A 141,147-nucleotide genomic window follows, 5' to 3' on the forward strand; every position below is an offset into this window, starting at 1 on the left:
AGTAAGTCAGACCCTCAGTCCTTTAGGTCCCTCATGCTCCTTCCACATGTACTTTCTGTTGCAACCACACTTTGACACCTGTCCTCCCCTCGCTTTATCTAACCCACCCACCACCACCACCCACCTCCCCCATTTTTTCTCTCGCTCCACAGCTCTTTCTCTCTCTCTTGCTCTCTCTCTCTCTCTCGAGAATCACACACCTCGTGCACACTGCTACCGCAAATCAGAACCATCTTGTTGCAATGATTCAGTCTACAGCGCTAAACATTTTCCAATGAAGACAGAGGATTTTCAATGACTTCATCTCTGCATACATAATGTCAGCGCACATGCTCTTAAGCAGAATGGCTTTACTGCAAATGCACAGCATGTTGTTGACATTTTAGGCCATTACACATGCATTGTCTCATTTCAGCTCATGCATAAGAGCAGGTGCAGTAGGTGTCCAGTTGCTAAGTACAGGGTACGGTCATCACTCCCAAGTGCCATCTTGATGTTTCTGTCTCAAAATGAGGTGATGAAGGAGAAGCAAACTACTCTCTGTGGCCCTTGTTGAAGCTCAGAGCTGCTTCTCAGAAGAAGGTTGGAGAGATGCCAGGTACTTTTTTCACTTTAAAAGGTTGGGATGACATCCAAACAAAAGAGCTGTAGTCCTAATGTGGGCCTCACAATGTTATGCAAGTGTAGTGACTGCTGCAGCATAATACAAAAAAAAAAAGAAAGAAAAGAGAATACATAAAACCCACGTTGAAGCTTTTCTGTTTTTGTTGGTGAGGAGAGCAGGGACCTCACACCTGGGGCATAGCCAGGAACACGTGTTAGCCACAAACAACCTCCGCTATTAAAGATCTGCTCTGGATGGAAATTTCTATGCTCTGACTCAGTCTGACTTAAACCGCACTGTAAAGCAACTGTGAATGAGTGACTACCGCACTCCACGTCAGCTCCCACAACTAACATTATTAATGCCATTAAACATAACTCTGGAAAAGAATACAAGGTCTAGATGGAAATGTTATTATGAGACACCTGATCAGATGCAGAGAGCGACTGTGCAGAATGACTTGTTACCAAAACGTACCTGCACAGCTGCATATATTTTTAAAAAATGCAACAAACTTTCATTTTGGTTGTTCAACACACACAAGGCTGATTTTAAGACATTTTTCAATTTGTTCTTTTTTAAATGTCTTATTTTGCAGTTCTTGTAATATAGCATGTAGAGCTGCAAGATTTATCAGTTAGTTGATTGACAGGAAATTAATCCGAATTTTATGTCATGTCAAGTAATTTTTCAAGGAAAAATTCCAAACATTTAATCGTTCCAGCATCTGAAATGTGAGAATTTGCTGCTTTTGTCTTTAGAATATAGTTTAACTGAATTTCTCTGTCTTTAAGACAAACAAGACATGTATTAACATAACCTCAATTATGGCAAATTTGGTGCTATTTTCTGGTGTTTTACAGACAAAGTGATTACTCAAGAAACTCAACAATAGTGAAATGCTGATGCAATGATTTTTGAATCTTTAAAACAACAACCTTTCTTTTATTCTAACTATTTCAAGCTAAAACTGCCAGCAACTTGGTTTCAAGTAAACATAAGTTGTTATGTTTTCAAAGTGTCGTAACTAATTTATCAGACTTTGTTCATGAAACAACACTGATGGAATGATTAAGATTTTCTTGATAAGAAAGTAAGAATATAATAGAAGTAAGTTGCCATGTGTATTTGAGTTTCTACAATAATCAGCTTTATCAATTACAAAACTCAAATCTCTGAAAGGACACTTCAGGCCTGTGATGAAGTATCGGGTCAAAGCTAGCTGTGAGCTAACTATGATCATCAGCTCCTCTCTGAGTGAGGTTGGATGGTTGCCTACTAAGAAATTATCAGCCCATATCACACTACTTCTAGATAGGATCTCACACTGAAACGCCCACATAATGATCCCATAAAAGTGCTAGCAGAGGGAGCGTGGGTAGCTCTACATTGGACATAGATTTGGCGGCTAGCCTGTTGTCAGCCATTTCATCAGATCTCCACAGGAAGACTTGGTCAACCTATCAAGAAGTGTCTGCATCATGTCTACATGTTATGACTACTCAATTATCTGCTTATTTCACGGCACATGATCACAATCCGCAGCTGAATCTCTATTCAACAATGACAGAAGAGTCCGAGTAGAGCTGTTGGTGCTTGCGTCCAGCTCTCTATTTTTTGACCCCTGCTTTTTTTATCTCTCATAAATCCCCTTATGTAACCCTAACCTTCACAATAAGATTATATTATACTGCTGCTATGAACTCAAAATGTTACATCATCTGAAATCGATATGAACACATTGCTGATAAGCTTTAATATGAATCACAGGAGAGCGCAGTCCATCTTAAAAGGCTTTTTTTTTCTTTCTTTTTTTTTTTTGAAGTGGAAAGCAAATACTGAAAAGCCAGTTTCTTTGAAGCGCACACTGGCCCAGGTTCCAGCCTAGTGAAGGAATTATTCAATGTGCTGCGAAGGCAATGCTTGTGGTGAGCTCACAGTCCTCTGCATCATGCGTAGACCTCCTCATCTGTGCGTGGAGAGCGCAGGCTGGAGCACTTACATAACCCAGTTAAAATATACCCCAGTCACATGTAACGTTCAGCCCTGCAGATAGATATCCCACTGTCGCTTGAGCTGCTCTGGCAGCCGTTCAGACATTAGAGAGTATAAACACACACACACACACATACACATACACACACAGAGCCATAAAAGATTTGACAGTGATTCGCTGCCAGACATTCTCAACTGCCTGCATGTGAACTGAACTGTCTGTGTGGAAAATGGTCAGGGAGCTTTCTCTCGGAGTGAAGTGCATGTGACTGACTGGAGCTGGATCGGGAAGAAGCCACAAAGGGAGAGGGAGGGTACATGACGGGGTGTCGGAAGTCCAACCCTTTAAAGTCACGAAGAAAAAATGCGCCCAGTATCACTTCTCCTCTGACTACATAACCTCCAACACCAACTCTCAATGCTATTGGCTGAGCCTTGCCACACACACAACTGGCATTTTTTTCCCACACTGCTGCAGCATGCCCACACTACGTGCAGTCACATTTGTGGTGTGTGGGCGGGGTTAACTCGGCGGAACTAACATTTACTGTAACAGGATGACATATCTGGAGGAGTAAGCTACAATGGTGTGAAGTGGGGGACGTGTTCTCTAACCAAGATTAACAAGAGTTGCAGGATCCAGACTCAGGGAAGCTTTGCCCAAATAATGCAAGAAAAACAGATTCAGTCCATGGTGATTTTTTTTTGTGTGGCTGTAATGTGGAACATGTGGGGATCATTATGAAAACAAGATCATGTTTTCTGTGCTGAAAACTTGGAGCATGAGATCCAAGCTACAAAATTCTATTTCAACTAGATTTGATTGCTGAATGCAATAAGGTTTAAATCCTTTGTAGAGGTAGATATGCTCAATTTATTTTAAATGACAAGAAGCGATTTGAAGCAGCTGGTCCAGGATCTTGCAAACTTCACAGGAAAAAGTTATGTAATCTTGTTATTTCAAAGCTATGAATCGCTGAAATGACTGAATATTCTACATCAACATCATCTCCTGTGGCCAGCTGGTCTTTAAAGGTCTGATCCACACTGTCATGGCTCACCTGTTTGTGTTTATGTTCCCTGCAGCGGCTTTAGTTGTCGTTAACACAGTCATGAACATTCCTGTCGGTCTTCTCCTCCCTCCAAGCTCAAACCAAAACCCGTGCCTGGGTAACACTCCGACTATTAGTGGTGAGCAGTCATAATGTGAGCAATGCTGTGGAGAGCCCACTGATTGGTGTCCCAATTTAGAGACACACTGCCCGGTATACAGCCTGCACACACACGCACACGCACACGCACACACACACACACACGCGTGTCACCATAGGTCCAGATTTGGGTACAGGACAGCATTTGGCCCAGAGCCAGGGTACACCGAGCTGAGTCATATGCACAGCTCATGCACAGCATGGGACAGCTGCTAGTAAGACAAGACACACACAAACGTGTTCCCCTGCCAACAGCACCCAAACACTCTCACATATACACCCGTATCTACTTGCAGCATACTTGCAGGTAAGAACAGGTTCTCTCACTACACAGCATCCAAAACAAGGGTCAGTTGAGGCTATCATAAAGCCCTCCACACGCCAGCGAATGTTTTCAATAGACTGGCTATTGCATTAGGCACGTCACCAGGTCCGAAAATGAGAAACACATTTTGCAGTGTCTCATACAATAAATTGTACACACATGCATGAAAAAGCCCCAGAGGGCCACAGGGCTTCCAAACTTTCTCAAACCATAGGGTGAGGTTTGGCAATGATGAGCACTCACGCACACGTGCTGTGTTTTTCTACAAGGGAGCGTTAGGACAGATGTTTAGTGTATGCCTTATAATAAAGTGGGAGTGAGTCTCTGATTTGGCTTTTATTTTTTATGAATGAGAGCCGGAGACATCCAGTCTCAGTGGGATACAGAATCAGCCAGCCTCTTTGACAAATTGAAAATCACAGTGCCAGTTTGTGCCGTGTGACTCATCTTGGATCCTGACAGGAGAATGCTCAGATAAAAGAGTTCCCTTTGCGAGGAGAGATCGCAAATTGCTGCTGTTGGTCTTTATGTGGATGACAAATTGCAGCGCAACAGAATGGAGCCGGATTATTGTGATTGCAGAAACTCTCCTGGAGATTACACGGATGATTTACTGAAATATTCAGAAGAATCTGCGCTTTAACTCTGAGAAACACTTAAAAAAAACAAAAAACATTGAAGTAGCTGGTTAAATCAGTTGCTTATATAAATACAGACACTGTTTTCTCTACGGTTTAGCTGCTGTGTGTACAGTTTAAAGTGCTGCATGCATGTGCCTGAAATATCTCTTTGATCCCAGAAAAAAAAAAGAAAAAAAATGTAAATGTCTGTTTCCTGTGCTTTGAAGTGGATGTGATGTATTCCACAGTGACAGGGAAGCCTTGAAGACAAAAAAGGGAAATGAGTTTGCTGGGAAGCTGTAGGAAGCTCTTGGTCGTCACAAAGTCTGGGGTCACTGGAGGACCTGGGCCGGGGGAGCAGAAGGACAGGACAGGAGAGTTTACTGAATGTTTAAAAGATTGAAGCGGCTTACTGGACAATTAAAAGTCAACATTTAGTGACCCACTGTGCCAGAGGGCCTGTCAACTCAACTGGCTTTATGGGTGCTCGGGTGTATGCGGTGCACATTCCTCACAGCAGGATGTGAATAAAGCACAGCAGCAAAGTGTAAACCCACGGTTAGGACACTGGGTTGCCGGTGCCCTTGCCTGGCCTGCTCCTCGCTTTGACAGCTGCACATAAAACAAAAGTAGCCACATACGCTCCTCTATGATCACTTGACCATAAAATGTCCTTACAATCTAATTACCATGGCACAAGCTCATTATAGAACGCACAGGAGACACTCCAAGAAGTCCTTCTGCGTTTTCTGTCAGGCAGATTTGCACCCAGTTGTTAAAGCAGTCTGGGCAGCGGTCTTCTGGCTCTGTAAACAACTCACAGCGCCTCTTCACATGTGACCTGCTCATTCTAGAGAAGGGAAAGGGAAATGTGTTGTTTAAATTCTGTTTGTCCTCATTATCAATCGATGGGGGATGAGGAGAGGAGAGGAGAGGCTGGTTATGCCTTTGGAGTTTGAGTGGGTGTCTCCAGTGCGCACGTGATCTCGTTTGCTGCGAGAGGGTTCGTGACTCACTGGCTCCGGGCTCAGGATCCTCGTCTGGCTCTGACAGAGTGCTCCTAATCCCACCCTCTCAGGCAGTCAAACAGAGGTCCTGTGAGTCATGCCTTTACCGTCACTGTGTCCAAAAAAACAAAAACAAAAAACACAACCCCCCCCCCAAAAAAAAAAACAAAAACAAAAATGCAGCTTGAAAACCCTGTGCATGTCAAGTGCATTCCCAATTACAACCAGTGCTGCTTGTAATGGGATTTACTCATCAAGGGTTAAAGCCTGGGGCTTTTAAAGATGAACAACATGATGCAATTATTAATTAATTTGATTAGAATTCATCTTAATTTTCTACTTAATCAATCACTCTCAATTTAGAGTCCTCTTATGACTCACATCCATGTAAACTATTTCAGTGGCATATTTACTCAATCACTGTAGTATAATCACAATTTTGAGGTACTTGCACTTTACTGGAGTATTTCCATTTATGCTTCTTCATAATTCAGCTCTTATAAATTTCACAAATATGGTACTTGTTACTTGACTACATTTTTTCCCAATGCTATAGTTACTAGTTACTTTTCAGATAACACATTTTACACACAAAATACAGTATGAAGATTAAATTACCAAAATAAAAAGTCTGTAAAGCAGGTAACTGGTTGGACCAACTGTAACACTGCTGATCACATGAATGTGTCAACAATAATGATCCAGTAATGTAGTAACACTAACAGGGTCAATATGAAATAAATACTTTTACTTTTGATACTTTAAGACATGTTGTTGTTTGCTAAGTATTTTATAGTGTGGCATTGCTATTTTTACTTAGGTAAATAATCTGAATACTTTTCCACTGCTAGTAAAAAATAAATAATAATTATAATAAACTTAAGAAAATGACCGTCTAGACCAGGCAGTCTTTGTTTAAATATAGTCTGCTCAGCTGTCCTTGAGCAAACTCTGTCTATCGCAGTTGTTGCTGAAACTGCTGACTGCGCCTTTACCAGGCTGCTCAGCTTACTGACATGCCACAAGTCAGGCATCATCATCCAGATGATATAATGAGGAAGAATGCCTGTAGAATGACCAAAACTAGCCCATGGTTGACTTTTCGCCCAGCTGCTGAAATGAAACCGATCCGCGTGTCCACGTGTTTGTGTCATTTCCATGTCATTTGCATATGTAAACCGGCCTCGCCTATAGCTCCGCGGCTGCTCTCACAGAACGAGCCGATTTGTCAGCGGCGGCCGATTGAGGAGCAAATGGGAGAGCCGGTGGCCCGTAGTCCCGCCCTCCCAGACACGTTGCCTTGGGAGAAGCAACACGGGCCGATCACTGGCTGTTCTGCCTCACTCACTCACACGCCGCACGTCCAGCACATCAGCTGCTCTCTGCCCCGACAGACCTGCTGGATTTTACCGCTGAACAAAGGAAGCGCACAGGAACCAGCCGCTCCATCCTGGGAAGGTAGGCACCCTCACCGAGGCAAATGTCTCCTTAAAAATCCTCACACCGTCCCGATAAACAGCAGTAACTAAGCGTGTGTGTAGAGAGGAATTTCATTTTTTTTTTTTTTAAATCATCCAGAGGAATTTGAAACAGGCGCGATGATGGGAAATAGGCAGTTATTTCTGTTGAAATATTAATGATGTGACATTACAGTTTAGGCGTGACACTGACGATTACATGTGCCTGCGTTTCCAGTTTTATATAATCTTAACAGTGCATGCTGCCAAATTTACTATGCCTGATGAGGAAGTCTATTGTGTCTGTTACCCTACTGGTTTGAACCCTGCGTTCAGGCGGAAAGATAGATCCGATGACAGGACTTTTTTTAATTAATTTATTTTTGTCTAAGGGACAGATACTGAACCTCTGGATGTGGAAAGTTCACTCATGTAATTCCTTTTTTTTATCACCTTTTTAAGTTAGAGTCTGTATCTGTCATGTTGTGGGCATCTCTATTCAGGTGCCCCACCTACACAGGTAAATGGAGACACGGAGATCATAAAGCCTATCTGGTACGTTAGTGTATTCAAGGGAATAAATAAACATTTGTGTGAATTTGAATCTTTATCAGGAATATACTGAAAGACTGTAGGCCTATGTGGTGCATTCAAAGGCCCAGGACAAGTGAATGGTTTGACAAGTGTGGTATGATGTGTGTGTTGTTTCACTACAGAATCACATCAGTGGGGAAAAAAACTCATGGTACAATATATGCAGCATCTTTTCAGATGTATTGATTATATGTAATGTAATTTTAACTGGGAAGGGAAAGGAGAAGTGGCCGCTCTTTCCCTGATGCTGCACTGATGTGTCTCCTTATAGAGACAGATATGTGACTGAGAAGATCATCTTATTATAGGATATTATAGGATCTAATAAGATGTATTTAGTGTGCAGTAGAATATGAGATTCTACAGAAGTTTGATAACAAACACTTGGAATAAGATAAAAGATTCTTTCTGACTTACCTGGATGTGTGTTACTTAATGCTTGTGTAGTGTTTATATAAGTATAGTCTTTAAATAACCATTTGTAGTTGGATATTAAAGTGCTGAAAAGTAGATTACAGTTACTTGAAATCTCTGTTTCTGAAAATCTCCAATCTTGATACTGTATAAATCCAAGCTCAGGATATTCTGATATATAATGGGCATTTTATCACTGCATAAACCGTCTCTTTGCACATCATTTTATTTTCACTAAAACTGCTCACTTTATTATTATTACCACAATAACCAGCAATCGGACACATCTAAAAAAAAATTTTTTTTTTGTGTGTGTGTGTTCGGTGTTTGTGTAACATTAGAGCATGTAAACCAGTAAATCTCTGCTCCACCCTCCCCTGTAACAATAAGATCAGAAGGTGGTCGTCTTGAGACAAAGAACTAGGGAGCAATTAACTCTCCTACCCTCAAATTTCACAGGAAACAAGAGACAAGCCAGGCGCTAACCATTCAAAGCCCAAAAATAATCTCTGTGCTGAAAATGCTGCTCTCACTTCCTTTATCTTCTAATAACTGAGGAAACATGTTGGAGAGATGCAAAGATCCCACAAGCAATTAAGCATCCATGACGAGCATTTGTGTCGGAGGAGTTTTTATTCACGAGTCCTCATTTTGTGAACAGACAGTACCAGCTTCTCATTTTGTAAAATCCTTTTTTTTTTCTTCTTTTATTCCTCCCACAAATGTCACTTGTGTTGTTGTGAGGTCTGCAGTCTGAGCCACTGGTCGTCATGGTGGAGGACCCCTGCCACCCCCCCACCCCCTCCTCCTCCTCCGATCCCCTTTTGAATAAACAACCTAACAGTGTTTATGAATGAGTGTGGTGGCTGCAGCTGGCAGCTTATAGATAAAATGTCGACATTTGTTCTCGTGTGACGTCATGATGCGGAGAGATTTACAATGACAATAAAAGATTTTTCGTCCTTGAGTGTTGGATAGCCGCGCAGGGTTGTTGTGGACACTGGGGTGTTTGGTGTTTGCTTTTCATGGCGGATAGTTGGTGTTTACTGGCTCAGGTGTTGCAGCTGAAAAACAAACAGGTCATTGTGGCCTCAACAACTTTGCTCTCGCTGCCACCATCTGCTCAGAGCGCTCTGCTGTGACTCTGCCTGTATTCATGTCTGCTTGGTTGGAGGTGCACTGTTTCTTTTTTTTTTTTTTTTTCATCCACACAAACCTCAAGTACATTTCAGCATGTCAATATTTCAAGTACATTTCTTTTTGACTGCTGCTGCATATATTTCAGCTGGTATAGGGCTTGAATCTGTTACTTCTTTCTCTGCAGTTTCTCATCTTCATCACTTTGCTGTCTCCTAACAGTAACAATGACTTTCTCTCTGTCAGGTCAGTGATGGTCAGTGCTAGTTAGAGTCTGCAGCCGAGGATGTCTGCTACAGATTCGGACAACTCCATTGACTGGCTGGCTAGTGACAATGAGGACAATGAGAGCGAATGGGAGTCTGACTGTACCAGAAAGCACAGCCAGACAGAGGCTCCTCCATCCCCCGATGCCCCGCCACACCTGGGCCCATCTGACAGCAGCTGCCGCCGGAGCAGCGAGGTGAAGGAGGGTGACAGTAACTGGAGCGAGGTCAGGGAGGCCTCCAGCCGGGGATCTCCCCCCGGCTGCACAGAGACATATGACAGCGCCATTGGACTGTGTAAAACACAAGGAGAAAAAACGAACGTCAAAAACACTCAGCAAGCACTGAAGAGACCTCACATCTCCACCGAGGAGGAGTGCAAGGAACGGCAGCTCATTTCCAGCGTGTCGGAGAAAGACCGAATTTTTAGCAGAAAGGTGAGCATCCCTGTGACTCATGTCTGTCTGCCACAGGAGGTGGTTGACAGTGTCAGCAAAACTAGAGCATGCCCTCACACCTATATTGACTCCCCTGCTGGTTTTACAGAGTGCATGACATTTCCAGTAAAGATGACCCTGCCCTGTAATTCTTTCGACAGAATTAGTCATGCTTTTCTAAAGAACTACAGTCCTTCTGTCTTAAGTCAAGCACCTTTGATAAACAGAATAATGGGGGGAGTTTGGCTTTGAGCTGCTTTTATGTTGTGAAATGATATGAGCTTTTCGGGCAGTTTTTGAACACACTCTGACAGTGATATCACCTCTTTGTTGTTTTCAGTGCATGGAGCTACAATGCTACATTCATCCACTGTCATTAATCTTGAATGGCCTTCGTTCAGGGAGATACAGAGAACGTAAGTCAGTCATTTCATATCTTTTTCTGTTTTTGTCTCTAGAAAAAATCTCAGTTGATTCCTTCTTTTTCACACCTTTTTTTTTTTTTTTTTTTTTTTTCCCGTGAGCCAACAACATCTCTGTCTGTCTCTCTGTGCTCCTGTGATTCTTGTGTCTCAGAGAAAAACAATAGACTGCATAGACAGAGTGCCGCTCTCTATGGAATTTGTGTCCCCAAGATTTGAGAGTGAGATGTCTGAAACACGTATTGTTGTAGGACTATTAAGTTACCACAAGTATTTCCTGTGTGTGTCCATCTTTTATAATGGAGCTTGTGTTTGGTTATGTTTTTAAGTTTCCCCTTTAAAAAAACTTTTTTTTTTTTTTTTTACCAGTTGAGAATACACAACGTGACATTTCAGACTTCCTTGTAAATTAGCCGCCTGGCAGAGGCTGTCGAGAACATACTGTACCACAGTCTCCACTCTGATAGGTATTATACAGGTCTCTGGAAGATAGTGCCATGTTCAGGCAGGCTCTGAAACTGCTTAGTTTGGGATCTTTGTCAAACCAAAACCTTGTGTGACCCAACACTTCCTGGCCACAGAGGCAGGGAGTCTGTTCCCTCACACACACACATTTCACACCACCCATCTGCTGCACACACTCAGCCCTGCTGTCAACACAGTTCATGTGGCTCATGGACCAACTTTCTTCTTTTCCAGGACTCAGCAGTTTCCAGGAGAGTGTGGCAATGGACAGGATTCAGAGGATCATGGGAGTCCTGCAGAACCCGTGCATGGGGTAAGTGTCCTCAGCATGACCCGCATACTGTTGAGTAGTGAGCGCCATCAGTTACAATCTATACATTTTGAGACGTATGTGTTTTTGCCCAGCTTCTGTTTTTTTACAAATATTTTATTTTGAAATACAAAGCCTTTGTTGCTTCAGATCAGAATCACAGCCACAATACATTCAACCACTATAATACATACAGATACAACTGGTAAAAGTGGCAGTGGCTATCTTTGGGTCAAAGTGGTCTCCAACATGTCCGTGACACATGGTTCACAGCAGGTTGCCCTGCGAGGAGCTGCTACACCCACGCATTAAGGATAAATTTACTGCAGGGATGGCTGGGTCTCACTATAGCTGGGAATCTTGTTAAAAATGTATCAGGCTCCACTGTGGGAGCAGCACACTTGTGTCTGCTTGATTAGCTCTCCACTGGCCAGACGGTATAATGGAGTATGATATCACCCTTTTAAAGGAGACAGTCCTAGTCCCTGTAATATGATCATTTTTAAATGTTTTGATATTTTACATTTGTTTTACAAGATAAAATAGCAAACGACTACCATCCCCAGGAGCTTTAGCATTTGATTTTTTATGCTTAAGCACTAGGATAATGTTGTTGAAATCAATATCATTATATCAGTAAGAATATTTTCTGATAAAAAGTTACATGACAATATATAAAATGAATTAAAGAATTGATGTAAAATAATAATTACTTGACATTTCATTATACAAAATCTGCCATAAAAAATTGATAAATAGATAGATAGAACCAATAGATAAAAACCTAATGCAATTTCATTTACAATGATATAAAAGCAGAAAGTCCTCAAGTTTAAGAAGCTGGAGCCCTCACAAAATATTTATAAGATAGAAATAATCATTTACAAAAATATTTTAGAACGATGGCAAGTAACCATGTCAAGACAATACTATTAAACTGAAAGTCTATAAACGAAATAGCAGCTTCATGTACCACCGAGTCCTGAATGTAAAGCAGCACTTCTGATCAGATACCTGTTTGTGAAGCAAAGTGTGTCCTGCTGGGCTGATAGTCTCTGTGAGGCTCTGCATCGGTGTACCCTACACTGATATACAATACAGCGCTGCTGAGTGTGGCACAAACTGATTGGAGTCCTCACCCGCCAGCTGCTGTGTTCATATGGGAGACAAAGAGTGGGTGTGGCAGCCTCCCTGCAGACAGCCGGGGCCGAGGCTGGAAGGTGGACTACACCCCTCCCTCCCTCTCTCCGTCGCTCCCTGTGCCTGCTCTTGTGCTGCCAGCTGGCAGCCCCAGCAGCGACACAATGGTAGATAGGATCAAAGTGACTTTTTTAGCAGTCACTGTTGCGGATAATCTTTCACATGAATTTAACATGCTCTGAACGGAGTATAGCAGGATGGTCCTGATCATATGACACAGGCTAATCCCCACCCACCATCTGGTTTTGACGGGTGGGCGTTAATAGGAGGTTGCTCTGTGCCCACCTCCGACGAGAACTGCGTCACCACGACTTAGTTTGTTTTCACAAGGACGCTGCTGGAGACCGTTGTGGCTTGGGTGTTTATATTTAGAGGCGAGCAGAACTATTATACATCAGGCCACGTGTGAGCTCAAAACATGTGAGAAATGTACTTAAGAAAATTTCCCCCCCCACACATGGAGTGCAGCCTTTGCTGAGTGAGTGTAAGTGTTTCACGCGCTGTTCAAGATTGCACATTTCCTGTGTGAACTTGATGGAGAGATAAGATTTCTCAGAAGAGGTTGGCAAGATTTTTGGTAGATTACTCAGCTTAATGTATGATTGCTTGAGTAAACATATGTCTGTCTGTCTCTTGTTTCTTTCTCTCTCCTCTTCTCCTTCCTTCCTTTTTACAGGGAGAAATATATTAATATCATTCTTAAAATGGAGCAAATGCTGAAGAGCTGGTTCCCTAATGTAAAACTCCAAGACCAACTTGCCGTCGCGCAGACAGAGGAAGCCGTTCCTACCAAGAAACCGAAGGTAAACTTTTAAAAAAAAAAGAAGAAAAAAAAAGAAAGAAAGAAGCAGAACTGTTGTGTAAGAGCTCTTCAGTTAGACAAGGCCTGCTGCCAAGAACATATGGTGACTATGCAGTGAAGGAGGGACTAAAATATCTATTATTGTTTAATCACAGGTCTGGGACAGGGAAGAGAGGATTAAAATCTATTTTTACTGAGGTATTACTGCAGTCTCAGGTTCACTAGGAACAATGATAGAGGAGAAAAGGTAGTTTTGGAGGAGTGTCCCTACGGGGGATAAGAAAGGTCAAAATAGTCTGGAACATTCCTGTGCATTTAATTGGTGAGGATTTATTTCAGTGGTTAATCCTGACACACCCTCCAATAACCAGGTACCGTTTTAGTTTCAGTCAACACAAAGACGCTATTTTGTCCTTAGGAAAATTAAGTAAGCAAAAGCAGCACAGTAACTTTAAAGCTGCTATAATCAGTATTTTTATATTAACATTGGATGAAATTACTGTTACTAATGTGAAAAAGCGTCGCTCATAGTGATAAATACACAGGGAATTATCATCTAATGTTGCAGTTCATGGATCTGCAGAGCATTTTAGCATTTCTTGGTTATTTGTTTTTGTGCATTTTTCTTATTTTCAGCGCTCACTGTCCGGCACAGTACAGCAGACAGACAAAGTTAGTGACTAGCTACTGAACACAGCGGAGCATGTAGCCGCTAATGAGCCAGATATTATTCTCAGGAGTCGCTACAAGCTAGAAGGAGAGTAAATTTTGGACTTGCGTTTTGCAGGTGGCCATAAACACAGGACCAGATAACACTGATGTTGCTCTGTGTCTGCTGGATTTGTTTGCTAACAAATGAACCATTTTCAAAGGTGATATGTCAGTGTTGTATTTATAGCTTCTAGCACTCGCACTCCCCCCAACCAGCCGCAAAAATCAGTTATTACAAGTCTAAAACCGCAATATGTAGAATTGTGATTGTAACATCTTTCATAGTAATGTGATGGTCTGCTATTTATTTGTATAAAAATTAAAAGGTCCCAGTGAAATTTGGTGCAAAAAGTGTTGCTTTCAACCTGTCCATCACTGTGTTCCCAGGTCAGACAAAAAAAAACATTTTAGGGTTCCTTTAATATCCGACAGGGACATCAGAGGAAAACTAGCTTTTCTTGGCTAACTGACTCATTTACAGTTTTGTTGTTGATCTGTGGGCATTGATCGTGACATAAAATGAAAGAAACTGAACCATATCTCCTTTTTTTCCCCAACAGCTATCTCCAGTGACCACCACTGCAGTCGTGACCCCCGTCACCGTGAGTGACCCTCAGGTCGGCACCAAAGCCCTGAGAGTCACCGACCTCACTCCTGCTGGAGCCTACTCCGCCAATAACCTGAAGTGGCTCCACACGTCACCCATCTGCTCCCCCACAGCAGAGCAGGCCCAGGCTGGCCCCAGGCACCTGCTGTCCCCCAGAGACCTAACCCAGGATAACGCTGTGTCCTCCAGCACAGACACCCACACTAAAACAGACTCGGTGCCCAGAGGCCTTCCGCCAGGCAAAATCAACGCACCCTGTCTAGAGAGGCTCCTTAAGTCAACAGAAAGCATCATCACCCGCAAGGAGACACGGGGTTTGATGGACAGCAGCTGGTCCTAGTCCACACAGAAGGCTGGGTGCCCAGCCTCGCCTTGCCGACCTTGGAGCCAGTCAGCTTGCTTAGCCCATTCCAGCCTTCAGGGGAGACGGGAGCCTTCACAAGGGACGTCACAGATTCCTCTTTAATGTGGGAGGAGTGTCGACGAACATGTACTCTCTGTATGGGAATGTGCCCTCTCTGACATGACAAGTGTCTGCTTTAGTTCCCCTTTGTTGACTTATCTTTTTCTTTTTTCTTTTTTTTCTTTTTTCTTTTTTCTTTTTTCTTTTTTCGTTTGCACTCTTGAATAGCGTGTGCGAGAGTGGGAAGGATAGATTTCACATGCCGTGATCATCAGAGCTAGTGATCTCACAAGTGAATTGTTGCTCGCTGGCTTGTAGATGCAATAATACAGTTTGAGTATCTGTGAAACCGCCATTATTGCCTGAAAGGGAAAGAACGGCAGGAGTAGTTAGCGCTGGAAGGGAGTATTTCAGATATCCAGACATGTCAGTGGTCTACATATTGTTGTGCTGAAAAATGTGGGTGAAATGTGATGTTATTTTCTCCCCCCCCCCCCAAGACTCCAGTTTTAAGTTTATTGATGTGACTGTTACTCATTTGTATACTTTATAAATAAGTCTTTTGGTACAACTGTTCTACCTCAGTGGGCACCACGTCATGGTTATTGAGTAGGAATGTGAACGCTACGCTCAAAGTGTGGACACCTCACCAGATCCGCAGTGAGCCAAACGGCCTCTGACAGCGAGTTCTGCAGTACGAGTCGTCCTGCTTGTGCAAACAGAGGATGCTCTCTCCATGGGGATGCTCTTGTGGCCTGACTGGTGCCATTGTAAAGAATGTCAACTGCAGATTTCTTTTTTTTTTTTTCGAGTCTCCCAGTAGAAGGCAAACAGTGCCTGTAATGTCAAGCTGTGCCTGTAAGCTGGTTTAATAAAGAGAGAGAACCGTTCAGAATACCTGCTTCTCTGTGGGATGTACAAATCAGGAATTCTCACTCTCCTGCCATTTTCCTGTATTGAGTAAATTATTCAGATCTTTGCCAACTACTTTCTGTGGTGGAGTAGAACAATTCTTTTGTTTTTGCCACAGAACTGGACAGTATGCTAGACCAGCAGAGAGGGACAAGGTATTTCTCTGTGTAAATCTTACAGAAAGGTTGTCGATTTACCCTGAAAAGTGGCCTTTATAGTGTGAAATTTTATACTTTCAAAATAAATGTGGTTATATTTGTTTGATGCAAAATGCCTACAGATTGTTTTTATTGTGAGTATTCTTAATACAGGCTGATAGAGGGCACCTTAAATGTCGAGAATCTGCAATTTTAAATCGTCTCAAAAAAGTTAGTGTTTGAGACATTTTCCGCAGTGAATTTGCGACGATTATATTATATATCTCTTTGTTCCAGTGTTCCACGCAGCTCTTTCACCTTTGTGTTGAGTGAAATATTCAGTACCACTTTGCCGTAACATAAAAAGACATAATTTAATGGGTAAGACACAGGGGGAAAGACCAACTGTGTCAGCAAAAGGAATCTATGAAATAGCCTGTTGTAAGTCTCAACCCAGTACCAAAGCTGGCCAATTAAGCTTCAAAGAACCCCAAAGAAAGGGTGCTATCTGATTTATATCGCAGTTAGACCAATTATAGGGCAAGTCGACCGGGATAACTCGAAGGGAGCTTACTTCCTGAAGGAATAATAAGATTTATTGTTGGCATGCAAGATGTAATTTTCAGTACAGTTCTGCTGCAAGTGAAATTTCTACTTTTACAGAAGTGCAGTGAAATTTGCCAGCTCAGTATCACTTCACATTTCTCAGAAAGTGTCGCTGCTCTTGGTAGGTTAGGTTTAGTAAATGCATACAAAGGTCTACTTTCACATACCTGTGGGCAAACCAGGCAGCACAGTTACAACTATGCGACCTGCCTGTACCACACAATGTAGACAATGACGACTCATGGAATGATACTAATAGAGGTAATCATAGATAAATGAGCATCATTTTCAGTTGGAAAAAAAAAATCCCTGGATTGAGTGTAAAATATCAGACAGATTTGAAAATTGTGCAGATTAGCGCTCTGCTGGAGAACAGAAGATTTTGACTGTGCTATACCTATTAGTATTTTTCTAATAGCTGCGGTTAAATCCACCTTCTAAAGAGTTGTGTGATGAGAGACATAATTTTCTACTCCTACTATATGAAACTGCACTATAAACTTTGCTCCTGGGAAATTATAAAACCTTGACTGGCCATAGACACAGATACAGTATTTCTGGCAACTAGATTTGAGATGACTAATGTTTCCAAATCTAAAGCAGAATACTGCCATCTATAGGTGAAAAAGTGAACATCCTGGACTCATCCTATGCTACTCTGCAAGCAGAGTGAGAATATTTTTGTGTGAAATACACTGTGCATTAACATTGGGAATCATGAAAGTACTTTTTTTTCTCCTTGTAGAATAAACCCTATTGAAAACTTTTGAACAAATAAGCTGCTTTGGAGTCATGGTTATTTGTCAAAGCCAGTCTGTGTGAATTTGAGCCTTTTTTTTCTTCTTTTTTTGCACAACCACTATGCTACCTCAATTGTGGATTCAGTTTCAGACAGCCCATGTCAGACCTATTATATTCTCTTCTGTCAGCTTAAGAACATGGTGTATTCACTGAGGGTGAAAACACAAGTTTGAGGCAGATCTGTGGCCTGGAAAACAATCTGTCGGGAGGTTAAGGAGATTAAAAATGGAGGTCTACCACTTTTTTTTTTTTATTTGTCATACTCTGAATTGCACAGTGTAGTCACGTGTCTCTTTTTCCAGATTAAAAGGGGTGATTGGCAGGAGGTAGAGGGGTCGATTATCCAGACTGCATTGTTTCAGTGTTGCCGCCCCAGATTCCATCTCCCAGGGCAAGGCTAATGGCTGGACTCACGTGCACTGAAGACCGGACAGCATCCATATCCAGACAGCTGGCACAGATCTGCCTCACACTCGCCCTGGAACGGGAAGTTGTTATGAATGATAGGAAGAGCTGCATCAACAAAAATATAGTTAAAATATAGTTGGACCAAATTACGCTGTGCAGTGATAAGGCTGCCGGTGGTGAACATGTGATGTGCTGGGAAGCTGCGCAGAAAACAGAAGGTTAAGGAATATAAATGTAATCAAAGAAGGAGAAGGGATCTGCAGATTAATGACATATCTTATTTGGGTGCATTAAACGAAAGGCTGCAAGAACATGCTCTAAAAATATGTCCTTTGGAGGATCTTCCTCAGTTTGTGTATTTTTTAAAACAATTGTTAAAGATATCCAAATAAGGGTTGTTTCAGGGCTGCATTAATGGAAGCTTGTGAACCTAAAAACAAACAAGCCATGTGCACAGAAAAATAAGCAATTGCCAGAATACCCCATAAGTGACAATAAATTAAATCCACGTTTATTCAATAATGTGCTTAACTACATAAGCGGCAGTAGAATTACCTGGTAACATTATGATCCGATATTAGACAAGAAATCATATTTCCATATTAAAGGTTCACAGACGTAATGCTTTACAAGATTGATTGATGTCAGTGGTTTTTTTTTTGTTTTGTTTTGTTTTTTTACATTAAGGCTAAGTGTGGGCAAATCTACAAAGACTAATCATTACTGGAGGAGCAGAGATGGGAGCCTTTTGTTGAAAGCTTTCAAAGGCAAGTGGGAGAGAAAAAAGGGAAGAGAGAGGAGGACAGGTCCATGGTTCCAGTTGCAAAAAGCCGGAAGGAATAATAAATAGAGCTTAATTCTCTCCAGCTACCCTTTCATTGTAAATTGGCCTTGATTTGAGCTCCAGCTGAGTGTGAAATGACAAGGCAGTGTGGTGTTGAATAGGAGCCAAGGTGGCGGTGCTTCTCTCTGCTGCAGTTATTTATACGTACTATATCTATGTGATTCATTTTTCAAGTCTTCCCAGACAGAAAGAGGCAGATGTGAAGCCACAGCTAACAGCTAACCACCCAATCAGATAATAAAAACCATAAAAATATCCCAGTCAAAAGAACGTTATGTCTCACTTCATGCTATAAAAAGGTCTAATTTCCTCAGTGCAGATAGTGAAATAAGTTCAGATAATTACAGCATCTTCACTGCAGACTTTTAAAAAAATATTCTTCAACTGTAAGACTCAATTTACCAACTACATCCTCCTGTAATGTAATAGTTAGACGTAGTCTGTGTTAGCGCTCACCATGGCTGTGGTCTTAAATCCTGCAATTTTTAAAGGCAGTCACGACCACACAGTCATCACAAGCATGATTATATGCTGTGACCAAAACTGATTTGCTACCAGCAGATTGTAACCTGTTAGCATCCCAGAGCCAGACACAGATCAGCTGCTCTGTTATTAAGCATTAAGGTCCAAAGCTTAATGGCCACTTGAGTTTTTGGACACAAAATCGAGGCCCATTGATTCCCTCGCAAAATCAAACTTGTTATATCCATCAAAACGAAAAAAAAGTAAATCGCCGGCCTCCTCGATGATTCACCGGTTGTTAAAGCAGCAGGAGTTGTGAGGAAGAACAATGTGTTTCCGAACACTCTGCAACTCTGCATGAAGATGTCACGTGTTTGATCTGATCCTCCGCAAAGCAAGGAGTGAACTCATTATGTTATTATGGACTGTACAGCTGATTCATTCACACCCTACAGAGATAATGGTCTCATCTGTCAGAGGACTGAGCACCTTTAATTAAGAGAGAACTGTGAACCTAAAATATCCCCCGCTCAATTATTAGAAGAGCAGGTTATACAAATGATGACACAGCCACTGCAATCTGTAGCTGCTTTTCACCTGGGAGGGTCTCAAACCTCTGAGCAGTTTGCATAAACACTGGTGAGGTCTGGTCAGTCATTGTCTCAGCTTTAGTCCACTCTAGAAACCTGGCAATTAATTTGGACATGTTACAAAACAAATGTATTTTTATTTTAATTCTGCAGCATATTGATGTGGACAAATCAATGCTTCATAAAGGAGGCTAGCTGCTATTTTGTCCTTATGTCCATATTGCGGTGGGAATATTGTGGTCTCCGGAGCCAAGTGGCCACCAAGTACAATTCAGTTGAGTACAATTCTATTGATTTTGCCGTCTCCAATAGGTTATCCTCAGCCCTTTTAGGAGAAAAAAATAATGTTCAAAGAGCCCCGTTGCTATTCTGCGTGGGTCTTCCAAGCAGTATTGATTCTGACTATATAGGATACCAGGTTTTTGATATTTCAAACAGCAAAAACCAAATACATATGAATTGTACACGGAAACTGATGTGAGTCATTCACATCCGTTTCCTGTGCTTGTGAACAGTGTGATAATGTAAAAGCTAGATCACACATAAGTATGTAGTTGTCGAGGAAGCTATTTTAGACCTGATAAATTCTTCACAGAGCATGTTCACACCAGAAATGATGAGGACCATAAATGAGATAATTAAACTTCCAATCCAAGCGGATTAATTAATAAATGAATGATAGATACTCAGAAATATGTTGACACAGACATGTTTCAATTCAGAACATTTGCTCGGTATGTTTATCATGTTGTGGTCAGCTGTTGCTGAATTGACATCACCACTGAGTGTCTCACACAAGCGTCATCTTTCACTGGGGTTCATTTGCATGCAGTTTTTCAGGCTATGAATTCCGGTACTTCAGAGACCAATTATGTGAGCGTGGCATCATCAAGCCCTCACACCATAACCAGCCACATATTGCCGGCTAATTACCTGTACTAACTTTTGTAGGAGAGGAGCAGAACTGATTCTCGTGGGCTTTTGATCTTCCAGTAAGACATCGACAACACCTTAAAAGAATAAACAAGAAGCATTTTAGCCCATTGCATTTGGGAATTCTCACATCTTCCAAAATATCATAGCATTATACCATTGGGGATATTTGGATGTATGGACCACAACATCTTCTACAGCTACATCATACAATCAGATAACCAACTCTTTCTTGATAAAAAAAAAAAGTTTGACAACTTGACAAATGTTCTGAATTTAAGATAATCATTATGAACTGTATAAATAAGGATGATGAAGTACTCCCTGTCCATATTAATTAAGAATAATAACATTGATTTGATTGCTTTATTGCCACATAGGTCAGTGTCCCACAGTTGTTTGTGTAGCTGCAAAACGCAACTTTGATGAAAAGGTCAGCCATTGAAATGACATTTAAATGTCTTTGCCTTAAAGGGGCGTACTAATCATTCTCAGTATCCTAATGAGCAGCACCTGTCACCTCCCTCGGGTCTAATCACGCAGGTACAGGGGATGCAGGTTGCTGAGGATGAAGCACAGAGGGGGATGGGACCACTAATACAGACTTACCACTCAGTGACATATCAAGAACACAGAGCCTAAATATGGCCACCCTTCATTAAATCTCATTTCCAAGAATAGGGGGCAGGCTGTGCTCTTGTAGGTATGAATAATGGAAGCGGCCTCCAGGAGCTCATTTCCAGAATGATCATCACGCTAAAGTATGGCCCAATGATCACACAGATAAAGTGAGAGGCTGACATTCATGATTAATGCCCTCAGGTCTGTCTCTAGAGCTACACAGCCTCCTCTGTCAGATCCTCCGTTCCCCAAGTACACAGCATCAGATGCTCACATGAAATAAGATACATTCTGAGTCAGTCAGATGCATCATTGACATTCGTCACTGTGCACACAGATAGCTGTAATAGCACATAGGCCTATATACTGTATATATACACAATAAGGACAAAACTCGAAGGAAATTCAAACAATATTTGTGTGATGTTGTGTGTTGTTGTAAATATGACAAACCCATTCACTGTAAGATAACTAAACCTTCTCTTCACTTATACTTACAGGGTTCATCTTTGCTTTGAAGGGAGATTCATTTGTGCACAATTAATATTCAGTCTGTCACATGTTTAAACAAGATACATCTTGTTAGGTGCACTGTTTCCTTTTTTTGTATGCACTTGTGTATTTGCAGACAATACTATTAACTATTTTTGGTCTCTGAACATGTTGGATATAAATACACATACATATGTAAATATATAATAGAAATATAATATGGGAATGAGCTCTAACAGATTTATTACTTTTACTTCAATTTATCATTTCATATTTCTATTTTTCTGCATCATCACTGTACAGCAACTATTGAAATTACATTATATTTCATCTTTATGCAGATGTCTTTGCCATAATCTGTTTTTGACATTTATTTGTTATTGTTGTCAATTTTAAATTATTATTCATTTATATACAAATGTATATATCCTTTACAACTTAAAAGACCACAATAAAGATCAAGTCAGTTCTTCATATAGTCCACTAGGTGGCACTGGTGTGAAAGAAAAACAAAATCACTGGCCTGCAACTGCTGCAACTTCTAAAGATAATTTTTCTTTTTCAGTTTACATGTAACCAGCCAAATAAATGCTCGCAACATCTCAACAAGGAGGTAGTGTAAGTATAAGAAGTCACATGCATACAGTGCAGGGTTCATGTATGCAGAAATCTTATAGTTTGGGATATCAAAAGTTGATAATATGATTTTAGAACTTACTTCACACTTCAGATTTACCTGCAGCAGATTTACACTAACCTTTTTACTGAGGACTCATTCATTGACTCATTCAAACCACGTCACATATCAGTTTGTCCACCTGACACACCACTGAGTCAAGCACTGCTTCAAAGACATCTGTATCTCTGCTGATGAAGGACATGGTTTTGTGTTACATGTCTACATACAGCATATGATTTTCTGACAGCACGCCTTATTTGTCTGTGTGAACGGTCCGTCCATCAGGTCATCTCGCCGTAAGTCTGCTGGAATCCCATGATCCCATAACCCCGTCGCTGGTCGACCACAGAATTGATCCCAACATACCAGCTGTGACTCTGTTACATGAGATGTTTCGGACCTAACCGTAATGGATGGCTGGGAGGCATGTCACTTCACTCTCTACCGATGACAAAGCTACAGAGGACTCGGCTCATGTTTCAGTGAGACATGGCTGAAATATTTACAGTCACCAGCCTGGGGATAGACTCCATCAGGCCCAATACAGACGAGAGACCCGAGCGTGCTCTAAATGTTTGCTCTAATCTCATCTTATGCCAGTAACTCACAGGTTGTCATTGAACAGAAACATACTACTGTAGAATCACAGAGTCACTGTTCGATATGCAGATGCTCTAATAAGGACTTGAGATTCAGCTGTGTCATAATGTCTTCTTCTTGGATTTAAAGGGCCACTCCATCAATTTTACACACAGTCAGTTTACACCAGGAGGAGTAATACGCTTTACTATTTCTACTTACTTACTCTGAAACAAAAAACTGAAGATAAAATGTCCTGCTTGGGCTGAGAGACATTTTAACAGAGAGCTTGTGTTTGACAGACTTTCATCAGACAGGAAGGATCAAAAGCAGAATCTTGTGGTTTTGAGAATTGACATACACTAGAGATTTAAAGTCAGGATGTCTTGACCTCTATTGCTTCATTTTGTCCAGCCAACTTTATTGAAGTGCGATAGTAAATCGTTTTATACTTTGATATGCAATGGAGTGCATAAAATGTCATGTGTTATTATCGCAGTAATTCTGCTTCACTGATTCTTTAATGAGATAGGCTACGGAAGCACAAACAGGCTCACAGATCTCAGACTGACCCACTTGTTGATTATGACTCCTTTCTTACCATCTGTGTGGAACTGGCCTACATTGTGTCACTGCCAAAAATGAATTTAGTTCATGTCAAATTATCCCTCCAGTCTCTTTCAGCCCAGCTGGGCCCAAACAACATTACTGTTGTGAGACTGAATAATGGACAAGTGGCCAGATGAAAAATTTGTAGAAGTGCAATTAGTTGTCAAGGGCCACTGGTATTCGTGGACCTTTTAGAGTCAGGGGAGTCACACTGTAAAAAGCTGTATAGAACATGTTCATAGCTCTCTTGTGGTATGTGCTGAATGGCCATGAACGCACCTTGAAAGTGGGATCACAGTTAAAAGAGGCCATTTATGATAAGCCAGCTCTAAAAAAAAAAAAGGATGGCGATTACTTATATCTAAGAATTGCACTGTGATGGAAATGCATTGATTTTTTTACTTTATAAAAACTGACAACAAACAGTCGTGTTCATTAATTTATTACACAAAAACTCAATTTACAATACATACAAGTGAACAGAAATAAATGTTTTTTTGTGTTGAAAACAGTGAATGTTTTTTTTGAATGAGCTAAGATACAAGTAAAACTGGACTTAAGACATTTGACTTACTTTTATGTATATTTACACCATAAACAAATTGACACTAGCAAGAACTAATAATTCCATTAAAAAATTAACAGTGAAATTTGTTTCACATATGTATCTTAAGTATTTACTGTCTTTATATAGACATAAAATGAAATGCTATAATTATCCCCTTAGACAGTAATTTACAGAAATTCAAATGTCCTATACTCAATACAGTACACAGATAGATCTGTAAAGTGTACAGGTTTCAGGTAATTATTCTTGATGTGGCAAATGAAGAGGTTAACAGAAAACATTGTGTTTACACAGACATTGCTGTATGTTAAGATGAAGAACATGTAAACATTTGGTTATGAAGACCTGCTACCATCTTGTCATCCTGCGGTACCAGACCCTTTTATCTGTCAATACTTTGGACAATACACCTCTTGTCCTCACACGCAGTCGGCACAATGACAAGAAAAAGATTTAACTCTGTGTCAATACTCGCATGTCAAACGACAGCTCAGAGACTTTTAAGACTGCAGCTATGAGGGGAAGCTGCCTACATTACTGTGTATGTGCTTCTCAGTTCCTGTCAACAATAATACAGTTGTATCTTCTCATGCCAGAAAACAGTCGCTCCAATTTAGAAATGGCACAACGCCATCTATCATCAGATGGTTTTGAGGGTGAAAAAGACAAACAAAGTTGCCTTGACCAGTAAAAATGCTGCATAATCAGCCGCCAATCAAAAAGATACTGATGCTGGTTCTCTATGTCAAGTGCAAAGTGTCAGCTGCTAAGTGTGCGTCAAAAAGGTGCAAAGTCACACTGTTTTGTAACCGGAACACTGTCGACCGACACACTTGTTGCTGGTTGTTGCTCTCAGGAAGTGCTGCTTCTCTTTCTGGTCCTTGGTCTTCTCTTCAAGATTTCTTCTTCTTGGTCACTTTCACAATCTCTCTGAAAAAAATCAAATCAAATGTTTGAGTTCAGAAACAGTTGTGTATCATTATAGCTGTTGCTATGGAGGTGAAAGATTTTGATAAATAAATAGAACTCACAAAATGTAAGGATTATTGTATTGAAAGAGCAGGGTCCAGAATTAGTAGCAGCACCTTAAAATATCTGCTTAAACATGTAATGTCTTGAGTCCAGTGTAATACAGTTCGTAGTAGGTACAGTAGTATTTACAGCATTATGGCTGTAAACAAATACAACATCTACTGTAATTATCACAGTTACTTTTAAAGAAATAGTTTAAAATCTTAGGATATATGCTTACTTACTTTCTTGCTAACAGTTAGATACTAAGGTTTATATAATTTTCACGTCTGTACAATAAATATATGGCTTCAGCAAGCAGCTGGTTAATGTAGCTTAGTATAAAGACTGGAGGCAGATGGAAAAAGCTAGTATGGCTCTGCCCAAAAGTAACATCTACCTACCAGCACCTCCAAAGCTCACAAATTAATACTTTATATCTTGTGTAAAGAGTAAAAATGAAAAATTGTTGATTTACAAGGGTTTATGAGCCAGACTATTTTTTTGCCAGAGAGTTGTGATTTCCTTAAGCCTCAATTTGTTGACGAGCAACTTCAAACAAGAAAAATGGTCTGGCACATGCCCCCTCATGAAACCACAACTTGTCATTTCTACTTTTTGTATAAATTAAACAAAGGAGATATGAAGTGATAATAAGTGAGCTTTTAATGTGCTAGTAGGTGGATTTTGTTACCTTCAGTCAGAGCCAGGCTGTTTCTTCCTGGTTCCAGTCTTTATGCTAAGCTAAGCTAACTGGCTGCTGGTTGTAGCTTCATATTGTACTGTGCAGACATGAAAGTTGTATCAGTTGTGTCAATTTACTCTCAACAAGAAAGTGCAATGTAAAATTCCTGAAATGTCAAACTGTTGCTTTAAGTCCAGACTGAGTCATGGCTGTCAGCTTAACAACAGTGTTTTCTTACCCCATCTTGCTCAGGCAGCTTGTTGCCCTTCTTCATGATCCGCGTTAAGTGGTTGCACAGAGCCACAATTCTGAATGACAACTGCAAAAGAAAAAGTCTCCAAATCAAACAAGAGTAACATTTTTATAAAACCCTGATTTGCTTTAAGGAAATAATCCAACTGCGCTCCAAATACTGCACTTTACCTTCCACCTGCGTCTGGCGTACTGTCTCCTGAAGTTCTCCAGGTTTACCACTGACAACCTCTTCACCATGGCCTGTCTGGGATTCAGAGGCTGCAGAGACACATTGAGGTATGAAATGGCAGAAGAAGTATCTCTCATGTTAATCTCAAATCAAGTTCATAAACAGAATGCTCATCATCTGGTTTTCTTTGGAGAATAAAAACATAATACAAAGGGAAATAAACACAGATTAATCACAGTAACAGTTTTGATGGGATATATAATAAATAATGAACATTTATTTCAGTGCTTTTGACAACAGTGTGCATATCAAAGGCAAGACCAAAAAGTGTCTATTTATATCTGTTGAGATGCTAAAAAAAAACAGACAAAAAACACTGATAAAGAAGTGACGCATTGTTAAACACACAAGATCTTATCATAGATGTTGTTTTTCCTGTCGGCTCATAGAACATCTCCAAGAAAGAAATAAAAAAGATTTTCAAAAAAAATTAAAAACATTAACTTTCATTAAAAGGGTACATTTGAATATATATGAAATAATGTGAAAAAAATCATTTATAACTTCAAAAGTTACTTTACAAATGGAAAAAAAACATCAATGTACAGTCTAAAAAAATAGACTGGAATGAAATAATAAACCAAAAGTTGTGAACTTCTGTTACATTCCACTGAAAAGAACCGTCATTTTATCCTGTGTCTTTGTCTGACCATGACACAATAAAAACATTCATAACCAATATTTACCTTCATTATCACTAAGCTGTCAAAATAAAAAGCCACAAAACCCGCTTCATCAAAAAGAGCAGTGCATAAGTTTAATCGTCTGTTAATATCACTTCAAGTTCAGAATAATTCCTAATACTGTGCCGCAGTTTGCCACTTAAAGGAATAGTTTGACATTTTGTCAAACGTGCTTATTTGCTTTCTTGCTGAGTTAAGATCAATACCTTATATCTGCCTGTTAAATATGAAGCTGCAGCCAGACGGCAGTTAGCTTAGCTAAGGACTGGGAGCTAAGCTATCAACTAGCTGTTAGCCTGACTCTAGATGAAAATGTAACAACAAGTACATGTTGTATATCATTTGTTTAACCCAAACAAAAAACGTAGTGTTAAGATGACTTGACGCAGGGTTCTGTGCTGCACTAACAATTTCCTGAAGCAGTGTCATCAGTCACCACACATGGCCAAAAAAGTCCTGTACATAACTCCCCATAAAACCACAATGCATTGTTTTCACACTTCGCTTTTGTAATGCTTGGACAAGCAACATGTAACAAGTTAAATAGTGAGCTTTAGAAGCGCTGATAGTTTTTTGTTATTTTTGTTTTTACAATCAGAAAGAGCTAGGCTAGCTGTTTAACCTTGTTTCTAATCTTTGTGTGAAGCTAAGCTAACCCTCTCCTGCCTGTAGCTTCATATTTACTGGACAGACATAAGAGTGGTATTCATCTTCTCATCTAACTCCTGCCAAGAAAGTAAATATGCATTTCCACACAATTCTATTTGTATACGAACTACTCTTTTAACTGAAAAGTATTGTTTACAGAACACAAAAGCAATAAAGTAAATGTAAAGACTATAAAGCTATACATTCAAAAATTTGTGTTGCTGAAAAAATCACTGTGTTGAAATCAAACAGACTCATTTTCGAAAAACATGTTAAGAGCTTGAAGTTCAATAAAAGCGTGTCTTCATCTGTGTGCCTTAGCCAGACTCTGTGAGTGGCTGTTCCTCAGGGCACAGTTCCCCTCCACAGGACTGATGCAGCAGCTCCTTCAGTGCCTGCTTCACATCCATGTTCAGACTGCTGCTGTGGATGCTGCCGTTGGCTCCTTCTGGATGCAGAGAGCTCATCACCTCCTGCAGCCACTGCATTTCAGAGTTCAGCTCCTGCCTCAGAGCGTCCAGCTGGCTCTGCCTCTGGTTGTGCTTTCCGCTGATACTCTCCAGACTGGCATCTACGGCTTTCATGTCCTCCTGCAGCAGCCTCCTAGTGGCCTCCACTTTACGAAACTCATAGTGGATCTGGGAGAGCTGCTTCCTCGCAGTCTCACTCTCCTCCTTGTACCAGGCCTCCTTGTCATTGTAGATGGAGAGCAGTGCCTCTAAGTCACCCTGGAGAGTGTGGTGGGATCCTGCCACCTCTGATAGCCCCGTCTCCATCAGACTAATGTCTTCCACCACGTGGGCAAAACGCTCAAAGTTGGCATATGTGTTGTTCTGGGGAATGCTGGAATGCAGCTGGATGGTGTACTCCTTCAGACGCTTCGTCTTCAGCTGCTCCAGTTTCTTCTCAGCCTCAGGGGCGGCGCTGTCCTCCTCTATGTGGCCACAGGACTTCAGACAGAAGGGTGGAGGGGGGACACTGAGTGAGAGGCTGTCTCATTGGTGATTCACCAATTTTTCAGAGATTCAGCGGTGAATATCCCAGCAGACTTGGTACTGTAGGATTAGTGTGTGACCCTACAGCAGAAGCCATGGCAGGTAAGAGCGCCAAAAACACAACAGACATTCCAGTTGAGTGCGTTAAGTTTCCCGGTTTCATGCGAATGTGTCCAAACAGGATGAGGACTCCACAGCAAAACACTATTCCCATGCATTTCAGCAGCCAATATTGGAGTAGACGTCTTTGAGATTACAGGTTGTTAAATGTCCATGCCGTTAAAAACACAATTAGTGAGATGTTGCTTCACCTTGATCACCTGAATATCTAGACAAAGGGACTATTTCAGACTGCAAAAAACAACCGTACAAGATGTGTTGTGCTCACGGTGTTGATAGCTGATAGGGGAGAAAATACTCCCAGGGGGGTGGGGCTTGGTGGGGTTGGAGTGATGGAAACAATACACTGTACAGCAACTGTTATAAACTATGTTTTCAGCGAGCTGGAGCATATTACTTAACTCCTTTGAGCCTGTAGTCTTTTTTTTTCTTTTTTGAACAAACAAACCCGTTACCCTGTTTGACATGAACTGTTACATGTTGTCTCACGTGTCTGGGTGGACTGTTGACCATGGTTATTAAGAACACCAAAAACATGCCATAAAACAGCATAAATCAAGTGCATACCTTAATCCAGGGATGGTTGAGGGCGTCTTGTATGGTCAGCCGTTTTCTGAAATGATGGGAGAGAGAAGAGGAAAATGCAGCTGAGTAAATACACTTGAACAACTCCGTCAGACTCAGAGCATGTTGGTCAGTCATGCACTGGACTGTGAGTCTCTGGGGTATATGTTGCAGACCGGTATCACTTTCACAGCAATATTCGGTTTCCGTAAAGTCTTTTCAGTGGAAACACATGTTAAGTAAAAGAGAACAGACTCACATGGTACAAAGAAAGACAGGTATTACATAATGCGCTGTCTGAGGTAATACATTTACTGTGTAAATAAAGTTTATTTAGCTTATCTTCATTAGTGTATCACATTGTGTACCCAAATCCTTGCTCTGGATTTCTGGGGACTGATTGGCCTTTCATTCTCAGTTGGATCAGGACTGCACATTTTATGCACTCAGGATTTATGGCAGTGAAACCTCTAATGCTGGGCTTTGTACTGGAATTGTCAGACTTGACCTTTGGCCTTCAGCTGTTTGTCAGCGACCCATTTTTTTTTTTTACCTAGTGTCCTTCTCCAGAAGTTGTTTGATGAAACTCTTGGCCAGCTCGCTCGTGTTGCTGAAGAACTCTTCGTCGAACTCATAGTTCATGGCAGAGATGTTCCCCAGTGTTTCCTGCTTTGTGTCTCCGAGGAAAGGCGACGCGCCGCTCAAACTGGAACAACAACACAGACATTCACACGCTGACTAAGACCTTCCTCGATAATCTCTTTAGGTACATTAAGATTCCCATTCATAATCATGAATCACCTCAACTTACAGTATATATGTGATGACTCCAATGCTCCTGTGAAAAACAGCACAAGGTTAATCCAAAGTTATGCACTGCAACCTGTTGTATGGGAGGCAGCAGAGTCAGAGGTAATTAAAGGATCTTACCACATGTCTGCCTCCAATCCCAGTTGCTCATAGTTGACTATCTCTGGAGCTGAAAATAGACAGTACACACACACACACACACACACACACACACACACACACACACACACACACACTGCATCACGAACAGGCCAAACACAGAGCCTCCTCTTAAAATGTCCTTCAGTGCAAAACATTTCTCATAGAAAACACTTACCAACAAATTCGGGAGTGCCAAAAATGTTTTTGAAATCTGCCCCAGCTTCTATTTTGTGCGCCAGTCCAAAGTCTATGAGTTTGATGCGGGGCAGGGGAACGTTCCTGTCCAGCAGCATTATATTCTCAGGCTGAAGTGCAAAAACAACAAAACACAAAGGCACATTCGTCAGAAGATTTCCTCCAGTACCAAGATTGGGTAATACATAAAGAAGGCTAAATAACAGAAGTTACCTGATTACAGCCACCTTGTGCGTAAGCATTAAAGAAAGACAATGCAATAATTAAAGTCATACTTGTTATATAATATTAAAAGGAGAATTTTCCAATTTTCTGTCAATCTGTCTTTTCCCTAAAATCAATTAAGCTTAATTTTTTTTTGCAAATTTACAGAAGTTCAGACTTTACTGTGTTGCTGTGAACGGCATCAAGAGTGAAGAGGAGCCGCAGCTGTGTATAAACAGGACAGTGGCTTTCAGAGAGCAGCGTGGGTGGAACCGCTCTCTGAAAGTCAAGAGATAACCTATTGGTGTGTGTATCTGAGAGTCTGGACCTCAGCCACAGAAAACAGGAAGGATGTGTGATTCAGAAAAGCGAGACCTTACTGACACGTACATCAGACACCTGCTATATATATATATATGTTTCACATGGTCCTGCTCGTCCTTGCGTGTACGTAACAGTGCAGTTGTTGTGGAGGTTAGGAATTTCATCTCCAACGCGAGACAAATATAGTTTTGCGTGTGATGCACAGATGGAGCATGTTGTACCTTTAGATCGAAGTGTGCGATCCTCTTGGAGTGGAGATACTGGACTCCATCCAGGACCTGTTTGATAAACTGAGTGGCCTCCTCTTCACTGAGAGACTCCTTCTGAGCCAAGAAGTCAAACAGCTCTCCTCCAGAGACCCTGCAACACACACACACACACACACACACACACACACACACACACACACACACACACACACACACACACACACACTCCTGTGACTCATCCTGTGGGCTCAAATAATCTGGAGTGAGGGCTGGCTTCAATTTTATCTAAAGTGTGTTCTCAGGATGTGGATGTGCTTGTCCTGGATGCCTTACATATGTTTGTTGTCCTACTTATGAATCATTGTAGTTCTACATTAACTTTGTAAAGAGCTGCAAACAGTATAAAGCGTCCTTTGACCACCAGGCAGCCCATAAGCATGATGTTCTTTTACATTCATACAAAGGAAACATAATAGATGAATAACTGAATGATGCACAGTGTGTGATCCTGCAGCTAACAGTCTGTCAGTCAATTCACCCTTGCTTTGATTGGACTGAGCTTTTAATTAGTCCTAATTGGGGCCCTCCATGTTCCCAGGCACTCTCTGGCCCTCTGAGGCCTCTTTTCAACACAAGCACATCTGACTCTGTGAAAAACATTCGGTTCTTTCTGGCAAAAAGGATTTCAAACAAACATTTATGCTAAACAAACTCACGGGTCACAGATCAGATTGTGTGTAGATGTTTGGATATTTGAAGGTGTAACAAGCATCTGTTCTTTTAATTGTGCAGATATTGTGACTTGTTGGACCATGCAGTGACTCACAGTTCCAGGATAAGCACCACGTCCGTGCGGTTCTCGTACACGTCGTGCAGCGCTACAACGTTGGTGTGCTGGAGCTCCTGCAGGATGCCCACTTCCCTCTCAATCTCCTCTCTTCTTACGCCCCGTCTGCTGGCCCGACTCTGGCGCTTCTTGATGAACTTGGCAGCATATTCAGCGCCTGTGCTCTTCTCTTTGCAGCGCTTGACTATTGCAAACTGCCCACTGCGGACACATAAAGACATTATTTAATGCTATTATTACTGTTTTTCTTTTAATGTGGCAAATGATTAATCTCTTATTATCCTTTATTTGTGTTACGCTTTGTAAATCATTTCTAAAAAAAATCCTTAACAATTAACAGCAGGATACAGCTACAGGTGAAGACAGATGTCAGGGAGGAAGCCGTGTGTCAAACCCAGCTGAAATATTGTGGTAGAGTTCATCACTTCCTGTTTCCTAGCCAGACAAAGAACAATCAGACGGACCAGCAGTGTGGACAGAGCTGCTGTCCTCCCACTCCAGCAACTCTTCCTGCCAAATTTCTGGCCATCCTCAAATGACCAGTCCACTGAAAAAATCCCAGAAACTCTAAATATTTCACAACAGAGGTGTGGCTTGGAGACCATCTCTCAGTGGAAAATTGTATCATTTATCACTGTGCTATTGTTTTTTTACATGGTAGAGTTTGACTATGACTCCACCAGTAAACTCAGTGTAACATGTTTCCTTCATCGTCACTGTCCCCTAACATAACTACAGAGTCATTTCACTCATAATTGACCCACTGACAAGCTGAATGAAATCCTCCAGCACCGTCACCCAGTTAAATATACAGTATGCTGTGAGTCTCCACGACTTAATCATCACCAGTCCTTGTAATCTCAGACTTGACTCAGCCTGCTGCCACTCCTGCTGCTTTACATGCTTCCTGCTGCTGTGGGCTGACCTGCCCACTCCATACATTCAGACTGTGGAAACAAGTCTGTCAGTCACTGATCAGTCAGTAATAAGCCACAGAAAGACATGAAAGTGAGTGTGGTGTGACAGATAGCAAAGACTTTCTGTGTATGGAGGAAGAGCATTGTCTTTGAATACTCAGTCATGTGTATAAAGAACATGGCTGGATGAAATATACTAAAGCTGATGGACCCATGAGTTTGCAAATTCTGCAATGCAGCAGAGACGCCTCGTATTTTTAGACACAGTGAAAGAACACGCAGAGGGGGGAGGACGAGATAATCGCTGGCAGGCATTTCATATATTTTGGACATAACTGTCCACACAGAGATTCCAGGGTGGCTGTGAGAGGCTGTCCGGTCTGTGTCCACTATCATCATGGTGTCTAGTGTGCTAAGAATAGCCCTGCTTTTCTCCACCTGCCACCTTTCTGCTGCTGTTAATGCTGCTGCTGCTGCTGCTGCTGCTGCTGCCGGGGAGAAAGAAAGGGCCTGCTGAGCCAGAGGAGTGGAAAGAGAAGACGTGTGGAAAGGATGAGTGTTAAGAGGGGCTGCGGGATAAAGGATAAGAGTCTAAAAACATATGGATACCCACTCTGCTGCTGCCAGTGTCCTGCTGTCATATCACACAGCAGTTTCCACTTTCAAAGAGGGCTTACACAGAGATAGCTCCAGCGCATCACAAAACAAATACATGGATTAAATGCAATCAAACAACAGGATCGGCTTTGCGGTTTAAAGTAGCCCCGGTGACTTGTTAGCCTTTCTGTAACTGCATCAGTGTGGGACGGGTGAGCCAGTTTGCTCCTTTTGAGACACACCCTGTCCTGTGCTTACTCAGTTGCATGATCACATGTAGCAGCACTAAGCCTCCTATTAAAATTGCCTAGCTCAAAAACAACAAAACAACATTTACTGAAGTGTATTTTCAACACACCAGCCCAGATCCATCAATTAAACTGGATGGACAAATTCCAATATTATGCAAATGAGTACAGCAACAATCCACAGTAGTGATAGGTGAAATCTGAGCAGGTTTTTGGGGGTTAACTTCACTACAATGTTTTCGAACACTCTCACAATTTATGACTCAGTATAGCTTAGAGAGGTATCTTGTCAACTGCAAGGCCCCAGGCAGTTATTAAGATCATTTAATTTGTATCAGAGCAACAAAACAAGATCAGATTTTGCGAACATGTCCCAACAGGGAATGCAGTAGAGAGGGAGAGAGAGTGGGGGAGGCATGTAAATCGTAACAAAGAGTCACACACGCCGTGAAGGGGAAAATAAAAACAGGGTGGGTGGAGTGATGAACCAAAGTAACATGGAATCTCGAACGCTGCCTCTGAATGTTCTATTCACAGGATATCTGCACCACTGAGACGTCCCAGAGAGGCTGACCCTGTTTAAGATGACTATGATAATGTGTGAATTGAAGAGGAGGGTAAGTCACACAATGAATTCCACTCGCAAGTACCCTCAGGAGGAGGAACAGTCACATGGCAGGAGCAGCAACAGTGTCCTTGATTTGCCTGTTTAAGCCAGACTGAACAGAAAAACCCCTCGTGTTGATGGTTGCAGCCCAAATGCGAGAAAGTGCTCAACACAAATGTCAATGTCGGGGCTAAGGGCTTTACTTTAGTGTTGTTACGACGTGTAGAGTAACAGCGGAGAGAGCAGTGATGCTGGGAGTGGTATTCCACAACGGGCCAGGCGTGCCGGCTGTCTTAGCTCTAAGCCAGCCAGTGGGGCTGAAAGTACCATCTCTCCACAGAGTTTCCACTTCCAACAGCTGAAGGTCATTATCCACAGCCAAGGTTGGAGGAATGCTCGGACAAGTGGCGCCGGCCCAATATTTAAACACATTTCTCAACTGAACAACCTCAGGGGCGGCGTGACAATGAAAGCCAGATTCATAATTGACCAAGCCCTGTCCCTAACCACCTCTACCATCTGTACATCGAACATGAGGGGAGCAGCTCAGACCTCTAAAATGTGACTCATCATCGTTTCTGTTTATCAGTCACTATTATCTGCTATTATTATGAAACACCTCAACATTTATGCCCTCAAACTGTTCAGGACGCGGTAGATTCCCACTGGTTTTGAAGTGGGCCAATGTCAACAAAACACCTGTGGCGTAGCAAGGCTGTATGGGTGTTTGCTGACAGTAACGGGATGACCTCTGTCAAACAGGAACTCCGGGAATGTCCAAGAGGTCAACATGGAGTTCCCTCCACTAGGCTGCACTGAATAAACACATTTTTCACCCACTCAACAGCAGGAATGTGTGTTCCTCAGAGCTGACTACATGGATTCTTGACCTGCTCCTTGTGAGTGCATGCCTACTGTCCGTGCTATAGATAAACCTGGTACTGTAAATCCCTTTGGAGAAATTCTAGCACTTTACTGCGTTCATCAGGAGCACCTGTCTGCCTCTCGACTGTCAGCTCTTTCCACTTCAACACATCAAGTGTGTGAACGCTGCTGCCTTAAATGTGCATCTCTGCCCTTGCTGCATCCTCACCCAGGAAAACAATCTTCTGAAACCTCAAAACATTTGCCTGATTCACTTCCTTCTGCATGAATTTGCCTGATGTTTCTAGAAATTACAAATTGGGAAACGCTTTGCATACCAGGTGTGGTGAGACATTGCCTTTTCCCAGTTCCTGCATTAGAAATTTTAATAATTTAATGGCAAGATTCTACAACTACGCTGACATCTCTGTGAGACTGTATTGTGGGACAGTGGTTCAGTTAAGCTAGATGCTAACCTTAGCATGCTAACATGCTTAAAATGGCAAAGCTCAGATGCTGACGTTTAGCAGGTATAATGTTTACCATCTTAGTTTAGCGTGTTAGCACACTTCACATTCAGTACAAAGTACAGCTGAGGCTGATGGGAATGTTGTTAGATTTGTAGGTAGCCTATTTGACTGTAAATCACAAATTCAAATTTTGACCTTAAGGCAGCAACAGATTAAAAGTTAAGGGATCACTAAAGTGATTATAATTCACCCTGAGGTGGATTTTTTATGTCATATCAATCCATCTATAGTTCGACAGTTGTCATATTACCAAGAAACAAAAATGTCATCTTCATGGTGGCGCTAGTGGAAAAGTCAGGGGATCACCAAAGTCAGTGTGATTCAGCATCTAGAGACCGCGAATGTCTGTTCAAAATTTCATGTCAATAGCATCCAATAGTTGTTGAGATATTTCAGGTCAATCACAGAGTCATGCTGCCTTTGAGGCTAATAATGCCGCAGACCCATGACCGTATGAACTAACCAATGTGAAACCTGTGAAGGAGTCATCACGGCTGAATTGTCATATTCACTATGACGTAAGAGCAGTATTTACAGATTTCAAAACTGAGAGGAAGTTTACAAGCCTTTTATTTGTGTTCAGGCATGCAGAGACAATGGTGCTTCCTACCCAACAGTGCATCCTGTGAATTCTTCGCATTGCTTGATGATGACTATGAAAGAGGATGTTTTTTTCATTCAGCAAGTGTTACATGACCACCACGATAGCAGCTTCTAGTAAAGGCAGAAGTAAAAGTATAAGAGTTCTCTGACCAAACATGCTCGTGGTCATGACCAAACATGGACAAGTATGAATCTGTTGTCGACAGGTAGAGTTCACACAGTCCACCATCTGCCCAGAGGTCCTTTTTCTCAGCCATTGCCTTGATGGTAACCATGGTCTTACCAGTCTTATGGGAGTGCTAGCGGCAGCTGTGGACTCACACTGAGACACTTCCTACTGTATGTCATCATCAGTGTCATCACTCAGATGGTAAGACAGGTACAGTTGTCAGTAAATGCCTCACATCTCAAGCAAAGGGGTGTTTCACAGATAGGTTTACCTAAAACTCTCTGTCAGCTGTGGAAAGAAACATTGAGTACGAGTGCGTAGGGTCCTGTGACATTAAAATCTGTCAACAGGGGCACGGGTGTGATGAATCGACTTTCCTGTGATGAATGGCTCAACAGTTCCATGGAGCACAGAGCATTAAATACTCCAGACCGATCAGTGTTTGGCCCCCTTCATCGAATTTCCCCACCCTCTTGAAAGGACGATTGAGTAACAGTTCCACTTTAGTGCACAATGGAGAGGTCTGAACCCATGAGGTTCTCACAACCTGTGGGCGGGGTGGGCTGCAGCCTCCAAAACCGACTACAAAGCTTTGCCAACAAGACAGAAGAGCAACGAGTGTAAAATTCAGCTGCTGAACAGGTGATAAAATTCTCAGATGAGCTCTATGTTTGGAAAAAGTCCTGTGGTTTTCAGTCACCAACATCTGCAGCGTTTAACCACATTCACTTTAAGTTTCCCTTTCTCATATGAAGACAGCTGAACACAACAGTACAGAGCTCAGCTCACAGCTGAGTTCTCTTCTCAAGCAACATGTTTTCAATTCAGATATTGTCGGTCTTTAAACAATACATTTCCACGTCAGCCTTTCATCCAGTGTTACTTTCCAATGAAGCAGCCTTTATAATGGGTTTCTGAAGAGTTTCCCTTTTAAACTTTTCATAAGTTTAACTTATAGTTATATCAGTATTAATACATCATTCACTGCTATGTAGGTCATTTAAAAGCTATCAATCGGAACATCTTTTGAGTTGCAACGTTACGAACACATTAACACATTTGACTTTAATTAATCAGGCACCTACAATATTGGAAACTCAGCTTCAACCATAAATCACAATTAGTCCATAATGAAAGGTTCTAACAATAATCCATTAAGTTTGTATATAGTTAAATGCATTTAAGTTCTGTGGCTCTTTCCCATACAATAAGTGGTCAAAAAGTCAATTTGGCCTGGGAACCTGAAAGTTGTCCTTATTAAGGACTTATCACTAATCTATAAAGCATTAGTAAATGTTATTAACCAGTAATAAATCATTGTTTCCAACTTAAAAAACCCTGAATAATGGGTGCCTTATTAGAAAGCCGTACCCATTATACTTCCAGATCTCGGTTTATCATAATAGTATTCAATCTCTTCATTCACAGATGTATTTGAATGTTTCATATGGGAAAATATGAGGAAACCCCACTGTGAAATACAATAAAATTTTAAATGCTGGAAATGAAACCGGTTGTTAGAAGTCATGCAAATGCAGCTGGAGCACCCATTTCAACAGCAGGTCTCGGTTTGTCCTGTCAGGGTGTGTCAAAGAGGCTGTGCAGCAAATGGGCAGCAAACACTGGGACATAATGTGTATTTTGACTAGTAGTGAAAGGTCACAGGTCAGATGATTTCCCTTCACACCCTCTCTATCTGTTAACAAGTGGTGCATATGCACAAGCTGCCCTTCCGTTCAAAATTAATTTGTTAGCTTCCTCAATCCATATTGCACTCAGCCAACTTCCTATAATTCATTTCCCCATGGAAAGAGTTTCCTTGATGTCTGCTCTGTGCAGGTTTGATTAACACATTTAACTTCAGCACATCGATCCACCACCCAGAATCAGGTCGCGCAACATCAGCTCAAATCATATTCTCTCTCACTGAACACACTGAGGCCAAACGGAGCTTGTGTTCATGGGGTGCGTTCACTTTTGAAACTTTATCTCTCACTGTAAACTTAACCTACTTTAACAGAGCAGCACTCCCCATTTCAAGCTTTAACAGGCCAGCTGTTTGCATACTTACATACATACACACACGTGGACCACTGCTTCAGGAGGCACGCAGGGGAGAGCCGAATCACACTCTGACTCATAACAAAGTGAAGGGGAACAATTTTCTGGAAACAAGCTGGAAACAAACATCTTCACACTCACCTTCCTAGTTCCTCTCCAATTTCATAGAAATCATCCACATTCTGTTGCTTGAATACCGCCATGCCAGGTGTCTTCATCGATGTAGCTTATCTCCTTGATATACACCACTTCAGGCTGTCTATCTCCACAAGTCCAACCCTGTGGATTCAAAGAGGTGGATACAAGAGCAATGAATATGTTGGCTGCACGTTCCAGCATGCAATAGAGCATTCCAACTTAGAGGTGTACCTACTTTCACCTTCCTGTTTACGAAGCCTAAACACTCTAACAAGTGCAAAGGAAAAAAAGAAGTACACTTAGTCTGCCTTTTACTAGTCTAAATACTGATTATTGGCTTAAAAATTTAGTAAGTACAACTCACATTACTGTGCCAAGCTGGGCAGTATAACAGAGTTCAGATCTTGTGATTATAACAGGATTATAAATTATAAGAAAAGAGCATTTTGGGTAATTAGGGCAGGGTATCTGTTGTGAAACATTTTGTCTGGCAAAAAGGCTGACGCTGGCAACAACATATTCTTTGTAAATTTTTAGAAAATAACCATTATTCCTACTATGAATAAGAAAGTAAATATAAAATGGCAGTTAACTGTACAGCACAGGAATTGACACATATGTGCTAGTGTGAAGAAAAAAAAAAAAAAGAACTGAAATACCACTAACTTCCCATCTAGTAAGTTTCATGTCACACATGAAGTGGCTCAACAAACTGGCTGCAGTAGCAAGTCTTATGTTCTTACCTTCTGTCAGATGCAGAGCCGGTGATAAACTTGCATCAGTTCCCACGTCTCCTACTGCTGGTCGGATCTCGTCATGTCTGCAGTTCAGCCACCAAACTGCCCCTTTAATGTCTCTGTTGTTCTCTGTCACTTACGGCAGCACCATCAGGCTTTTGAATCTGCAGAAGTCCCGCCCCCTGATGGCTCCATTATGAAACTGTAGCATGAGAGAAGCAGGCTGTCAGTAAAGATGACTGATGTTATCTGGCGTTTAGTGTGAACCAGCGTTTAAGGAACTGAGGATTACTAAAGCAAGCTGTTCTTGTGTTTCTCATGTTTCTCATGAACATCTATGGATGAGACACAACACACTCAGTCAGCCATTGTTTTATTGAATTTGTCTTTTAACAGGTACTACAAAAACATACAGTGGCATATGCTTATTTTTGTAACATAAAAGCTTTGCACTTTTCATCATAACATGATACCGATTAACAATGAACTAGATACTGTAGAGATTTACAAACAAAAAAAAAAAAGAAAAAAGTGAAGTGCCCTATAATATTCTGATGTCATCCTGTCACTAGACTTGTGCAATATACTGCTGGAAAAAAAGCAATAGAAAGAAAGAATTAAAATGTTGATAGTTTTACATGTAGCTTATTCAATGTGAAAATAACATGACATAAAACTGACAAAAAAATGCATGCAAACTAACATTAGAACAAGAGGTTGTGTATTGAAAAATAATTAAACCTTGTAACCTACTGTATGAGCTCTTTGACAAAATGAGTGGACCTAAGGAAAAAAAAAAACTTTTACCTTTAACCAATCAAGTTTGATCATTTTGATTTTCCCGAGAGACCTGCTCTCATGAGGAAATTATATTTATTGTATGTATTGTAATTGTCTATTGTAACTTCTACCCTTTTTATGATATACATTTCCAACATCAAAACAACTGTAACTCTGGCATTTGTTCACAAGGTCAGGTGGTGATATAAAGATAGTGAGCACAACGCCTCTGCTAACAACACTGTGGCAGAGAAGTGGTTAATTTTGTAACTAACAGCAAAGAAATCCCTGTAAACAGCTTAAAGTAAATAAAAAATAAAGAATGTTAAAATAATTTGTAAACAATACATCAGCACACAGGAGAAAAGGCCAAGTGAGAAAAACATACTTGACCCCCTCTTGTAGATTTGCATTCAAGCAACAGTTTAACGCTGTTGTTTAACCAAATCTAAACATGGTGTCTTATAATAACAGGTGTTACAGAGAATATGGCCAAAGTGCAGAAGAGTAAACCGTCATGTGTAAGTACCTGGATGTGGAAGAGAGAAAGATGGTGGTCAACATGTCAAGCAATCTCCTGAAATACTTCCCTCATACATTACAAAACACTAACACACTGACTTCACAGCCTCTTCCCCCAGAGCTGAAATACAGTATACTGAATGGTACCTGTGAACGAGCGTAAACACTGGGTCAACAAATGTTATACTGCCCCACTGAGGACAATGAATGCAAATGCATCAGCGATTTAAGATGGGGCTTAGAAATCCGAGCATTACAAATGTGCTTTATAATTTACAAGTAGGTTTTAGTCGGAGGGAAACTGAATCCAATAAACACTTTAAAGCACCCTAATCTTTGGGGGAAAAGCAACAAGTCTTACATTGTAGAGCAGTACTCTGAGGGAAGGGCATTTTACAGGAAAATTTAAAATACAGACTTTAGTAATTATAACAAAATATTCAGATAATCAGGTAATTTGTTGGCATCCACACATATGGTGTTTTGAAGTCAATTAATACATACATTTTCCTCCAAACCAAATCCAGTGGATGTTACGCAATGTAGCACAAGTTTAAATACAAATGTAGGTGGAAAACAGTTTGAGCTATTTAAGAATAAAATAATGTGAAAGTATTAAAAATGATAGTCCTAGAAAAAATTCTGACAAAAACAAGCAGATAACAGAAAATGCTCTCACCAATAATAGCCTACTTTACCAGCATTAGTATAAAGGCTTCATCGGTGAATCTCGTTATTTGATCTGAATCCAGAGATAAAAACAGAAGGCATAGTCTCATGAAAATACATGGGAAATTTTTTGTTTTTGATTCTAGGTTTGATTGCAAATCTCTCTGTGCATGTTTCTGAACCACATACAACCTGGAATGTGGAATATGTGATTAGGAGGCTCTAAGACTTAAGTTTTAAGTTTCAGTAAACTATGAATTTCAGCATAAGTGATTCAAGCTCAGGGATCAAACACAAAAGATGTGCTGTTGAGTGGCAACAGGGAAAAAAAAAAAAAAAAATATATATATATTTTTATATAAAGACAAACGATTATAAGACATTTAAGAAAGGGACTGGGGGCAGAGAAAGCACAAAAAAGTGAATCACAATGAAAACAAGAGTAAAAAAAAAATACAATCATTCCTTCAACTATTAAAATATCACAGCCATATTTTCAAAATACTGATTCGGACTGCAAATGTTGAGTTTGGCATCGGAGGAGGAAGATATATAAGACAGGTGTACTGTTTTGGCCATCACATAGACAAACAAGGATACTGCAATTATAGCATTTACAAAAAAAATGGCAGGAATACTGATAGAAAGCCCATTCGGCCTTAAATGTTTTGGTTCTTTGATGCGATTTGACTCAAAATTTTTAATAAAGTTGATTGTTCCAGCTTTGATGCGGAGACCAACTCCAAGAATTCCTTAGGAAAAAAAAAATCCCTTTTATAATTGCAACACATTACTCGTGTGTGGAGGTGACCTCTTTGTCTTCAGACGGCAGCCACATGGCCTGGAAAGGTGCTTCAGCTTAAGGTCAGTTATCCTCCTCATCATCGCTGACGAAGCTTCGTCCATCCTGACTCGTCTCTCTCTCCCTGAGGAAGGTCTGTCTGATCGCCTCCAGCTCGGTCAGCTCCAGGCGGACTTTCTCCAGGTGGAAGGAGCGGCGGTTCTGGATTTGCCTCAGGGGGAACGGGTTCATGTCCACAAAAGCGATGCTCATCAGCTTCCTGGACAAAGAAAAACAGAAATGAAAAAAGGCAGTCCTGTCAGTCTGGGATAGTTCTCTATTGTTTTGCATGCTCTGTGCTGTGCACATGTACTGAATTTTACATGCTTTTGTCCCTGTTTGTTTTTATACACCAGTCACACAGCAAGAAGATATGATCAGCTCTATTGTTAGCTATAATGCTCCTTACCACTGCAGACACACTGCTATCGGAAATGTCATGCTTATACGCATGACCAGGACTACCAAAACAAAATTGTAGTTACTGTACCGTGAATCCAGGATTGTGCTTGTGAAGTATCGAAGATATTTGAAGATGGCTGTGGAATCCTGCAACTTCAAAAACTCTTCCTCTTTGTACTTGAAGAGAGCGAGGGCGAAGCGAAATATGATCTGTGGAGGGAAATTATCAAAGCTGTGAAATTCATGACTTTCCTTGTGTGACCGTATAATAAATCATCAAAAATATACACTATATCAGTGCAAGAGTTTGGTTCTGCTGCCTCTAACAGGCCAAAAAGAGGTTAATGCAGGTTTAATGCTGTATTGATTTTTATAGAAACTCATGGGCAGAACTATGAGTTAAAAACCACATGTTGCTTAAAAGATGTTTTGGCTAACATGCTAGCAAACAATTGGCTATTTTATTTTATTAATGGCTTTCAGCAGACACGTAGCAAAATTAGCATTCATTTGAAGTCATGTTTGTGTCAACCTGGCAAATTCAAGTCCAATACCAACACTCCTTTTGGTTGTGTTTGGTTCTTCTGCCAAAAATATCTACGTCTTAAGCTTGACAGGTGTTTGACTTTCTTCAACAGCTAGTCGCTAACTTTATGTCTATCATTTGGTGCTGTGCAGCTAGCGTAGTGTGTTTATCAGAGCTTTTTTGCTGAAAACAGTTGCCTGCTAATGTTGACTGGGAATGAGTTTTATGAGAGCACAGCCTGCAGACCATAAAATCAAAAAACCTAAAAAGCTCTGTAGCCTCACAGTGGGTGATAATTTCATGTAGGTTCATAACTTCAAGTGACCGTTCTTCAATTACACATAGACATTTGATTCATTGTTAATTAAAAAAACAAAGATAAAGAGTGGAGCTTTATTTTTCAATATCTATAACCCCTCCACATCAGGCTCACAGAGGTCTGACGTTTCTTCAAACAAATGCTGGTAAGATAAGGTTGGAGACATAGCGGGCCGAACCACCAAATATTCACTTGTGGGAACTTGTTTACACCCAAACAGAAAACTAATCAGACATTTCAATTTAATCTCAGTCAGCTAAATGGCTATGTTAAAAATTCTCCTTATCTAAGTTTTCAGTTTTCTTCAAAGCTCTGTGAGCAAGCCCGGACAGAAATCTTTCTCCTCTGCCTCTTACCTTTGGACCTTCATACAGAAAGGCATCCCAGATCTTGAAGAGGATGTCGCTCACCACGCTGTCCACAAACACCACCAGGAACCAGTTGAAGGTGATAAGGGAGAAGTCTACCTTGTACTGCTCAAAATGGGCATGAAGCCGGGGCAGCTTCTCGCTCATCAGGTCCTTAAACACACGCTGGTCAACCTGCACAGACACAAGCAAGATAAATTTGTTTTTGTTTTGTTTTTTGTTTTTTTACTGCTAAGAGACCTTTATTTTTACAGCAGGGGGAGAACATGAGAAAAAATCCAGCAGGGCGAAAGGCAGCAAATAGTGCTGACCACCGCACAGCATTCCTGCTCTGCTAAGTCATGAGCAGCAGGCTCAGTCATATGAATATGACATCACAGACAGCAAAGAAACCTGTTAACTCTGGTAAGGAGGCAGCAACTTGTCCCTGTGTTCCCCAGTGTTGCAATATAACCTTTGAGTTTGTTTACCTGCGAGCCAAGCAGGGTCTTGGTATAATAGTCTCTTGGCATGAAGACTTCCACAATGGCAATAAGGCTCCAGAAGGCGTCCTCTTGGTCCAGATAGAGCAAAGCGATGGCGGCCAGCCTAAGGAAATAGCATGCAATAAAATCAATGGTTACCAAGGCATAACAGGAGAGAAGGAGAGAAACCAGATGCCCTCCAGTACCTGTTTAGTCCCTGACAGTAGCCGATATCTGGATTCCTCCAGGAGAAAGCCATTAGGACGTTCCTGAGTTTCTGGATGCCGCCTGCACTCGGGGAGGCATAGTGCTTGTTGTTGGGCAAAGTACGCAGCAAGTCCAACTCGATCTGCTTGGAGGCTGGGTTGGGCTTCTCGCGGGCCACATTCAGTAAGGTCTCATAATAGTCTGGTGCCAAGTGGTCCCGGAACTTCTTGACGTGGAAGGAGACACACCAGCGCCACACCTGGGAGCGGTGCTCGTGGGGCACGCCGCAGCGAATCAGGGCTTTGAGCTCAGGGGAGCGCACCAGGTCTCTGTTCATGGTGCTGGCCAGATAGTTCTCCCACTTTACTCCAACAGACACCTCCTGATTTGTCATGGACAGGGACTTCAGCTCCAAGGCTCTCACCTTTGCAACCAGCTTCTCCTCCTCCTCTTCTTCCTCAGGCACCGTCTTGAAGCCATACACGTCATACTCACTAACGTTGAGTCAAAGCAGAGAGAAGATGAAGAAACATTATTAATACATCTTGACAGCCCGCCTTCAGTCTTACATCACGTAGAAATTTCCTGCATTTCTAACAGTTAATAAAGAGTCTAATCTAACAGTTCATTTTGACACGCTACAAAAGGACGTGCCTGAGCTTGCACAAAAGTCAGAGACACAAATTAGCAGAGCTAGTTTTTCCAGACAAAAAAAATTGGTAACAGCTATCAATCAAGGTAAAACAGGTCTTGTGACTGTTGCATCTAGGACTATTAAGGCAACTGTTTCAACACCGGCATCTCTTTCTCTTTCTCTGCGATGGACTTTCCCTTGATTTGTTGCAGAATCTGGTAAAACTGCCATTTCCACATATTTGATAGTGAGGGACTGACAATAGATTATTTCTGCAACACTAAAGTGTAGCTGTGCTTGAAAATCCTCATGCTCTTATGACTTAATATTTAAGCTAAAGATATTTATTATTAAATTTAATTTTGTACTTTCATTTTCTATTTTGTAAAGGGTTCAAATGTAACCTAAATAACAATATGGACAAAACACAAAGGCACCTATTCACAAGGCTTTTTTGCACAGTCCCTACCTGACGGTGTTCGGCTTGAAGATGGGGTGCTCTTGCTGGTCGGGACCCTCCGCCTGCAGCGCATCCTCTAATAATCTGGAAATGACCTCTCGAGCAGGGCTCTGCTCTGATGACGAACACACTGGGGTTTTCACTTCTTGAAGCAGCACCAGATACTTACTCTCCACCTGACACAGCTTGGCCTCCAGGGCCGTGTACTGCAGCAAAGAGAGAAGGAGAGGGTTACGACAAAGTTTCGGCTTGGTATTCATTTTTTCTGTTTTGTGTTTTGGTTTAGGGGGCATGAGCTGAGGTCGTCCCTTAGCTGGACTTCCCCTAAAGTTACTCAGACTTCCTGTTTCTGTTAAGTAACGCACCATTAACCAACAAACATAAGATGGTACCTTTGCCTCTAGAGCTTTTTCTCTACTCTCTGCGTTTCTGCGTAACACTGTCAGCTCTAGGATCTCTTTGTTCAGGAACTTGTTCTGGGATTTGTAGCCTTGAAGACTGTCCTGAAAGTGAAAAATAAACAGTATGTCTGGTTAATCAGTGAGAATTGAACCACAGCATAAACAAACCGTGAAAAAAAAAAAAACTATCTCGTGATAAACTGACGCTAAAGAAATGAATGACACAATATAAACTTTTCCACTAGTTCCACAATCACATTCAGCTGCCTGTTAAGAATGAGTCCTTCATGTTCTTATAATGAGCAGCTTTATTGTTTCTATCAGCTATAAACTGTGTTTAAGCTTTGTCTTCTGAACCTTGAGGATGTCCAGCTCCTGCTGCTCTTTGTTGGGAGGTAGTGAACTGGCATCATTTGGATTTCCACTCTGCTCTGAGCTCTGCTGCGACAGCTTTATGATGACTTCATCCTTAGCCTGTATGGTCTCCATCAGCATCCCCAGCTGGTCATTAATCTCTCCCACTTTAATCTTCAGGCCCTTCAGCTCCTGCTGCAGACTGTCCTTCTCCAAAGCAAGACGCTCCATGTGGCCACACAGGGACTGGATCTGCCCATCTCTTTCTTGAAGCAGGGTTTCCAGCTGGGTGATTTCTTCCTGGGTTACTACCTGCACCTGGGCCTGGTCTGAGGCTGGAGATGAATCTGGAGCCGGGGCTGGGCGCTGCACTGTCGGCCTATCACACTGAGACGTCCTTAGAGTCTGCTGCAGAAGCCTCACCAGTTCCTGGTTGATAAAAGACAATTTGCCTGGTCAACACATAAGCTTGCAGGCTCAGGATTATGTCTTAAAATGAAGTTGCCTGATTCACAGAAAACATGGGTTTGTTGAACTGAATTATTTTTTTCCTTATGGGGTAAAGTCATTAATCAGAATCTGCTTGATTGGCCAAGTATGTGGACACATACAAGGAATTTGTCTCCGGTTTCACAATGCCGGTTGGTACATATATATATAAATATAAATATAAATATATTTATATATACAATTAATTAAAAAGTAAAGCTGTATATTCCGCTTGCTGACTTTTTACTTGCTTAACTGCTGATCTTATTCTCTATGGATTAAATTCTAATTATATTTATTTTAAACCGGCTGCGTAGACACGCTTAGTAAATATTGAGAGTGTAAGTTCCATATTGTCTTAAGTTATCAACTTGTATACTATTGTTTTAAGTCATACAATATGGTTTATAATCTGTGACTAATTACCAAAGACTAGTCGCATTCCACAATTTTACAATATGTAAGAAAAAAGTGTCATCTGTCAGACACAATTTCACAGCCTGTTTCTGACCCTCAGGTCCAACTACAGAACGTACTACACAAGGAAATAAATGTTTAAAAAAAAAAAAAAAAAAAAAGATTTGTCCTTCAAACATACATCTGTGCCAGTTCACACTGGTTAGTCATGTCCCAATGAGTTGGGACATGACTAACACATTATAACAATTTCTCTCAGTGAAAAAAAGACACTATTTGAAAGTGAAAGCCAATATATTTAGTGCGGCTTTTGTTCAGGCCATCATTTCCTACCTATACTAATTCTGAGATCAGTAAGGATAAAGATCTGGAGGCCACAGCCACACTGACCTCATGCCCAGATAACCCGCCTCATTCAGTTCAATAACAAAAAGTCTGCCATAGCAATGCAAGTCATTAAATATGCTGCACTGAGAAAATGTGGCCAGTGTGCTGATACTCGGCTCATGCATTTGCACTGATGTGTGTGAGACCTGTGCTCACGTAAACACACCCACATGCATCTGCTCACGGAGATGCAGACAAGGTAACTGTGACATACAATACAGTACAGCAACAATATACAATTTTCATTGGCAACCATTTTCCTTCAAAAGTAGAAAATGCTGAAAACTGTCCACAGCTAGGTTTGTGGATTAAAATGAGTGACACCAACATAGTTTCTTTCAGGAAACATTTTACAAATGTTATATTTAAACAGTATTAGTATCTTCCCATGCTATGTGGATGAACTTAACTTACCCTTCAATAAAAGAATAATGTGACTAATAAATTCAGGCATAAATAAGGAGGGCATAAATAATATTAACAATAAAGTCAGCTTCGTACCACTTGACCTGAACACTGGCTGAATATTTCCAACAGCAGTTACAGAGTCAAGCAGCTGAATCAGTGACTCAGAGTTCCTCAGCAACTTCCTGCCAAATTTAGAGCTGGCACTTAAAGGCTTCACAGCAGAAGCATACACAGATACATTATTTATTCATCTGGCCAGTGCTGCAGCCATTGTGACCAATCAGCTAGTCTAAAAAACACTAAAACAAGAACAGAGAGTAACTGCAGGGAATGGCACAGCTGTGACTGTTGTTAGGAGAACTGCTCTTCCCTTATTTCTTGTTTAAGCATGACTAAACATTTGCTGTCTTCCTGTATCAGTGAGAGCATTGGAATGACACCACAACCTCAGGCTTGTGCCTCATTCACTGAAATCATAGTTAAAGCAACATTTCACACATTATGAAGACAAATCCTGGCACTTTACAGTTTAAAATGTAAAAGTGTGTCACTGTGAAAACCAATAAATCTTAGCTACATTCATGTAGAGATATTACAATTATTGTAAACAAGCCCACTGGTGAGATGACTGGTTGGACGGGAGAGCTTTAAGGCACCAAACTTGGAACTTGGACATGTACAGCTGGGCTGACGGGAAGGTCATTAGTTTTGTTGGTATTTTGTCATAAGCCAAAGTATTAGATAAACTGAAGTTTTGACGTGATAATGGTACTAAATGAAAAGTTAAAGGACCACCGAAGTGAATATTCTTCATCCTGAGATGGGGGATGAATATGTGTTCGACATTCAAGGGCAACCCATCCCGTAGCTGAGGTAATTCAGGACCAAAGCGGCCTAAAAATGCTACGTCCTGGTGGTATAGGACCCCCCCATACAGCACTCGTCTGGAATGATGATGAGTGTATTGCATTCCCTTTTTAAAAAGATACTGCATTGGTTGAATTGACAGCAGTGAGAAAAATCTGTACCTTCTGACTGGCCAGCTGCTCTCTGAGTTTGGCCTGCTCCTGCTGCATGCGGCTCAGCTCTTCCTGCTGGCTCTGGAGGCGCAGCTGCATCTCCAAAGGTTTGCTGCCATTGCACTCCACTGGGGAGCTCTCAGCGCTCCGCGTCTCAGCGCTGCGCCCAAACCTCCCAGAACCCATCATGTCTCGAAGCAAAGGCCTCTTAGGCCGCGCCGAGTTGCGCACGAAGTCGAAAGTAAACGCTGATCCAAAGGAATCTGAGAGAGAGAGAAGAGAATTTAATCACTTGCTGCCTGTGATCCCCACCTATAGTTTCAAACTGTATGTGTAGGAAACAGACGTGAACAATAATAAATCATACAAGTGCCTCCAAGGGCTGGATGCATTGTTTGTCCAGTAGTTATAGTGATAATACAAGTCACAAAACACGCCTTCTCTGTGGGGATATAAGCTGAGTATGAGTATTAAACCCCTCGCTAGGAGGTGGGTGGCTGAGGTAGCAGGAAGTCGACGTACGTCTGTGAGTGTCTGGATGATGTTTCTGTTCAGGGAAGTCCTTGGGCGGGGCATCCACCAGCTCCCACTCCTCTGTGCTGTTGTTACTGGTGTAAAACACACTGCGCCTGCTCTCCACTCCTCGGCCCTGCCGCAGATAAGACATGGAGTTCCTGACAGAACAGAAACCAGACAGGAGGGTGAGTAAGACCAAGACTGCAGAGCTTCAGTGTTGTGCTGGGCATTTAAATGACCGCTACTATGTAAAAGCTTTTCAAATCCACATCCATCAAGGACACACTGCAGGGAAGCCTGATCCTCCGCTACTTCGTAAGTGGTAACATAAGCACAAAAGCTTTCTCTGTTGAAGTATTTACACAACAGCTCAAGAACCACAGAACCAACCTGAGGAATCAATGGAAATTGATTCGAATACTAAGCAAAAATATCATTAAAAAAATTAAAATGAAGCTGTTAATCTGAAGCATGGAGGCATTCTTAAATGTTAACAAGACTTAAACTGACCACAACTCTACTGTGTGACAGACCCATGTTTCTCACACACTAAATATAAGATGGCCGCAAACACGTGAAATTAATTTGGTTTAGACGTGCGCAGCAGAATGACGTTCTCACCTGCCTCACGCCTTCATCTATGTGTTTCACACCAAATTCACGCTTTATGAGCATGCAACCCTGAGAACCTTTTAACATCACGGCTCTGCTGTTACAGTGACATTCTTGAGCTTTAGCTGCTTCTGCTCACATCATGAGCAAAAAGTGCAGAAACTGCCTTTGGTAAACTTACAGATTAAGACACAGAGCAGGTACAGGTCACGGGTTTGCTGCTCTACTAGTTGCTGCATGTGTTTTTATCTCCTTTTGTCTTTTAAAACATGGGAAGCAGACAGGCTGGTATGGAGGCGCGTTATCTGGAGGAGTAAGCAGCATTGCGGCTGAATTGAATTGCTCCAAGATTCCTGTGCACCTTTATAAGTGAACTCTCTTTCCATCATGGATACAAAGCAAATTCCAATCCGCATGTCGCATTTTTAGCATTTCAGTGTGTCGAATCGCTTGAATAGGAGATGTTGTCTGGCCCAGAGGGAGAAACTGCTGATGGATACTAGAGCAACTAGTACTACTAGAACCATGGATGTAACCATCTCCTCCACTGCAGGTTCTTCTTCAGGAAGAACTGAAGAGGTATTTAGTTTCCTCACTACAGCTCTATTGGGGCTCACACTGTAGCAGACCAACTAGTTGCGCCTGTTTAGCAGGGACTCAAAACAAAGACTTGTACACACAGTTCCTTTTTTTGTCTTTTAGCCTCACCTGAGTTCTGTACCAATGTTTTTGAGCGAGTTGAGGGGGTTTGTGGACGCAGCAGAGGGTCCTCGGGCCGACTGGATCCCTACCATTCCCCCGCCATCTGTTTCCGTCTCCATGGCAAAGTCGCTGCGGACCTTCTCCATGCTGTCACTTAGCTTTTCAAAAATGATGCTATCTGAAAACACAACGCAGAGAAACTAGAATAACATCATAATAATACAGCATTACTCATATCACCACTACTTCTTATTTTACTAAGGCCCTGGGTGAATCTATTGTTTGTAGAGGAAATGAGACTGTAGTGACCCTGGATGGGTTCCAGAGTAAAGTGAAGCAATATTTGGAGTTACCCAGAATGCTATTTAGAGCAAGAAGGATGCCTGTGGGCAGCTCGCTAACCATCAAAAAATATAGTATGTAGCATTTCTAAGCCCAGATTGCTAAATATACATTTTCCCCTTTGTATGAAATTAGCTGAAAAAAGAAAGTGTGGGAACATTTTATAAAGAGGCCGAGCAGCTGCACTGGCAGCCATCGACACACAGCCGACAAAGACAACGATCAGACACCTTTAGCTCTTTGAATCTGCATAGTCAGACCAGGAAACAAATCCTTTTAACATCCTGGAACCTGTGCCAGCTTTAATCAGTACAGAAAATTAGTCAATGGCTGCACATGTCACAGTTTGTCTGCGCTTTCTGTGTCTCAGCCTTTGCAGTGAGTAGCTATTGCTACTGTAAAAAGAAACAAAAAAACATGTTAATCTTCTACTAGTCATTCGAACAGAGCTAACTAAACAATTTAATTGCCTCTTCACAGCTAAGGGGAAAATTCCAGTTCATCCACACATTTCATCACTGCTCACTGACAAAAGCTCAAGGACTTCTAAGACTGAAATAACCCAGCATGTGGAAAAAATGCATAAAAACTAAATATCCAAGTATTTTGTTTATAGGAACGATTGGTTTTTGTAGGATTGGTGATGTGACGTCACATTTGTCTTGTAAGAGGCTGATTGATTTTGATAGACTCAAGTATTAGAATATTTTTTGACTATATTGATATTGATAACGTGGGTATTTGTGTACACTTAGAGCATTGAAGAAAAAAGAAAAAAAACATTAGCAGTGCAAATGATGGCAGGAAAAGGAAGAGGCATTCACAGTTCACTTAGCAAGAACAGTGAAAACAAGTCACACCACCTTACAGACCGGGAAAACAAAGAGCTATTTCTTGACTTAATGATAACACAATTCTCATACAATGTCTTGCCTTAGTATAATATTAACCTTCCATTCCCCGTGTTTGTGTACTACTTGCATTATCTGAGCCTCAGCTGTAAGTGTCTTATTAGCTAATATGGGTGTCTGGCAACTTTTCTTTTTCATGACAACCAGCACTATTTGAAAATGAAGAAATATCTGATGTAACTAGCTGCATTCAAGATTTATTATGGATCGTACACAGAGAACTTAGGTTCATCTACTCCTACTAAAAAATGCATTTTATTATAATTCTAATAAGTGAAGTCTTTGAGGTTTTTGGGGAAACTGACAGAAACCAAGTCTCGGAACAGCCTCATATCCAAGTAATTAAAATTTAGTGCAACATGTTACTTTAAATGACTTTTACTCAACATTTCTCCCACTCAACTAACCTGTCGTACTTCATAAAAGGTCAAGAGTCAACACCTAGAATGAAAATAATTCACAACAGCATCATTATAAAAAGCAACACCAGCAACTGCTCAGCAAACACAGCTTCCCATGAAGGACCACCAAAACCAAACTCTGGTGCACACACACTCTGCACACGACCAGGCATGATAGCTCATTTTGGTCACAACTATTAGAGCAATTGATACACATGCTGGCTGATAGTGAGTTGCACGGGTTGGTTCACGAGTAAGCAGGACACCAATGTTATGATGAAAGCGATAGGTTAGTAATGTTACACTGTATAAATATACTGGAATGTTAAATGCTGAGGGATGTTGAAACCAGCAATCAGTACGCAGAGTAAGATTTCTGTCTCTTCAGGTGCACTAAGACAAAAACACACGCCAGATAAAGAAGCCGTGAATTCTTTTCCTTTGTCCTTTGTTGATTTCTCATCTAATCAGTGCTCAACACAACCACTCCTACGTACTCTTTGTGTAGAAACTTTGGAACATGGCAATAAAAAAGCTTGACGTTGTGTTTGCAGCACTTGTGTCAACATTAATCCGTCAGATACAGGTGTTTACTTTCAGCTGGTGCCTGGATGTGATGAAACAGAGCAGGGAAAATTAGTGTCCACGTTGAACATTACCACTGTATGTACACGTGTGTGTGTACCTGCATACCATTTTCTTTGCCTACAAGGCCAGTGAGAGGGTGGGCCAGGGTCGGGGAGCTCCAGCTGTCTCTCTGGCCGGAGCCTCGTGTGTTGCTGTACTCCCAGCGCTTCTGCTGCAACTGCTGGAGCCAGTAATGCATCACCTGCCTGCTGGGGGCCTAGAAACACAAACACACACAAACCAAGCCACATAAACAAGGTTACTGACTTGCATGGATGAAAATAAGAGAGCTATTGTAAGCATGTTAAGTGCTGATACAAATCATATCAGAGGATTTCAAAGGTTAAATGGTAACTCAAACATCAATGTGAATGATGTGACACTTTGGCTGTAACATAACAGCTGTGAAGTAAAATAAAACATGAAACAGTCTATAACCCCTTTTAATAGCAGGTTACTATGAAGATAGGTCATGTGAACGAGCACAGACGCTGGTTTCAGTCTCAGTTCCAGCCTCGGGCCATGCAAGCTGTTTGGTATTAACCATTCACACCATCTGCTGGAAAACTGTTCCAGCCTTTAGCAGGCAGCCAGGCTGAGGGAAACCTGAGGCACCTGTTTTGGCACTGAAGCCGTCACATGTCATATGACAAAAAAAGAAGACCATCACATGAGATGTTGTGATCCTTTGCGGAGCAGAGGTGTCATGAGGAGTGACAAATGAAAGAAGAATGTGCATTTAAATCATTTAAGCATAAAAACAGAGGGCTGAGAGTGTGTATCAGCTGAATAATATGCTGATGAAGCTCTTGTCTGATAAACATGAACCACATATGTAAGTGATTTTTTCATTTTTTTACACCAGCTTTTCTTAAAAGGTGATTGAAGATTGTCAAATGACATCCCTGTCAGCAGAAATATTTACATTCTGCTAAAAGCAAAGCTCAGGATAAATCTGTGAAGTTAGAATGGGTGTGTCTGCCTGTTCCACAATGAGAAAAGGAAGTGACAAATGACAGCAAAACAGACTCAAAACAGTCACACACACACACACACACACACACACACACACACACACACACACACACACTCACTCACTCACACACTCACTCACACACACTCACACACACTCACACACATAAATACATACATACACACACGCTGGAAAGTTTATACCTTCAGGGGGAACTCCTTCCCGGCCGTGCGGATCTCAAACTGACCCTCTTCCCCCTCCACGTCGTAACAGAAGCACGCATCGCCTATTTCGATGTGTCCGAGTGGCAAGGCATCTTGGGGAGTCTTGAAGTAATACAAATAACATTTCCTCGGATCATACACGAACCACCTCGGCTTGTACCCTCTCAGGGGCCCCTTGCCGGACAGTTTGTTCAAGTAGCCGCACAGCTTGGAGGGCTGCTCCTTCGCGCCCTCGAGTTCGGCCACATCCACAGACTTGGTGGCCACAATCCGCGAAGCTGTGCAGGAGTTTGCCTCGCTGCCATCCTCCTCTTCGTGCATCTTTCCTCGAAGTTTCTTCTTCGTGCAGCGCAGCGGATGCCCACTGCTGTTTCCATCCACATGACTGCCTGCCTCCTGGACAAGGGGAGCACGGGAAATGTAGTTTATTTTCAAAGCTGCAGTGTGTGTGTGTGTGTGTGTGTGTGTGTGTGTGTGTGTGTGTGTGTGTGTACGCATGTTAGGAGCACCGCTGGGTGGTGGTGTTTGACAAGATGAGCAACATGAGGATACACCCCAGCTCTGAGGGAGAATGGTGCAACAGTCCTGCTACAAATGGTGAGATACTGAAACGCTTTCATTTAGAAACAAACCACACTGAAAAAACAAACCATCACAAGTTGAAGTTGGTTTTCAATTGCATTTATTTTGTTTTGTTTATTAATTTATTTAATGGGGACGATGCAATTTAACATAGTTCCAATACATAGCATGAAACTGATGTGTTGCACAGAGTTTATAGCTATTGCTCATTTTCAACCTTTGTCCCAAATTGGGGACTTTTACATGCACAGGCTAATTAAAATAGTCAGTAGTCATTATTATATAAAGGATTAGGGCCATATGTACTTTATTATTATTTTTATTATTTAGAATTCTGACTTTCACAATACAGGAAAGTAAAATACTATATTGAAATGTATTGGTTGTGATGTGTAGTCTAAGAAGACACAACAACTAAAGCAAAAAAAAAAAAACAATCAGCTAAATACAATTAGCTAAATAAATAATATAATAAATATACAGATGTACAGTCTAAAAAGAGACAGCAACAGCGAAACAAACAGACAAATAGTCAAACAAAAATAATCAACATATATCATTCTTAATTAGATACAATGAGATACAACTGGATCAGTCTTAAAGGGCAGATTGGGGCAAAACATTTGCTGCTGGGCCCCTGTTGAAACTCCACCTCTCAGTGTGTAATGTCATATTCCATTACATACAGTGCAGCCCATGGCAGCTTCAGTAAATGCCCCCAATTACAAATCCTGCATTTCAAATCGGACTTATGTAAAACTACACAAGTAATATGAGCACAATGTACTTCAAGTATCAAAAGGAAAATGAATTGTTTGACAGAATGAATCCTGTTGGTGTTAGGGTTAGTGTTATATAGTGTTATAATATCATTGAAGCTTATTTTAACAGCTTTGCTTTTGGGTAGTTTAATCTAAATCATCCAGTTAATCTGATAGTTATATCTGTGAAATAAGTGGGCTGTATTGAAATGTAGTGGGGTAGAAGTATAAAGTAGCAAAAGGTGACAGTTGCAAGTACCTCATAATTGTACTCAGGTGCAGTATTTGAGTAAATGTGCTTAGTTACATCCCATTATTGACCACGAGTTGTCCTGTGCTGAAATAATACAGGTCTTTTGTGTGTTAATTGGTTTATGGTAATTTGATTAAATACAACATTATTTAGGAATGTGCACCGTGTGAGCACAATATCAACTAACAAGATGAGGTAATAACGCAGGACTCATCTTGGTTGACATTGACAACCGATTGACTGCAGCTCTGTGTCACTGGTGGCTTAGATGCCTATGGGCAGTTTCCTGCTTTGCTCTTGGTAATCCAGCCTGGCAGGTTGCAATCATCATATCTCCAGTGATGTTCATGCTTACAAATAAGCTGAAGTCGTCTACAGGCTGAGAAAAGTCAATCTAATGTTAAAATTATCAAGTCTTAATCTGCAGCATAACCTGTAACTTTGCACCCATAGATTAATTAAATAAAGTAAAAAAATATGATACTGGGTGTTTTGGTATCCTCGTGGTTAAGACACATACCATATAACCACAACATGCCCGCTTTGTTGCATGTCATACTCCTCCCTCCCCACGTTTTCCTGTTTGTACTGTACCTATACTGTCAATTTATCCAATAAAAGCAAAAATGCCCAAAAAATCTTCATACCTTAAAAAAATTACTCCCAGTATGAAATAATTCAATGAAATTCCACTCCTCATGCTCTTTGTAGGACCTACAGTATATTGATCAGTAAATCAATCTAGTCACCAGCTGTTTTAACTCTGATGTATAATGTGTGACCTTGTCATGTGCTTAACTATATGTTATTCACAGTGTGACTCATACATTAACACTCAGACAACACAACTGACAACTATAAGACACCAGAGTTTAGCCCGTTGGAACGTCTCCTGTCGGCCCCAAAGATGAGTGAACTGTTCAAGATGCTTCAGGCTGATTGATGTTGGCAGCTCTGAACGTGTTATAACATGATGTATGTGAGTCCCAGCGGGTAAACAGCAGATGGATGGTCTCATGCTTGGAAGTTCACCTATTATTATACAGGAAGTTGGAGCTTTTTATTTTTCAAATAACTGCAGTACAGTAGAACCCCCAAACAACCTCTGATAACTGTGTAACAAGTAACGTTTTGATTCAAGTCGCATTATTATTTTGGTGAGATACCTAATTATGTTGTTTGTGAGGATGCAGGTTTTGCCCTGAGTTTTAAAGGAAAGTGTAAGCAAAAGTGAGGTGGTTCAGTTGTAATGACATTTTACAGATGTCAACTGACTTGTGACCTTTCAAAGACCCACATCCCCTTCATCGGTATGTCGCCACAAGACTGAAAAAAGATCTGAAAGAGCCTTTTGCCTGGTAACTGTCTGATAACTGAAATCTGCTTCATTTTTTTTAACATCAGTTTACCTCACAGCTACTGCAGAAAAAAATACATTTATATGTTGTTTCACGCACTGTTAACAATTCCTTACACGCACACTAACATTGCCTACTATACACATACAGTAATTGATTCTTTACAAACATGGAATCAGAGATAACATTTGGCCTCAAACCTGTCCACACCCCCAGAGGAGCACATAATGACTCACAAAGACAGACTCAGGCTGTACCGTTAAGATGATGTTGAAATTCTAGGTCATGGTACTGTATCAATACTTAGTCATATATGGAACATATTATACTGTATGCACTTACTGGGTAAATGCTGGCTATCTAGACGGAATATTTCCCAATAACTTTAATTTTATTTTATAAACTTTAAACACATTCAGAAACCACACAATCCCAATTTTAGAGACTATTTTTTTAACCAGCTGGAAATAGTCAACAGCAGCGGTATGTCCTCTGAGATCAAAGCTGGAGCAATGTTAACATTGGGGAGCACTGAAATCCAGTCTCATCCCGCTCAGTATGACACAGACTGTTTCTGGTTATTGTCTCTCCCCCACAGGGAGTTCCTACTGCTCACCACAGAGCCGAAACCGATGGAGGATTTATGAGAACCGTCTTAGCCATGGGGGGTATGAGTTAGCCATTATTTATGATAAACTCAGAGCCAATGCTGGGAAACAACTGAGTTTGTTTGGGCTTTGTTTATGCCCTCCAAAATCTCTGCAAGTCTTCCCAGATATTTCCAACCGTTCATACATTCACTCCTGCCATCACAATTTACTGCACACGCCAATCAGAAAACACAAACCATCAACTGCTGACGCAACTTAGCTCCCATTACTATAGTAATCAGACAATCTGTGGGTAAAACATCTCCTCTTGCAAACCAATGCACTCATGTGCACACAAACCACAATTTCTGAACTGCTTACTTTCCGTTTCTATTCAGGAAGCTCTTGTTTTGTTCAGCAGCCCTCAGCCGTCTTTTTTCATGCAAATGAGACGTGTGAACTCTGCTGTTGCCGTTGCCAAGCCCCACTGCTTTCCAAGCAGGTGGAAAAAAGTGTGTAATTCTAAATGTCATCTGTCTATATCTCCCATGTAGGTTCGCACTCCCTCAGAAGACTGGAGATTAAGACTGATGAGAGGTTGAGAGAAATATTTTAATGTTTGCTGAAATGACACCAAGCTCACACCACATACTGTTAACCTCAAGGGAAGGTATGTACTCCATCTGAAACGTATCCTGACAGGGTCTGAGCTTTACACTTTAAACAAGAAAAAAAATCAGTCAATTCTTATTGTTTTTCTAGGGCTTGAAAGGAATCGGTGCGCACAGTACGGACAACAGAGACCCACATCTGAAAACATCTTTTCAGGGTCAAGGACAAAGAATCAGAAACATCCAAAATCACCCTCCTTTAGGAACTGTCTGAGGTTTTGCTTCAAGGTAAGAACTATTTCCAGCATTGGTCTTATTTACTGCTTTAATAACTAACTTATTTATCACATATCTCTATGCAAAGCACAGTTTGCCCTACATCAGAGTGACATTACAGCAGAGCAGGGCAATGTAAATAAAAGTCTTGAACTGAATGAACAGTGTTATCTTTAGAGTCAGAATGGACTTTGGACATTGTGGATTCTGAATAGATTTTGTTAAATTAAGTTGTTATTAAATTAAATCATTATATATTGTTAATATATAACAGTTAATAAATGTTTACAGTATGTAACTGAAGGTGCACGCATGAGTAACAGTGACTAGAACCAGGTTTTTACTGCTGATGAGAACATTGAGCTGCTTTCACTCCCTGGTTGACACCTCCCGGAAAATAAGCAAATTATTTAAAGTACAGCCTCACTGCATATGTTGGGAAAACAAATGCTGGTTGTCTTCACTGGATGTCTGTGTGGGTTTGATTAGGACCGAGCGAGGATGGAGCAGAGAGAACCGCAGAGGGATTCTCATGCTGACTTAACTGAAGGAAGACTCAGGGAACTGGCATCAAAGTGGTTCATAGAGACTCAAGTGCCACTCATTGTCCACAATGGCTTCTTCCCCACTTGGTTCCTGGGCTTCATCACCAGAAAGTAAGCATTCACTGAGGAAACAGTTCGAAATAATAAATTAATTACTTCTTTTAGTTTACTTTTATTGTAAAAAAGTAAGATATAAGATTCTCTGAGGTGCTGCAGTGCCCTATTTTAATTGAGAGCTTCCTGTTTTTTAATGAAGTTGTTTTTTGATTTTATTTGTCATAATGTAAAAAAAAAAATATGAGAGGAAATGTACATACTGTAGGTTTATTATTTAATTTAAATATACGTATACGTATAAGTCTGAGCGTCCATCAGATGCAGTAATGTTATGATGATATATGAGCAGACATTTAGGACACGTGTTTAGTGCTGATACCAAGTGTGAAGGTTTGTTTAGCACAATAATTTACAGCTAGTTGCAGATGAAATAAACTTTGTCTCTAATGGAAAGTGTCCACTCGGTAAGACACCCACTCTCACCCACTGCCCTTTCGTGTGTGTGTCTCTGGCAGACACACACACACCTACATAAAGAGCACAAAGGACAGTTACGTCAGAAGAAGTTTTGGTACTAACAAAACTGATTTTCCTTTCATACAGTGTAATTTCCAAGGTGAATCACGCAATCCAACTTTGAAAAAAAAAAAGAAAAGTACATCTCTGTTCCTTTAAGTTTGTTCCAGATAAGCTTTTGGGAAATACATGTGGAAAAAAAGTGTTGAAGTTTGGGTTTTAAAGCTCTTCTTGTTCCGTCTACAGGGATGCTGAAGAAATACTCAGAGAAAAGGAGCTGGGCTGTTTCCTGATCCGTCTCAGCGATAAGGCCATCGGGTACATACTGTCCTATAAGTGAGTATTGGTTTAGTCTAAACAAGCTGTCGTAGAGTTGTTCACTGATCATACATAGTCTTTAGAATCTTCTACAAGTTTGAAATGTGATCAGTATTGTGAAGAGCACATGATTTGTGTCGAATCCGCTGTAGTTTATATTTTTAAGACGGCTTCTAAGCTATTCATTGGCTGCTTACCATATTAGTGAACATTCACGGTACAAAAGTCACAGAAGGGTGCTTCAGTGGTTCGTTCAGTCTCACACAGAATGAAACATCATACCGTCTTCAGCTTATCTTAACCACAGATCTTATTTCAGTAATTTTAACTAAATTCTAATTTTTATCATTATTTAACCACGAATCCACGTCTCGTTCTTATTTGTTGAAAAGAGATCGCTTCGTAAGATCAGGGTTTTAACTAACTTTTTTTTATCCTCTTGCAGAGGTAGGGATCGGTGTCGACACTTTGTGATAAACCAAAGTGAAAAAGGTCAGTTTGTAGTCTGTGGAGACAGTGAGGGACATGACACAATACCTGATCTGATAGAATACTACAAGACAAGTCCCATTGAGCCGTTTGGAGAGTACCTGACGTCTTCTTGTTTTGAGGTGAGACGAAACTCCTTTTTAAGTCACTTTCTGTATAAGTAACACTGATCGAGAAATGGAGGTCTGACTTGTATTCTGCTTTTGCGATTCATGCAGGTAATGAACGAAGAGCTGTATGATACCATCCAGATCAGCCCTAAAGAAAAACCCGTGCCCACTGTCAGAGCTGCTAAGAACGTGCGAAAACAACAGATGAACTTGGGCTCAGAGCAGCCACGGACACGCCCACCAAAGACCAACAGGACACTAGAGGTGAGTACAGTTCATACATTTCAGACAGTTGATCTAAGTAATGTTTTAAACTGATTCTGATTTTTTGAATTAGTTTCCAAACATGCTTTAACAGTATGGCTCTTTTTGTCAAACAGGAAGTGCCACCTTTGCCTCACAGGAGCAGGCACTTTGAGAGTGCCCCCCTGCATGACCAGGACAGGGTTTTGTATGCTCAGCTGAGGAAGCAATCACCCAGGGAGATCCCAAGATCCCAACACATGCTCCCGTCCCATTTACCTGGAGATAATCCAGGGAGGGCTGAGAGGTCCACTACGCAGGATCAGAACATCAATTGGTGTAGTCCTCCATCAGGACCAGACTCTGTTTACTCTGAGCTCAGCCTGCTGGACAGCAACAACAGAAGGTCTCTACCAGCGCCAGACAACAGCTCTGATGGAGAGTACTATTACAGGCTGAGTGTACTCCCCCCACACACACCTCCAAGACTTTCCCCCAAGCCCATCAGACAAGCCACTGGCTGTGTCCCCCGGTCTGAGAAGACAGACTCGTACAGCGCACCAGCCAGTCTAGACAACATGAGTCACAGTGGTGTCTATCACCTGGCTGGCAGGCCCGGCAGCCCACACACTGCATCGTCTGAGGCCGGCTCACTGGCTTCAGAGGAGAGTATTAATTCAGTGTACGCCAAGGTCCCCAATGAAGCCCTCTTTAGCCGCTTCTCTCAAGACAATACATATGAGCTGATTCCTGGGCACGAGGACGCAGCTCATCCCAAACCCAACAGCAACACTTATGAGCCTCTGGAGGATGTCAGACCCAAGTCATTAAAGGTTAGTAATGTATTCAAAATCCCCTCATTCTCCAAAAAGCTATACTTAATGCTCATCATATTTATTTAACAATGAATTTATTTACCTCCTGCAGAATGACAAATGGAAATGGCTCTTCCCTGAGGTCAAGAGGAAATGGTGAAGACGTTAACGTACCAGCTACTGAAGGAAATGTTTACTAGATTTAATCTGACACTACTGTGTACTACTAATATACACTCTGTGACGACCTCTGTGAAATACTCAACATAGACTAACATGGTCATATTCAAATGTCGTCTTCTGTATTTTTTGCTTTTTAATGTATTTATTTAAAAATGATGATATATTTAAATGTTTATTTTCCAAGTGTAAGCCAATTTGCTAAATAAAACACAAACTGTATGCTTAAATTTCACAAAATAATTTATGTCATTAAACACAAATCCATAAATGAGAAACTCTAAACTAACGTTTTCTTTTTTTTTTTGAGTGAGAGAGAGCGACAGTTACAAGCATAAAATATGCAGCCTGTGTGTTCATGTTCAACAGAAACTGCGTGGTTATATGAAGATGGTCAAATGTAAAGAGGCGTTCAGGCAGATACCATCTACAGTTTGATCACCGCCTGCTAATGAACCTCATCTCATTAGTATTCTAGCTGCTGACACGGGGTTGCGTGCAATGGGATGTAGGAATGATTATTTCAGTCCAACTTGAAAGGAAAAAGGGTGATGAGTTCAGCAAAGCCCCAAATGTGGGTAAGTTTCAGATGCTGCAATGAAACTTAGTGACTGTAAAGAGGAAAATATATGCTGGTCATATGCAGTTTGTGAAGTGCAGTGCATGGCAGTTTATGTTGAGGGAAACTATAGTCGTCAGCAGAGACAAACCTGAGTGTATTCAATGTGCTGCGAGAACGTTTACTTTGCTATAGTAAAATACTGTAGATGCTACATCATAAAAGATATGTTTTTTTTTTTATCGACCAGTGCTGGTACAAACAGCTATTGATTTTCACACAGTTTTTGTGTAAAATTAGACTTATTGCAGTTGACAAGGCAATGGATTACACAGCAGCAAAAATACGTTTCTTCATGATAAAAGAAAAATGGGGATAGAAAATGTGGAGCTGTTCTGTAGCGGCTACACAGGTTTTTATGTTTCAACAACACCTGCCTTGCATCACACGTTATTGTCACTTCCTAGTAATGCATGATCGGGCCATATCGCTACAGGGGAATACATCCTGATCTATAAAAATGTTTTTACTATGGTTGCTTGCATCAGCGCTACACTTCACTGACAGGAAACTTTATTTGCATACAGATTTCAAATGTCTGTGTACAACAGCAATGGGGAAATGAGTCAAAGATGTTGAAATGTCACTTATCTTCTATCATTTGCTGCTCTTTTACCTTCCAATTATAGTTTTAGTGGGCTCACTAAAACAACTGTGAAGCTCATACTTCAATGGCCTGTCTGTGTACTTGAATGCTTCCTATGGTGGCTGACATAGTTATTTTTATAACCATTTAAATACAAGTACAGCTACAGTACTGTTTTATGTACAACATGAGTGACAGAAATAAGGAAAAAAATATAATATATATACAGTATATATATATTATATATATATATGTATATAGACATTTTTGACACTTTTTTTCACAACTGATAGTGTGATGATAGTGTTATTGTTTACTTCTTATAAGAGATAAACACAATGTCATAACCGCCCGATTGTTTATCAGTGGGTTCTTACACATGTGCAAAATAAGAGAAACGCTGGTAAACAAAATGTAAAAATCATATTTAGATTTTTTATATATTGTATGTGGAAGTGAGAATTAACCATTAACCATTAAATGTTATTTAAATTTAGCATTTATGACCAATATGAGCAATTTATAAGCAATATACAACAACACTTAATGGATTGTTTATGCAATGAGTTTTATACAGATATAGGGACATTTTTATCAATGTATTTGTCAACAACTATGAATTATTCATAATTAAGTTAATGATGAACCGATAACACAGTAAAAATAAATTTTACAACATGTTATAAAAAGTTACCAACTGCCTCTGGTTTTAAACTGTTTCTAAATGTGTTCAGAACTCATGAAGACATGTTGCACCTTGACTGTTCTTCTTGATCCTGGAAATAGTTTCACATTTTAACTCAAAGGTCGCTTGCTGGATTTCTAATAGGACTTTGAGTTATGTCATGGCCTTCATCAGTGGGTGGCGTTTGCTCACTCATCATGGAAAAGGTATTTACAAATGAATAAATACGTCTTGAAAAAGCAAAGGGGTTATATCTCGGTTTAGGTTACAACTAGTGTGTCATAGTGTATTAAGACATTTATACACATTTATATAATGCCTACACATGCTAAATTAAAGAGGAATACCATAAGAAAAGGTATATCTAGAGAAAATGTGATAAAGAATCTCTATCTGCCATCAAGCTCGTTGTACATCCTCCACTGTCGTCATGCTGTGAAAGCTAGAGGCACCATCTTCAATCAGCTCAAATGAAAACAGACGAGATCCCGTGAAGAAAGATCAGCGTGAGTTTCACACACAGTTTGTTCCCTCTCAGCCTCAGAAACAGTTGCTTACAGTGATGGCTGCTTTACAGCCCCAGTATCACAGTGTGCCAGAAGCCTCTCTGCTGGAATCATAATTAACAGATGTTCTCAGCGAGACCGGTAATTAATGCAGCCACACAACCAGAGCTGTATTGCCCTGAATATTTGATACTGTCCTCATAAAAGGGCAACTGGAGATAATGGAATGAATTAACTGGCTGCCCTGCAGACTGCACAATGTTTAACTGACTTTCCCCATCCTGCTCCCTTTCAGGCGACACTCGATATCAACTTCTCTTTATTTACCATATTGGGGACTTTCTATAAGAACACTCATGCCATTCACCAGTGTAGCTCTATTGCGCACACTCATTGGTGCAACCTGCGCTGAAAATATTGACCGCACAAAATCAACAAAGTACACTCTACTCCATATGTTCCTGATGCAAATCTGCACCAGAGCCTGGAAACCAGAACCCATCAATCATCAACCAGCGTGACTGAGGCCATTTCCTCCAGCTTTCCATTGAGATTAACTGTGTGTGCAGGATCTAATCATGCTCGTGAATGCTGAGGCAGCTCACTCCTAATGATCACATCCTGCTTAACAAGTTATTACAGCTCATATGATGGGCTCTACAGAGGCACGGTCATTCATTTCCTGATCTTTACTGTGCACACTCCTTGATCATCATGGCTGGGTGGGTTGAGGTGAACTGGTTATAAGGACGGGATATTGCTGAGCGCATTAAAGCTGAAGGTAAGGTGGGAGCTCCCGATTCTTTCGTGCTTTTTCAGAGACTACAATGAACCACACAAATGCATTCACACAAAGCAATTCACTCAAAACACACAGAAACAAAAACAAACATTTATTTAAGACAAATACCTGAAGTCACATTAAATACAGTAAAATATATATCCAAAAGATGGCTGTAACTAACATCTCATGATAATGGCTGAGGCAGATGAAAGCTACCAAAATGAATTCAGATGACAGAGCCCTTCATTTAACCGGAAAACAGTACGATATGATTGTCATCATGTTCAAGTTTCACAAGCGAAAAACACAACCTAAAATGACTAAAAAGCAATACACTGCATGTACAAATATTGCATAGCTTACACAGAATACCTGTATGCCCTTTAACACTAATGCTGTGCTTTCATTCACTTCAAGCTTTGTCCTTAAGCTTATACAGTATCTAGTGTGTCATTGTAGGAAGACGTGCAATACACTGTAGGTAGATAAGCATTTTATGCATTCTTGAATGTGCTCAATAAGAGGCAGTCCAGAGTCTGGCTCATTTTAGACTCGTTTCATTTCCCATTTTTCAAACATAAAATGTGGAAGAATGACCTTTTCTCCCAACAAGAGACCAATCCAGGTCAAGCCCTTTGAGGAGAAAACATTTTCATCCACAGTATGGAAATTCAGGGTACTGGGAATTCAGGTTTATCCAGTATTCTGCTTTCTAACTAAGCAGACTTCGCTGAGGCCGCAGAGCAATGATGTGTGGTTTTTTTCTGACGATGGGAGAGGAAGACAGGCACTGTGCTGTGGCCAGGACGTGGTTCAGGCGGAGTCCTGAGGTTCATCACGCCGTCCACCTTGGAAACCTTCCACGGAGCCCTCTCAGATTCGTATATGGAAGGTACTGGAGTAACAGAAGAATATGAGGAACCAGCATTGTAAATTTACCGACTTCAGGAACAGGAATCAGCAGTGAGGCCATTTACATATAATTGAATGGGTGGCTCGGGGTTAAAGTGATGTTGCTAGGGTGACAGTTAAATGATGGATATGATAATCAGCTATCTGGGGAATGAAACGTGTAAGTAGGCAGGGACAGCGTGAAGGGTAATGAGGTGATTTTAAAATGCCACTGCATAGAATGAGGTGTAAACAATATATTTACACATGCTTTTATGTATGCACAGTCTTAAAATCGTATTTAAAGTACATTTAATTACCTTAAAAAGTCAGGAGCCCTAGATATCATATTTTCAAAATCAGCAAAGGAGAGTTTGTTGTCTCCATCCAAATCCGCCTCCTCGATGGTCTTCTCACACACCAGATCCACCTCCTCAGGAGTCAGCTCCTCTTTCGTCAGCCTATTCAGAGTCTTTTCCAGGTCCTCTTTGCACAGGTAATTATCCACATTGAAATCTGTGGGTAACAGGGGTTACAGCAAATAACTGCTAATCTGGGCACAAAATTTAAATGTATCTTTTAGAAATTCAGCATTACCATATATTTTGAAGGCATATATGGCCTTGAGTTCTCTAGGAGCCGTTTCACTGAGGACTGAGAACATGTCCACAAATTCATTGAAGCTGAGATTCCCCATCCCATCCTCTGAGAAAGACTCTACGATCCTGTTGCGAAACGGGTTTTCCTACGGTTGAAGGGGATCGCAACATTTAAATACATCAGTGCATATTAATGTAAATGTAAGATTTACTGCAATGAGGAACCCATTTGAATATAGAGCGTGTAGTTGGGATAAGAAAAGAAACCAAATCAGAAGTTTCATAACCATGGGGTTTTATATGCTGCTGCTGAGTTTCACATACAGTACATGAGTGGCAGTGGTTTAAACTGTTAGGTGTGTTCTGCTGATCACAGGGTTCATCTTAAAAAGGCTGACTCTTTCTTTTTGCTGGTATAGCTAAGCCAATATTTTCTCCTCTGTTGCTCAACCATAAGTTGCCACTAGGGGTTTTATATCCCAGGTAATTGGCTGATTTGATGCAAGTTGTAATAAATTAACACTGAAGTGGAGGGCATCAAAAGTGACTTAGAATCTCACTTATTCTATACCTGTAAGCGACGTAAGTAAAACTGTGGTCCTGAGCGCAGTTAGCATGTTTGAGCTGAATACAAGCTGAGCTGCAGCCATTTATATAAACAGCCATCTAAACCAATGCCATTTTTAACTGGATATCACGTCAGTGGAGCCTGAATCAGTCCAGTCAACTCAACACAGCTCATTAAAACTGAATCCCCAGCAAGATAGGAATGTATTTATGGTTATGAAGCTGTAGAGGACTTTGGATGACTGTGTATTGCCCAGGCCTCATCAATCCTGCCTTGACTGCCTCCATCTTCCTCCTGCCATCCTTACAGCTCTGCATTCACACGACAGTTTTACAGGCAAGGGCCAATTATACCCAGAGGAATGACACATTATGAGCCTCTTGGTGAATAAGGATGTGACGTGATGTTACGCAACATGCCATTTCAGAAATTTCTGGATGTTCTTTTCAAACGGCAGGTGCTTAAAAACAGGAGGGAATGCATCTGTCAGGATAGAGAGGCAGAGCATTTCATGGCACATTAACTTTCATAAGCTGTGTCATACAATCAGATCTGTGATGATGATGGTTAAAAATCAATTCTGTCCTCTGGACGAGAGTGTGTATTGATTAGGTGTCGGCCCACATGAGAAGTGGGTGCCATGTTTGTGTGCTTAGAGTACAATCCAAAAAAAGGAAACACAATACCGCTGGTGAAAAACAAAGAATGGGTAAAAAGTGTCTGATTATTTGGATATTGTTATGACACGGGACTAATACTATATTGAGGTGCTCTGAAGAAGGATTGTTTTTTACCTTTAACTCTGGCATGTTGACGATCAAGGCTAAAGGCAGTTTGCAATCAGGATCATTGGTGTAGTCCATTGGTACAAGATGTGGAGCCAACTCATGGTATCTGCCATGCAACCTGGAATAAAAAATAAAGAGCACTTACTGTACTGCAGTTTAGAAATTACATTGATTTCTACTCAACATGTAGCTGTAAACCCCTGAGACACAGGCAAATCTGAAGCACAACTAATGTAATATGATGTAATAATCTATTGATTTATGAATAGCACATATACAGTGTAACAATTATGGAATATGGTTTTATTGGAAAAAATAAATAAGCAAACCACTACATATTTCCCCTACCATAAAACACGGAGCACTAGAAGGGTTAAGGCGATTGTGAATTTTCCAACATACTGGACCGGAACAATCAAATCATTCTTAAAAAACAATTATTCAACTTTTTGACCTTTCTCACTCATGACCCTCTCTTTTCTTGGGCTGTAAAATCATTCAATTTTATGTAATTTATTATTGAGAATAATGTCAAAAGAAATATAAGGAGGCTGTATGAACGATAAAAAATATTTACAGCCCCCATTTCACACTGTCCCTTAACGAATCCTGTCACATTTGATGCCAGAACAGAGCCACTCATTAGCAAGGACACTGGTCTTAAACGACAAACTTATTTTTTGATGTACTACGATCCTTGAAAGTGTTTGGGACGCACAACTTCTCTGACCTCATTGGCTCTGAAATCTCTTTGAATTTGAATTGCAATAGCAAATCATAAAATAAAAAAACGTTGCAACTGTTACAGTTATATACAGTTGGCCTATTAACATTTCATTTTCAAATATTTTGCACAATGAAGATACAAAAACACTGAAATATAATGTTCTAGTGTTAATGCTGGATATGACATAGGCCTAAGGCTTTAAGTCAGTGATAACCTGCTTCTTTGATGTTACATAACTGTGCTGTAACAGCTGCAGCTGGGGGCAGAAACAAGAGCGTTTTATGAAGGTCATAAAGTGTAGGACCCTATTACGCCCTCTGCTGATTGTCAATTTGGTTTCCAATCCACTGCCAGCCTTGGAATCAAAGTCAATTCAATATCAAAGAGGATGAACATGTGCAGGGAAAATCTGTTGATGAGTGGAAAGGGAGAAAAAAAAAACCAAATCTGTCTTAGATAAAAACATTTAAAAGAAATTGTAGGTTCAAACAAGCATGTTGTGTAATCTGTTGAATTTTAATCCTTCATTAATTCTTGATAACTCGGGTAATTTTAGAAGATAGCAACAGATGCACCAACAGACACAAATTCCTCATTGTTAGAAAATTGTCTCACAAACAATCTTTACTGCACAAACATGAGAGCAAATCAACAAACAAATTCCTGCATGGAATCACATAACCCTTATCTAATGTTACACTGCGACATTCTTCAGTATCTGTAGTTCATTTCTTTAAGTTGCTATTCATCCTCCAACATGTAGAACCGCTGACAAAAGACACCGAAACATGAGCATCACTGGTCAATTCCATTAAAAAGAAGAGCGAGCGATTTGTTTAATTTATGCCTGTCAATGAAGGGGGTGACAGACAGGAAGAGAGAAATGATGCCATCCGGTGAGCCATGATACCTAGCACAATCACTAAGAGTATATATTACATTTATGTTTATTTCATTTTTAAAGTGTCGAGGCTGCACATGTCGAAAGAGGTAGAAACGTGACACTATATTGGGTGGGACTGAAAACAACACCACAGTCAAAAGGTCAACATGACTTTCAAAGGTTTAGGTAACACATAGTGACACTGCTGCTCAACAGAACTTTGCAGATCGTCACTGACATATAACTGAAAGATTTTTCCTTGTTGTGGATAATAACAGTCCTCATGAACAATAAATGCCCATAGCGTGCCACTCATAAATGTCATTACATTATACATTGTAATTACAGTAATTGCGTCTGCATTAGCTGTTATGTTATGCTGCCTGTTTGTATCTGCTGAGATGTTCAGTTGAAGAAGATCATTAATGTACAGGATAAGAGAAATATTTAAGATGTCAGTTTGTACAAAGACATTTAGCAGCCACGAAATGATAAATGTTAGTGTCCTAATTCTATTAAAAAATGACCACATTCATTCATTTTGCTTTGCACTTATTGCCTCATATGCATCAATTTGTATCAGTTTTGCCTGAAATATTTATAGTATTGACCGATTCTTTATTGAACGTTTGCATGTTATAACCTATAAATATATTACTAAAAATTGTATGTGCATAGATTAAAATACACATATGATTCATAACAATTATATTGTGCATGTAAGCCAAAATGCAGTATTTCCTCTATAGCAGCAGTACATATACCATTTGACCCATTTTAAATTCAATGTTGTGAATCAGTTTAATCAGAAGCAAACATTTTTGTACCTTTCCTTTTTCCGAACAGTGCCCACATACCGGCAGCTGCCAACAAAATCAGTTTCAGCATTAGATTTCCCCAAGTGGGAAGGAGTCAGAGGACTGGACATGGTTCACACATGCAGACAGGAGCCAAATGCAATGTTTTTTTATATAGGCCCTTGTAATGCAAGTATGGGTTGTGAATGAACACACAGTATTACATGAAAATCAGTGGTCACTTAAAGTACATTTTAACTACATGGCACAGGACAAGGTGGAAAACAGGGAGATAAAAGGCAGCCTTGGTATATTTTGATGATTGTTATTATGTCTACTATCATTCTGTGTATGATTTTATGATTACACATTGTGGTGAAGTGTGTAGCTGATCTACAGTATATCTGTGAGCATCAGAATCAAGAGGTACACTTCATAAGACTTACCGCAGAATTTCTTTGCGGGTGAAAAAAGTACAGTCCTGCAATGAGAGAAAAACAGCTTGTCAAAACACAAGTATGATACAAGTTTGGGAAAGGACTATACTGTATGACACATTGCTGAAGGTACAGTAATTATTTACATCTTCTATAAAAGACCTGAACTCACTCTCAGTGACACATCTGTGAGTCACATAAAATAACATTACGGTTCCTCTGAAGTCATGTGAACAACCCTTACTGTAAAGAGCAAGTCGAGGCGTCCGGTTTCGCTTAAATGAAGATGATGTGTGAGTATTGTCACCTGCCACTTGTAATAGGATCGATGAGGCAGGGGAACATGATCTGCTGTTGTCTGACATGCATGTGTTGGCACACGAATTATCCAAAAGCCCTACTGGGAGCACCTCAGTTTACATTTTACCTTGTATCCGCTCTGCCTGAGCTGTGCTCCTGAGTGTGAGGAGCAGAGCGCAGCCAGCTGAGCTCCAACTACTGAAGATATCTGGGTTAATTAGAATTGTGTGTGTATTTAAAGCAATATCTGACTACACTACTGGTCTCCATCATACAATATAATACAGAAAGTAATATGCTTTTCGTACAGTTAAACTACTTGAGCACTGAATCTTGGGGTACAACAACACTCAGGTGTTATATCGTAAATATTTGATCCTAAAACAGTAAGATGTATTGATACTCAATAATAACTAAGGCAGAAAGCGAAAGCAACAGTTTTCTAAGAACGAGTTTTAAAGAGTAGCAGGAGTAACCAGAGAGGCTCTTGAGAACTAAACAGTCTCCTGAGAGTAGAGTTTCACAGCATATCACACTGGCTTGGCATCAATAATTAAATCCACACCTAATCACCTTAAACCTGTGCACATGAATATGCGTTTCTTCACAGGAAAACCTGGATTATTGTAACAGGGAACAAAAGGTCAGCTCTTCTCAGATTATAGCTCAGTGAGCACCTCCAGTGTGCAGTGAGATCAAAACCCTCTGCTATTCTCACTTTTCAAGACTGTCAACATTTAGACAGTGGAGTCATAACTGATGGCACTCTAGCTGGTAACTGATTATTGCCTATCATTAATTAATGGGGCTAAGCTGTATTAATGATCAATACTGAAAATATCCAATTGCTTTTCTGTCTCTCACACAAAATGTTCAGTATGTTTTGCTTTTTCAATTAAATCCAAGACACATGGGGGGTTTCCACTAACAGGAGTGACTAGGTCAGTATCAGAAAAAAGTCATAGGGTGATTTACAATACTTATTATTATCATAGTTATGGAATAGTTATAATGGAAAAATGCATGCACTTAAGTTTAATGCTTTATATTCTTAATTCTTTACATAGGTTTATAATTTTTTATTAACTGAACTACATTCAGGTAGATCATCATCATTTAGATGCAAAGAAATTTTAATCTTTCCCATGATTTTTCTGAACCTGGTGTTGGACATATATGATGCAGGTATAGTCAGGGGCATGCAAGCTTACCTGGTAGGCATCAAGTTGCTCGTCGGTAAATATTGTTTGCTTATTACCCATCTTATTCAAGTAATCTGCTGCTTGTACACATTCACAACACTGAACGTCCGAAGCCTTTTCTCAATGAAAGGCATTTAGGGGGTCCGCGGAGTCAAAGTCTCCGCACAGGAGGAAGATGAGTGGAGGACGTTTCCAACTCTTAAAAAAGGTGATTGGTTTCCTTCCAGGAGGTGTCCGCCATGACTACAAATAGAGGATGATTTTTTTTAAAAAGAGAGAGAAAAAATAGTAAAAGACTCGTGTCCAGTTGTGTCAGAGCCAATGGAGGCTGACTGCAGAGTCCAAGGAGTGCAAACTGATCTGCCTCAGCCCTCAGCTGCTGTCCCGGAGTCAAGACAAACCAATAGGACCTGAGGTAAATAAATAAATAAGAACAAGAACCTGCTGGTAAGGGAGACGCTGTCCATATATACTTTGGGTGAAGAAAAGGTGTAATGGGCAGTGGTTGAAATGTAATAAGAACATTTGATATTATTATTATTATTATTAGCCTATTATTATTATTAGCATATTATTATTATTATTATTATTATTATTATTATTATTATTAGCCTATTATTATTGTTGCATTACCATATAAACTGAATTTGAATGTTGGATCATTTCACCTATAATGCATCATATTTCATAAACTGATCATATGTTTTGTTTTTCATCTTTTTATCTGTAAAGTATGGTAACTTAAACTATCATAAAATATAGTGGAATATTTCCATATGAAATGTAGTGATGTTACTTTCCACCGCTGGTAATAGACACGTTCATAAAAAGATGTCTGACCGTTTTGTTTTAATCAATATGTATCATCACTACTTAATTTCACTGTTATCTAGTGTTGACTCCCAAAGACTACCACAGAGGGATAGTTTACAGGAATAAGACTTCTAATTGAAACATGAAACGTAGAACCTGTTGCTCAGGAAGCAACATCTAACAAATACTGGAACTTTTTTTGCAGACACATCACCCAGCACCCTCCAACACAGTCGTTGCACCGCCTCCCTCTTTGCTTATCCTGAGCTGGACTGCGGAGACTGAGGTCCGTCTCATCCACATCCACCTGCGTGCTACTGCAGCACAGCAGTACAGTGAGCGTGTCCCAACTGTACCCCAGGACAGATGCCAATTTCACGTTCCACAACAATTACCACTGCCTTGCCTTTCCACTGCATTGGTTAAAAAAAAAATCATCGCTTTTTATTGCGATAGGTAGCTTTCCAAGTAGCAAAGTTGCCCACGATGGACTCTAAGCGAGATAAAGACCAAGGTAAGTTGTGATGGATAGCTTGTTGCTACGTCGCTATGCTAGCCACTAGCGGCTTATGCTAGCTAGCTGTGGCTTATGCTAAGGTGTAGCTAACAACGTATCGTTTGTTACATAACATCTTTACGTGTGTCATCATCAGAGAGAGAGAGAGAAAAAAAGAACAATTACCATTTCATTAAATAACCCACCCACTCTTCATCCGGCCGAATCATTCTCGTGAAATCACGCATTCATCGCCTCACGACGGTCATAGCTAAGATACAGGTCGCTATTAACAACATTAGCTAACAACATTTACTAACATGGTGGCAGACTGCCAAGCTAAACCAAACACCATCACCTATATTTCTGCAGGTGTTAACATATGTGTTCAGATATGCGTTTGGTGGCCATACTTTTCCCACCCACGACCGCTTCCCCCATTTTGTAGTGCTGTTATGGATACCAGTCGGCCAGTTCTTACATAATTTACATACAAAGTGAACCAAATAAAACCTGTGTGGATGTAAATCAGAAAATGTTACAGCAGAAATGGGAAGAACTAAACGCCAGCATCATTAACGCAGGACAACCTGATGAGTCCTTTCTTTCAGGGATGCAGTTCTCTTCAGGGAATCAGGGTTTCATTTGAACAGGCTCATGAAGGAGTATTCGTGTGTAGTCAGAGTTAGGGAGTGATGCTGCCTTAGGAAATTAAACCAAATATAACTCCCTCAGTTGTTATTCATGCATGCAACTGGCACGCCAGTACCATCACAAACATTGCACAGAGCCGCACATCAGCCTGTTTTGTGACCCTTTCCCCCAGGAGCTGGCAGAGGAGAAGCTCAGTGTGCTGCCTGATATGAAATTCATGGGCTGCTTGAATTTGTGTTTACTATTCAGAGATGATTACATGGGCAAACAGAAGAGAGACAGTGCTTCTGGCATTCTCCTTTTGCAGTGCTGACTCACAAATAAGACGGGAATAGTGAACGTGCTTTGTTATGCTGCAGTCGTGTTGCTCTGCTTCTTTCAGATGCAGAATTTGAGAAGATAACTGCTGTGCTGCTCAAGTCACGTACAGGAGAATTCGATTTGGAGTCAATACTGTTTCTCAAATTGAGAGGTCTTGGTAAGATGAAATTACTATTTCAGTATTTAAGTCTTCAAAAATGCATTATAGTTTCTTATAAATTTTTTATTGTATGTGTTTTAGGAATACATGACCTTGGATGCATTGGGGAGTGTATAAATTTGGAGAGACTGGATCTCTCTGGAAATAACGTCACAAATTTGGCTCCTCTTGCATCTCTCCGGCTTCTTTCTGTACTCAATTTGTCTGCCAACAGGATTTCCAATTTAGGTAAGATTGCAGGAGCAGTATAGTCTTAATTTTCATGCTGTATATCCACTTATCAAGAAAGAGTATCATGAATAGATTTTTTAAATTTTTAAATTTTTTATTTAATGTTATTGCTTTTGTATTTTCAGAGCCACTGCGCAGTTGTGACTGTTTACAGAACTTGAACGTGGCTGGTAATATCATATCCAGGTATCACTATATAACCATTGACCAAATATGTCACTAATTACAATGTTGATAACATACTATACAAACAAATATGTTACTGATGTTAAACATAAAACAGTTTTTTTTTACTAGTAATTACATTTGTAAGAGCAATATTCTGAATTGGTTGTGTAAAATTCTCTCTTGTCTGTTTTGTTTCTCTCAAGTATTGAGAGCCTTCACTGCCTTCAGCCTTTGAGAAAGCTAGAAAATATACGTTTTAAAGACAACACTTACAATTACAGTAATCCAGGTAATTTTCACTGACTTAATTTTAAAAGAATCCAGTTGATGGAAAATCTTGATGAGTAAACTCACAATGGTTTTCTCTCTGTCAGTGTGCAGGAACACTTCATATAGAACCATAGTTCTGGAGATGTTCCCAAACATTAAGGTGCTGGATGGTGAGATATTTTTTCATTTATTCTTTTGCACATTAACAATCACACTGATGTGAATGTTTCCCAAGCTCTTTGTTTCTGTTTAAATTGTAGGTGAAAGAGTTGTTGGGCGTGGGAGCGACCTGTACCAGTTATGCAAAGACATTGATGATACCATCAAAGGTACATCAGATTAAGATGTTGGTTGTGGTATTTATCATTCATAATGTTTTCCAGTGGCATTTACAGAATGATTTACAAAATGTTAGTAAACAATAAATCGATATAGCAATAAGTTTGTCTTTCTGTCTTTGAATGTTTAGCTGGTTTATACAAGAATGGACAGCTTATTGAACATCCTGATTGCAAGCCATGGGTGGAAGATAGTTACTGGGAGATAAAGAGATCAAACAATGCCATTATCGAGGAAGCCTACAAACAGTTTAATGGTAAGACATTTTCTGTAGAGCTGTGTTTTAAAAGAATTGTGTTGCATGTAACCGGTTGTGACTGTTGTGCCTTGTTTATAGTATTCTATGTAATTGTCCTATATTTGACTTTCTACAGACGTTCTTCATGAATGCAGACTCCTCAACAACAGAGCCACTCATGTAATTTCACAAACTGAAAGATCGATGAGTCTGAAGAAGCAGCCAAAGCAGTATGCCATCTGAGTTGAGCTGATTTGGACACATGTGTGCAACATTTAACAACTTTTTGTTGTGTGATATACTATGGCTAATGTACTGTAGTTCTTTTCAAATTACTAAGCTATATCCAAATGCTTGATAAGTATCATTGCCAGACACACATGCTCTGTGTTGCAGTGTGAGGCATTTGTTGAAATTTTATCGCATCCTATGCATTGGGTATCTGACGATACATGTGAGTGGTTTGAAAGCCTTTATCCATACTGACATCCCTCAGTTTGGTTCAAAGATGTCTTTACTTGCACAGTGTGCATTTTGTACCATGTAGTAGCCTGCATTTATGCTGAGAGCTATGCTGCTTCAGAATTTCTATAGGTTTTCAGTAATTAAAAGCTCTTTTCCATTTTGCATTGCTGGATAATTGTGGGAGTTAATGTGTCCCATGCTGTATGCTTTCTTGGTATGTTGAACTTTTGCAAAATGTGATTGAATGATTGTTTCAGCTGTTTCTACTTGTTTTATACCATAAAATTTATTATGTGTACGACCAACTTGTTGAAAATACAGTGCTTATAAAGGTGTAAAGTTGACTGCAAATCTTTGATTTTTACTCATAATTCCAGTTTATTAATATTGATGCATACATACTATACACTGTTTACACATCCAGAGCCAGAGAAAACGTGTATTAATGATGTGGCTTAAGGGAAGAAATGAGTCACTCATGGTGAAATTTGTAGACCCTCAGAAGCAGTCTACTGGCGCCACTTGCTGGTGGTAGACTCCTGCATTGAGTTCGGCACTACCAAAAACCATCAGGATCTTCCTCACAGAATAATGCTCACAGACTGAAATTCACGCACATGTTGAAAAGTTAACACTTTCAAATTCAGAGGGGAAAATTTAGTCTGGAGGAAAATTGATCAAGAGTGGCAGCAGAACTGGGATCATGAAGCCACAGAAAAGGGTGGGGGTGGTGAGGAACAAGGGAAAAGATGGGAAAGAGAACCGGATATAGTGATTTTAATAACACACTTCATTATACGAAAACATCTCAGATCATAGAGAGAGGTGTCAGAAAGCAGAAAGAGTACAACACGTCATCTCATGCAGGACAAACACTGTGGAAACGCAAGAAATCATTTGAGTATTTGATTACAGTATTTCATTACTGCCAGAAGGTGGCAGTAATGCAACATTAAGTTTGGAGACCATAAAACCTCAAAGAAGAGGCAGAAGCCCTTCTCGTCCTCCTGCTGCTGCTCTTGCTGCCGCTGCTGCTGCTGCATCGACCTTGGCTAACAGGATGGCAGGGAAGGCGTGGAGGTCAGCGGTATGTACGGGAGAAAAAATGCTAATCTTTCATATATGTTGCACCAAACGCATGACATTCTGTTTCACCTCATCAACTAATCTTAGGTTCGTTGACTGTAGTTCATACATTCAAAGAGTACTGGGATACCACAGACAGACATTAGCTACTCAGCTAACTAGCTAGGCTCCAGCTCAGGCGACTTGCTTGTAGTTACTATAGCAACCTGACTCTTGACTGCCATTTAGCTAGCTAGCTATGTGAAGACATGTTTTTCTTTTATAATGCATTGTAACAGTTTATAGCTGATAGCTCAAGTTGAACATGTTCTGAAAAAACTACATTATGGCAACAAATGTTTGTCATCTACAGATTCTTAATCTACTAAGAAAGTGGGGTTTATCGGTCAATGACAAGGATAAAATCAAGGCACAGGAAGTAAGTTAAGCATACATATTAAAACGTTGACTGTCCTCGCTGCGTTTGGGAAAGAGCTAGCTAGCAATCTCCCGTAGTAGTTATGTCACTCAAATCTGAAATGGGCATTTTGTTCGGCCATATTTATATTTTGTTTTTTAATCGGAACGCCTTTGGTATTGCAAGTCTGCAACTTCAACAGTTCTGCATGGCTAAGATACGCCGTCGACCGTAAGCTGTCATTTTGCTTCAAAACGAAACTTGCTTCGCATTTCCTCTTGCTCAAGTTTATATTATTAACCCTTATTTAACCCTCGCCTTTACTGCAGGTCTTTTGGAGTGGTATGGGGGTCCTTAACCATTACCAAAGAAGACAAGAGAACATGCTATTTAACACTTTTAATTAACGCATGCTTTGTACTGGAGTCTCCTCTTCCAGAATGTCCTTTGCAGATTGCAAATCTATCTATCCATCCAGCTATCCATCCATCTATCTATCTATCTATCTGTGTGTTTCATGTGATTGTACTGCTTTTCATGTCCAGATGATTTACTAGAGTGACCAAGTATTGGCATAACGATAATTATAAAGCTTTTTGGTCAAAAATACATTACCGGCAAACAGTTATCCAGAGCCGTATAAGCTGTAAAACACCAGTGTGCACAATTCTTGGGTCATTCTGTTCCTAGTATGTTCACTACTTAAGCAAGCTGTGCTCAGTTCACTGTATTTGATATGTACCTGTAAAAACATGAGTCTTTTTAATTGTCAGATGTCACGGGTGGTTGGAGCTTTGATGAAAGAGAATCCACAACCCAGGACGTTCATCCGTGGGGTATTTACCTTTACTCTAGAGATTCAGTAATACTTTTATTAAAGAAGATTTTTGATGTAACTTATTGCTCATATTTCAGTGTCACTGAATGTTATTCGTCTCTGTTCTTCCTCACAGATGCAAACTGTTACTTTAATCCCTGGTGATGGAATTGGTCCAGAGATCTCCGGTGCTGTCATGAAAATTTTTGAAGCAGCTCAAGTTAGTACTGTTGGAACAGCAAAGCACTGTTGTTAAATTTCAAAAACGCCTTTATATAAACTAATCTAATGCTTCTGTTGTACATACACTTTTTTATGTAGGCACCTATTCAGTGGGAAGAGAGAAATGTTACTGCCATCCAAGGACCTGGTGGCAAGTGGATGATTCCTCCTGATGCCAAAGAATCAATGGACAGGAACAAAATTGGTCTGAAAGGTAACTTCAGTTATATTCACTAAAGAATTGGATGATTTTCTTATGGTGTTGTATTATGTTGAATATCATTTTTTTTCAAGTGACTCGTAACTAATCTCTCTATACCAGTAATCATTCCAACAGCATTTGGGTAATTAAATTGTTTTGGAGACATGAACTATTGGTGTTTGTGTTTGCAGGTGAACTAGTAAATAATTTGAATTATGTAATAATCTACAGGTCCTTTGAAGACACCGATAGCTGCTGGCCATCCCTCTATGAACCTACTGCTTAGGAAAACCTTTGACCTCTATGCCAATGTGCGCCCCTGTGTGTCCATCGAGGGCTACAAAACCCCCTACACCGATGTGAATCTGGTCACCATCAGGGAGAACACTGAGGGAGAATACAGTGGGATTGAACATGTGGTAAAAACCTTTAACATCACATTACTTTGTACATTGTATTATTTACAATTTCTTTTAGATCAATACACTGTATCTCATATTGATGTCTTTTATATTTGAACTTATTCTATTCATTTATTTATTTATTTACTTTTGCTTCTCCAACGTAAACCCTAAGATGTCCAGGAATAGAATATTTTGTATTTTATTTTTGAAATTATTCAATAATACTCACATTCACTACTACAGTACATCCATACTATTCATTTCAGATTGTTGATGGAGTTGTACAGAGTATTAAGCTCATTACTGAGCAAGCCAGCCAACGCATCGCAGAGTATGCTTTTGAATATGCCAGGAACAATCAGAGGGCCAGTGTTACTGCTGTACATAAGGCAAATATTATGTAAGTTGTATTCAGTACAAATTTAGTACTTTTAATACTCTGTTATTTAATACTAATACTAAGTTGTTCATTGAAATTAAAGTCTTCTGTTACATTTTTTATAGGCGCATGTCTGATGGACTTTTCCTCCGAAAATGCAGAGAGGCTGCTGAAAAGCACAAAGATGTGAAATTCACTGAAATGTACTTGGATACTGTGTGTCTCAATGTAAGTCTCATTATGAATTAGAATAGTGTGCAATAAGAAGCGATGTTTAGTGAGAAATTTTGCATAATTCTATGCAATAAAGGCATTATCTCTACCTGTTTTTACAGATGGTACAGGATCCCACACAGTTTGATGTATTAGTGATGCCAAATTTGTATGGAGACATCTTGAGGTAAGATCATTAAATTACAACAAAAAGCCAGAAAATGCAATTGATCATTCAGCAAATCCTCCATATTTGCATATGCATTTATACACAATTGTGCATTGTGTCATTTTGTTTTAATCTACATGTTGAAATGTGTTAAAATCAGGAGAGTAGTGCTGACTGGGTGGATTCAACCAGGCAGCATATTAACAGGAAATAATAATGTATAACAATGACAAACACTTTACCTTGTCAAAGTACCTAGGCTAACCTCAACTACAACAATTTAATATCGATGAGAGAAAAAAGGTGACTAAGGACTTAGTAAATACTGTAGATGTGGAAATTTTGTGATGAGGATGCACCTTTCCAAATAGCATTTACATAGACTGCATCAGTTGAAAACTATGTACATGTGTACATCCAATTAATATGGTTACAATGTCTGCACTAGAATAAATCTAAAGGTAACTGTATGCGTTTACTCTGACAGTGATCTTTGTGCTGGACTAATTGGAGGTCTTGGAGTGACTCCTAGTGGAAACATTGGCACCAATGGTGTTGCCATATTTGAGTCGGTATGTTGTTTATATTCCCATTTGTCAGGCTACTTTTTCCTCATACTATTCAGTTAATCTCATGATCATAGTACAAGTTGCACAATATGAATTCATGGTGTGGGATGAGTTACTGAAGACACTATTAGCCTACATGTTTTTTTTTGTTTTTTTTTTTTAAATCTTTTTAGAAATCTAATGTTTATAGAAAAGTTATAAAAGTCGATCATTATCACAGATTGTGATTAATTTCTTCTGTCAGGTTCATGGAACTGCACCAGATATAGCGGGAAAAGACATGGCCAACCCCACCGCCTTGCTACTTAGTGCGGTCATGATGCTGCGGCACATGGGTCTGCATGGCCATGCCAAGAAGATCGAAATGGCTTGCTTTGACACCATTCGAGACAAAACGGTAATGTTCTTTTCAAGAAATTAAGACATGCAGTTGTGGGTATATGTTCCCATTCTTATTTATAATGCTTTTTTTGTCCCTCTTCAAGGTTCTGACAAAAGACCTGGGAGGAAACTCAAAGTGCTCCGAATTCACAGATGCAATATGCCAGCGAGTGCGGGATATGGACTAAAAGGATGCTAATGTGGCCGTGAGTTAAGTGTTAAGAGTTTGGGCCTCTTTACTTCATCATTTCATGTTGTATCAGCACATTTTTAACCAAAATATGTATTTTAAAAAAGACTCAGGAGTTTGAGATCCTGATTGTTTTATTTTTTTGCACACCCCAAAGCACTGTCTTAAAACTTTTGACCAACAGTTTCTGTATATGTGATATGCAATTATTCTTTAACTGCTAAATCTGTGGTGTATATTGTCTATTTATTGGCTGAATTTGGCTTCTTGTCAAATGTCTTTGACACTGTTATTTTGTCAAGACACATTCAAATTGGAGCTTTTATAATTTGAACGTTATTAGGCTCCATAACATGAAACTTGAAAATGTTTTGCACTCCTTGCTGCAAGTCTTCTCTTCATATCATAGTGTTCTGTGCTTCTAATATAATGAATGTATAGTTAACACAATGAATATTACATCATAAATGCCAGACTTTTTATTTAATGTTAATGAAAATGACTACTCTTGGTGTTATAAGGTCCACTTGATCCATGCTGACTATGATCTATGTAATTAGACTACAAAATACATTGTAAGATCCTATAATGCAAGTAACTAATGTTGACTAGCAATAAAATGAATTACAGACAAATATTTCAGCCTATGAGAAGATGTGAGTATTATTCAGTATTTAAAACATTATCTTGGTTTACTCTTAAATATTATTAAACAAAAATAAAATATGGTTCCTCTGTTATTTTTGCATTCTGTACACAAGATAGATTATTAAATTTCATATATGTCCACAAGAATGAGATATGGAAGTGACGTAATTTTCATACTAACAGTTATACAGTAATCTCTCTAGCAACCTGACACTATTCCTGATAGAGGCCCTCTATGACCTTGTGGTACATCTCCAACACAACGGGGCGACGAAGTTTCATTGTGGGGCCTGGAAAAGAACACAACATGATGAGCAATAGTTCACTGCAGTCTCAAAGTTGCATGGTTTTCAAACAAAAAAGAACTACTGGATCGATGTTCTGCTAAATTTACCCAGCTCTCCTCCAGAAACAGAGAAGTCCTTCATCAGAATAGTCCACTTTTGTATGCGTTGGGCATTAGACGTGGCAGCAGAGTTGACTCTCTCAATTCCCTCTTGAATGGCCCGGTACACTTCTTTGTCTTTTCCTCCACTGATGTCAGACACCTTGGTTGCTTGGCTTCGTTGCAGCTGGCAAAACTCCACAGCCTCCAGACTCAGCTCCTCTGTTGGTTCCATTGTTTCTGCATTGGTACAACACTAAAACAAAGAATGAAATCCCAAGGATTTCATGCATTTTCTCATAAATCATGATTACAGTTTAGAATCATCACTTACAGTAATTTGTGAAACCATTTGTCTTAATAACTTCCCCTCCTTTATGCTTCATGGCTTGTTACAAATCTCTTGAGGAAGCTCGACAAGAAGAAAATTAATGCAAAACACGGTACTAGAATTCAGCAGCTGCATTTAAATGAGTTTTAGAATAGAAAATTGATAAAAATGTTTATATAAAGAGACTACAGTACAACTCCATTTGCTGCTGTGGAGATGGAAAACTAACTGCAGATTACCTTCAGGGTTAAAAGCATGGACAAGAACTTTCTCTTGTCACCTATCAGCATGGCGTTGCTGATGATCGGTAGCTCCTTCTTCACTGCTTCCTCTATGGGAACAGGGGGAATGTTCTCTCCTCCAGCTGTGATAATCAACTCTGAATGGAGAGAGAGGGCACCCTGACATTACAGCTGATTCTGACTTATAACAAGGATAATGGAGCATTATCTGCTATCCAGGACAGCACGCACTCAAATGTGGATAATGTACAGAATGAGAGCTGATAGCGTAAGATAAACAATTTTCTCACAATTGCCTTATTTGCTCAGACAGTTCTACCTTTAATTCTCCCTGTGATGTACAAGAAACCCTCTTCATCTATCTTCCCCAGGTCTCCCGAATGCAGCCATCCATCTTCATCCAAAGCTTCTCTTGTTTTGTCTTCCATGTTGAGGAAACCCATGAAAATGTTGCGTCCCCAAAAGCAAATTTCACCCGTCCCATCAGAGTCTATGTTGGCCACTTTGTATCGACAGCCAGGCACCACCTTACCACAACTATATGTAAGAGAAAGAATCCTTTATGTTATGTGATATTCATTAGATTTAAACTTTAGCTTTGTTCTGATCCTTGAACACTTACCTTGGTAATTTGTAAACTTTGGGACCTGACATGAAATGAGGTCCTGTGCTCTCACTCATACCGTAAGCCTCAAACAAGCGGATGTTCAGCCCCAGGAAAAACTGCACAGTTTCACTACTAATTGGTGCTGCTCCAGAGAAGAACTTCTGACAGCAAGACAGGCCCAGCTCAGTCCGAAGCTTCTGCAGCACGAGACTGTCAGTCAGGGACAGCAGGAATGGTTTCTCATCTTCCCTGAAAAAGATTTTAAAAAGTTAAATAACAATAGAATGAAATCATCTCTCTTTGAAGAATTTTTTTTTTAAATGTATTTACAAAATTCCATCTTAATCAGCACTTAGTTTTGCATGCACTTTTGATTGGCCTCCAGGCTGACTGACATTGCCCATGTCACCAGTTTCTTCTTCACATATCCACACTGACTAATTCCCTGTTTAATCTTCTCCATCATTTTTTCCCACACTCGAGGGACACCCATGTGGGATGTAGGATTAACTTCTCGCAGTGTTGTTATCAGGCTTCCCTACAAAGAATTAAGTATATACAGAGTTTAAAAACACATACATTCAGTCAGCTGGTTTTGCTCATAGTGTAGTATTATTTAAGAGAACATCAGAAGTACCTTTATATAATTTTATTTGGGGGACTTTTGGGAGAACAGTTTTAACAAATTTAGTAATAAGTAGTAGAATTTGAGATATCCTGTAACTGTCAAAACAACTGTGTTATGAAGCCATGTTTATTTACCTTTAAGGCATCTGGCTGTGCAAAGTATACCAGCTCACCCCACTGGATGCCTGTCCAGAGATCATAGATCTGAGCCGCAATGTGGCTGAGAGGCAGGTAGCTGACTAGTGACTCCTGTTTAGTGTCGGCCGGCTGCATGTCCCCGGCCCTGCTGGCATGATTGGCAGTCCATGTGATCTGAATAAGATTGAGACAGAAAAGAGTTTCTTCTCTTTCTCCTACTTTGAAATACTTTCTTTATTTCATCTGCCTCTTACAATGTAACAATGACTACAAATAGTACAGATGAACTAATGTCACACGAAAGCTTACATTGTCGTGACTGAGCATGACTCCTTTCGGCTTGCCTGTGGTGCCGGAAGTGTAGATCAGGACGCAGCATTGGTTGGCTCTCTGGCTGCTGATGATGTCATCCAGTTGCTTCTCAGAAACATCCAGACCCAGGTCCATGAAATCCTCCCACTATCCAAAAACAGCACAATGCAGCTTGGATCATAGCCTGAGCTAAACAGTCATTTCATTTCATGTGTTGTCAGACAGACTTACAGAGTAAAGATTGGAGAGCTTCTGCTGGAGCTGCCCGCTGTACTGCACTATGGCTTTCAAATGTGGCAGTCTGTCGCATACCTATGATATCAAGAGTGAGAAATTTAGCACTGATTGTTTTGCATGTGAAAAAGAACTGTGTATATCTAAATAACAGTACCTGCAGGATTTTATCCAGTTGCTTTTGGTTTTCAACCACGATAATGTTGGCTTTGGAGTCACTAGCCACATACTGACATGCTTCTGGTGAGTTTGTGGCATAAATCCCTGTCATTATCCCTCTGTAAGGAATAGCAAAGGTTATTACAGACACAAGAGGCAGAAAGTAGTTAGTGAATGTGTCAATGCAACAGGAGAATATGGGAGATCATATAATGGTTATAGCACATTAACAACTATACAGTATAGTCTCTGTGCGGTTCCAGACTAAATCAGTCTGAAATCAGATGTGTATTCCTTACCCTGCCAGGATGGCACCAACTGCAGAGAAGAACCATTCTGTTGAATTGAATCCTAGTATTGCCACTCCATGGAATCGCTCTAAACCAAGCTGCACACATAACACATTTTTTTGTCTTTTGTTTAAAAAAAAAAACATGACCATTGATAGTATCCAATAGTTGTCAGTTAGAATATACTATACACAAGTTTTCTTTTTGAATAAAATACCTTTATAAAGCTCTTGGCTGCTCTCCGACAGAATTGATAATACTCTAAGAAAGTTATCTTTTCCCATCTGTCATTTTTCTTGCTGGCAAGTGCATACATGTTTCCGTATTTTTCAACTGAGGCTTTGAACATTTGGTGAACTGTGATAGGTTCCTCTGGACATCCATCTTCTATTCTCAGTCTGACTGAGCCTCTAGCATCAGTGGTCCAAAGAGAATGAGTTGGAGCAAGAGATGCGCCAGCTAACTCCTCTGCTATATTTTTCTTTCCTGAGATGAGAGACAAAGCAAATCTGAAAAACAAATGTAGTCCTTCTCACAGAGGATTTCAATTCAGTATTATTCAATACCAGCAGCGTCTGCTGATGAAGGACTTCCACCATGATGCCAGCACATCAGGGGATGTCCACATGGAGACCCATGTGCTCATAACTCACCCACAGTGGCATGCTCTTCACTATCTGCCTGCACGTTTTCCATAGACTCCTGAACGCTGAAACACACAGAGGAAACCGCTCAGATACACTCCACCTCAAATTCTGGCAATGGGTTTGGGTTGCTGTTTTCATTTCATCACATGGGCCTAATTTTCAGCAGCATTGTCTACTCAACAGTGTCAGGCTTTTGGCACAGCGAAAGCCGCCTTGCTTTGTTCAACAGAGCAGAGTCAATGAAAGCCAAAGGGCTGCTCATTCCCACTCATTAAAAACTATTGTTTGGCATATATGTAAATACTCCATTGACTTTTATCTTTCATTCTTCAGTGGGGTCATTTTGATACAAAATGGACAGGAACAGTCATTCAACAACTTGGGCAATAGTGACAATGAATTAGCATGCTAACTGGTGAATCTGGTTCATGAGGCTTAACTGAAAAGCATTTTGACCTATCCCACTGCGAAACTGAATATAAACATATTAATTGTTAACCACTTCTTAAAATTATTAGTGTAGTCTGATGAGGCTATAGCATCTCCCGATACTCTGGATTAAATAAACAAAAACGTTCATTTCAGTTTGCTTACCTGCTCTCAAGTTGATCCTCTACTTTCTCTTCGTCAAGAAATTCCATACCGCTGTAGACCTCTTGGTAGTTTGGCTATAGGCTATGTAGAATCAAGCCTGTGGATTTGCTCAAAAGAGGCACTTTTAAAAATCAGACTGGTGTGAAACAGAAAATATTTACTTGTTGGATAAGTCCACCCTTTGAAAGTACCACATCTTTTCAGGGACTAGTAAACTAACAAGACTTTGAGGTTTAACAAGCCTTGTGAAGTCGTTAATGGTTGCGAGTCCATGTGTGCACAGTATTGGATCACTAGCCCAAGACCATGTCCTGAATTTAAATTAGCTCAGTCTTTTCATATGTAAAACAGTCTAATTATAATTTTCTCTTAAGTCACACAAAGCTAGGTAAAAAGCCAAATCATAACAACATTACACCTCCACCTTTGATCAAGCTTGCATAAATCTATATGAGTTTTATTTTGGATGGAATAGGCCAATGTTTGAGTTTTGAATCCCAAACATTGATCAAATGGGTTTATATAAGCCTCCTACATTATCAATCTCTGTTGGTTGCATAATACATCATTTTCTCACTTTGGAGTTCATTCACATACTTAAAACTGTGATCATTGACCAGTTAAGGCAACATTTGCAGCTGTTAATTCAGTATCTACAGCAACAACAACGGACAATCATCATAGAAATCATTGGTGTGGAATATTTCTTGGTCCCTAAGAATCCTCTGCAAAAACAGGCTTACTTTCACCAGGGGTCAATGACTTCATTTGGATAAACTCTGCCATTCTTTTACTGAGTTATTCCCAGTTCTTCTTCCCAGTACTATCTCTATTAAAGTGTATCCTAGAAGTTGGCTACACTTTAATAGACATAGCATATACATAACATAACCTAACATAACATAGCAGAGCCAGCACAAAGCATATAACAACTAATTGTGTGGCAGCCAGTGACGCAGGGAACATTGCACGGAGAGAGGGAAGGATGGATTCTACTACATATCAGCAAATTCTGGAAGCAAATGTCCTGCAGTCATTTAAGGAAGTAATCGTGAAAAGAGGTTGGCTTCTACACCAGAACAACCAGAACAACCTTAACCAAAATCCACCATGAACTACTTCAACAAACACAAGCTGAATCTTTAGGAAAAGCCCTCAGTCCCCTGACTTGAACATCACTGGAAATATGTGGATATATCCTTAAACATGTGTGTGCAAGAAAGTCTAAATAATATTTCAGAACTTGAAGTGATCAGGAGAAAGAGTGGATGAAAATTCATTAGTCAAGAATGGAAAGACTCTTATCAGGCCACAGAGAGCATATGTGATGGTTTATCAACAGCTTTATAAAATAATCTGATATATTTTTAACCCCTCAGTTAGGTAGTTCATACATGACAGAAAGACATTTATATAATGTTTTTAATTCTTGTAGTCATAGTTTCGATAAGCTCCCCTACTCAAGAGTGTAGGAATATTTTGAAGATAACACTTTCATATTTATAGTTCAAATTAGCTGTTTTACATAAAATGCTTGAAAAAACCTTTGGCCCATTGCCGTTTTTAAAAACACCATGCCAAGCCAAGGTAATGTAAAGAAGAAAGTGCAAGACATTTATAATAAACTGGGCTAACAGCCTCTGACCCCACCTCCCCCTCCATTCGTCTTTCCTTTTTTTCCTTTTTTTTTCCTGTCAGGTCTTTTTTCAAGACTCTGCAGTCTCAGCCAACGAAACATCCGGCTCCTCTCCTCCGAGCTCTCCAGAAAGTTCTACACAGTGGAGCTGCTATAAGAGCCAGCCATCTTCCCTCACCACCCTCACAATTACCCGAGCGAAAGCTAGGATACTAACAACCCCTGGTGAGTAGGTACACTGTAATATCATGTGTAAGAATATTTAGCTGTACGGCTCATGGACGCTAGCGGTTTCATTCAAGCTTAACGTAAGGTAAGTGAGTCTACGTATGGTTGACAAGGATTGTCGGTCAACCGCACGTGCTGCCTGTAATAACGTTAACAGTTTGAGGTATACGTTACTGTTTTTTTCGCCACTAGCTTGCGTTATATATATTATATATTTTACCGTTGTTCTGGCTAATGTGAACTTTGTTATAGGGAAACATTAACAAACGTTAGTTTAAGATTTTTTGTTTTACATATGGGTCCTTCGCTAACGGTAGCTTCGGATTCCTAACGTTAACCCTCGTGGAGAGGGTAAGAGAGTAAGAGTCAGACACAGCTTGTTGACATATTCTTATGTGTTTTAATGCGTTTTTTGTGTTTTAGGTAAATAAATCATGGTTCACGAAACCGGCTTTTACGACCTCCTGGGTGTCAGTCCCACTGCCTCACCAGAGGAAATCAAAAAAGCCTACAGGAAGCTCGCACTGAAATATCACCCTGACAAGAACCCCAGTGAGGGAGAGAGGGTGAGTGACATGGGGAGAAACTTTCAGGTGTCCCTGCAGCCGTTTATGGACTGCTGAAAATGCCCTTTCTAATTTTAAACTGCACGCCTTGTTGAATTGACAGCAGGAACTTTCTGGAAAGATCCAGCTCCTCTGTCAGGGTACAGGAAGATTAGCTCCCTGACACTGTGTTGAAATGTTCCAGGCCTTCTATGTCAGGAGGCTGGGAAATTAATGTTTAAAATTAAATGAATTCAGTGGTCATTCACTGTCCTTGTAGACTATATCTGAACACTTAAAGAGGGGGCTGATGCGTTTGTAAAGAACTTGACACATTACAGAGGCCGGCACATGTTTAAGGTTTTTAGTGTCATCATAAAATATGTTGCAAAATAATCTTGATAAAGATCCAAGGTCAGGAAACATTCATTTAATATAAGTCATTACCACTTACATGAGTGAACACTGGAGTGAGAAAATGATTAATAAATTAAAGCTTTAAATGCAGTCTTGCTTTCCAGAGTGAATTAATAGTTTTCATTTCCACAGTTCAAGCTTATATCTCAAGCATATGATGTGCTGTCAGATCCAAAGAAGAGAGATTTGTATGATGAAGGAGGAGAACAAGCCATCAAAGAGGGGGGCATGGGTGGAGGAAGTTCACCAATGGACATTTTCAACATGTTCTTTGGAGGTGGAGGACGGATGCAGAGAGAGAGAAAGGGTAAGCTTTTTTATTTTATTAGTTTTATAAGTAGTCTAGCTGCAGGCTGTTTGTAGGTTTATAATGTATATTCCAATATTTATAACTTATATATAACTTTAATGTTACATGTGCTTTTCCTATAGGGAAGAATGTTGTCCACCAGCTAGGTGTTACACTGGAGGAGATGTACAATGGCACCACCAGGAAGCTTGGACTCCAGAAGAATGTCATTTGTGAAAAATGTGATGGTACGTATTGTGTATTGTGATTTGTTATAGATCCCATACCCTATCAAGTTTGTTCAAGTTAAGCTGAATGACATTATTCTCTTCATCACAGGTTATGGTGGTAAGAAAGGTGCCTTGGAGAAGTGCTCAAATTGCAAAGGAAGAGGCGTACAAGTCAAGGTGCAACAGATTGGGCCAGGCATGATTCAGCAGATCCAAAGCATGTGTTCAGACTGCCAGGGACAGGGCGAGAAATTTAACTCAAAAGACCGCTGCAAGAGCTGCAATGGACACAAAGTAGAACGCAAGAAGAAAATTCTTGAAGTTCACATTGACAAAGGTAAGTTTTCCCTCCATCTAAAATAGTCATATCTTTAAAAATTGTAGTTGGTACTAAGTGTGCTTTGCAAAGAAAACTAAACCAAAGATAAATGTGTTGGGCAGGTATGAAAGATGGTCAGAAAATTACATTCCACGGAGAAGGTGACCAGGAACCTGGGCTGGAGCCTGGGGATGTGATCATTGTGCTGGATCAGAAGGAGCACCCTGTTTTCCAGAGACAAGAAGATAATTTAATAATGAAGATGAACATCAAACTTGTCGAGGCCCTGTGTGGTTTCAAGCAGACCGTTCAAACATTAGACAACAGAACGCTCGTCATCAACTCAAACCCAGGTAACTGAGTAAGATCAGCTGGTCTCCAGTGCTGGCTTGTCTTGATTTGTTTTTGGTTTTTTTTGTTTTGTTTTTTAGAAGTGAATATTTGATTTCATCAATGTTTTTCTTTATCATTTATCAACAGGTGAGGTAATCAAGCACACTGCTGTCAGATGTGTTCAGAATGAGGGCATGCCAGTTTACAGGGACCCTTGTGACAAAGGACAGCTTATTATTCATTTCCAGGTTAGACACTGAACACACGACATTTCACCAGTGTTAGACAACACTGGATTAAAATCTATTTGTTACATTCATGTGTTGTAGGAAAAACTCTCAGGTCATCTAATCTTAATTTATCCCACAGGTGGAATTCCCAGAGAAAGACTGGCTCCCAGAGCATCTCATGTACCAGCTGGAAAGACTGCTTCCTCCCAGGGAGGATGTAATGATTACTGATGAGATGGAGGAGGTGGACCTCTGTGAGGTGGATGTGCGGACACAACAGAGAGACTACAGTAGGGAAGCTTATGAGGAGGATGAGGAGGGTCCTAGAGAGGGAGTGCAATGTCAGACGCAGTGATTTTAGTCTGAAACAAATGTTGAAGAGCATGTGTTTTTGTTGTTATTGTTTTGGATTTCTTTGTCTTTATTTTTTCTTTAAAGTAATGTTTTTCACAAAGTAAGGCACCACAAATTATTAACATTAAGTTTAAGACAGTTGTCAATGCCATTTATGTGCTACTTTCCTGAAACACAAATATGCAAGTGGAATGCCCATTTCACATTTTATTTGTGCTCCCAGTTATCAAAACTGTACTTTGGTGTTTTTGTCACGTGTTCTCTATTTAAGATCCGTATCTTTTTATGTTTTTGTTTCCTAAGAAACCAGTGACACAAATGTTTTCTTTCCATTCAGAAGCTGAAAGGACTACTTGTATGCTTTCTGTGAAGGTAATTTCAGTCACCATGAACATTTTTGGTTATTTCTCAATAAAAGTCCCAGAATGCTTCAACTTTTGTAACCACTTTATTTATTGATTTAGTGAGATTTTATTTTTAGTATTTTACATATTAAAAATTTTAGTTGTATGTTTAGAAATTTGTCATAAAAGTTGAACATTAGTACAGTGACAACCTCTCACTGAATGAGCAACTACAATTTAATCAATGGAAAAATAAGGTATTTATCAACAGCATGGCTTAATTACAGACATGATCAGTGGGTAGTCCTTTTTTTAATGTTGCTTCCTCCTGAAAGAGCAACCTGTAGAGCAAAAATGAAAATCAGTTAAGACTGCCTTCTAGTTACAGTGTACAATATGCCACGTAAAGGTAGTCATACCTAGCTGGTATATGACTTTTACAGTAAATAGCACTATCAAGATACTAGCATGTGGATGTCTTACCCTCTGTCAGTCTGGCCTTTCCTCCTTTAGGCTGGCACAACACAGTTGAGCATCCGACACAGAGTACCACTGACTGTGCATGGCTGAACACAGTGGTGATCTTGTAGCAGCCTGCATGGAAACAGTGTTAAACTGTAAACAAACTTTAGGTTAAACATATAAATGCACTTAACAGATGAATGTCATCAGTGATGGAATAAGTAATCAAAACCCTTGACTAAGTAGTTAAATTAACAATACAACATTATAAAAATACTCCATTGCAAGTCAAAGTCCTGTATTCAAAGTTTATGAAATGTGAAATGTAGTAGTATATAGTAGCATAAAATTGAAATATTTCAAGTACAAGGACCTCAAAACTGAACTTAAATACATTTTTAGATACCTTTCACCACTGAATGTCATGTAACGTCATTTAAACAATGGTCAAATCACTGAAAACCATGACAGGAGTAATTGGTCAATGTGTAAGCAAACAAATGGCCTAAAAACACTTCACCAGACCCTCAGTGAGTTTTTCTTGTGTGAAATGCATTTATCACTGTCCTAGGAGGACTTGAATCCACTCTCACAAAACCTACCTGGGCACTTCACGTCCATAAAGTAGGAGTTTGGACTCTGAACAAGTCTTTTCTTTTTATGTTGTCTTCTCTCATGTTCAATGGTAGGGTGGAGGAGGTCTTTGGCCAACTAAATTTAATTAAAAGAAAATACAAATTAAATGTCACCTTTGATTTGTAAGTAGACCTAAGCCAGGTTAGTTCAAATAAACCTGCAATGATTTAAAGGGGTTATAGTACATGAAGCCAACTGAAGTACATATTTTTCTTATCTCACTTCATAAAAGGTTTGTAAAGGCAATTGCATCTCTCGGTGTATTTGGCCCTTTGTTATGTTGTTTAAGCTTCAGACAACGCAAATAAGTGATAGCTAACATTTAAGCGACACCACAGCCGATGAAAACACTAGCTTAAGCGCACACAACAGTTTTTCCCCAAAAGTCATGGTAATTTTATTGAATTTGTGTTCGCAAAATCCCCCTGGTGAAAGAAACCGTAAGAGCCTTGAGTACATAAAACACAGGTACGGACTGTTTCTTGGCCCGATACAGTTTATATAGCACAAGTTTGATACTGTTGCGTTTCAGCAAGTAGTCGCCACCCGCATCAGATGTTAGCTGACTCCCCCCCATGTGTTGCTGCTGCTACCTATCAACAACACAACTTCGAGGTTTCGTAAGTGCACCGTGTGACGGTAGGACGTCGATAATAATAAAAGGCAATGACAGCTGACAACACTGCATGTTAACTCAAACACAACAAATGACCACAAAACTTTGTAACTTACAGACATTTTCACCGTGATAGCTTAGCTTTTCTGCGTATACGTGGGCTGCTTGGACAAGAAACAGAAACTGCAGTAACGGCAGAGGGAGGTGGGTGGTGGTGGTGGGGGACTACGATATCACTGAATACTGCAACAGGATATCATAAAAACATAACAACAGCCTTCCATTAAACAAGATGTACGCTACGTCTCAGGCTCAAACTTTTAATGATATAAAAATTATAACAAATAATGTGTCCAGTATCAGAGGTAAAAGGAAAAACGCCACATTTATGTTTATATATGTAGCTTATTTAGCCATACTGATATTATAAGTTTCAGTCATAATTAAAGATAAGAAGCATTTCCATCCAACGTCAATGTTTGTAAGTTGTTCATTTTAAAAGCCAGTGATGGTTAAAAAAAAAAAAAAAAATTGAGAGCTACGTAGTGCTGGTTCACACCATTTATCCCTTTAAACTACATGGACCATAATGCAAAGCAGAACGCGACGTAACTCATCTCGGCACCGGTCTGCTGCTAGTCTGCCACAGACAGCTGAGGATTTCCAGACGGGGGATCCCGGCTCGGCCTTTTAATATCGAAACGTTGAAGTCTATCGTGTATTTAAATGGCGAAAACGTACGATTATCTCTTCAAACTGTTGCTAATCGGAGACAGCGGAGTCGGTAAGACATGTCTGCTGTTCAGATTCAGCGAGGACTCCTTCAATACCACCTTCATATCCACAATAGGTGAGTACCCTGCAGCCGCCCCTAAGGATAAATCTGACAAAATGCATGTCCATATTAACAGCATACAATGTTTTACTCTCATTGCTGTAAATGGTGGTCAAAATATACAGTAATACTAGTATCCTATAACCATTTTGTATTATACAATACAGACCCACAGTGTTTGAAGGGGCATTAGAGAAAGACAATGGGACTGAGAGTTAGTGATGATCTAATGTCCTTGATGGTTCATAGGCACTGAAGGCTAAATTTAGAATGAGATCAAAGCTATAGTCATGATGTTTGACTTTTGGAAACCTAGGCGTAATTGAAATGTAAAGCCTTTAAGAATTCTTATAGTTATATCCCTAATAAAACTGTATAGTATTCTACTGCAGCTTCTTTAGCTGTGACATTAAATAATGTCCTTCAACAGATTGACACAGGATGAACAGTTAATAAAAACAGCTATTTTAGTTCACAAATGACCGCCACTTATTACAGAAGTGTCTGGTTTACTATGCATCGTAGACATGTGACAAATTTGATCATATCATGTAACTAGTCAATGGAGAAAGCATCAGCTGATACAGTTCTCTGTGTTTGTTTATTCAAATTCAGGGATAGACTTCAAAATCCGAACAATAGAGCTGGATGGAAAGAGAGTCAAACTTCAAATTTGGTAAGTGTGATCTGAGCAGACTTTTTTTTCTTTTTTAATCTGACTTCAACATGATTTACCATTCATTTACCATTGACGTTGATTTGATGTTGTCAGGGACACTGCAGGACAGGAGAGGTTTCGCACTATCACTACAGCTTACTACAGAGGGGCTATGGTGAGTCCTCCCTTTATCCTCCACTTTCTCACTGTGCATGTATCTTACATATTAGGGTTTGAAAATTGTTTGTGAGGATGACTGTTCTCTTCACAGGGTATTATGTTGGTCTATGACATCTGCAATGAGAAGTCCTTTGAAAACATAAAAAACTGGATTAGAAATATTGAAGAGGTGAGCTCTGAATTCAACCTGTATTAATAGTTTAACAAAAACTGTTATATATTTATATTTGTTAAAAGTTGCTGTTTGATATCATCATTGCGTACCGAGAGTAACATACTTTGCATAAAGAGTCTTAATTTCTCCCAGCATGCCTCGTCTGATGTGGAGAAGATGATCCTGGGTAACAAATGTGACATGACTGACAGACGACAGGTGTCCAAAGACAGAGGTGAAAAAGTGAGTCTCTGAAGCCGATCATTGCTAAAAAGCAGTCTCAAGCAGATTGAAATGTTGTGCACTTTTCCAATTTGCACTAAGTGACACTAACATTGATTTTTTATCTCACTTAGCTGGCTATTGATTATGGAGTTAAGTTCTTGGAAACCAGCGCAAAGTCTAGCTTGAATGTAGAGGAGGTAAGCAGAAATGTTTGACCCTGAAAGTGTTGTGTACCTTGACTAATAAATATGTACATTTAACATTTGTTTTTGTTTTTCTGTCACTCAAGGCTTTTTATACTATGGGAAGAGACATATTACACAATCTGAGCTCCAAGACAGTAAGTGGTTAAGATTTTCTTTATAGGACATGCTGCACTTTTTGTGAAGGCACACTTGTTTAATACTGTATGTATTACATTTCTCCACTATGATTTCTTCCTGTGCTAGACTGACAACAGTGCCGGAGGGTCAGGCAAACCAGTCAAGATCACAGAGAAGAAGTCGAAGAGAATTAAATTCTTCAAGTGTTCACTCCTCTAAGCTGCTCATCTCCAGTGTTCACAGCTCACAGCTAGCGTGACTTTGTCGTTTTGGAGGGTTACTGCCTCTCAGACACCCTCGCAGCAGCGGCAGCACTGGTCATAATCACAGGGCCTTACTTCCAGCTGAAGCTCACAGGTTCATGAGTGCTTGGGATGCTATCCTGATCTGCTGACCAGAGGAGCATCAATGAGGAATGAGGCCTGATACTATATATCTGCTCATGCAAAAGACTTTTGCGTGATCGTCAGCAGCAGTTTGTAGCTGGCCATGCAGTGTCTGCTCACAGGAGGCAGTGATTCTGTTGGAATTTATAATACCTCTAATGGATGTCATGAAAATATCTCAGTTACACATAGTTGTCTTATAAAATGTAAAACTATGAAAACAAAACTCATCTTTTTCATATACTGTAGCATTATTTTATACACACTACCTATTGTCATATTTACTATGATGATTCTGTGAGATAGACATATGAGGTCCCAGCACTGATTGTATTTATCTGGGTGAATTCATGTATATTAATAGGCTTATGGTCTCCAGTTGCACTAGCAACATATCTGCTTGTTCATGTGTGCCTAGAAGGTTACAGTATTGTGATAGAAAAGACACTGTAGAAATACAGCCTACTGTATTCTCTCATTTTTATTGTTTTTTTTGATGGAACCTATGTTTATACAGGTTTCTGTGATGAAATGAAACTGTGAAAGGGTTGTTTGTTCCTTGGAAGCTGTTCTTAATACATATTGTTATGCAGTTGTCAGTATATGCATGAAAGCTGTAGGGATACCTCTGAGTGGGTCATTATTAAGCACATTTAACAGTATTTCAAAAGAAAATGTTTACAGATGGTATTTCAAAGTGTCAACCATATATAGGAAATTCATGTTTTTGCTGTTCGCATAGTGTATATGTAAGCACAACAGTTGTGTATATCCTTTATTTTCACCTTAAACTGTAGACATCCAACAGGTCCCCTTAACATCACCATGAAAATACATTGACGTGGGGAAGCTGTAATGTGAATGATTGTCTTTGTAAGCTACTATATGATACACAAATGAAAAGTAAAAACAGTAAAGAAAGTGGTTCTTCAAAAGAAAATATGTTGGTTTTCACTATTCTACACTGACGACTAACATTAACTGCATGACTGAAAATATTGAAGAGTTTGTTAATCACTGAATTCTGTTTTTGTCATCATTGTGAAAACTGTTTCATAACCACAGTCAGTAGTAGGCTCCAGCCGATGGCAGGCTATCTTACATTTCAGTTATCAGCCTCACTGGTAGCATTCAGTTCCTCTTCTTATCATGTGTGTATATATATATATATATATATATGTATAATTTTTTTTTTTTCTCAATCTGTTTTACTGTCCTCTGTTGCTGCTTCAATCAGCTTCATGTCTTTGTGGCTCTCATTTCTTTTCCTGTGCATCATCTTCTCCCTTCTCGGTCTCGATCTTCTTTCCCACATCTTCCCCTCCAACAGCTGCCACCCTGCAGACTTCAGCAAGGTTTCTCTCACTGCTAGAGGCTCTGGGTTCCTTGCTAACCATCAAGCACTTTGCTTTCCTCTCACTGGCATTAAAGCTCTGTGACCTGTGAGACGGCAAACACCTTTCATCAGCTACAGTCAGATACTCGGTAGCGTCCGAGAGGTTTCTCTTCGCCTTCATCTTTGCTCCATCTTCTACAGGCTCTGTTCCTGGAAGGGTTGCCTTATTTTCTGTAGGAATTTGATCAAGCTGATTCTCATCATTTTTAAGCTCTGCAGGTGCAGTGCTACTTTGAAACTGCTGGGCAAGAGCTCTGACTGTGGATACTTTAGGCATGTGACCAAAAGTGCTGGGGTGCACCTGATACTCCACGTTTGCTGGCCATTGATTTGGTGTTTTAGTTACTTGCTCCACCAGTGACCTGTAGTCTGCAGTTTGCAGCACATCATCACCTGCCTCTGCTGGGTTGTAGACGATGCCGCTCATAGCCCTCTTCTTTGTGATAGGAGAAGTTTGACTTTGGGTTTCGGTAGGGACATATCTCAAAGATTCAGTCCTCTTTGGAGAAGAGGAGGTTCCTAGCAGCATTTGGGCTTTCTTTGTGGGTTCAGCTGCTTCCTCTGGTTCATCAGGAGGGCTGACAATGATGGTGCTCATAGCTCTCCTCTTTGTCAGAGCACACGTCAGTTGGTCTTCGACTGGATAGTATCTCAAGGATTTAGTCCTTTTTGGAGGGGAAGAAGGCTTTAGTCTATCCTTGTCTGTGAGTCTATCTAGCACCAATGTGCTGCCTTGTTTTATGTTGCTTATGGTTTCTTGACTTGATGCTGCAGAGGCAGGCTTTTGTTCACATGGAGATATGAGAATGTCCACACAAGAGCTGGGCCGCGATCTCTCCAAACCAGCAACTTCTAAGGTCTGACCACCATCCTTTGTGTTGAGAGTACAAATACTCCTCTGTCTCTCTAGACCAGTTTTTGTTGCCTCATCTGTGTCCTTCTGCTTTGATGCATACTCCTCCATGTCCATGTGGAAGCGGTAAAGGCTGTAACCATCAGCACTGTTAATACTTCCCTGGCGAAGGAGGGAGGAAGGGTCACACACAGAGGAGTTTCGTGAATAGGTTCTGGTTAGTTCCAGTCTGTCCACTCCTGCGAGCTTTTCTAGGGCGACTGCCATTCGTCCATGGATCTCTTCTAGTTGGGCCAGTCGCAGATCCACCGTCTGCAGGGAGGCCTTCATAGTGTTCTCCCTCTCATTTACCTCCTCCAGACGCATGGACATATTCTCAACTCTGCCGAGAAGACACGAAATACAAAATTCATGTATGTAAGTATGACCTGTAATTAACCTGCTGAAATGTCAGAACTAAACTTGATTAGGGGGTTCACCTTTCTGAGGTAACCTTGATGCGTTCATCACTGGAGGACTGCTGCTCATCCTCTTTCTCACGGAAATATTCCTCTACACACTGTTCTTCAAACTCGTACAGATTTTTTAGCTCCTCTGGATTCAGCCTAAGCTCTGGTAGAAACAAATCAAGACAACATGTCAGTCTGTTTGTTTCTTAAGGTAAAAGGACCAAAACTGTTCCTGAAGTGTATGTCAATGGCTAAAACATGATAAGATTAGTTTTATTGACCCAGGATAAAATTTAATTTAATCACTTTAGGTCCTGATTTTAAAGGTTTCAAATTATCATGTATGTCATTTAGCCAGTGAAATTGTATATTAATTAATAGTCATTCATTTAGTTAAATTGTGTGTATATGTTTTGTATCATGAGAGGAAACTAACTGAGGCCTCTGTCCTTCTCATCTAGCTCTCCCTCTTGTTTCTTCCTGGCACACCGTCGAAACAACCTGTTGAAGAGGATGTAGAGGTGGCTGAAGATGATGAGAGGTGGAGGCAAGATGGGACGATCATGAAAAGTCATGATCAGCTGATATCTCTGGAACTTCCACACCTGGTTGGAAATGGACTTGACTTCAAAGAAGGTGTTGCTGCGGGACAGGAAACACAGATCAGTGAGTACAAACTGCAACAGCACAGAAGATGTTTCTTGTAAAATAATAGAGCAGGCAGACATTGGAACATATATTTACTTGAAGACTGCAATGAGCAAATTGACCAGAAGAATGTTTGCCACGAGGAGGTAGCAGGCCATAATAGCAGGTGTGAGCCAGGCGCCAGGGATGCATGGAGGCAGTTTCTTCCCATCCTCATCATATAAATGTTCACCACATGGAGCTGTGGGGAAAGGAGGTTAAAGCTATTGAATTTATTCTGAGAACTTAAGGTAATTGATTGGAATTGCATTCTTGACTTGAAAACTACTCACGGTTGATTTCCATCGCATAGACTTTGAGAAATTCATGAAAAGCACAGTCACACAGAAACATGGAGAAAGCGTTAAAATCAATAAGCTTAGGATTTTCATATTATACTTCTGTCAAGGTCAAGCTGATGTCCATGAAAGAGTGGACTGGTGTCATCAAAATGTTCCTCAAACTTTCCAGTAATCAAACGATAAAAGTAATTGCTCTGCTTTATATAATTTTTGTGGAAATTTAGATTTTAAGATTAGTTTAAAGCCTTGTTTAGAAAAATGAAAAATATCAAAATATCTTTTGTTTAAAAAAACTGGGAGAATCAAACATGCTGATTTAAATATCAGTATACAGTATATTAAAACAAATCTATTAGCAAATTGTTCAGAAAAGTATTTAATGTTAAATAAGGCCGTTAATTTCGGCCTTTTCAACACCATCTTATTGCATTCACCCTGACAGAAGAAACACTGACAGAAAAAAAACTTGAAGGCAGATGATCATGATCAAGCGTGAAAATTATACTATTCTACTCTTCCTCAAAGCAAAAGTATTGCCATACATTGAAGTAAGACACTATTATAAATGTGCCAGCAGAGGGAGACAAAACATTGAGGGATTACAGTGTAATATATTATTACTAAACATCACATAATTTAAGACATAGGAATTAATGTAACACTGATCATCTGCCCAGAATCAGGAAACAGAATCTTACTATGAATTCTAGTCTTACGGTCTATCGAGTCCGCAAAAACCTCTCCATAGATCATCCAGTAGGGCATGTAGAAAATGTTTCTGGCCAGGCGCCACGTTGGCTCCTCATCTGGGTGAAGGATGGCTTGCCGAGCCACCCCGAAGCTCATGAGCACCACCAACATGATCACCACAAAGTACATCATATCAATCATCTGAAAAAAAAATTGAACTCAGTGTTACCTTGTTCATTCTGTTTATATATTATGTCTGTCGTGACTTTCATATGATTTGTTGAACTCAAAGTGAAACACTAAAGGTCATTACCATCTTCCCTATCATCATCACATAGGGTCCCAGGTATTTGTTAACTCCAAAGATGTCCAGGACACGAATGTACCAGAAGATAATGTCTATACAGTAGATGACTCTGCCGTAGCCCATGTAAGGCTCATGCTGCAGCCGTAGCATGAGCCCAAGAAGGAAAGTGGAAATGGCAAACAGGTCTGTGATGTTCCAGTACTCTTCCAGCCACACACTTATCTTCTGTTTCAGCTTTCCCGGCTCTGACATCAGAATCTAGACACCAACGTTTCAAGGTCATGCAGAAAACAAAAATTAATACACATAGTGACTACAATCTGATCAAATTGATCAAATTTGTCACCATTACCTGTCTGACTTTTTCAGCGCCAAGTGTGAGGATGTAGGCAATGACAGTCCACTCTTGTAGAGACGGCCATCGCTCCATTTTCACGAGGATTATGTAGTTGTACAACATTAAGTAGCCCAGATAGCAAATCTGTCAGAAGAAAAAAGTCATAAAGTAATTTTATTATAATTTATAAATGTTTTGAAAATGCTCACCATAATTGTTCTCATGCTCAAGAAGGGAACTTACAGTGTTGAACCAGAATTTGGTGAACGGTGCATCATAAAACTCAAAGAACCTCTTGCCAATGGGGATCTTGTGGACTTTAGTGCTACCCTCCTCTTCATCTCCCTTTCGGGAAGTCGTATCATTATTCGGGTCCTACAAAATAACAGCAAACTTTTCAAGCTTTTTTTCTGTCAGTCTTGACAAAAAGATCTTACTAACAGTATGTGAAAACAAATTAATCTGACAAGGTCAGCATGAACCAGGACCTTGCTGGATTTTGCGTCATCATCCTTGTCTTTTCTCTCTTCTTTGCCTCCAGGTGCATGATCATCTCCAAGACGGAAATCCAACAATAGAATCAGAGGAGGACAGATGATTCCCAGAATGACCTAGGTGAGAAAATTATCAGTTTTTATAAGATACAGTGATTTTTTTGTTTGTTTACAGTTAATTATTTTACTCTAATGTGACACCAATACTATGACAAGTATTACAACTACTGATGTCATTGCTGTCACTGTGAAACATTTTTCATGGTTGCTTGAAAGGAAAACATTTTGTCATATCAACCTTGAGGCCAGGGTTCTTGCCGATCCTTAAGCAACCCATCCACATATCAGTGAGCAACATCTGGCTGCAGGTGTGAGCAATAAAGTCACGTTGCTTAGCAGCCACAGCCAGCTTCAGACAGGTGGAGTTACTCCAGTTAACCAGCTCGTATGTTAGGAGTTTCATGGCCACCTGTTCATCATGCTTGTAGGACTGGTCTAACAGTTCGTAGGCCAACTGGCCAAATTCTCTGTGAAAGAGAGGGAACAATAACAATCATTTCTATACAGTACTTCTCAAAAGAGTTTGAGACCACAGATGAGGTGATGAGACAGACAGACTCCAGCTGAAACCTATGCAGAAGATGTTATCTGTACTGACTTGGAGTTGTTCTCCAGGTCTTGGGAAATGTCATCCACCAGTTCACTCTCAGAGCACTCATGGGCCATGGCTTTATACAGTTTACAAGCCACCAGGGCCTTCGCCATGGCTTCTTCTCCACGCTGCCAGAGGAAGAGCGCCATCTTCTGGCGCTTCATCAGCACCCCCCACAGCATCAGCTCATGGAAGGGGTACTTGAATCGACAGACCTCAGGGTCATCCACATCAATTTCCACTTCTTCTTCTTTTTTCTTTTTTGGCTTTTTCTTGCCTTTTGTCCTAGGTTCATCATCCTGGCAAAATAAAATAAATGATGATGGTTATTCTCCTGTGTGAGTTGTATTGTCTCAGCTAACTTACAGTGTATTGTCGTAAAAACGAAGCCCCACCTCCATTCCTAGAAGCTTTAGAGCTTTTGGCTGCAAGAGGAGAAAAAAAGGCGATAGTTAATACAAAATATTACTTAATACAATGAGCAAGTCATTATCATATATGTTTTTCCAACCAGGCGTACCCTTTTTAGTCCATACAAATTATTGTAGAGGTTACGGAAAGCCTTCCTTGTGTAATTGCTCCTGTACGCTCCACCCATGAGGTACTCCAGCACCAGACCAATATCAATCAAAGTGATCTGATAATCTGGAGGAAGGTTTCCCTGTAGAATCACCAGAGTAATATATAACAAAGCAAGCGTCTCAAGGTAATGTAAAACATGAAATAGTCTGAAATGTTAGACATGATTCATCAAAAGTGTTTAATACTGCAGGAAAACTCATTTCACCTTTTTGACATCCCTAACAACAGCATGCAGTGTATTGGGCGGACCAAGTTTCTGAGAGAAGAGCAGAGAGGACAGGAGGAAGAAGGTTAGAAATAAGTATCAACCCTTTTTCATATTTGTCACATCTGTATTTATTGGCATTCAGATTTTAGTGTGTTTTTTTTGCTGCAGTGAGTCAGGCCCACCGTGTTGTATAACTCCTCCAGTCTGGGAATGGTGAGGAAGTGGTGAATATTGACTCCATTCTCAAGGAGCAGTCTGACAAAGTCCACTCTGTCCAGCACCAGAGCATCCATCATAGCCTGCTCCAGAGAGTTCACCTAGGAAAAGGTAATGCATAAGACAGACCATTTACTCCTTGCACCATACAGCCTTCATTCTCTTGTCTCAAATTTCCATCTGAAGTGAACATTTTTTTCATTAACCCTGCTCTTACCCAACGGATCAACTCCAGCTTCCTTGGGTCAGTTTCCTCTGGAGGTTCAGGTTTTGCCTTTCCTTTACCCTTCCCCTTCTTTGCCCGGGTCTTGTTGCGAGGAGCGCTGGCAGGACTCTTCTGCTTCTCTTGCATCGGGGCTGCAGAGGTTGTAGTGCTGGCCATGGCACCAGCAGGCTGACCAAAGGGAATATGAGGGGACGAAAGCTATAGCTCCTCTTCGTATAAACATCAACATATCAGTCTTCTTTTTCTGCTATTACTTGGTTACATTAAATCATTGGAATTCTGTGTATCTGAGAAACACAGATCAGTTCAAACAAGCTCTTTCTGTTCTGCCACATATGGCATATATAGGTTGAGAACACACTGTTCTGTTACAATATTTTTTATTTTCAAAACCAAATTCTTTTCCTTCAGTCCTAAATACATCCTTGCTAACTTTTCAACTGTAGTGCACTCATGTGGAATGATTAACTGACACTATTTAGATGTGAGCACCACTCACTGGTAAATTGTGTCCGTAAACGAAGATGTGATTGCGAGCAATATCCACTCTGTTCCAGGCCAGAGCCAAACTGAGCTGATCTGCTGCTGAAGCGTTCGTGCCTGATGCAAAAGAAATGGATGAACAGAGAGAGAGAAAGAAAGGAGAAGGTATGTTGTATGTAGCAAGAAAAATATTGCCTTGATGTAGTAGTTCAAATACTGTTGATATAGCTAATACCTTTTAACAGGGCAGTGAGAATGGCCATTTCAATATCTTGTTGTCCCTCTGAACCCATTCGAAAAACTGTGATCTACATGTGAGAGAAAAAAACAAAGAAAAAGAGAAGAAACAATTGCTAACGTGAGGTAAACAGTGATATAATGGCAGAATCTGCTAGTAACATATGATATGAATAAATAGATGGATCAATAAACAAATGAATTTGTGCCACGGAGTGTATTGCCACTCCCACTGTAGCTGTGAACATGTGGTGTCAACTGGTGGGAGATTCTTTCAGCAGGACCTCTCACTGCAGCTCTGTGTGGCTTGACCCTTCAAGGACAAACAGCTAATTTACTTGTCAGACAGAGTGATAGTACTTGCCTTGTTATAGACTCCACTACATCGAATGAAATTACGCTGACGGGCCTGTCACATGTGCAGCCATGGTAAATGGGATTAGGTTGGCATGAATGTGTGGCAGCGTGCCAGAGATTTCAGAGCTGGTTCTGGAGATGCGTTAATAATGAGCTGCGTGCATCAGTGTGAAGACTCAAAACTTGTGTCGCTCTTTCAGACACTTGTGGGGTGGGGTGCTCTGTGCGCTTGGCAAAAAAGAGACTTTTATAAAAGTGAACTCTTAATTCAGTTAAATGTTGTATCCTGGTGTTACATCATTGCAAAATTCAGCTCTTTAAATCAGTGTTTTTATTCATCTAACCCAGCTGTTCACATGAGATGCACTTAGGATGAAAGGATTATGTGGGGAACTAGACAGCGACACTGATTCACCTGTAGGTTAGTCATGGCACTTTAGATTAAGAGCAGGCAATAGTGTGGCCTTTTAGTTGTGTATAAAGTTCTGTCACATTGTCCAGGGCGGGTATCAGTGAGAAATAAATGGTAGGGAAAAAAGCCCACAGCGGTATGATCTTTGTAAAAGCAGTTTAAGTTGCTTATCTGAGTGTTTTGGGGCATTAGGCAATCTAATACATCGGGGATAGAGGATGCAGAGTCACTGGTGAAGTGATAGCACTCTGGGCACTGAAAAAAAAAAGCCTGGGGAGTGGAGAGAGAGAGAGAGGAACCTGACTGGGGATTAGGGAGATGGATCCTCTCTTCCATCTGTGTGCTGCATGTTTACTGTGAATAGATGAAGTAAGAGCCTCTGCTAAGCAGGTGGTAGTGTGCTCTGATCTTTCCCACCCAAATGTATAGAGTCTGGAGATTATATGTGCCGGGTATTACAAACTACTAATCACATCACTTACGCCTACGGAAATCTGCTGAAGATGCACAAATGCCGCTGCCCTTGTGTACTGAGGTCTCTAGCAAACACTCTCAAACACTCTGGGATTAATCTGTGAAGACTCTTACCAGGGTGTGTGCTTCATCATAGAGCGCTTAACTGTATTGTTTACATCAAAGTAAAGAGTTTTAACACCCACCACCACTTTACAGCTGTGCACTTATACATGAGCGGTGATGATGGTCCACAGTGAAGTTGCGAATGAACTGGATTACATGACATGACCACACATGAACATAACAAGAAGGAGAAATGACAGGCAGGTTGAGGGGATTATGTTTATTCAATATGTTAATGGGAAATACACAGATGAGTGGAATGGATGAATGACGATGGAGACCAGATGTTTCACATCTCAAAAATGATTTATTGATTGAAACAGACATGTTATTTTCAAATACAAGATAACTGTGAAATAGAAGGAACCTTAATAAGTTAACACCTTATTAATCACTTTTATGAGGATTTTACTTAGTTTATTCTTATACTCACCAGTTCCCTTTTCTTCATGCACTCCATTACCATGAGCAGGATCTGCTGCGATTGGCTTTTTGTGTAATTGAAAGTCTTCTGAATAGTCACCAGCAGTTGGTCTCTGACGTCATCGTTAACCAGGCTGGAAGTGGAGATTTAAGGATGACATTTCAGCTTTTTACCAGAAGAATAATAACCATACAGAGAAGGAGAAATCATCTAAAATCTCACCCTCCGTCCTCTGAGAACTTGTGTGCGAAGGAAATGATGTCAGAAGCTCGGCCGCTGCCGTCACACACCACCACAGGGATGGGAGGATCATCTCTCAGACTCTCTAGGGCAATGGAGATGACGTTGGGACCTCCCTCCACTATCAGACACACCAGGGGGACCCCCTGACCCAAACCTGGAAAACACAGCAAAAATTGTCAGTCCTGGAAACTCATCCATCCATTTATCGCTGAAGTGTCACCTTATAATCACAGAACTTGGAGAATGAAATGTTGAAGCAGAACACGTCGATGTGATGTGTCAACAGGCAAAGCCAGAGGAGGGAGGTAGTGAAGTCAGTGGTGACAGCTGAGCATCCCTTTGCTGTCCCTGCCTTATCCGAGCTCCAGGCATAGGATGACAAAGGGAAGCCCACAGGTCACAGAGGAGCTCTCCATCCACAAGTCCAACAAGACTGAGTGACTCACACTCACACACCATGGAGGATGGAGAAATGATTTATGGCATCTGTGGGTGCACTGTGTGACTTACGAGTGTTAATCTTCTGCAGGGAGATGTGCTTCTCCAGCAGTCGACGTAGTTTGACCTCAGAGCCGTACTTCCCGCAGGTGCCGTTGTCGGTCAGGATGAAGTGGGAGTGGCTGTTGTTGAGCACGGCCAGCTTGCTCAGTGGGTTTGCCATCGTCTGATAGGGTCTGGTGACCTGGAACAGGAAGAAGAGGAAATCTTAGTATGAGGATAAATGTGTCATTCCAGGAGACTAAATACAGCTGAAAATGTTCTCACATCTTTTCCGATGAGGTCCTCCTTGTTTTCCAGGATCCCCCATGGAGCAATTCCTATTGCACACACCTTCCCTCGTGACTTGGAGGAATGGTCCTTTAAGGCATCTCCGACATGACGAATCACCCCTAGGTTGTGATAAGCAAAATATAGCCTCAAAGATAATGACTCTTTCAACTGCTTAATGGGGCTGCATCACAGTTGCACTCTGTTTACTGCACCCAAAATCCACACAGATTGTCATTTGCAATTAATTTTTCCTCAAAAGCTGTAATTATAATTCACGGTGCTTAAACCTGTGACAATAGGTTGGTCAAATCTCCCTCAGGAAATTGCAGAATACATATTATGTAATGACATTTTAGAGCGAAGGTAATCTTCTAATGTCACAAATTGTTATTTGTTAAGGAGAATTAAAAGCATTATTCTGAACTGTCAGTGTCCTACCCGTGTTGACTCCGCCCGTGAAGATCCAAGCTCCAGTGGTGACGGCAGCTTTGATCAGGCCTTTGCCAAACACTTGCTTGAGTTTGGGCTGGAGGTCGAAGTTCTGGAGACCTCCGTGAACAGAGATGAGCAATGTGGGCAACTCCAGCTGCCAGTCTTTCACCATCAAATGCAGCAGGTTGTCAGGCTTGGAGTCATAGGACACCCGGATGTACTAGTAAAGAAAAGAATGGAACAGTACAGTAATGTGACTTACTTCTAATCAAACCACACAGTCACTTTGTCTGCTGTAGGTTCTACATATTTTAACATGGCCTGATGTGAAAAAGACCGCCCTTTAAGGCCACATCACATCCACTCACTTCTCTCATGCAGTAGTAACTTCTTGCAGGACCAGCTACGTTAACATAGACATCATCTTTCAGTAGCTGAGACTCACCATGGCCTTGTTGACGAATCCTCCACCCTGGAACTCGATAATGCCAAAAGCATCTGTTGGATACGTTCTGGTATATTTGATCACTGTCCATTTATCCTTTGGGGTGTCGATCTGCACCAGCTGGTTCGTTTCCTCTACTGAGTTGGCACCAGGGGGGATGGCCGCGTGCTGCGTTGTCAGCTGACCACAGGCACATCTACACAGATCACACAACAAGAATCTCTCAGTTAACACGTCAGTATTGGTCCCCACTCGTGTGGCTGTGTGGCCTGGGCCCTGATTTTTAAACTTAAAAACTGGGTTGGTTATTCATAGAAATCCCTGAGTGGTATACTATAGTGATTTCAAGGGTTATGAACTATGACTAGAAGTGATTGAGCCAAGTCAAAGACTGTTGTTTTGTTTGCACATGAAGGCTGTGTCTTTTCCTGGAAACATACATCGTGCAGGCTCCTCCTGACTGTGCCCATTTCTGGGAAATATGTGCCTCGACGAACAAAGGGTTGCACTGCCTGGCTGCTCTCAGGACCCAGGGCAGTAAGCACGTCCTACAACACACTCAAATCTGTTTTAATCTGTCTGATAACCTGTAGTCATAGATGTCACAATTATTTCTGAGCTGTTTAAAACATCACTCATAATGAATATAGAGCATTATTCATATATTAATTTGATTAACACTGTCATGAGTTACACATTCTATCTTTCTAACAAAAGCCCTGTTGACAAGTAAAGTAAGTTTTTACCAGTGTAATCACAATTGTGATTAGACCATTTTATAGACTTGTATGGCATTCACATTCTGTTCATACTTCACTCAATAGATTTGAGTAAAAATGAAAATTATTTTTAGCAAACTGTCTCGGGCAGGAAAAAGGAGCAACACTTTCAGTCAAACTTGGCAAAATTAGACAGAAAAGGTTGAGTTATTAGTTCTGGAGTCATGTTATAAATGTCGTCTCTCATAATGAATGACAATGACATAGCTGCGACCTAAGGCCACATGTTTACCACAAGTGATAAGTAACCATTACAAAAGACTTTTAAAGACATTAATTACCTGGTCGGGTCCTTGGTGGGAAATATGTGAATACATTCTCTTTTAAGAAAGGTCCTCTCAATCCAGGCTTTCTGTGCCTGTAAAGAGAAAATTGAAGAAAGGAAAAAAAGTTAGTTGACATAACATGCTGTCATACCATAGTCACAAGGAGATCATCCTTTCTGATATCTGAATTTTTCGCTATCAATCCTCTTAGTGGTAATCCTGGCTAAAAGTTGAGGTCCTTTTGCATCCTACAAAGAAAGCATAAATGAAAGGACAAAATATTTCTGCTGAGACAGAGGCAAAGACACAGTATATCACACAGGAAGGTCGAAGCATGACCTGTTATTCATCCGAATATTATGGCAGTATTGATGATGACTAACAACTGTGGCATTAGACACCTTTTATTGTCTGCTCAAGTTTGATAAGCAGCCAGTAAAAAAGCATCACATTGCTGGCTGATCGTTTTCCAGTGCTGAGCAAAAATAACCTGAGTTCAAAGCAAAGATTCTCTGAGGGCCATTGTTGACAGTGGAAGCCCAATTAAAACTGAAGCACTGGAAGCAAATCTTTCCAAGGAAACGCTTAAATGGCAAAAAAAAAAAAGAAAAAGAAAAAAAGAATTATAATATTTGACAGCGTTCATAGCTTAGAATATATTCAAAAAATCTGTATTTTAACTTTACCTGAGTTTAATGTCATATGAGTACAAATGAAAGACCATAGATAAATTCTCATAAAGTCTTGTGACCACAGTGTCCACAACACAGTACAGTTACTGTTCTCTCTGTCTCTCTGTCTTTCTGTCTCTCTCTCTCTCTCCCTCTCCCTCTTCATCGGCACAAATGGCCTCAGCCAGGAGGAACTGAAAGAGGGTGGCTGCGGCACCACAAACTCTCCTGGACTCTGTGCTATGTTCTGTATTTAAAAAAAAAAAAAATTGTTAAAGCAATAAGACTTTTTCTGTATGTGTGGAAATTTTTGTAAGTGTTGTACCTTAATATTACCAGCTAATCTTATTCGATCAAATTAATTGTTTTTTACAGCCTGTCAACACAATATGAATTCATATTTATGGCCTATAAATATACCCGTTAATGTCATACATATGCATATTGAATATGACTTATTTTCCATTAGTATTAACTACACTTTCTTATAACAAAAGGATACTTCATTTTCTTTTGTTGAGCTGCAACAGTACTGCAAGGACACACTTTTAGTCCTTTCCTTCATACATACGTAACTAAAACACTTTATTATTTGCTCCTCTATATTGTTTGTTAGTAAAATGAACTGGTATTCTCACCAGACTCATTTTAATTTGAAAAGATGATGAGTTTGTTGAGCAGCTTTAATTAATCAGAAAATATAACTAATTTTAAAAATGCATGAAATTCCTCCATTTAGTGTCATTATTGCCTTTTCCAATTTGAAATGTAAATTACCTAAATATTACCTGTCACCTGTAGGTATTTGCAAAAAATATTACCATCCCGTTGTGTTCAAGGCATAGTGTGGTTGTTGCTGTCTTGTCTCAGCAATTTTCCATCTCAGTCTTATCATGCATCATTAAGCACACAACTCATACAGTGCTTCCCTGCTCACATTTACCTATAATAGTACCGCATCTCCTCCCATTAAGAAATATCTAATGCTGTAATAAAAGTGATTAAATAAAGTTGCAGTTATAGAATGTAGATACACTTACACATAATCTTCTGTCCGACCTGTGGAGTCCTGTCTCTAAGGCTGCTGTAGATTAAGCCTAGAGAGTAGAGTTGAAGTCTACAGTCTGCAGCTCCACTGCCAGAGCTTTCTCCTGGTGCTGCACTCCCAGTCAAGTGCTCTCAATGAATCCCACAGGGACATGAAACTTCTTCACTTTATGAGGGCCAGTTAATATGATGAGCATGTGAGCAGGGTCTTTGTTCGCCCAAGTCTCATGACTCCAGTTCAAGGTAATCCTTTTGGGAGTCCCATGACCCCCTTCTCCATGCCCACAGGGTATTTTCATCCTTCGCTTGAACAAGGCACAATAAATCTACTTTGATAACCGGCCCCTAATCTCCCAATTTGTTTAAACTCCTTTCTTTGTGTTCACTTCATAGTGTGGAAGATCTTAGCTTGTGTGAGAAGACGGAGCAGAGTGGCCAACCTAAAAGGACTGCAGTCTCGTTCAGAGGCTCCCCAACTTTTCATCCGAAATTTTTCACCCCCTCCAACTACTTTGATTTCAACCCAATTTGCATAATTGAGAGAATTGGATGCAGGCATTCTTTTGGAAGGCGCCTTGTTAAGACATGACTGGTCTCCAGTTGGGGGCAAGGTCAGTCAATGCTAATTGCAGTTAATCTCTATTTCCACCCACCTTGTTTTTGTGGAGGGAAAGAAAACTCAACAGACCGGCTATTCAATATTCTCTTAATCTTGCTTTTTAATTTTGGCAGTGTTAAGTGGATTTGCATTTAAAATCGGGTATAATACATAACCTCTCAGCAGGCTGAAAAAGGATGGTACCGTTTTTATAAATTACATTTATCCTACTTGCTGCAGTTTGGTATCCAACTTTTTAAAGTGTAGGCTAACTCAAAAAGGGATTTGGGCTTCTGTTTGGGTAGGGGAATGTTAAAGCTGATCTTTAAACCAGTTTGAAATTAATTATGTTTATTATTAATGATGGATTTAATGTAGTAATTCAGTTTAAACTATTTAAAGTTATTACGGGCTTTCAGGTGCATGCTTAAATAACTGGAGGGAGGCATTAGCTGAGGTAGAAGCTGAGATGGAGTTAAAAAGCACAAAGTCATAGACATTCATTTAAAACCTCCCTCATGTGAAATGGTTTGATAATCTCTCCTTTTATGGTTGAAGTGAGCAGTTTGAGCCTGAGTGTAACTCTCAACGAAAAAGACAAGGGTTGATGACTCAGAAAGACAGAGAGAGAGAGGGAGCAGCCTAACATCCCCCCAACTTCCCCCTTTTGGTCCTGCTCGGATAAAAAAAAAAAAAAGAAAAAACGCACATGGGCCACTGTTAATTATAGCTGAAGAAAACAAAGCGCTTTTCCAGAAGGGTTTGGCCAGTATGACGCAGTTATTTCAGCTTACTTAAACTCATTAACCACAGCAATTAAAACCAAAATCCAGTCAGCAACCAGCTGCCTCGTTAAGAGCTGCCTCTGAGCACTTAACAACAAAAACCTCAAAGAATTAGATACTGCAGGATCAGATTGTGTCACACCAAGCAAATTAACCAGACTTAAGACAAGCCTCCGAACAATAAACAACATTCATTCCAACACGCAGAATTTTCTGAGGAAATGATCGTTCAAAACAAAAGACAACTGTGTGAGATGGAAATTATAAGTGCTGGATTGCTGAGGAGGACACTAATTAGCTGTTCTGATGCAATGGTGCTTTTCCTTAAATTTTGGCTGTGGCTTGACACTATAACACAATGCATCGCCCTGGTTGAATATGCATGTCACTTTGTCCTAAATTCTCTCTAATAAGAATAAGAATTTCTACCAGTTTCACAATGTGGCGGATATCATGTTTTAGTAGTCGAGACACCTACAGTCCACATACACTGTGTGCCATACATTCATGCCTTTTTGCACTTGAATCACATGGTCGTGGTCTCCTGACCCGCAGCTTAGTGAGCAGCTAAATCACAGCAAATTTGTTCTGGTTCAGCTACAATTACATGGACAAAACCCCCCCCCCCCCCCCAACAGTCATAAGGAAAATGTATAAAGATGGCTGTATTCCTGTATGTTGACATCTGACCCGGTCTAGTTCACTGCATTTTATAAGCGTTTATAGTCTGCAGCTTTGTAAAGCTGAGTAAAAACTATACGTGTCAAAGGATATATCATTTATTCTGAATATTGAATTTAATACAATGGAAGCCTCATCAGCACAAGTGAAATGGATCAGAAAGGATTTGGGGGTCCTATGAGGAATGTGATGTCACCAGGGTTGAAGATAAAAGCAACTAATTGCTCGGCTTCAGTATTGAAAGGCGACGTGGTTAGAGGTTGATGCAATGTGACAAGAAGGAAAACCCGTGTTACACTCCTTTACTGTCTAAAAAAATATCCCAGACTCATGTTCGATCCCACGTGGACCAAATAACAATCTGCCTTTTACGTATTTTCACTTGAGGGGAAAGATTTTTTGGGCAAAGAGACACAACTCGAGTTACAGGCACTGGATAGGGAAATTTGCATTAACTGTGAAGCTAACTGTTTTCAGTCAGCCCTGTTTGTAAATGCACTCATTGTCCTCCTGGGTTTGAAAATCCAGTTAGCCATCACATGAGTCCAACATGTCACTGATTATCCCGGAGAGTTGAGGGAGTCATAAGACATGTTTTAAAGACGCTGTTTTTCTGTGTTTTTCCCCAAAGAGAAGTCTGAATGAAAAAGACACCAAATGGAATTTTTAAAAAATAAAATAATAGGGTTTGACACCAGGTCACATATTAGTTGTAATGTGGTTTTTATTTATTATAGTTATATTTATATGTTGGCCTTATATATTTTTTCAAAAAAACACTCAACTAACAGATATGATCTTGAGCCTTTGTATGATCCTGCAGATTAAATAGCAAATATGTCACCTTCTTTTGACCTGTAATTGTATGCGGTGTAAGAGTTTGCCTGCTAAATCCTCAAGAGAATTTCCCTTCTTTGCTAAAGTTTGTACTTCAGTAATGCAAAACCCATTTAGGTTTTATCTTTGTTACATTTGAAGATCACTCCTTAATACTCCTTTTAATTTTCACAAGCTTTACAAACTCAGACCATCACACATAGAGGTCTGTTGTAGCCCTGGTCCTGGTCCTGCGCCCCAGACATTATTTTAAGGATTCTTGGCCCTTACTTTACCTGAGCCTCATGCTTACATCACACAGTCATATGATTTCTAGAATTTTTCAATCATATTTGTATTGATTTTGATGCTTTCGCAGTTTTTATTGATGTAGTCAATTCGGTTTTTGAGGATCTGAGCACAGAACTCAACTTGTAATTAGTGGAACCCATCAGGCCAACGATGCTTTCGGCCCATTTCTTTCCTCACTATTGAGCAGTAAGCTACAGTTTCTCAGTAAAAGAGGGAAAAAGTCAGTGGAGTTGGCCTATTTGCTGGTCAATAGTGTTATCTGTAGAAAGGACTCCACAGATGGACACGAATTCTTTTACTAAGTTCATTTATGGCAACAGACATGGTGATATCACGTGAACATATTTAACTGAATGTGCTCTCTGTTGGAGAGCGCAACAAGCAACCCTGGCTTTTGCCCTCATTTCTAATCAAGTGTCACCCATCTGAACTATTCAAAGAGATGTAGCCTTTACTCTATTTCTGATGAAAAATAAATCCTCCTTCATGCCATGACCCACTGTAGATAATGAAGTATACGCCTATCATTTAAATAAAGCAGATAAATCCACGATTAAAGACTGTCATAACTACATGGCAAATATGGATGATCAGAAAAAAAAAGTACAATGTTATCTCTCAGCCGTCTGGTCTGTGCAGCCAATGAGTTTATATTTAGCAACATTACCGATCTAATTAAAAGTGCTGCGCTGTTCAGCTGAGATCCATGACATTTCTGATTGCTTCACAGAGTAAAACCTCATATAAAAAAAAGGCTGTGGATTATACAAAGAATATTAATCTCACAAATAATGCCAGCTCTAATGTATAGAAACCCATCACATTCAATTCTGTTAAGGATGTCAGCGTCAGATATACTGTTGAAATATAATATCAGGCACTGGGCTGGTTTTAACTACATGGTGAACATTTATCCTCAGTATTTAAGAAAAATGTATATTTACAGGAACATTTTATTGATTTTATTGACTATATGTAATCTACAAAGGAGGGATTTAAAATGCTCTATGTGTTTTATACTTCAGTCTATTTTCCATCTATATTTTTTTGAATGCTTTAAAAAAGTTTTAGTTTTACTTTTTGCATTTATTTTAAACTATATAAATGAGAAAGTGTTTTTTTTTCCCACTAATGTTCTGCACTGACACGAAGTGAGTTAGTTAGTGGTGTGTGTGTGTGTGTGTGTGTGTGTGTGTGTGTGCGTGCGTGCGTGCGTGCTGTAATCCCAGCATAGACTGCTCATTGGACTGGGAGGCGTGCATGTATATAAAATCGTATCTGTCTGCTTTCAAGGACATATTAACAGGAGTGTGTTAATCACATGAAAGCAGACTTTAGAAAGATATAAAAGTCTTTAATCTGTAATGTCCATGGTCGTCCATACTGGGCCATTATGAAGGATTAAACTGCCGTACTGGAGCAAGCGGCTGCTCAGCTTCAAACACCACTTAACAGTAAGTTTGCAGGGCTGGGAGAGCAGACCATGTGCTCACCAATATACAGCCAGCAGTCCTGAATGATACATGTGATTATGCCGGACACAGAGACTCTAAAATGATTGGTTAGGTTCCTAATATGGACTCAGGCCGTAGTAATGGTCCCATGTGACACAAGCTGTGCAGCACAAGTCATTCTCAGAATAATCATATAGTTTCTGGTATATACAAAACGTTCACAAAAAGCACATAAGATAAACCACAGTTGTCAGTCATTTACATTATATTTACTGTCATTATTAATACCATGATGAATATAATTCAAGGAAAAGCTCAGGGTATCATACAACTCATTTTTAAAGACATATTAAAACATGCCAGGTTGGAGCCAACTTGGTAAGGTAATACTTAATCACCTGTTGAATGTGTGACTGCGCAACAGGCTTCCTCTTACCTTCTGTGAGCCAGATGCACTGCGTTTGAGGGAGGACCTTTTAAAGGTGCCACTTGGGCCCTTGGTGTCCATGTTGAAGACTGAGAATTTAAGTCAAACTGACTTAGAAAGGGTTTCTTGGAGAGCAGCGACAGGTCAGGGTTCAGCAGCAGCGTCAACATCAGAAACAGACAGAAACACTCGATACCCACAACAGAACCACGGCATGACAACTGCCTCTGGATGCACGAGTAAAAAGTATCAAAGTTTCACCATCATTAAAGGTTTCAGCGCTTCTCTCTCCTCTCTGCAGCTTACTCCCGACTGACAAGACAGAGATCCCAGCCAGGGATATAAATCACTCGATGACACACTTGACACATAGACCCTTTTCCTCTGCCGGGCATCCCATAATCAGGCTTAATGCAGCCGGCTCTTACGAAGCCTCAGAGTCTAATGGATAGAGATTTAATAAATGGTTATTGGAGGTAAATCTACTTTGGCACACCACAACCCCAAAAAAGGCTTAGAGAGAGACCATGCAAGCTGTGAGGCTAAAGTTAGCCGGCAGAGAGCCAAAGGTTGTCCCACCAGATGAGGCTCAGTGTGTCTGACAGGGGGAAGACAGGAGTGCATCAGCGTGCAAACACAAAGGTATGCACACATACAAAGTGTGATACAGAGGCAAAATCCAGAATTAACACAGCGAACAATGCTTTGAATCTGCTACACACTTTCTGTCAAGACTCATTCGCTCAACCCTTATTTAATACCAGAGCTAAGTGTTCTGTATGGTTACTATAGTTTTTTTAACATTACATTTTCGAAAGCATAATGCATGGTGGATAATCTCTCATTTCCATTTGATAGCAGCATTTTACGTGTAGTTTTGTTCCACATGAAGGAGTATCTACACAGATTTAGAGCAGCTTTATGTTAAGTATGTTAAGAGTTTGACCTGTTACATAATACTAACAAAATTAATGGGAAAATAAAACTATTACGGCCTAATACCACTTTGCTTTTTGGCCAACCCTTACAAAAATGAGCAAATATTGTGCTATTCATTAACAGAGCTTGGAAACTTAAAAAAAATAAAAATAAAACTGAAACCATTAGCAGTAAGCATTTCTCTTATTTTAATACTATAATTATCACTGCACCCTGTTATGCATTGTCATTATAACATGTTATTTCTACTGAATGTTGAGCTGAAAAGAAATTGTGATGTTTAAGTATCTCGAACTCTACTCCTACGAATCTTAATTATGTGTTAGTGAATAGCAGATCTCTTGCAGGATGCAACATATAACATATGCAGAGACTTTCTATAGGTAATCTGAAAATTATACTAAAAGCAACCATCTCAGCTACAGATGGAAAAAAAGTGAAGTTTAGATGGAGAAATCAGATATCCAGCAACTCCCTCTGCTGGTTACTAAATGGAACTGTTATATGGGAGAAGGAAAATTTCCATAGCAACATTCAAAACTGTCAAGAAAACATGAAGAGGAAAATATACTAGTGCTAGAAGCAGGAAATTCTGTGACAGCTTTCCCAGCAGAATATCAACATTACAATGAAAAAGGCAGATCAGATATCAACCGAATCCCCCCCCCCTGTGCTGTAGTGGAAGCTCACAGAGGCAAGTTGAAGCAATCTAAACTACAGAACAACCATATGTCAGTGAACCAAGGAGGTGACTAATCTACTAATCCACAATATGAAATCCCCAAGCATCCATTGTACTGTTATTAGCTTGAGCTTCAACAACTTTACCTGCTGTGGTCACTGAAGAAAGTCGGATATTTTCATGAGGTCAGAAATAATCAACGCCAACCATGAATGGATGATTTCCCTTTTTTTTTTCTCTACTCCATTGCAGCCATGTGTCTCAGTGTTGTCTGCCTCTAAGAATGGATAATGCGTAATTTCTCCTCGTAAGCAGACACAAATGAGCTTTATCATCTGTTAGTGGCTTTGTGTGTGTCAGTGGAGGAGATTATTTGTCTCCAAGAGAAGGTGCAGCACTGAGTGAAGCAGAGGCGAAGAGGGCTATTGATTTGAAAGTGTGGTGTGGTCCAAAAAAAACCCCACTAAGTTAGCGCTACCTGCTCAAATATCAAAAACAGATGGATGAAACTACCAGAATATGTGAAGCTGAAAACTGAAAAAACTGAAAGTTAGAATTAAGATGGGTATTAATCAACAGCTGTCTCAAAAAGCTCAAAGATATTTCAGATACATATTTAGGTCCCTTGAACAAAGATCCAGACACACAGAACTTCTTTGAATAGTTAGTTAACTGAGAAGCTGCCAGTCTTGCTCCTTTATAATTTATAACACCAAGAAGCTAAATAACTGGATGACTTTTGTCGCTAGAATACAACTTTAAAGTGCATGTATATTTTCAAGAATCATGCATAAATTAAGTTTGAGCTGAAAATTTTGGTTGTTAGTTTTGATTATTGTTATGTTGGACTGCTGACATCATGGGATTTTCTGCAAAGTTAGACACAACTCCCCGGTCTGTGAGACCTAAGATAGAAAAACACAACAGGATGTTGACATACTGTAATCTCACTTCACAGGCGACAGATAATATCCAAAGTCAGTCCAACCTGATAAGAATATATCATTGAACAAGATATGGTTGGGTAGAGGAGGTGACTGCTTTCCAGTCAGTAGTTAGAAAACAGGATCAGTTCTGGGCCCAGGGCCGTATCCGAGGGTTGAAAAAACGACCTGTATGGTTGTTTAGGTTGGAGGACTTGTTGTATTTACAATCTATATTAATAATATTGTATCTTCTCTAACTGACTGTAATGCCCATCTTTACGCAGATGACACTATTTGGTATTGTCTTGCTGATGCTGCACATCTTGCTGTTGAGAACCTACAACACTATTCGATATGCACTCATCAACTTAAAGTGAGTAAGCAAAACCAAGTTTGTGCTTTTTTCTAGCACAAGAGATATTGATTTAAATAGTCACCTATCCACACCAAATGGTGCCAATATTGGGGCTTTTTTTTTATGCCCTTATTTGATAGTATAGTGGAGAGAGACAGGAAACAGGTAGGCAGAGAGGGGGAACGACATGCAGCGAAAGGTCGTCCGATGCGGGACTCGAACCGGGGCCAACTGCAGCGAGGACTGCAGCCCCTACACATGGGGCGCCTACCTAGACCACTACGCCACACGACGCCCCAATGGTGCCAATATTGAAAGAGTATATCTAGGAATGGCTTGATGACTCATTCACATTTAAACATATTAAAAATCTCATCACCAAACATCACAAAAACTTGGATATTTTTTACAAAAATAAATCCAGCTTCCCTTTGCATTGTAAAAAAAATATAGTTGAGGCGGTCTTCCTATCAGTCCTAGGTTATGGCGACATTATCTACAGACATGCTGCAGTTTCCACTCTCAAACCCCTGGACTCAGTTTATCATTCTGCCATCAGATTCGTTAATGGAGATCCCTATAACACTCACCATGGCATTCTGTGTAACAAAGTTGGTTGGTCTTCTCTGGTGCAGAGGAGTGATAAATACTTGTACCTTTTCATCCATAAAGCCCGTATCAGACATTCGCCACCGTACATAACATATATGCTGGACTGGACCTCAGGACCTTACCAAACCTGCTCTTGAATTTTAATTCTGTGTATTTCTTTGTATCTCAACATCATTGCAAATGAGGGAAACCTCAATGATCTTCGAGGCTTCCATAAATTAAATTAAATTAAAAATGATGCCTTATAAAGTTGATTTTTAAGTCAGTTCATTCAAATAATCAGATCATCAGTCCATTTGTTTGTCAAAATTAATGTGGCAGCTTTATGTGATTTATATTAAGCCTCTGCAAGGATTAATCTAACAGTGTCTCCTTGGAGTACACAGTGTACTACAACCCCAGCAGCTATTTGAAACAACTCTCTGTGGGCACAAGTGCCTATAAAGCATGTGATGCCAAATTTCAGCCACTAGAGAGCGCCCTGAACTTCTGTATGGCCAGGGGAATTTGTGCATAACTCTGCTCACAGGGTCACAGAAGTAAGAAGTACTTTGTCTTTAGTTCTCAGAGGTTGTCTCAGAGGTAATCTCTATGATAGATCCGTCAGTACAGCCAGAACCACAAGCAGAGATCTGTAAAACTCGACACAAACAGAGAAGGTGCGCTGGTTCCCATACTCAACATTTTGTTTGGGGCTCCTGCTTTGAGTCAAGATCAATTTACCTTCAGTTGTTTTACTTGATAATTTGTAAATGTCTCGTGTGACTAATTTAAACACTTAAGCCAGATGGGATAAAGCCAACAGCTGGAAAGCAGGTTAAACTGAAACGACTTCCACATGTGATTCTCTGGAAGGAGACACTATTCAAGGGAGAGAAGGCTACATGTTTCACTTTGTGCAGTTCAGCTGAGCCGTGGAAGAGTGTCTTTGTTACTGTGAAGTGCTTACAGGCACCACCCCTGGCAAGGAAACCCAAACATTTAAATGTACGGGACAAGCGTGCCGCCGAAACCTGCGGGTGAAAAACACCAAACAAAGGCATTTACGTCCGCCTTTGTTTGCGTGTGCGCGGGTTTTTATCAAGGTGATCTGCAATGACCTGCGGTAACAAAACAATCAAAGTTGTGTGTTTTTGACTCAGTGAGCAGCCAGTGTTTCTCCTGGTTGCTAAGGAAACGGACTACACCCTCACCTGAGACCTTGGTGCTTCAGGTGTGTTCAGTCCCTCAGTACTGCAGGGAAGGACAAACACACTCTGCTGATAACAACATGTACTCAGTTCCACAGATAGATTAAAAATGGATGGATAGATTACCAAAAAAAAAAAAAAACACACTACATTACATGTGTAGAAGGAGATAACATACCACAAGGATGCGTGTGTCCTGACATTTCATCTCTCTCGACCAAACACTCTGCATAAACAAGGGCAGGAAATAGTCTTTAGTGGTTTATCATGAGTAGTGTCATGTTAGGACATGTCCTCTCAGCTCTCTGCTCGTCCATGTAGTGGTAGCACCTTCAGCTCCCCCACATAATAACCACTTACTAGACGTGACACAGTAAAAACTTGATTTGTATGTCTGAAACCCAACAAAAGGATTCATTACGAAGTTGTGGGAGGGTGTCGTGAATATCAATCCAAATCAGTCTAATGTTGACTCATAAAACAGTGATATTGTTAAATTACTATTTAAAGCCACACTATATCTTTTTGAGAGATAGATCACAATCACAGGCTTACAAATGCACTTCAACAAACTCAGGCATCTGGCTGCCACAACCACACTCGCTCTGGTATGACCAGTAGCTTATGGTGGCTAATGATAGCATACACTAACTTTAGATATGCCAGTGTAAATGATATTGTTGAGTCAGTTTGCTGACTGTCTTACACTACATTTTAGCATTTACCATTCTCCCATAATTGTCACTTATGGCTGCATTTCGTGCCGATAAGCAAAATATTTGAGGCTCACTTTAACATTGGTTGTTTAAAATTCACAAAACAAAATGCAACTAAAAATCTATTTCTTATGTTTGATTCATAGCTCAGATTATGTCTTGGCATATTCAAATGTTTCTGAACATATAAAACTGCACATATTGTCTTCTTTTTACAGACCTGCTCACTGTTTATACTGTATAAAACATAACTGAACTCATTCTACGATACACTGTTTATTAGTTGTGCCTATCATTGTTACAGTACTGACATATCTGCATTCATTCAAACTGTACATTTTATATATTGTTTTATGTTACTTTTTACATATAACAGCTACTTACTATCACTACCACTTGGTTTTATTTTTCATTCTCTACATTTGTTTATCTTTATATACATGTATCTCTTATGTAAATGCACTTTTGCTATTGTTTGCACTTTCTGGTCAGGTGCCAAACTGCAGTTGGTGTGCAGTGCCAATAAAATCTAATCCAACAGTCTAATCCTCTAGTGACTGTGTATGACAATATGACAGCCCACAAATGTTTGCTGTATTGCAGGAACATGGTCTAAGCCATCGAACCATGCAACTGAAGATGCACAGGAAGATAAAAGCTGATTTCTGGTAACACCCAGGAGCTGGAAACGCAGCAGGGCTGTCAACTCTTCTTATCAGGGTAAAGATGACATGGGTTCTTCCTGTTGAAATTATCATTTTGTTCTTCAAACCTGTTTTGATGCGGTGGCATTGAAAGTACATGTGTATAAATGGTATGGAGGGTTTTTTTTTTTTTTTTAAAGGTGAAGGAGGAAGCCCCCTGTGGGTCATGTCTCACAGCTGCAGGGTGTGGAGTCTCAGTGGAGTCTACCGATGTCAGAAAAAGGATGTTTACAATGTCTGGGGCTCTGGGAGGGGGGCAGACTGGGGTGAAGGGTAAGATTGCATAGGCAGGCGCGTTGAGCCGCAGGTCCCTCCAGAAGGTTAAGGCTTATGAGGATAACACTGATGATAAGGCATATGTTTAGAGGAGTGGTCTCTCTGCACTACACTGTCAGCACAAAACAGATTTTAGGGAAGTAGACAGGAAAGAGGTGTGGCAGACTGTAGGTCTGCTTGTGGCTAACAACTTCACTGGTCAACACCAGGGCAGGCTTTGTGCACACCCAGCTATGTCTGCTTCTGCTCGCGGACTGGTTCATTGCACACCACTTGAGCAAAACTGTTCCTGGAAACCCGTCCCCAGGGAGAAACGCATTCCATGAATGTCCTGCTTGGAGCAGCTAATCGGCAGGCCCATTTATATATCTCTATTCTGCTCCTCAGTGAGCACATGCTGGTGTCAGGCATTTCCAAGATTGACCTGGGGCCCACACAAAGGTTAACAGGGAATCCATATGCTGCAGTGGGGCTGTAAAACAGCAGCTCTCTTGACCTGCAGGAAGTTACTCCAACCACTAACTCTGTTTCACAATATGTCATACTGAACTGAACAGTGGCTCCTTCCTTTGATCAGAGAAGTTTCATAAATTGTGACTGCAGTGTCTATGCTGTCAGGGGACGGGGGGTGTGGGGGTGTGGGGGGGGCACATAAGCCCTTCCCCAGCAGATCTTTCTCACTGGAGGAGGGGTTGTTGTGTCCTGTGCTCAGCTGCGTAAACTTCCAGAATCAACTTATCGTCCAACATCCAAACAACCAGATGTGGGAGTCACACTCAGAAGCCTTCATTTCCCCACGATTTTCCTGACCTTTTTTTTTAATGGACTGACATATGATCAAAGAAATATTTGAACTGCCCTGTATTAACACTCTGGAGATGCGACAGGGAAACAGACAGCTAGACAGACAAAAAAAGGCACAGAACTTGCTGATCGACACTTTCGCATCAGGAACTGAAGACACATGATACAGTTGACTTTTACGTCAGACGACAACCGCAGTTTAATAGCTAGATGTAAATGAATGTCAGAATCGGATGTAAACAAGCAAAATCAATAGTCATTGCTGTGCTCGTTTGATTACTCACTGCTGTCAGCGGGATTACTGAGTATTACGAGCCAATAACAGTCAATATTTTCAGTGCTTCATCTCAGCCACAGGCTGATGTTAATGCTATGCTAGCACTGGATAATCCCCGGAGATGTTTCTATGACTGGGTCATACATAAAAGTCAGTATTATGTGGCATGAGAAACTCATGAGCTCGGACTATTCTAGACTGTTCCAGTCTCAAGTGACTAAAACATAAAGTCAGTGCAGACGTGTATATGCTAAATATATGGAGGCACCAACGCACATGGGTGTGGGTCAGTGTGCTGAATCAGTGTAAAAGTGTTTTCAACAGTTAAAATTGGTCTCATATAATGATAACATCGACTGACAAATACTCTTTTGGGTGACATTAACAGACTCCATTTTGATCCACTTGGAAGACCAACATAAAGTGTGTGAATACATTATAGGCAATTTCAAAACTGCTATCATTAAATATAATTAAATTGGAACAATAATTATCACACACCCGGTGTAAACATGATAATAATAGTTGTAGAACACCTCAATTTTTCCAGCTGTTACTGAGATTTAAACTGTATAATGTTTCACTGTTTCTGAAATTAAAACTTAAAACAAATAAATAATAAATATTATCATGGAATCTAAAATCCTAAATTTGATCTAAATGTTTGACTCATTCAGCAGCTGATTCTGGAGACTCAGCTGGCCTTCCATTATTTGAAGCCACCTTCCTGTTCTTTTCCTCAGTGATTATTTTGCTGTAGGGTGAACCTCTCACCCCCAGTCTTCCTATGTTACTGCCCTTTTTCTCACCCTTCTGATATCAATATATAATACTACTTCCTGCTGCACAGTATTGTCCTAATGATGCATGACAGTGTGTTTAGTGACAGTTTGTTCCAACACAGCCTCTATACAGACAGAGGTTGCAAGTCAACAAGTCGCATCACCTGTAGGAATTGTTTGCATTAACTTTCAAGGCCTCATTTACTTCCATTGCTGCAGGAACACTACGTTAACCAACTTCTTAACTTAATCTCTGAAAAAAGGCAGTTTTCTACTGCTTACATTTCAATGAAAACTGGAAAAATGTGAATGTTTTAAAACTTTTAACCAGTAGTGTATGTTTCTGTGACAAGATGCAATTATAGTGTGATGTGGAAAAGAAACACACCTCTGTTAAAGGAAATTGCACTGTTAGTGTGTGTCAGCAGGAGACAAAGAGTAAGTGAGATTCTCATCTCCCCATTGATTGTCCAGGGTCTGTTACAGACCATAAAAGCCCAAGTCAAAGCAAGTCGACAAGCACCTGTCTAATCCTGCTGATCATAGCAGCATTGTCATTATCTATGGGCTCTTGCCTGTGACTGTAATTAGAACTGCCGTGGATGATCTGAAACACAGATGGTGGTGGGAGACTAAGCAAACAGCAGTAAGGTAATCGGTTGGGGCTGAGGGAGCAGACAAATCTTTAAAGACCTGGCTAAACACTGAATTGATTGAATCTAGTCAGTCTGTACTGTGGGGTCTTCATTCTAGAGACGTATTGTCAAGGAAAACCTCTTCAGCTATGTAATAGCTATAAATGTGAAACGAAATTCAAGGATGTGAAATGCAGTTAATCAAATAATGCAGCTGACTATTGAATCACCCGAAGCCATGTCCTCTTGGTGTTCATTAACCTTGCCACACTCCATCCACCATCATTCATGCACATGTTGTGGATCCATGTGCTTTTAATACAAGCATCATTCTGCTCTCACGTTGAGCACCATGTACATGAAGTCTATGTCTTTCTTAAAGTCTGTGCAAATCAAATCATTTCCCTTAAAAACAAACTGTTTTCTCACACCCACACAGGAAGGAAGGGTTTGACTGAGACAAAGCAGACGTGACACAGAAACTCGTGAACAGACACGTGAAGCACCTAAAACTTAATGAGAGAGATTTATTTATTTATGATTGTTCCCTCAAAATCAGCGGTTCCATGTTTTTAAGCTGAAACTCAGCTCAGGACAGTTCTTTACTCGCGTAAGCTCAGTTCATTCTCGAGCTCGGAAAGAGCAGGAGACAAAACAAATTTGACTCAAGGGTGATTTACTTTCGACTGTATCACATGGTCTTCATCCACAGATTGTGTTTGTTTTTGTTTCCAAGGTCAAGAATGAACCCGCAAAGCTCAAATTCTAAGTCAACATGGCTGAGGAGACCTAAATGTTCTCACGCAAATCTTGCAAAGTTTAAATGTTTTTATGGCAGTTGAAGAAACTCATCCCACTGGAGTGTGATACAGTATTTCAGCTGTATTAATTTTTCTACACACACAGCTTATGCAACACACACATCAGCATACTTTTAGTAATTCCACAGGATGTTTTATTTGGCATCTGAAAACATAAATCGTCCAGAGGTGAACGCCTCAACTCTTGTGTTTGTGGATGCAGGTGTGGTGGGTGCTATGCCGTCACATTATGGAAGGGATGAAACTGGAAAACGTCAGGCTTAACACAAGAGACACCCATATGACTGCTTGCACAGACTGGGTGAGGCACAGTCCCAGGCTGTCAGCCTATATATATATATATATATATATATATATATGTGTGTGTGTGTGTAAATCCTATATATATATATATATATATATATATATATGTATAAGATTTACAGTAGGCTGTGGCAGTGCACACAAACACTTCTCTTCCAGTGTGTTTTTGGGCATGTCTCTGCCTAAATTGTTTTCACTGTTGCTGACCTACATACAACATCGCCATGTCAGCCCTCAAAATCAGCCTGCCCATAGATCCTCCAGATAGGAGACTCCCAGAGAACATAGCAACAGAAACTCTCCTCCCACCTCTCTCCCCTCCCTCCCTCCCTCCAGTTGGAGCTATGCAGGCCAGGCTCTGTAGCTCCAGCCTCACTTGGCTCCAGGATTGGGGGGGGAGGGATTGAGTTAACATATGGCTTATTGTACATTGTAGGCTATGGCTTTCAGCTCATCAACAACATTGGCTCTCCTCCTAGCACAACACTGTGCTGGATTGTTGGGCTGGAAAATTGCTCTGTAGAAATTTGTATACATTTTTATACTGTATTTTTTCTCGGAGAGACTGACTCATTTACATAAACACAAATACCTCGCCCTGCAGTTTGACACTAAACTGCCAGATCAATGTGCACTAGCTGAGTTACTGTGAGCCCTCACCACCTTAGTAACAACGTGTGTAACACATACAAGTGGTAATCACATTGGCTGCAAGGACCCGCAGACAGCTGGTGGAGAATGATGACTACCTGTTTTATAGCCATGTTTGCTTTGGAGGAGAATGTGTTGCTGGCACAGTTTGTGGCTCCGTTGCGTGTCTAGCAAAATGGTCCGCCACAGTTTGGTGACGCAAGGAGAGCTATTAATATCCCAGGAACGGGATGTTCTCGCTTCAGCATTGGGGTCATTCGAGGATAAACAACGTGCGTCCCCTGTAGACAGTGTCGTTTATGGCGAGTGCGACGAAATAGCACGCCGTGGGAGTTTGGAGGGAGACGCAGCAACTTCTCCCATTTCATTTCTTTTACTCCTTACTCCCCTCTCCCCCCCCTCACACCGGGCGCATCCCCGCGGTCAGCCTGGTTCATGCACCGAGCCGAGGTTGTGCACCGCTACAGTCTGTGTGGAGCCTCGCCCACTTGTGAACCCGGTGACTTTAGAGCACACTCCGGTCGAAGCGATGAAAACAGCCATGTGGTGTAAGACTACCTCTTTGGTAATCGTGTGTTTTGAAATTCAGCCTCGCTTTTTTTTCCCCCTTTGAACTCTCTCTGCACCACACAGAGTTTTAATCTGCAGCATATATATATATATATTCTCAACTTTATCAACATTACAGGCCTTTAACCATACATAAAGAAGTTAAGTTAGATAATGCAATAACAATCGAAACCGACCAAAATTAAAGGAAAGATGGAGAAATGTCAAGACATTTGCACAAGCCAGAAAATGAACTTGCAAAGGGGATAATGACCGAAATTCACAAAAAATCATGTACGCATTTGTTTATTTATGTCACCCAGTGTTTAATTAGAGTCTATATCTAATCTATCTATTATCATAAACCACTGTTGTATCACACTCAGTGTCAAATACATGTTTATAGAAATGACAGAAGTTGAATCAAATGAGCCGATCAACACAAAATAATTTCAGTTAATTCATATAATTTCTGTCACTTTTCAAGCAAAAAGGAAATGTGGATTTGCTGCTTTTGTTTGTTTCGTATTGAATGTATTGAATATGACTTTTGATCTGATAAAACAGGCTATTTGAAGACAGTAGCTTTGCTCTGGGAAATTATTACTTTCTTTTTCTTTTTCTTTTGAATCACTGACTAACTGATTAATCGCAAAAGTAACCCACAGATTAATCAGTGATGAAAATAATCATCAGTTGCAGCCCTTTAATCTTTAACATCAAGTCAGTCCGTGTCTTCATTGTTGTGTTGCAGTGTTCTGTGCAGTCTTGCATGGACTCGAGCATGGGCCAGGTTCATTCTTCGTGGATGACATGCTATGGAAGTGCTTCTGTTGAATGGCCTTAGAATCTGTAGGCCATCAGCTCAGCGAGTTAATGCAGCGCCTGCGGACTCCCCGCCAAGCTGAATGGTTTATTTCAGAGGCAGTTCCCCTCACCACTGCCTGTGAGGCACATCCCTATCCAGCTACTGCACTGATCAATGCACTCTGAATAGGGCCACTACTGACCAGCAAATGGGTGCAAAAACAAAACTGTGTCCGCTTCATTTTGCTCTTTTGAGCTGTATTGTGTGGAGTGGACAAAGCCACCATGCTGTGATGTGAAGGGACAATGATGGCGGTACATAGTCATGGTTCAGCGTCAGCCTAGGGTCAAGTGAGTGACGTGGATTTTAGCTTGTGATTATGAACTCCACTGTGCATGCATGACGGTCATCACTTTCACGTCATATGATACGAGTGCTTGTCTTGAGGAGGCTCTTCTTCTCTCGTATTATGCAACAGACAATTCACCATGTTCTATCAATGAGTGTTGGGCAGCACTCTGTTCTTTGTAGTGGTGTGCCGGGGAGGCAGCACCAAGGCGGGGGAGGCAGGCAGGATTAACATACTGGTGAGAAAGGCTGCCTCTGTTGTGTGGCTGAACATGGACGGCCTGAAGGCATAGGCAGAGGGAGGATGACGACCAAATTGAACTCTGTCTTCAACAACACCTCCCACCCTTCTGTGAACTGATGCAGAGACCCCCTTTCAGCCTCCACCCCCGTCCTGCAAGGTGCCTTGCAGAGCACCTTTGAGTGTTCCTTTGTGCTGTCAGACTTTACAGCACTCCCTCATCTTCCTTCCAGTCTCGACTCACTAGTTGTTTTTGAAGAACAACATCTGCATGACAGCATCTATACAAACTGCCCTGGACTGCTTCTGTGGGTTCATCTGCATGCTATCTTAACTGCACATATGTATGCAGATCACTGCGACCTCACTTGAAGCAGAGGGAAACAGGTAACATAGCTTCGCCTGAAGGTAATAAAACCCACCTAACAGCACCCGTAAAGTTTATGATTAAAACATTATACTGTTTGTTTAATCCATGCACATATGACAGTTTGTGGTTTTACACAGAGTTACGTGTCAAACTACTTCCTGGCATGCTATCTTTACTGCACATACCTATGCAGGTCCTTGCTACCCCATTGCACATAATAGTTTCCTTATATATGTTTCCTCAACGTTAACAGTTTTACAAGCATGCACATGCCTGAATATGCAGGCAGTATTACACACAGCTTTTATAAAACATCTGTGACCTGTGCATATGATTGTTTGACCTTGTTACAGTGATATGAACATTACTCATAGTTACTAGAGTTAGCCATGCTAGTTCAACATGCTATTTCACTTTCTCACTTAGAGTTAGATGAGAAGTACAATGCCATTTTCATGTTTGTTTGTTAAATCTTCACAAGGCCAGGAGACAGTTAGCCTAGCTTAGCACAAAGACTTGAAGCAGTGGGAAACTGCTTTGTGTGAACAAGATCCACCCACCAGCACCTCTAAAGCTCGCTAATTAAAACATTATATTGTTTTTTTGTTCAATCTGTGGTTTATCAGGGTGCCTTGTCATCACTCCTAGAAATCACATGCCTGGCTAAAAAATAGTCCCACACATAACTCCATGTGAACTCACAAGTTTTCCTTTTTATTTATTTATTTCTTTTAGTTATTGTACAGGTTGAATAAACAAGATATATAATGTGTTAATTACTGAGCGTGGTTTACTGAGTGTGGATTTTGTAATCTTGGACTGAGACAGGCTTGCTGTTTCCCCCTATTTCCAACCCTTGTGCTAAACTAGGCTAACTGACTGCTGACTGTAGCATTATATTAAGAATTGTAATGATCTTCTCACTGAACTCAGAAAGAAAGGCAATAAATCCAATTTCCAAAATGTCAAACTTTTCCTTTAAAAATTAAGCTCCTCTTGACACACTTCTGAAAGACTTTGAAAACTTGAGAATAAGTTGATGGACAAAAAGCACTGTTTTTTTTTTTTTTTGTTGGTAGGAATCAAGCTAGAATGGGAATGTCCAGGCCATCGTAGAGGGTGTATTTTTCCTGTGAGTTATCTGATCCTGATTCCTGTCTGAATAAAACCCATGTGATCTTATTTGTACAAGTGCCAAGTAATTATTTGGCTTTCACTCTTGTCCTGAACAGTCAGCAGTCTTTGTTCAGTCTCCTGTTTGCACTCTGTGTGTCTAATGGTAATGTCATGACAGTAGAGTTTTGATGATAAGGACCCAATAACACTGTAACCAGTATATCCTGCTAGACAGCAGGGAGGCTGCACTTTGTTACAATAACACGTAGTTTGGACTTGTTTACTCTTCTCAGTTCCACCTGACTGACTCATTTGGCCTTACATGATTACTGCATTCACGTAATCTGCTGTTCTTCTCCCTCCTCAGTCAATGGAACAAGGAACAATATTTTACCTGTGGCTTATTTAACCACCAGGACATGTGGTTCATTGTTGCAGGGAGACTCAGAGGGTGGGTATTAGACTTAGTACCTGCTGTTGAACATGTTTACTCTTTAACACCGATACAACATCTTCTGTCTGACTAATCCTCTTTTCTTCTATACAGGTGAAATCACGGCCTGTTTTATCATCATTAGTCATGAGGCCCAACTGCTGGTGTGTAACTATGGATGAGTAAGCTTTGTAGAACAACAACAACAAAAACTACAGACGGCATAGTAGGCCTACCCACACTTCAGCACTGTTTGTTCTGTATTGTTTCCAATCCAATAACTTAGAGCTAATTATGAGTGAATGTGTGTCTCTGATTCACTTGAAACCACAAGTTCAATCTGTATTATTCTCATGAGTCAATTACAGATAAGACACATGACATTTCTAGAAAGACTGGCTCCGCACTAAAACACCCTTAAGTGCTTTATTACTTTTTCTTGTTCTGATAAGAACAGAATCATTTTCATTTCAGGGAAGGCTGTCAAGTTGGAGTGCCCAGGTAACTTTAGCACTGAATTAAAGAAAAAGAAAAAAACCTAGTGGAAACTTCTGAGTTAATAAATGATCAGGTTTACATGAAAAGTTCTATTGTAATGAAAAACAATAAAAGTGGGCCTTTTTTTAAGTCATGTTTGTGATGATCCCTTAACTTTTCATCAAGAGTTTTTATCAGGCCAAAATATTATTTTCTCCAATACTTTGGTTTAAATGAAATCAAATACCTGCAAAACTATATCAAGCTAAGCTTTGTGTTTAGCCCTAATTAGCAAATGTTAACATGCTAACACAAAAAGATGGTGTACTTGGTAAACATTGCATCAGCATGAGCATGTTAGCTGTCGCTCAAAGCACTGTGCTCAAAGCCTCACCATAGTCACATCCTTGAGCCTCACAGAGCCGCTACCATGGCTGTAGTCTTGTTATAATATAGACTAAATGCTTTTTTTAACTTTGGATTTTGTTATGAATATGAAAGGACGTCTCGTCCTGTGAGTATGTGTATTCATTGGGTAAGATGTAGAAAAAAACAACAATACAGTGCTCTGTCTAGAGTTAATGACAGCCTGCTGTCTGACGCAATGTTTTACCCAAACATTGAGATCAAACTCAGGTCGTATGCCAGAGGTCTGCGTCCACCACTGAACATCACCGCCTGCTGCAGAGACGAGAAAACTCATCGATCTAAATCCACTTGTGGGGTTTCATGCTTTTGTAGGTCTTTGTTTTTTTTCTCGGCCTTGAGAGCCCGACCTTGACACGACAGGCCAGCCAGATTGTTAAAGTGGTCAGGCTGTCCTGTGCTTAAAGAGGATCTCTCCCATTACAAACAGAAGTGAAGAGGCCAATCAAATCACTGTTCCCGCCTGAGAACTTTATGTCAGTGCCAGACACTGTGCTGTTTGGACTCTGCACACTGGGGGAGTGGTGCTGGGATTTGGGAATGTACAAAAGGTCTCTTGAATCATCAGATTGTTGCAGCTACAGAGAGAGACGGTTCAATGTTTCCCCCTGAGTGAGATTTTTTTTTTTTTTTTTAAATAATAACTACTGCTGCATGTTACCTTTGTGGAGGTTCAGTTGTATAAGCTGCAGTTTGATTTCCTCACTGTCTCTTTTGGCCTTCTTGCGCTTGACACCCAGTGGGAATTGATAAACACTTGCAGTTTCTACACAGCTCTGGGAAATAACCCTGTGAAAGAGGAACTAAACCCTCTTGACGTGCTCTTGTTAGAATAGATCGCCAAAGCACCACATGAAACACAAGAACACCATGTTTTTGTGGTGAAAGAATATGTAAAATAATACAGCCAGATGGCCTTCTGAATGCCACATCGCCTTGCTCACACTGAACACTGGGAACTTTCTAGTGTGGGCTTTTGTGCACAGTGCTGAAAGTGTGCATTCATTCTCACAGGAGAGCATCAGCTGCTGCAGGGAAGCAGGTCTAATCCTGTATCACTGGAGTGTGGGTTTATTCTTTTTCTCAATAAATGTGTTTAAATCAACTTTTTTTTGTTAACTGGGCTTCAAGCTGGATAAATAAGGGATGAAAAAGTTGCATTGTAGCAGATGCGGATCATTGAGAACATTATGTACAAAGCAGCATTTTATTATGTACCTAATCTGAGACAAATGCACCCTGAAAACATCTTACATATAAACAGTGGGGTTTATTTGGGTGCATGAGGTTAGCAGGGACATTAAGTGTGTCCTTACTGCTAATCAATAGCATCAGCTGGTTTGTTTTCTGCCAGGACTTTGTAACTGATGACATGCTATTTTAGAGCATGTCTGTTTTTGAAAACCAAACTTTAAAAACTATGAGAAATTGACTTTTTAAAAATTGAAATCCAGGTTTCTGGAAATATGATCAGACCGACTTATCTGTAAAACTCACACAATGAGATAAGTAGCTGTCTAATAATGACAAAACCTTCATATCGCACAGCTTTGTATCTTGAGTCTTTCCTCCCCACAATGGTGTCACTTGTCTCTGGCCTGAGGATAAATTGAAGAAGACGTTGCCTGTGGCGGCTGGCTGGATTTCAGTTGGCAGAGGCCACAGAGCTGCTCGGAGAAGGGTTTTGAGGTAAATTGCTAGTTTGCTGAAAATAAGTATGCCCCCCCCCCCCAAAAAAAAAAAGAAAAACGTACAAGCTGTTGATGTCACATTTAGCAGAAAATTACACTTGAAAATGGATCATTGTCATTCACACATATCAGCTCCTGAATGCCATTTTTGAGTTGGCCAGGCACACAGTACAAATATGATGCAACTTTTCCATTTCTGTCTTTAAATGTGCACTTGTACGTTCAAATATAATCATGCTTCACAAAGCTCACAGTGCACTCTGGTAATACTGCAATCCACTAAAAAGAAGCTTTAATGAACAGGTTAGACAGGAATTTGAACAACTGTTACAATTATTGCCAGTCATGTTTACACCACTATCCCTTCCTTGACTAGAATGTAATTAAAAGCCTTTGAGCGGCTGTGAGGAAGAATTATTTTCCCTGTGTGGAATCTCAGCAGGCTAAGCCAATAATTTGGCAGTTGGAAGCAGTTGAGCTCACTGCTGGTGCAGCGCCTCGCTGGCCAGAGGCCCCACAGTGTGCTGATTGCTCCAAGAAGGTGACACAATAACATTCGAAGAATCAGGGACGTCTTTGTGATGATGAACTACACTCCCCATTTTGCAGACTAGACAACTCCCTTCCATAAATGCTCCTCTGTGCTCTTTTTCGTTATTGTTTCCTCATTTGTGATTGGTCATTTGTATATGGGGAAGTCAGTGGCATGATGGCTTCAGAGAATCACCTCATCTGGTTATTTCATGGTAGATATTGCATGTTCAGTCCATAAAGAGGAAATTGATCCTGCTTAATATTTACACACTGATTTCCCATAGACTAACATGCTTAGAGATCAAACGTGGGCTATATTTTCGATTAATCAATTACTGGTAGTGCATCACAGGAAATGAATACGCATCCTGGTTTCTTCTTTTTCAATGTGAGGATTTGCTGTTTTTCTCAGTTTTATATCATTGTAAATCAAATGGTTTGGGCTGTTGGTAAAATTTGGTAAATTAGATTAGACAATCTCACTCTTCCAATTAATTAATAATAAGCAGAACAATGTGAAAATAATCAATGGTTGGAGCCCTAATCAATCGTATCCAATCTTATTTTTAATTCAATTCAATTTTGTTTTATTCTACTTTATTTCATTTTAATTAATTTTATTTTGATTGATTGATCGATTGATTTATTTATTTAATTCAAATGGTACTTGTCAGTGCACATGCATGCAGGCTTGGACAGGATGCTGCAGAATAATCCCACCTACCCACCCACCGTAGAAAAAACAAAAAACAAACAAAAAAAACATATTACTATTCTATTGAACGTTTTCTTCCTGAGGGTTTCTGCAACGCATAACCAGTGTGCAACCTGTGGTGAAACTTTCAAGTAAACTCGTATTGTTCGGTGCATTTGGGGACACGCAGTGCCCAATGAATGAGCGGCTACTCTGACGATGCTGCCGAGCGCTGCCGGTCGACACGCCCCCAGCAAGGATACAACCAGCAGGAACAGGCGCTCAGGAGACACACTCACTATGCTGGAGAGTGTTTGAAGCCGCGATGGGAGTTAACACATCCAAGTTTCTAGAGTTCCTGTTACCAGCGTCGTTGCACTAAACAAAGACTTTGGGTTTCTTGTTTTTCTTCTCTCTCTCTCTCTCTCTCTCTCTCTCCCTCTCTCTCTCTCTGTCCCTCTCTCTATCTGAGGGGGCTTGTCTGCATTTTTTTTTGTCCGAGGCGTTTCTCTCACAGGATGTTGATGATATTGGAAAGCCGGGTAAGATCCTAAAGTCACTTCTCTCTGATGAGAACGACCTCCTCCTCCTCCTCTTCCTCACCACCACGACCACCACACAAAGGGAACCACGGAACAAGTACTTTTTTTTCCCCACACGCCATCATTTTATTTTATTTTTATTTTTGAATGTCATTAAGAAGCAGAGGGGGCTGTTTCAAAGACAAAATGGATCACTTTGCAGCAGAGTGCCTTGTTTCAATGTCCAGTCGTGCAATTGTTCACGCTCCTAAAGGGAATAGGGAGATTAAACCAGAAATCCCGTCCTCCTCCAAGAACGGAGAGGAAATCAAAGAGCCTCTGGTGAAAGACAACTCCTCTCTTTTTGTGGTGGCGCGGATTCTGGCGGATTTTAACCAGCAGACTCCCAACAATGTTGCCGAGCAGGCAAAAATAAAGGATGAGAGCATGCCGAACCTCACAGATGATGGAAACTCTGCCACACCTACCACCATCTCCGATCCTTCGCTCAAACAAAGAGGCAAAAGATCGAGAGGTCGAACTGAGCAAGAATCACCTCAGAAAAAGCACAAATGCCACTATTCAGGTTGTGAAAAAGTTTATGGCAAATCATCCCACCTCAAAGCGCATCTAAGGACACATACAGGTCAGTTTCATTGGATGCAAATTGTTTGTTGCTGTGACCATGACTTATTGTGCTACCTTTGCCTATATGAGAACGGATGGGATTATTAAAACCGAGAACACTGATAAAAAAAGAAGTGTGGTTTCTCTTACATTCAAACCGATATTAGTACAGAGGAAGGTGACTGACTGCTGTGTTTCATCGAGTCATATGTGTAAATATTCACGGATCCACCCTAAATGGAAATAGCCAGCACAGACAGCGCAGCGAAGCCAGATTTGGTTCATAGCGTAATAATTTCATTGTTCCATTAAGTTGCATGAACTTTGCAAAATGTCCTTTTAATTTCGGGGGGGGGGGGGGGGGGGGGGGGGTCGAAAATAGTGCCACTCCCACTCAAGTCTCCGAGCTTTGTCACGGCTTTCCTCTTGCACCCCCCACCCACCCCCCTGCATTGGACAGTGTGTACAAACCGAAACTGCAGTGCAAATGCAGGAACAAATCACACACATCAGATTTCGAGCATTTCTTTCTTGCACACATTGATTCCAGTAAAGTTTGGTTTGTCTCATGGCAACATGAGAAATTTTTTTTTTTTTTTTTAAACCCCTTCGACGACATGTGATGTGCACATCACAGAATACCACCAAGTGTGCACTAATGTGGGCATGCAAAAAAAAACAAACAAACACAAAAAGTTTTCAAGCTCAATCCAGTAGACTTGAGTGTACCGTCACACTGCAGAGAGACAGGCTAACAAATGCGCTCCAGATCAGCAGTCTGTAACGTTTGACCTTCCTGAAGGACCATACCTCCATATTTGCGCTTTGCATTCCGCAGGATAGGCTACAGAGAGAGGGGCAAAAGATGTAGATGGACTCAAATTGGAGGTTTGATAAGAGCTGTGCAGTCGTCCGTCTGCCCAGAGCCCTTTGTTGTGATGTGCCACACCCCCACTAGACAGACTGCCAGCTGATCTGGCCAGCAACAGACTCAGCTAGCTGAGCCTCGACTGAGGAGCTTCTGCTCTGTAGACTGCAGCTCACACTCCCTCTTCTCACCGCTATCCTCCATTCTTCACACACGCACACACGCACACACACATCATGCCTGACAGACCAGAAACAAAACAGACCTCTCCGGATCACGTAAGAAGCGCCTTGTATGAACTTGACACATATTTGAGCCTCATAGATTCCCTACAAATATGTGTGTATGTATATATGAGACACCTTCTTGCACAATTCACCCCTTAGTTGTCTCAAATATTAAACATCTGTGACCCTCTTTTACACAGCTAAATTCTTGTCTCATTGCCTATAAAACCTTTCTTTTATTCCCTCCTTACACTCCCTTTTCTGGCTTTTTGACTGATCGGTATCCTTATATCACCAGCTTTATTATCCTATACAAGAATTTCATATGGATACCTTATGTCTTTGAAATAACAAAGCCTAACTTTAAAAGTGAAAGTAACCCTGTAAGATGCCATAGGCCTGATATATGGTGCTTTTTCTTGTAGATGGAGGTTAATCCTGTGTCTGCATTTTGTATTTTTGTCCATTTTTACCCATCAGCTGCAGCTTGGTGCTGACAGCTGTGGTGAATAACCAGTGTTTGTCACAAAGAACAAGCTAAGAGAATGATTTGACATATGTAAGTACATATAGCAGGGGTCCATAATGTTGATAATAACTGCCTGTGCGTCCTCTGCACAGCTGTGTTTTAGTGCAGCTTTATTACAGTCTATTAGCCTTGTTCTTGTCTCTTCTCTTCTCTTCTCCTTTCTTTTGGGATACACTCCTGTGTCTGGCTTTGTGATTGGTTTGTATCCTATAATTTTTGATAATGAGGACGGTCACAAAACGTGAGTCATCTCAGTTCAACTGCCTCGTCTCAGCCAAACTTGCAGCAGCGCTCTCAGTGTGCCAGCCTCCAGCACACAGTGCACTTCCCTGCAGCCCCAACCATGTGTTTTTAGTGCAGCTTTATTGCTCCATATTAGCCCAGCCCTTGTCTCTTTGCCTATTAAGCGTTTCCTTTCGCCTGCCTTTCTGTTTGGATATGCTCCGGCGTCTGGCTTCACGATTGGTTTGTGTCCCATAAATTCTGATAATAATGACTCTCTCTGCTTATTTGATTGGATAGTCCCAGAATGTGGGTCATCTGAGTTCAGCCAGGCTGCTTGCAGTGCTTTCATAGAGCCAGACTCTGGCAGTGTGCTTCCCCTCAGCCCTTACTAGCAGAGTCAAGAGAGAATGGATGGGAGCCCAGTCAGTCCCAGCCAAACACCGCTATCTAATTGAGGGGGGAAACACTGTTATAGACACTAAACAAAGAGCTAAGGACAAGGCGTCCTCACTTGACTTCTCTAACGCCCAAAGCCTCATCATCCCAGCTTTTGCAACCCTTGTGCGTGTGATTTGTCAGAGTGTAAGAGGAGCTGAAACCTGAGCTACAGTGTATTTCTTGTGCAATGTCTACAGTACATAAAAAAATCAGTCCCATTACAAGCACAAAGCAAACTTCACCCTGCAGTAATGATTACCTCCGCTGTAAAAATAGTTTCAGGTTTGGTTTTTTTTACCTAGGTTTTGAAAATTCTTCTAATGAGACTTTTGATGCCACTCCAGTGCAATGGAGGTGAATAAAAGTTCATTTACAGCGCTTAAAGCATTTAAAAACTGTGTTTTTCAGGAAACAATGTACTCAGGATCATTTACAAACCTCGCTGTGAGTGGCTTTCATGGCAGAAAAGCTGTCCACAGCAAGACCTGGGGATTATCCAGAGCAACTGGGAAATTTATCTCTTTAAAGGTATTAAAAAGTTCCCGGTTAAGGGTCTCTTCAGCGCAGACTAAGTGGTTTTATTTTAGGTGTCTTTTCAAACACAGTTCGTCTCTTCTAACACAGTAGAGGGACACCAGGATGTAGCGGACATGGGAGAACGCGCTGAATTTAAATCGCTCATTATGCTGCACTGAGTTTGATGGCGAAGAATCCACAGCAGTTTAGGGGTCTAAGGTTACCAGACAGCATTTGTCTGATCTCCTGGTGTGGGAGGTGGGGCTTTTCTCCAACACATACTTATCCTGCAGTATGGAAAATGCAGTCATGTAATGCTGATGTACAGATAAACTTTTATAGTCAAATGGAACAAATGTAGACCATAAAGCCGACTGCTGCCTCTGATTCTTCCTGAGGGAAATTCTCAGCACCAATTGGTTTCTCCCTCTCATTCCCTCTGTTAAGAGTTTAACGGACTCTTAACGATGAAGACCAACTTTCCCAAGAGGTGTCTTGTGGTCATTGAGTACACGGTGTTCTCTGTGAAGCCTCATTACTCTGCTTTGGTCATGTCATGCAGGCTGCCATATCCAAAGGAGAGATGGCCCCTGACAAGCTCATTACAAGTCATGTCTTCTTCAGAAAGAACAGCCCAGGCCTTCTGTGTGTCCACCCCCCACAGCCCCCACCCCACAGCTGGGCCTCACAAAAGGCCATCTTGTCAGTGTACAAGACCTATTCGAAAACTATTTGAATCACCGGGAGGAACAGGGTCAATATTTCTCAAAGACAAAGGGCCTAATGACATATTTTACAGTTGGTTTGACGTTTTGTCTGGACCTCTTTTGTGTTATGCTGGGGGTACCTCTAGTACTGGGAGATGGCTGTAAAGCCCTTTACTGTGTGTCCTAAAAAAATAAGTGGCACCACCTGGCAGCACAGTTCCACTGCCATGTAGATCCAGTTATTCATGCATGCTTTCTATTTTTGGTCAAATAACTGTGGTTAATGACACTTTTTTTAAACGTGAAATTATCCCAAATTCCACATGGAAAAAAGACACAGGAGTCTCTGATTATATATACTGCATCTCTGCCAGTGGTTTTATATTTGGCTGCACTGCTACACAGAGTGCACAGTGTTCCTGTGTGGCTGGTGGCAGTGATGAGGTAGCAGGGTGGAGATGGGGTTTTCCTGCTCTTACTTGAGCCTGACCTTGGCACAGCAATATGCAAAAATTCTGCTGGGGCACAAGAGGTTAGTCTGTCTACATGCCACACGGCAGGATTTCCACCATCCCTCCCAGTTGAGCCATATTTCTCCTGACATGTAATAAAACGGTGAATCCTCAGCCAGGAGATGTTCAGCAGTTTCCATTTGTCTCCGCTCTGGTGATCCTACAAGTTATACGTTTTTGGCTATGCTAGTGGTGTCGGGCAGTCCGCCACGCTGGTCCAGACTGAAATATCTTAACAATAGTGGGATGCATTGCCATGAGGTTTTTGAATCCTAATGACTTTAACGGTCGCGTGACCTTTCCTCTGGTGCAACCAGCAGGTCGACATTTGTAGTTTTAAGTTCAATCCCTCATTTACATACCTGCAAAAATGAATGGCATTTGTCTGCTGCACCTTGTGTACGTTAGCATTGTCAATGTGAGCATGTTAGCTGCTGTCAGTTTAGCCCAAATCATCACTGTGCTCTAAGTAAAGCCTCACAGAGCCTATAGCTCTTGCTCATGCTGTGAGATAAGACATTGTGAATGAAATCTGGTCGACCCATATGTAGCAGTACAGTATAGTATGCGCAGTGGAAACGAGGTATTAGTTAAATCTACTTGATCCTTGGGTTGTAAATAAAACCAAAGTGGAGCCACCATCTTGCCGGTTCTAATCCTCTGGTGCAGTGTTGCTGCTCCATGAAAGACATCACTGAGGCGTGTTCTGGTACACGCACTGTCCATATGCTATTCTACATGTGGACATGTAAAGCAGACTGTAGCATAGTTCCTCACTAATATTGGAATATAAACCTGATTTAACAGTGATTAAGCAGCTAGGCATGCGTGGTGGACACTCATAATACTGAAAGGCCCCTGTCAGGCAGTTCCCTGGCTGTGCTGCTTTCAATGGCCCACAGGGCTCATGTATTCTTTAGTTAGCTCTGGAGTACTACTATAAAAGCTACTCTGTCTATTCCCCCCACCAGCCCCTCCCACCCTTCTTCAGCCTGCAAAGCAAAATAGGTGCTGAAGCGTGTTGTGTTGCGAGGCCAAGCTCCGGCCACGGCTTGTGGCGTGGTGTTGATTACCGGCGGCAGGAAGAGAGGGATACAGACCTGTGGAACATTTGTGCATTTTTTGCCTCTACTGTTCAGCCACCGCCAACCGCATCTCACTTGCAAGGGAGGGTTCTGCAGTACAAAGACGGAGAATATACAGTGAGGCAGGGTGGGGGTGGGGTTAGATACTAGGATATTCACTGTCAATGCCCTCCATTGATGTAGGTCATTTATTCAGCTGCATCTGCAGCTAATCTGATTAACGTTTGAAGGGCTGTGACCTCTGCAGCAGAGAACACCCCTGTCAGCCCGGCACTCACAGGGTCCCATCTGAGAGTTAAACTCTGACTGTGACCACTGTGTTGTGTTCAGCACAGCTTGAATAAGAGAGGAATGGCTGAAAATCACTGTGGAGCTTATGTCGGGGGGGGGGGGGTTTTGTCTCTAGCAGGGCTGTTTATGTTCCCTACAGTATGTAAGGTGTGTCC

The 141,147-nt window shown here is 40.6% G+C and overlaps 13 protein-coding genes and 1 long non-coding RNA gene across 15 annotated transcripts in view; 8 read left to right on the top strand and 6 right to left on the bottom strand.

The window, feature by feature from the left end:
* Positions 1-7,071: 7,071 nt before the first annotated feature.
* On the top strand, positions 7,072-16,170 carry ciartb (circadian associated repressor of transcription b). The gene is made up of 6 exons (XM_023422611.2): positions 7,072-7,220; positions 9,611-10,067; positions 10,408-10,483; positions 11,189-11,267; positions 13,141-13,267; positions 14,538-16,170. The coding sequence occupies exons 2-6, from the start codon at positions 9,651-9,653 to the stop codon at positions 14,922-14,924; spliced, it is 1,086 nt and encodes a 361-aa protein (XP_023278379.1). The 5' UTR covers positions 7,072-7,220; positions 9,611-9,650; the 3' UTR covers positions 14,925-16,170.
* A 10,435-nt stretch (positions 16,171-26,605) lies between these two features.
* Positions 26,606-39,776, bottom strand: dapk2b (death-associated protein kinase 2b). Its single transcript, XM_023422584.2, has 10 exons — positions 39,626-39,776; positions 38,886-39,023; positions 32,128-32,349; positions 31,314-31,452; positions 30,545-30,674; positions 30,349-30,397; positions 30,230-30,256; positions 29,972-30,124; positions 29,422-29,467; positions 26,606-28,689 (listed from the first exon to the last, which is right to left on the bottom strand). Exons 2-10 carry the CDS (start codon positions 38,960-38,962, stop codon positions 28,057-28,059), a joined length of 1,476 nt encoding a protein of 491 aa, XP_023278352.1. The 5' UTR covers positions 38,963-39,023; positions 39,626-39,776; the 3' UTR covers positions 26,606-28,056.
* Positions 39,777-39,975: 199 nt separating this feature from the next.
* On the bottom strand, positions 39,976-54,985 carry tbc1d2b (TBC1 domain family, member 2B). Its single transcript, XM_023422622.2, has 13 exons — positions 54,574-54,985; positions 53,464-53,614; positions 51,123-51,294; positions 49,809-49,960; positions 49,296-49,549; positions 46,570-46,995; positions 46,204-46,314; positions 45,821-46,017; positions 44,717-45,211; positions 44,517-44,634; positions 44,035-44,220; positions 42,922-43,043; positions 39,976-42,651 (listed from the first exon to the last, which is right to left on the bottom strand). The coding sequence occupies exons 1-13, from the start codon at positions 54,913-54,915 to the stop codon at positions 42,456-42,458; spliced, it is 2,922 nt and encodes a 973-aa protein (XP_023278390.1). The 5' UTR covers positions 54,916-54,985; the 3' UTR covers positions 39,976-42,455.
* On the top strand, positions 54,982-62,528 carry LOC111667064 (uncharacterized). The gene is made up of 9 exons (XM_023422643.2): positions 54,982-55,191; positions 58,693-58,808; positions 58,901-59,037; positions 59,515-59,681; positions 60,390-60,479; positions 60,907-61,072; positions 61,169-61,324; positions 61,441-62,136; positions 62,231-62,528. Exons 2-9 carry the CDS (start codon positions 58,754-58,756, stop codon positions 62,276-62,278), a joined length of 1,515 nt encoding a protein of 504 aa, XP_023278411.1. The 5' UTR covers positions 54,982-55,191; positions 58,693-58,753; the 3' UTR covers positions 62,279-62,528.
* Positions 62,529-65,574: 3,046 nt separating this feature from the next.
* On the bottom strand, positions 65,575-73,177 carry cib2 (calcium and integrin binding family member 2). Its single transcript, XM_023422520.2, has 6 exons — positions 72,680-73,177; positions 71,178-71,212; positions 68,331-68,442; positions 66,967-67,114; positions 66,690-66,885; positions 65,575-66,373 (listed from the first exon to the last, which is right to left on the bottom strand). Exons 1-6 carry the CDS (start codon positions 72,728-72,730, stop codon positions 66,352-66,354), a joined length of 564 nt encoding a protein of 187 aa, XP_023278288.1. The 5' UTR covers positions 72,731-73,177; the 3' UTR covers positions 65,575-66,351.
* A 579-nt stretch (positions 73,178-73,756) lies between these two features.
* Positions 73,757-77,169, top strand: lrrc61 (leucine rich repeat containing 61). Its single transcript, XM_023422519.2, has 9 exons — positions 73,757-73,997; positions 75,016-75,111; positions 75,196-75,342; positions 75,471-75,531; positions 75,717-75,802; positions 75,888-75,953; positions 76,044-76,112; positions 76,253-76,378; positions 76,497-77,169. The coding sequence occupies exons 1-9, from the start codon at positions 73,970-73,972 to the stop codon at positions 76,601-76,603; spliced, it is 786 nt and encodes a 261-aa protein (XP_023278287.1). The 5' UTR covers positions 73,757-73,969; the 3' UTR covers positions 76,604-77,169.
* A 636-nt stretch (positions 77,170-77,805) lies between these two features.
* Positions 77,806-82,491, top strand: idh3a (isocitrate dehydrogenase (NAD(+)) 3 catalytic subunit alpha). 2 transcript variants are annotated; one of them, XM_023422517.2, is made up of 12 exons: positions 77,827-77,912; positions 78,264-78,329; positions 79,082-79,144; positions 79,262-79,345; positions 79,447-79,561; positions 79,781-79,968; positions 80,220-80,353; positions 80,458-80,560; positions 80,668-80,732; positions 81,202-81,286; positions 81,528-81,680; positions 81,769-82,491. In XM_023422517.2, the coding sequence occupies exons 1-12, from the start codon at positions 77,886-77,888 to the stop codon at positions 81,850-81,852; spliced, it is 1,167 nt and encodes a 388-aa protein (XP_023278285.1). In that variant the 5' UTR covers positions 77,827-77,885; the 3' UTR covers positions 81,853-82,491. The 2 variants fall into 2 exon arrangements, with proteins under 2 accessions (XP_023278286.1, XP_023278285.1); XM_023422518.2 differs by lacking the exon at positions 78,264-78,329 and having other exon boundaries at positions 77,806-77,912.
* Positions 82,492-82,696: 205 nt separating this feature from the next.
* Positions 82,697-87,332, bottom strand: acsbg1 (acyl-CoA synthetase bubblegum family member 1). Its single transcript, XM_023422513.2, has 14 exons — positions 87,069-87,332; positions 86,481-86,536; positions 86,045-86,313; positions 85,837-85,925; positions 85,536-85,656; positions 85,376-85,456; positions 85,142-85,291; positions 84,830-85,006; positions 84,436-84,605; positions 84,083-84,316; positions 83,780-83,997; positions 83,458-83,597; positions 82,897-83,143; positions 82,697-82,792 (listed from the first exon to the last, which is right to left on the bottom strand). The coding sequence occupies exons 1-14, from the start codon at positions 87,113-87,115 to the stop codon at positions 82,716-82,718; spliced, it is 2,076 nt and encodes a 691-aa protein (XP_023278281.1). The 5' UTR covers positions 87,116-87,332; the 3' UTR covers positions 82,697-82,715.
* A 1,448-nt stretch (positions 87,333-88,780) lies between these two features.
* On the top strand, positions 88,781-92,083 carry dnaja (DnaJ heat shock protein family (Hsp40) member A). Its single transcript, XM_023422599.2, has 8 exons — positions 88,781-88,929; positions 89,356-89,498; positions 90,027-90,201; positions 90,327-90,431; positions 90,523-90,750; positions 90,855-91,085; positions 91,213-91,313; positions 91,435-92,083. The coding sequence occupies exons 2-8, from the start codon at positions 89,367-89,369 to the stop codon at positions 91,648-91,650; spliced, it is 1,188 nt and encodes a 395-aa protein (XP_023278367.1). The 5' UTR covers positions 88,781-88,929; positions 89,356-89,366; the 3' UTR covers positions 91,651-92,083.
* Positions 92,079-93,967, bottom strand: rps27l (ribosomal protein S27 like). Its single transcript, XM_023422600.2, has 4 exons — positions 93,824-93,967; positions 93,058-93,166; positions 92,477-92,587; positions 92,079-92,334 (listed from the first exon to the last, which is right to left on the bottom strand). The coding sequence occupies exons 1-4, from the start codon at positions 93,827-93,829 to the stop codon at positions 92,306-92,308; spliced, it is 255 nt and encodes an 84-aa protein (XP_023278368.1). The 5' UTR covers positions 93,830-93,967; the 3' UTR covers positions 92,079-92,305.
* Positions 93,968-94,148: 181 nt separating this feature from the next.
* LOC111666953 (ras-related protein Rab-8B) lies at positions 94,149-97,408 on the top strand. Its single transcript, XM_023422485.2, has 8 exons — positions 94,149-94,557; positions 95,158-95,218; positions 95,315-95,375; positions 95,472-95,549; positions 95,688-95,777; positions 95,891-95,956; positions 96,049-96,099; positions 96,209-97,408. The coding sequence occupies exons 1-8, from the start codon at positions 94,434-94,436 to the stop codon at positions 96,299-96,301; spliced, it is 624 nt and encodes a 207-aa protein (XP_023278253.1). The 5' UTR covers positions 94,149-94,433; the 3' UTR covers positions 96,302-97,408.
* Positions 97,409-97,454: 46 nt separating this feature from the next.
* trpm1b (transient receptor potential cation channel, subfamily M, member 1b) lies at positions 97,455-116,384 on the bottom strand. Its single transcript, XM_087178304.1, has 27 exons — positions 116,096-116,384; positions 109,311-109,387; positions 108,251-108,446; positions 107,812-108,025; positions 107,368-107,492; positions 107,113-107,284; positions 106,582-106,756; positions 106,369-106,492; positions 104,586-104,658; positions 104,367-104,467; positions 103,859-104,035; positions 103,608-103,742; positions 103,423-103,473; positions 103,156-103,296; positions 103,031-103,060; positions 102,642-102,934; positions 102,282-102,510; positions 101,978-102,100; positions 101,733-101,864; positions 101,505-101,633; positions 101,159-101,410; positions 100,872-101,046; positions 100,147-100,167; positions 99,911-100,055; positions 99,603-99,808; positions 99,197-99,329; positions 97,455-99,099 (listed from the first exon to the last, which is right to left on the bottom strand). Exons 1-27 carry the CDS (start codon positions 116,165-116,167, stop codon positions 97,725-97,727), a joined length of 5,076 nt encoding a protein of 1,691 aa, XP_087034430.1. The 5' UTR covers positions 116,168-116,384; the 3' UTR covers positions 97,455-97,724.
* A 12,248-nt stretch (positions 116,385-128,632) lies between these two features.
* On the top strand, positions 128,633-132,632 carry LOC111666930 (uncharacterized). The gene is made up of 3 exons (XR_015438230.1): positions 128,633-129,113; positions 130,559-130,642; positions 130,739-132,632. It is a non-coding gene; the product is annotated as an uncharacterized LOC111666930 (long non-coding RNA).
* A 2,095-nt stretch (positions 132,633-134,727) lies between these two features.
* Positions 134,728-141,147, top strand: part of klf13 (Kruppel like factor 13) — an 18,553-nt gene continuing 12,133 nt past the window's right edge. The window contains exon 1 of the mRNA XM_023422473.2: positions 134,728-135,613. Within this exon, the coding sequence (XP_023278241.1) occupies positions 135,136-135,613 (478 nt within the window). The 5' untranslated portion in view covers positions 134,728-135,135. The remainder of the gene's footprint in view (positions 135,614-141,147) is intronic.

Source organism: Seriola lalandi, unplaced genomic scaffold (genome assembly GCF_002814215.2).
Source record: "Seriola lalandi dorsalis isolate HSWRI2012SDOR001 ecotype SW California unplaced genomic scaffold, Sedor1 jcf7180002054682, whole genome shotgun sequence".
NCBI classification, from domain to species: domain Eukaryota; kingdom Metazoa; phylum Chordata; class Actinopteri; order Carangiformes; family Carangidae; genus Seriola; species Seriola lalandi.

Bases quoted from the DNA above. Each gene is read 5' to 3' on its own strand.
- ciartb (XM_023422611.2), top strand. From the start codon at position 9,651: ATGTCTGCTACAGATTCGGACAACTCCATTGACTGGCTGGCTAGTGAC. The intron at 11,268-13,140 runs GTAAGTGTCCTC...TCCTTTTTACAG, and splicing joins CTGCAGAACCCGTGCATGGG to GGAGAAATATATTAATATCA. The intron at 13,268-14,537 runs GTAAACTTTTAA...TTTCCCCAACAG, and splicing joins TTCCTACCAAGAAACCGAAG to CTATCTCCAGTGACCACCAC.
- dapk2b (XM_023422584.2), bottom strand. From the start codon at position 38,962: ATGAAGACACCTGGCATGGCGGTATTCAAGCAACAGAATGTGGATGAT. The intron at 30,675-31,313 runs GTACAACATGCT...TTTGCACTTCAG, and splicing joins TCGCACACTTCGATCTAAAG to CCTGAGAATATAATGCTGCT. The intron at 30,398-30,544 runs GTAAGTGTTTTC...GTCTATTTTCAG, and splicing joins TGGCACTCCCGAATTTGTTG to CTCCAGAGATAGTCAACTAT.
- tbc1d2b (XM_023422622.2), bottom strand. From the start codon at position 54,915: ATGCACGAAGAGGAGGATGGCAGCGAGGCAAACTCCTGCACAGCTTCG. The intron at 51,295-53,463 runs GTATGCAGGTAC...TTGTGTTTTCAG, and splicing joins CCTTGTAGGCAAAGAAAATG to ATAGCATCATTTTTGAAAAG. The intron at 44,221-44,516 runs GTAAACAAACTC...GTGTCTGTGCAG, and splicing joins AGACCCTGCTTGGCTCGCAG to GTTGACCAGCGTGTGTTTAA.
- LOC111667064 (XM_023422643.2), top strand. From the start codon at position 58,754: ATGTTTGCTGAAATGACACCAAGCTCACACCACATACTGTTAACCTCA. The intron at 61,073-61,168 runs GTGAGACGAAAC...CGATTCATGCAG, and splicing joins TGACGTCTTCTTGTTTTGAG to GTAATGAACGAAGAGCTGTA. The intron at 61,325-61,440 runs GTGAGTACAGTT...TTTGTCAAACAG, and splicing joins AGACCAACAGGACACTAGAG to GAAGTGCCACCTTTGCCTCA.
- cib2 (XM_023422520.2), bottom strand. From the start codon at position 72,730: ATGGGTAATAAGCAAACAATATTTACCGACGAGCAACTTGATGCCTAC. The intron at 68,443-71,177 runs GTAAGTCTTATG...TTTTTATTCCAG, and splicing joins ACCCGCAAAGAAATTCTGCG to GTTGCATGGCAGATACCATG. The intron at 66,886-66,966 runs GTAATGCTGAAT...TGTTACCCACAG, and splicing joins ATATGCCTTCAAAATATATG to ATTTCAATGTGGATAATTAC.
- lrrc61 (XM_023422519.2), top strand. From the start codon at position 73,970: ATGGACTCTAAGCGAGATAAAGACCAAG. The intron at 75,112-75,195 runs GTAAGATGAAAT...TATGTGTTTTAG, and splicing joins TCTCAAATTGAGAGGTCTTG to GAATACATGACCTTGGATGC. The intron at 76,113-76,252 runs GTACATCAGATT...TTGAATGTTTAG, and splicing joins CATTGATGATACCATCAAAG to CTGGTTTATACAAGAATGGA.
- idh3a (XM_023422517.2), top strand. From the start codon at position 77,886: ATGGCAGGGAAGGCGTGGAGGTCAGCG. The intron at 80,561-80,667 runs GTAAGTCTCATT...CTGTTTTTACAG, and splicing joins TGGATACTGTGTGTCTCAAT to ATGGTACAGGATCCCACACA. The intron at 81,681-81,768 runs GTAATGTTCTTT...TCCCTCTTCAAG, and splicing joins ACACCATTCGAGACAAAACG to GTTCTGACAAAAGACCTGGG.
- acsbg1 (XM_023422513.2), bottom strand. From the start codon at position 87,115: ATGGAATTTCTTGACGAAGAGAAAGTAGAGGATCAACTTGAGAGCAG. The intron at 83,998-84,082 runs GTAAGTGTTCAA...TCTTACATATAG, and splicing joins AAAGTTTACAAATTACCAAG to TTGTGGTAAGGTGGTGCCTG. The intron at 83,598-83,779 runs GTAGAACTGTCT...CTCTCCATTCAG, and splicing joins CATCACAGGGAGAATTAAAG to AGTTGATTATCACAGCTGGA.
- dnaja (XM_023422599.2), top strand. From the start codon at position 89,367: ATGGTTCACGAAACCGGCTTTTACGACCTCCTGGGTGTCAGTCCCACT. The intron at 89,499-90,026 runs GTGAGTGACATG...TCATTTCCACAG, and splicing joins ACCCCAGTGAGGGAGAGAGG to TTCAAGCTTATATCTCAAGC. The intron at 90,202-90,326 runs GTAAGCTTTTTT...CTTTTCCTATAG, and splicing joins GATGCAGAGAGAGAGAAAGG to GGAAGAATGTTGTCCACCAG.
- rps27l (XM_023422600.2), bottom strand. The intron at 92,588-93,057 runs GTAGGTTTTGTG...GTTTCCATGCAG, and splicing joins TATGGACGTGAAGTGCCCAG to GCTGCTACAAGATCACCACT. The intron at 92,335-92,476 runs GTAAGACATCCA...TTTGCTCTACAG, and splicing joins AAAGGCCAGACTGACAGAGG to GTTGCTCTTTCAGGAGGAAG.
- LOC111666953 (XM_023422485.2), top strand. From the start codon at position 94,434: ATGGCGAAAACGTACGATTATCTCTTCAAACTGTTGCTAATCGGAGAC. The intron at 95,550-95,687 runs GTGAGCTCTGAA...AATTTCTCCCAG, and splicing joins GGATTAGAAATATTGAAGAG to CATGCCTCGTCTGATGTGGA. The intron at 95,957-96,048 runs GTAAGCAGAAAT...CTGTCACTCAAG, and splicing joins CTAGCTTGAATGTAGAGGAG to GCTTTTTATACTATGGGAAG.
- trpm1b (XM_087178304.1), bottom strand. From the start codon at position 116,167: ATGGACACCAAGGGCCCAAGTGGCACCTTTAAAAGGTCCTCCCTCAAA. The intron at 108,026-108,250 runs GTGAGTCTCAGC...TTTCTTTACTAG, and splicing joins GATTCGTCAACAAGGCCATG to TACATCCGGGTGTCCTATGA. The intron at 102,101-102,281 runs GTTGATATGACA...TTTCTCACCTAG, and splicing joins GCAAGAACCCTGGCCTCAAG to GTCATTCTGGGAATCATCTG.